Consider the following 144,179-nt stretch of genomic DNA (forward strand, 5'->3'; position numbering starts at 1 on the left):
CCCCAGCTGCTGGAATGGCACCATACCAACCCTTATTTTGGGTCCTTGAGGCCGCTCTAATTTATGGAGGAGGCTGGACAAGCCAGGCCCCTCGATGGTCTGAGAATACGGAGAGCACAAAGCTCCTTGCCCCGTTTCTGCTCAGGAATGGTTCAGTAGAGAAGCAGGGCCAGAGAGTGGCCAGTGGTTCTGTAATTATGCAGATCCACTGGCTAAAAAAATCCTTCTGGAGAGGAAATAGAGGGACCATAGCTATTACATTAGGCCTAAGGTAGCAGTAGCAGCTGCAAAGCAACTCCACTATTGCTTCGAAACCAGGGGAAAGATCCTGTCCCACCAGATTTCAGAGTAGCAGCCGCATTAGTCTATATCTGCAAAAAGAAAAGAAGTACATGCGGCACCTAAATTTGTTAGTCTCCAAGGTGCCAAAAGTATTCCTTTTCTTTGTCCCACCAGAGAGACCCTTGCATGAAGCTTGTTTATTCAGGCTATGTGCATGTGTTAAGGATTTGGGCCCCAGGTCTTAATCAAGCAAAACACCTACCTACTGAAGTCAATGAGAATTTTGGCTGAGCAAGCGCTGCAGGATTTGAGCCTTTCATTCTAACTTTTAAACAGCTCCAACCCTTAGTCTTCGGAAAGGCTGAACAGGTCTGTGCAGATGGAAGCCAGCTCTCTCTTTCTTACGGTAAAATTTAAAAAAGAAAAAGAACCTCATACATCATAAAATGTGACAATTCCCATAGTAGTTATTTTGGGCCTCCTTCTACCCAAAAGCTGTAGCATTGCCAGGCGAAAGGAGAAGTAGCCTTAATCACCCAAACCATAGGCAAACACTGTATCTTTTTGTGAATCGAGTTTAAATAGGAGTTATGCAGGAAGGACCAAGTCAGAAACTACGTTTTTCCAGATGTCAGAAAGATTGAAACACACATGAGGAAAAAGCAGCATTACAAACTTTTAGTTTGATATATCTGGTAGGTGAAAGAACTAATGGTGTAAAGAAAATGTTTGCTTAGTGATGCTGAGTCTGCTATGGGATATAATACTAATCAAACAGCACTTTCACCAAAGAGTTCTCAAACATGCTGCTGTTTGGAAAGCAAAAACTGTACAGGGAAGGGGGAGAAAATATCAGAATTTGAACACAGGGTTTTATTTACCCAGATAGAGATTGGAGAAATAGATAGGGATATAGAAAATGGTCCTGAAATATGTTCCTTGTTATGAATAACCATGTTGCCAGCACTTAAATAAAAAAAACCTAAAATCCCTGTTCTGAGTCACAGGGGAGCAATACCATCTCAGGAATATCTGCTGATGCAGCTGAAATGCGCTTAAGACATCTGCTGAGATGAAACTACTTTGTGGCTGGAGGTATTAAAAGAAAAGTTACTTCAACCAAAAAAAAAGAAAAGTTGCAACACGTGAAAACAAAACCACACAAAATTTAAAGAACTTGCACTTCAACAACCAGACTCTGATGCTGCAGTTATTCTTTAATCTGGCTACTTTAAAAGGGAAGCAAAATGTTAAAAGATATATTTATAAATTAATAAATACCAAAATAACAAGACCTGAGTGCAATCCCAAATCATGAAGGGAATGTGGGAATCACAAATATATACATTTAAAATCATTAATCCTTCACTTATCTGTCAAGTCTTGAGTTCTTACACTCCCAGTTTTGCCTTTCTCTCCCTGCTGCAGTCATTATCACTTTAATGAACCTGAGGAATAGTGCTCCTTGCAGTGCTTAAGGTTTTTGCTATGTCATCAGCTGTAATCAGGGAAACAAAACACAGGCTGCCTGGACTCAAATATTGTCTACACGCTAACTTACACTGATTTAACTACAGGAGTGTTTTAAAACTGATTTAGTTAATTAATGGCAAGCATTTGTACAGAAACTGTTATTTTGGTTTATTAGTGGCTTATGTTGATTTAGCTTAAACTGATTCCTTATGTAAGCAGGGGGAATAGTCCCGCTCTTATGGGGAACTTTCCTGGCTTCTGCACTACCCCGGTGAAGTGGGCTAGCGAAAGGAGCTGAGGCCTTGCTCCCACTTCCTTTACCCAGTGGCCTCCCTGCCCTTGAGGACTCCCCTTCCACTCTCCTGTCTGGCAGAGTCCTCGTAACCCCAACAAGACTGGGCCCAGGATTCCGGGGGGGCTCGACCCCCAACCCTGCTGTGGTCACCTAGGACAGGGGCTAGGGTGTCCCCATTCCGGGGTACTCTCTCTGCACTGGGCACTTCTCTGACCCACTGACCATTACGTACAAGTTAAAGCAAATGCAAGTTATTTAATCAACAATTACTCTAAAAAGAATAAGGAAAAATGGGAAAGGTTAAAGGAAACACATCAACCCGCTCTGTGGTAGGGAACATCACAAACAGTGTCTCTGGAATGTCAGGGCAGTTCACAGGCTGTTCCTTGTAAGTCCCAGGCCTTCTTCTCAGGCCCTGGCTGTGCTGCAGGGATGCTGCGGGTTGGATGCTCGCTCTGGTGGTGGCCACACGCTCTCAGGCTCTAAGTGCTAGGACCCTTCTTCCCAGCATCGCCCCCGCCCTGTCGGGGTTACGATCCAAGCCTGGCCTGCAGAGCCCCTTGGCTGAGGCGTCTCCCTCTGCTGGGCCCGCTGCCCAGGGTCCCCCTCGCTCTCCCCAGCTGCTCACTGCACCCAGCTCTGGACTGCTCCAGCCCCAGCCCCACCGCTCTGTCTCTGCTGCTCTGCCTCCAGCTCCCTGGGCTGCTTCCCTGGCCCCTCTGCCTCTGGTTGCTACAGCTCTGCTCCCAGGACAGGTCTGCTCTGCAGGCTGCTTCTGTGACTCTGCTCCCAGCACTGACCTGCTTCCTGGGCTGCTTTTCTGGCCCCTCTGGCTCTGGTTGCTGCAGCTCTGCTCCCAGGACAGAGTCTGCTCTCTCTGGGCTGTGCCTCTGGCTTTGGGGTTGGAGCTCTGCTCCCAGGACAGGATCTGCTCTCTCTGGGCTGTTTTTCTGGTCCCTCTGGATCTGGCACAGCTCTGGTCCCCAGCTCAGCTTCGGCCCCTGCTTTCTCCTTAGCTTGGCCCCACTCTGCCCGACACAGGCAATTCCAGCTCACACAGAGGACGGGACCTCCCTGGCCTCCTGACTAGCCTGTCATTCAGGTTGACCTGGAGCATTGCCCTCTCCCCATTGTTCCTGGGGGCTGTCAGTCTCAGGGTCCTGACTCCCCATCGATCCTTCCCCTCTGAGTACTGGGAGCTAGCAACCAGAACACCCCCACTGAATGTTAGTAAGGGGCAACAGTCCCCTTACACTTACAGACTTAAGATAAACAGAATTAAGGCACTCAAACTGGGGGAGGGGGGAAGTGTCTACTCAGGGTTTTGCACCAATTTAACAAAACCGGTTTCAAAATCAATGTAAGTGAAACTTGTGCAGTTTCAGTGCCTAGACAATGCCCCAGGTTCTGGCAGCTATAAAACTTTCTGTTTCACTTTTACACTGAATATATTTGGTTACACCTATTCTGTTATTGATTTAGACGCTCAGGCAGCATTTTACTTTAATTTTGATATAAGCTTTAAATTCACCTTTAAAAGAGTGTAGCTTGTCTATTTATCTGAGATCAGAGCCATTGGCAACTTGTAACAGATAGACAGATACCACACATACATTCTTACCTATAAAGATTCACTTGGGAAAACTGGAAAATACTAAAAGAGAATAAATATCTCCCCCTATCCCGCTAACCATGTTCTAGTCTCCCCCACATCTTTACTGACTCCTTTTTTCTCTTCACCTCTAAACTCCTCAAATGTGCCATTTATAACTGGTGCTCCAAGCATCACTCCAACTCTAGCTTGGTTCCTGCCTCTCTCGCTCCACCAAAACCACTCTCACCAATATTTCCGACCTCTTCCTGACCACATGTCAGGGGCTGTCTTCTATGCTCATCCTCCTTGACCAGTGCAGTGACTCTGACAGCCATACTATCCTCCTCGACATCACATTCAGCCTATTGTTTTCTGATACTGTCCTCACTGGTTTTCCTTCTACTTCTCTGGCTGTTTCTTCAGCATCTCTTTTGGCAAGTCCTCCTCCTCTATTCAGGAGTCCCACAGGGCTCTGGTACCTGGCACCCTCCTCTTCTCACTTTACACTCTTTCTTTGGGTGCTCTAACGTGCTTCTAATATGGCTTCTGCTGCCACTTCTGTGCTGACATCTTTCTACTCCTGGCTGGCCTGCCCTTCTCCAATCCCACAACTCCCATTCTCTCTCAGACTTGAAGCACAAAGAGATTCATGCGATTTGCTCAAGGTCACATAGCAAGTCTGTAGCAGAGCTCAGCTCTGCGCTCTGAAAAGTGGCCCACGCTGCGTCCCTATTTAAGAAAAAGCTTTCTGTAAACATACTTTAGCAGAAAACTACACTATCGTTAGAACATTTATTTGGACAAGGAAGAATAAATGACAGCAGCACCTGCCCAATGGGTGAAAGCTCCAAATTGGTGCATCCTCAAATTAATGTGAGGCAAAGAAAGGAAGACAAAAGGCTTTAATACAAATGACTGATAGTGGTTGTCATCTGAGCATCTTAAAGCATTTTACAAACATTAACTATGGTTATGCCCTTGGGAGGGAGGGAAAGAATATCTAGAAATCACTTGACACACCAGGGAAAGGGGGCAGAACTCAACAGCTGTGTAACAGTGAACAACCAAACGCTTTAGGAAGGGAAGTGACAAGTGAAGAATTCCACCATCACAAAGTGAAACCGCAGGGGACATTTAAGTAGGCAGAGTGTAATTACCTAAGCTGGGGTCAGACTGCTCCCTCCTGAGGAAAAATCCAGTATAGAGGGCCAGAGGAAGAGACGGATCGACATAGACAAAAAGCTGTCTTCTATTCCAGCTCCTTTACACCCTGCCAAACACATAAAGGGGACATAAAAGAAAAGAGGGGAAATGGTCTCCAAGGAATACCCCCAGCCTAAGGCCTTCTCTAGCCAGAGTAGAGCCTTGCAGCAGGGAGTATGCCAGAGGCAGGAGGGGACATACAGAAGGCTAGAGGGGGATTGCCTGAGGGCCCTGCAATCTGGCTACTCTGAGCTGCTGGATAGTCTGTCAGGGGCTCATAGTACCAAACTGTAAGGAAATTAGCCTGTATGGAAAGAGACCCATGTTCAATTCCCTACTTTGCTACGGGCTTCCTGCATGACCTTGGGCAAATCACTTAGCTCTTTGTGCCTCACTTCCCCATACAGAAAATGTGATAATAGTACTTACCTACCTCACAGGGGTAGTGTGAGGACAAATGTCATTGTGAGGTGCTCAGTTGCTACGGTAACAGGGGCCTATGACTGAATGCACCCTTATTGTACTCACTATACACTCTTGTAATAATCTTTCTACAAATTATTCCTTGTGAGGCATCATTTGAAAACTAATAACTCAGTGGTCAATAATATCATGGTGAAATGTATGTAGCCACACACACTGTGTGTAAAGGTATGAAATCCCCCCTGTATGAGGTTAAAAGCACATGTTCAAACTCACATAGCCCCAGTTAGGTAAATGGTCAAACAGGTCTTTAGCAAAGGGATTTGTGTTTTCCTCAATTCGCATATAAGCTGCAAACAGAGTCCTCAGACAGGGAGAGGAAGAAGACAAAGAAAATCTGCATCTCAGCAAACAGAGGGGAGAGAAGGAAAGCATGAAACTTCTTCCCCCCTCCGAACTCAATGTATCTTTGCTCTCTGCTGAAAAGAACTTCATGAGGGTGACGGGACTATAAAAGTGAGGGCCAAACACCCCAAGTTCTCTCTCCCTACTCATCTCTCTTGAACCTAAGAAGACAAAAGAATCGAGCTCTATGACTTCGGGAAGGATCCTGACCTGAAGATTAGTCAGTAATGCTGTTGGGAGCATGTGGTAAGAATTTTACCTTGAACTAAGCCTAGTTTGTAAAGTTTCAGTATCAGGAAATGTTTTATCTTTATTTCTCTTGTAACCATTTCTGACTTTAATGCCTATACTTATACTCACTTAAAATCTTTCTCTTTGTAGTTAAATAAACTTTTTTTGTTCTTTTAATCAAAATTCATCTGTGTGAACTGTGTGGATAACCCCATTTAAGGTAGCACCAAATTAACTTTTCAATCATTAATGAAGGGGTCGTTAGTCTCTTGTTTTCATCTCTTTTGTTCTTCAGGAAAGCAGTTGGTCTAATGATTCTCAACAGTGAAATCATAATTAGAGTGCTGATAACCCCTGCCCCCCATGCTAATTTAAGCATATCATGGGGATGTGCAACCAGCTTCTGGCAAACAAGAAGTTAAGACTTTGTTTCTCTGCCACAGAGGACAACCAGCACCAGAGCAAACTGGAACTCAGAAAAAAATGAAAGATCAACACCTTTGCTCATGTGTGTTTCACAACTGTCAGCATCAGCCCTCAGGACACTAGCCACTGAGGAACCCTAATGCTAATGGACTGCCTCTCACAAGGTCCCAAATAGGAACTGTTACAGTTATCTTAAATCCCAACTATTTAAGCTACTAAAGTAAGTGTATTTGTCACCTTCCCTTTCTGCCAATCCTAGTAAAACACCCTTTCCATTAGCCATTTGTGCAACTCCTTATTCAGACCCACAGGGCTAGTGTCTGTAGAGCCTAGAATCTGAAGCGCCTTCAGTGCTTGCCTCCAAGTACGCGGTACGCCGGGTGTGCTAATAATACCCTAGAGCTTTGGTGTATCATGGCATTAGCAGATGTCATCATTAAAACTGGAAGCTCTTTAGGACAAGAGTTCTGTTCATTGTTTGGCACAGTTTATTTTAAAGTGCTGTGTATCCTTCTGGCTCTATAGAAATGCTAATAATTAGTACTAATTAATTAGTTAATTAATATGTGCCTTCTTGTGACTCTCATAAATGTGGTGTATCTCTCACCTATGAAAGGGTTAATCAGTTCCCAGAAGTTGCTAGGTTACAGCGTCAAAGCTTCAGGGTGATTGATTAGCTAGTTACAGTTTTTTCTAATGTGATGATTGTTTTACTCCTTGCTAGAGAGTTTTAGTAAATGAAGTGGTCTGAGTTGTCTTTGCAGTTCAAAAAACACCGAGCTTCACTATTTGTATAGAGGATAGTAGTAATTTTTCTAATTTATTTCTGGACTCTTTAATAACAATACCCCCAACTTAACAACAGAAATGCCATGCAGGCATCCATATTCAGAGAAGATGGAAAAATATAATTAACCACAGACCTGCCAAGACCATTGCTGCTCCTCACTGCTATGGCTTTTTGCCTCTGTCTACAGGGCAACCTGACACATCTGCTGCTTTTAATCGTGGGGGCTAAAATGTAGGGTTAGGGGATTTGTGTAGGTTAACAAATAGGCTTGGCACCAAAATATTTGGAAATAATCTTGTATTTTCCTATTTCTCTTGATCATGTAGATTATGGAAACCATTATTCTGTATGCTCTCTTCTAAGTCACAATTCTAAGAAGATATGTGTTTGGTTACATTTTCACACAGACACAAAGCCATCAAAACATGTCCTTAAATACTTGTACTTTTAGACTAAGAAAAATAACAAGAAAGGACAAAAAGAGAGAGCATAGTATATGCGCTAGAAACAACTCTGCAAATGAAGTGACCACGGAGCTCAGCATGGAAGGGAAGTGCTACCTTTTTCACTCTTTGATTAATGTGAACCCCAGATATAAATGCACAGGTAGAACATATACAGGAGATAGCCAACAGGAGCCATGTAAAATGTATAGTCTATAACATTTTCATTTGTAATCTTATCCCTCCAAAAATGCTTTAAAAACCTTGGCATTAGGTGTACTGAATAATCACAAATGGTGAATAGGCGGCAGATGGTCTGGATCATGCTGTGACAAGCACTTAAGGTCTTTCAAGCTATCTCATTGTCTAATATGGATAATAAGCAGTATGGTAGTGATCTTGGCTTAATGGCCATTGCAGGAGTAAGTTCAGTTAAGTGCATCTACTTATTTCGTAAGCTGTTAATAAAGAGTCCAATTCAACTTTCAGACGTGATGATGGGCACAGCAACTGGGCCAGCTGCCTCCCCCGTGCCACCTCAGGGCCTACAATCACGCTACAGGCAGCCTGCCTCAGTTTGCCCTCTTGGACTGTTCAAATAAACTTTGCTTCAGGCTTTTTCTTGGTCAAAAATACCCCTTCTTGGGGACTGGGTTTATTAATATAACAAACTGTAAGTAATATAACTAATATAAAATACATGTCAACACAGAATCCCCAAACAAAGTCCATTCATAAATCCACATAACCTAAGGTTTCTCTTCCTTCTCCCAGACCCTCCTGGCTGGGACCTTTGCAATATATCTGTCATAAATATAAAGGGAAGGGTAACCGCCTTTCTGTATACAGAACTATAAAATCCCTCCTGGGCAGAGGCAAAACCCGTTCACCTGTAAAGGGTTAAGAAGCTAAGATAACCTCGCTGGCACCTAACCAAAATGACCAATGAGGAGACAAGATACTTTCTAAGCTTTCTAAGTGGGGGAGGGGGAACAAAGGGTCTGTCTGTCTGTGTGATGCTTTTGCCAGGAACAGATCAGGAATGCTCTTCAGAACCCCTGTAAAAAGTTAGTAAGCAATCTAGCTAGAAATGCATTAGATTTCCTTTTGTTTAAATGGCTGGTAAATAAGCTGTGCTGAATGGAATGTATATTCCTGTTGTTGTGTCTTTTTGTAACTTAAGGTTTTGCCTAGAGGGATTCTCTATGTTTTGAATCTGATTACCCTGTAAGGTATTTACCATCCTGATTTTACAGAAGTGATTCTTTTTCTTTAATTAAAATTCTTCTTTTAAGAACCTGATTGGTTTTTCATTGTTCTTAAGATCCAAGGGCTTGGGTCTTGTTCACCTATGCAAATTGGTGAGGATTTTTATCAAGCCTTTCCTAGGAAAGGGGGTATAGGGCTTTGGGGGATATTTTGGGGGGAAGACGTCTCCAAGTGGGCTCTTTCCCTGTTCTTTGTTTAACATGCTTGGTGGTGGCAGCATAGGGTCCAAAGACAAGGCAAAGTTTGTACCTTGGGGAATTTTTAACCTAAGCTGGTAAGAAAAAGCTTAGGGGATCTTTCATGCAGGTCCCCACATATGTACCCTAGAGTTCAGAGTGGGGAAGGAACCTTGACAATCTCCCTGGAGAGTTTTCCACCAACTCTATCAGAGCATCTATGCTTTTCCCCCCTTCTCTGCAACATCCTCCTCCGTTTATACTGGACTCACCTGATTCCTCTCGGGTGGGTCTCATCCTGTAATCTTGGCTGGCTTAGGCTATGTCTACACTACGAAGCTTTTAGTGACATGGCTGTGTCGCTACAGCCGTGCCGCTAAAAGTCGCACAGTGTAGCCGCTGTTTCTCGTCTCTCCTGCTGACCAAAAACTTCCAGCCCCAAAGAGCAGGGTTAGCTTTGTTGGCAGGAGAGCACTCCTGCCGACAACACGCTGTTCACACCTGTGCTTGTCGTTGGCAAAACTTTTGTCTTTCAGGGGGTGTTTTTTAACACCTTTGTCTTTCAAAAGTTTTGTTGTTCAATTGCCAGTGTAGATAAAGCCATAGTCTCAGTCTCTCCAGCCCATGGAGCAGGCCACACTATTACAGACAGCTCTTGCAATCTCCCTTCAAGCATGAAACATCCATTAACTTCAGTGGGAGTGTAGCCGGGCAGTCACCCTGCTTTGGCCCTGAAAGGGTTAAAAGCCAGCCCTTGGAGAGGGCTGGGGCTGAGAGCCAATAAGAAAAGGCTGATTGGGAAGGCAGTCACAGCTGGGGCCACACCCAATTAGGAGACAGCTGGCCCTATAAAAGGGCTGTGACCCAGTAGCTGGGTTAGTCTCTCTCTCTAGCTGTAGAGAGAGAAGGACCTGCCTGCATGGGCTTGGCTCTGGCAACTCCCCGGGCTGCAGGTCTTGTGCAAGGTCTATGAGATACTGGGGCTGCAGAGGTGTAGTTTGGGGTTAGGCAAAGGTAGCTGGTCCAAATTCTCCTTGCCAATGATGAGTGGTTTATAGACTACAGTCTGCCCCAGTGAGCAGGGGGCTAGATGATGACTGGCAGTAGCCACTGAGGCAAGGTGGGATAGAGGGTTGGGGGCTCCCCTGGGAGGGGAGACCTAGAGTGTGGGGGCACTGCCAGGGGCAGCACCCCAAGGTAAAGGGGTACTGGGGTCTGGGAGGGACATGGGGGGCCTGTGGCAGGCAGAACACTGGCCTACAGAGGTGCTCTGGGCTGGAAGAGCTAATTCCTGAGACAACCACCAGGAAGTGCTGCAAGAGTGAGTTGTTGCCTTGCTATAGGGAGTCCTGAATAGAGATGGCTTTGCTAGTTCTAATCGTGGAGATAATTCCTGCACTCTTTGAGAGAGTGTAAATGTATTCGTGTTAAGTAACTTTTGCTTAATTTTAACACGCATGCCTGTTCCAAAAGGCATTCACTAGCAGATCAATTCCAACACTTGGAATCTAAACCCCATGGAACAATAGTCTTGCCTTCTTACATTCTTATTTAATAGCTAGTTTTTAAAAAAAGCATCCATACAGGGAATACATACAGCATGCATTGTGTGTAGAGTATGTGCTAATCTCATGTTCTGGAGCATATCCTTTCCCAGTCTCATATTCTTTAGTCACCCAAAACTCCCATTGAAGTCAAAGAGATATGCAAGGAATGCATACTTGTACACTCATGTTTTTAAAGGCCTTTGAAGATTAAAAAACACATAGAACTGCTAAGAACTTATATTAATATATACCACATCCTCCTTTTCCGCCCCGACAAACTTCATGCTACTGTAACTATTAAGCTAATTATAGTTCAGAAGTATATAGGCAACACTGCAAAACATTTTCCCCCTGCATTTTTTGTGGGTTTTGCCCTTTCAATGAATTTTCTGCTACAGAATTAATTTACAAACAATGCATGTTGTCTTCCAAACAACTGCTTTTCAAAGATGCCCCATGTACTGAAGCTCTTCTTGCCGTTAGGGCCACCCACCCTGCCCCTGGAAACATGTTGCTCTAAAGCTGTATTTATGTTTCTATTTGTAGACGTTATTTGAAGCAGCGAGCTTTCTGCTAAGCCCTGGCATAACCTTTTCATTACTCGATGGTCTACTTCTCAGCACAAGTACAAGGGAAAGAAGAAAAAATATATAAGCATGTTCCTTTGTGTTTATATTTGTCATGAAACATCTGGTCTTAGCTTCTTCTGAAACATTCTTCTGAAGTGTTAGAATTTGTGAAAATATTTTGATAGAGAGTACTTGGCATAGACATCTATAGATAGATAGATACTGAATGTATTATACACTAAGATATTCACTAGTACTGTTTTTTCAGTAGAGGAGAAATGTTTCATTTTCTTAGCCTTTTTTTAAATTCAGTTCATTCATATTTTCAACAGTGGTCCTAGGTGTGGTCAAAGGTCTGTGCGTAGGACAGGACCAGGAACTCCTGACTTTGAATTACAGCCATGACAAAATGCCAGTGTTCACCATCATTTTAAACTCACTGACATCTAGATCTGCTCTGAACAGGGTTCGTTGACATGATGGATCGGTGACAAGGAAACCATTCCAAACGTCTTTCGCCGACAAATCATTGTGCCACAGGGTTGCTGGTGACAGATTCCACAATGGATGCCTCGACATAAGTAGTGCTCTGGGGTGACTGAAGATATTCATGTACAGTGGAAGACCTGGACTGGCACGTAGCTTTTCCACCAGTCTGGCTGTAGACTCTCTGCAGTGAATGAGTGGAGGCGCTCTGTGACTCAGAACTGGTAGCAACGGAATAGGAGTGGGGCGCAGTGTGCCTGTGGTGATGCACATTGTTGAGCTCAATTCAACATCGACCAATTTAGTGTGAGGTGAACGCCACCGCACAGGGGCACAGTATTCCTCTGGGAATAGCACACCGCCAGAGCCTCTGAATGAACTGCCTGTATGCCCGCGCCCCATGTTGATTAGATTATTCCTGGTCCTGACTTTGGCAGCAGTCTTTTTAAGAAGGCCGTGGTGAAAATTTTCCATCACAATTGGTTTTTGCAGGGGATTTTGACAAAACACAATTTTTCAAGAAGAGTGACTGCTTTTAGTGGAAAATTTTGATTTTCCATGAAAAACCCAAATGCCTGAAAAACAAAATATTTCAGCCAAAAAATATTTCAATTTTTGCCCAACATTTTTTAGTATTCAAAAGTATGCACAATAAAAACCGCATAATCATCTGGGGGGAGGGGAAGAAGATAATCATTTTTCAACACTCTACTGCCCTGCAGTATACAATGCCTATTGTTGTACTTGTAGTTAAATCTGGTACCCTGGTTCAATAGTGCAGTTGGTTGGCGTGTTTGTAGAATAGAGGGGATTCTGAAAATACACCTCAAATTACTTAATCTCTCTGTGCCTCAACTCCCCATTGTAAAACTGAGAGAATAATCCTTCCTATCTCTCTCCTGTCTTGTCCATTTTTTAGATATAAACTCTTTAGGGCAGAGACTGTCTCTTACTATGTGCAAGTACAATGCCTGGTGCAATGGGGTTCAAAATTTAGTTACAGCTCCAGGCTCTACATACAATACAAAATAATAATTATAATAAACAGCAGCTGTTCAGCACAGGCACATAAAGGCTAGGCTGGTCAGAAAACACATTCTCGGGCTTTTCCACGTAATTTGGCTCCTGAAGCATTTATCCCTGCTTCTTTGACAGTGGCTGATGTGTATAAATCTTTGCATGTCCATGGCATTTGCTGAGCACACAGTGAGGACAGGAGTACTATGTGGGATTATTATTGTGCTAGTGGTAAAAATCACACTGGCATGAAGACAACACTGCACTCTTCCCCTTCCATCCTGCCAAGAGCGCCACAGATTTTTCCACACTTTTACAGTTTTTTATTCCCAGTGGAAAGTTCTACAGGATGGGAGGCCTGAGGGATGTTGTCCCTCCCCCAATGGCATAAGAAGGTGCATGCTCCTCCTCTCTGCACCAGCTGAAGCTGCTGCATCCAAGGTGGAGAGGGATTAACTGTAAGGGGTAGGCAGTATTTGCAGAGCTGCCATCCTGGGGTGTTCTGCCAGAAGTCAGTTTTAATTTGCTGTCAGGAGCACAGCTGGCTGCAGCTGCCTTAGGCGGTTCTGATTACATGTGGGTGTCTTGGCCATGCCCCCTCTTTAGCCAGTGCTACTCACACATGGTGCTGTGTCAAGTGCACCTCAGCACAGATGGGATTAGGGACACCCTACACGATTGCACACACCCCTTTTGGGTGGACTTGCTGTGATTGCGGCCATGTATGACACAGAGTGACCGGTGGAATCAAGCCCTGGGATTTTTTAGGAAATCCTTTTACTTTTCCCTCTCCCATAAATCAGAATCAAATAACACACAATATTCTAATGAGATACTGGCCAAATCATTCGCTCCTAGACAGGGGGAAAGATATTCCGAAAATGGATCAAAAATAGAGGAAAGTAAATTGCCCAATGAAATCCTTCCAAATGTTCAAAGGGCCAGTTGCAGTCTCCAGCTCACAGGCCAAATAGCAGAGATGCACACGGGGGACCTACGCAGGCGTCTGGGGGGGAGGAAACCTCCCTGTCTGTGGAATCAGGGTGCAGCCACTAGTGCAGACTCATGAATGTAGTGGCTTCCAGGCAACAGCAACACCCCAGCCCAGTGTGTGGGAGGGCAGAGTGACCAAACATTCCTTTTAATGGGAAATCCCTAGCCTACTCCATCTTGTTCACCAAAGCACCTTAGGCACTGGGCCCTAGTGGGTAAGTCTACACTACAAATAAAAACTCATGGCTGGCCCGTGACAGCTCACTCGGGCTAAGGGGCTGTTTAACTGTGGTGTGGATGTTTGGGTTCAGGCTGGAGCCCAGGTTCTAGGACCTGGTGAGGTGAGAGGGTCTCAGAGCCCAGGTTCCAGCCCGAGTCCAAATGTCTGCACTGCAATTAAACAGCCCTCTAGCCGCCCAAGGCCTGTGAGCCTGGGTCATCCATGGGTTTTTAACTGCAATGTAGACACATGCAGTGATCCCCATGCAGCTTTGCGCCACAATGCACTGGGACCCCCTCCCCCCATACATAGCTTCCAGAATGCTGCCCCTTCACCATATCCACTACTGTCAAGGCCCTCTGTACCTGCAATGCGGGAACCAACACTTGCCACAATGTGAGCAGCTGTTGCTTCTCCTGGGGGAATTCTGCACCAGATTCTGCCAGAGAGGTGCTGCAATTACACCTTTCACCCATCGGGGCTGCTGTATCACCAGAACAGAAGGCAGCTGGCTCACGGGTCAGAACAGCCAGCTCTGCATAGGGAAGAGGAGAGGCTGCTTTCTTGACAGCGCTCTGCTCTCAAGGCCAGGTGAGGAGGCAGGGGCTATGGGGATACAGGCAGAGCGGGACACACAGGGCTGCTGGAGGGGTCACATAAACTGGGGTTCAGAGGGGCTAGTGAGGGGGTCAGACTGCATTGGGGGCACAGGAGCTAGTGGGGTGACAGCACTGAGTCATGGCTGAATGGGAGGAGGGTGGCTGAGTGGGGGTGCAGGGCACATGGGGAAGAGGGGTGGCTGAGTGGAGGTGCAGAGACACATGAGGACAGGGGCAGATGTGCCTGACTGAATAGGAGAGGCTAGGGGTCAGTCAGGGTCTGCATGGGGGAGACTTCCCAACTCTCTAGCAATCCCCCCCCAAAAAATCCTGTGTTCCATACTTCTCCCACCCACACCCAACAGCCCTCCAGGTTCACTCCCAGGCTCCTTCCCAACAATTTACTTCCCTGTCCCTCAGCTTCTCCATTACCCCTGACTCCCCCAAGCCTTTGCACTGCTTCTGAGGGGTGTGGGAAATATGGTTCTGTATTGTAGCTTACTGAAAGTTCTGTATTAATATGCCTAGTAAGGAGTCTATTTGTCAAAAAACATTTCCTGAATCCTTTTTTGTTGTCTGTATTGTTACAGACACACTTGCTGACAGGTATTTTGAAATAAATTACCAAAATAACTGACACTGGCATGATTATATTGTGTTATTTTGACAAATAAAATATGCTGAATTTTAAAATATTGTGCACAGAATTTTTAATTTTTGGCTCACCATTCACCCAGGAGTAAGCAGCCAGCAAGTGTGGTTTCAGTTGTTCCATATAAGGAAAAGGCACTTTTACCAAATACTGTAATATCACTCCCAGTTACTACTCCCTGGAGATGTAACACCCAGCATATTGCCTGTAACCAAAGTATTCATCTCAGATATGAGTCCCCCCCTTATTATGGAATGCAAAGAGGTAATAAAAGGCAGCAAAACATATCAGCAGAAGCACGCATACAGACAGAATGAGTGTAAATGAGTGGGTGTAAACGAATGAGAATACAGTCCTGAGTCCCAACAGAGACAATAAGAGAGACAGGAAAGCTGTGGGGTACAAAAGCTATAGGATAGGGAACCCAGTTTGGGTATACAGTAAATGTGATCGAACAAAAATCATAGAATTTGGGGGCAGAGACAGTGTTTGTGTTTGTATAGCATCTAGTGATAATAACAATCACGAAAGCTGCTACTGTATTTGATTTTTGACAGTGCTTCACGTCACTTGTGCTTTCCTTGGGCATGTCAGTCAGCTTGGGAATAGTGCCTGTCCTGAAATTAATGCTTTTGGAAATGAAGCATATTGCAACATGAAATCAACAATGTCTGTGAAACAGCAAAGGGAACAGAAAGCAGAGATGAGAACATGAGAACAGTATTCTTGCTTATTTCCTTCTCTGTGATCCCAGATCCAGAAATGGGCCTCCTGCTTTTTTTTATTTTGAATGGAGACTAGGGAGTAACCTAAATTTGGTACTCCCAGTCCAGACTTTGGAGGTGTTCAGAATCAAGGTACTACTGCAGCACAGCTCTATACAATCTGTTCAGGAGTTTAGATCAAATAAGCACCCAAAAGTCTGGGGGCAGACTCTAGCGCCACTGGATATGTAGAACTCCCACCAGCTTCATTGGGTGTTGCATGTATATATGTCTGTAAGATTTGGCCTTGGTTGTATATCTGAACTTTATCCAAAGTATCTGAAACTCTGAATCTTTAAAATTGGACTGGAAATCTCGTGAGAAGAGGCTTCCCCATGAGATTGCCAGTTATTTCCTGCTTCCAGTTGGGCCGGAAATAACATCAAAAACAGCTTCTTATTATTTTTTAATGGTATTTTGGCTCTACATTACTGGCCCCAGCCAAAGGCAGGAAGTTTAGAGGTATGCAAAGATAAAAAAATAAAAATGGGAGATTGGTGGGCAGGGAGCAGAAAGCTAGCTGAGCTGAGCATTTAGGAACCTCAACAAAGATTTGTTTGAGTCAGTTCTTGTTTATGAACCACTAGCAAAGTCCCTCCCTGTCCCGGAGCACAAGTAGCACCTTCTGCCTCAACACACATGGGATTTTAAGGGACTGAACCAGAGCTGTCTAGGGAAGGGGCAAGTAGATCACTGAATGAAATTCTATGCCCCATGTTATGCAGGATATCAGAGTGTGCAGTAATAGTGGTCCATTCTGGACTTAAAATCTGTGGGTAAAACCCTCACCCTATTAGTCAGTGGGCATTGACTACACAGATACATCAGCCGTTCCCTCCTCCTCTCCTGTGGAGGGTGATATTGGAGAGCATCACAGTTCAAATGTCAACTTAAAAAGCAATCCTTTCCCCAGCACTATAGTTTCTTCAAATTCTGTCTGGACTCAACATTTCTTTCTCAAAACCCAGCTTCCACTGCCTGGCATGCCCTCAAGCTGCTTCAGGCTTCTGCCGCTCCCTGAAGGTAGCTTCAGCCAGGTCCCTTCCTCTGACCCAGGGTCACTTGCAGACGTCTTTCCTAACTGAGCTGCTTGTTGGCCTTTTGTTCAATGACCAGGTGACCAGGCCATCACCTGATCCCTGGGGTATTATTTGACTTACAAGAGTCTGGGTATAGTTTCCGAGAACCCCAACAAGGGGGATCTGAAGCAGCAGAGGGTCAGATGCGAGATCGAGTACAGCCCTGTTACTCTCTTGTGTGGTATCCTCAACTCTAGTATCTTCCCTGTTCAAACTATTCGACAGCTAAAGTAATCATCTACTTCCCTCGCTCTCACCATGTCACCACTCCCCTTTCCCTGAAGAGTCATAAGAACGCTCTTATTGGGTCATTCCAATGTCCATCTAGCCCAGCATCCTGTCTTTTAACAGTGGCCAATGCCAGATGCTTCAGAGGCAATGAACAGAACAGAACAATTTTGATCCATTCCCTGTTGTCCAGTCCCTGTTTCTAGCATTTGGTGTTCTAGTGACACCCAGAGCAAGGGGTTGTGTCCCTGACCATTCTGGCTAATAGCTATGGATGGACCTATCCTCCATGAACTTGTCTAATTCTTTTTTTAACCCAGTTATGCAATTGGCCTTCACAACATCCCCTGGCAACAAGTCCCATAGGTTGACTATGCATTTTGTGAAGAAATACTTCCTTTTGTTTGTTTTAAACCTGCTGCCTATAAATTGCATCGGGTGATCTCTAGTTCTTGTGCTATGTGAAGGGGTAAATAACACTTCCCCATTTACTTTCTCCATACCATTCATGATTTTCTAGACCTCTATCATATCCTCCCTTAGTCATCTCTTTTCTTAGCTGAACAGTCCCAGTGTTTTCCATCTCTCCTCATATGGAAGCTCCATTCTCTGTACCTTTTCCAATTCTTATACATCTTTTTTTAAATGGGGTGACCCGAATTGCACACAGTATTCAAGGTATAGGCATACCATGGATTTATATAGTGGCATTATGATATTTTCTGTTTTATTATCTATAATATTTCTTAATGGTTCCTAACATTCTGATAGCTTTTTTTGACTGCCATTGCACATTGAGCAGATGTTTTCAGGGTACTATCCATGATGACTCCAAGATCTTTCTTGAGTGGTAATAGTTAACTTAGACCCCATCATTTTCTCTGTATAGTTGGACATTATTTTTTCCAATATACATTACTTTGCACTAATCGACATTGAATTTCATCTGCCATTTTGTTACCCAGTTTTGTGAGATCCCTTTGTAACTCTTCGCAATCAGCTTTGCACTTATCTTGAATAATTTTGTATCGTCTGTAAATTTTGCCACCTCACTGCTTACCCATTTTTTCCAGATCATTTATGAATATGGTGAACAACAAAAGGTCCCAGTGCCGTCCCTTCGTTGCTCCCCATTTCTTTTCATTTAAAGTTCAGACTCCTCATTCTCATTTTTAAGGCTCTTCACACAGCCCTGCTCTCAACTTCACCTTGTTTCTAATCTCCTGTGGGCCTGCATTTTACCCCTCATGCTTTTCCCACTCTTCTCACTTTACTACTCCCTTTATATCTGCCTCCTACTCTCACTTTAGGGCCATGTTTCACATTGCACTCTACGCCTGAAACAACATCATCTCCCCCTTCATGCATTTCCTTCAAATCTCTCTTCAAAATCCACTTCCTTTATCTTGGTCTCCATCACTGATATTTGTTCCAGTGCTGTCTACTCCTCCTTTCCTTGTGTTAGCTCAGTCTCCACTTAAAATATTGGAATAAATCTGATTTGCTCACAATGTCATATGGCTCACTTTTTAGAAAATCAGTTTTAAAGCTCATCCCTGCTTTCCCTACCTCCATCCTTTCATGGTCTGATTTAGCGCTTGATTCTGCCACCTTGACTATGTTAGGTAGAACTTTACCATGCCAGAAGTCCTGCTGAAATCAAGGAGCCTTCTCTTATAGGAAGGTACCAGCCAATATGCGCAAGGATGTCAAAATGGAGCTCTTAGATTGGAAATTGTCCAGAGTGAGGTCCATGTCTATTTTGTTAATCTCTATAAAGTGCCATGCAAGGTTAAGGCACTTTATAAATACTTTATTTATTAATAATAATGGTTAAGGGTTTAAGAGCCTAAATTCAAATACACATTTCTGAAAAACATGCCCAATAACCACTCCCATACTTAGTCACACTGTCACGGGCCATGTTCTTTTAACACTCTTTGGTATACAGGTTTCCATTTCTTTGCTTTAAGCCGTGTGTGTTGTTTTCATTTTCATTCAGAGGAAGGCCTGTTTTCACTTGTTCTGCTCTTTTCTTTTTCCCTTTAAAGGCCAAAGATCTAGTCCTCTTAATAGTCAGCCATGGAGTTTGTCATCCGTCAAGCTGCACAAAATCACAAGACCTGGCCTTCATTTTTAAAACATTCACATACTGATCTATTGTTTCTGCAGCAGCCTCATTTCTGGTAATAAATGAAAAGAGACATCCAAATATCACATTTTTCTTCAGGCTGAAATAGTTCTGGAACTGATCCATTGGTAGAGTTAACTTCATGTTATCCTTTTACATTACAAAGCCAAATGTACTTTCAATGCATCATACCCAATCACATGAAGGAAAGCAGATGCTTGTCATCTTTTCCTCACCATGTTGCTTGCGCACAAATACATTTGTCTCTACTTCCTCCTGTTCTACGATAAGTTCTCTCCAAAAGTCAGGGCTTGTCACAATTTCAGAATGCCGTTTCTCATATTTATACCATCAGCACAATACAATGATTGCCCAACCATATCAGAGGCTGCAAATGTAAGATCAGATTCTGACACCTGGCTGAGCCACACTCAGTGCAGGACTAAGGGGAGAAAGGTAGCTTTTAGCCACCTTTTGTGGTCATTATATGCTGGAGCTGGTTAATTCCTTGGTGTAAATTAAAGCAGCCTTAATTAGCCAGCTGTCCTTGGTACCTTGCTACAATTATCCATGTCTTTGTCACAATGAGGTTAGACTAGCATAATGCACTCTACAAGGGCTTGTCTATGCTAGAAAATTAGATGATATTAGAACATGACTCTGAAGAATTATGGCCACTAAAATCCTGTAAACACTCAACATAAAGAGGGACTATCATAAAATCACAAATCATAGAAATGTAGGGCTGGAAGGAAACTCAAGAAGTCATCTAGTTCAGCCTCCTGCACTGAGGCAGGACCAAGTAAACCTAGACCACCCCTTGTCAAACCTGTTCTTAAAAATCTCCAATGATAGAGATTCCACAACCTCCCATCGGAAGCCTCTTCCAGAACTTAACTACTCTTATAGTTAGAAAGTTTCCCCTAATATCTAACCTAAATCTCCCTTGCTGCATATTAAGCCTACTACCCCTTCTCCTACTTTCAATGGGCAAGGAGAACAATCGATCACCATCCTCTTTATAACAGCCCTTACAATATTTGAAGATTGAGGTGGGAACTGAGGATAGTCTTCTTTTCTAAATACTAAACAAGCTCAGGTTTTTTAACCTGTCTTCGTAAGTCTTCCTAAACCTTTTATCATTTTTGTTGTTCTCCTCTGGAGTCTCTCCAGTTCATTCACGTCTTTTTTAAAGACCCAGAGTTGGACACAGTACTCCAGCTGAGGCCTTACCAGTGCCAAGTCAAGAAGGACAATTAGTTCTCATGTCTTATGTACAACACTCCTATTAATACACCCCAGAACGATATTAGCTTTTTTTGAAACTGCATCATAATGTTGACTCATATTCAATTAGTGATCCATGATACCCCCAGATCGTCTTCAGCAGTACTACTGCCTAGCAGTTATTTCCCATTTTGTAGCTGTGCATTTGATTTTTCCATCCTAAAACATATACTTTGTACCAGTCTTTTTTAAATTTCATCTTGTGGATTTCAGACAATTCTCCAATTTGTCAAGGTTGTTTTGAATTCTAATCCTGTCCTCCAAAGTGCCTGCAACTCCTCCCAGCTTTCGTCCACAAATTTTAAAGAGCATACTCTCCACTCTGTTATCCAAATCATTACTGAAAATATTGAAAAGAACTGGACCCAGGACAGATCCTGTCATAAATATAAAGGGAAGGGTAAACCCCTTTGAAATCCTTCCTGGCCAGGGGAAAGCTCCTCTCACCTGTAAAGGATTAAGAAGCTAAAGGTAACCTCGCTGGCACCTGACCAAAATGATCAATGAGGAGACAAGATACTTTCAAAAGCTGGGAGGAGGGAGAGAAACAAAGGGTCTGTGTGTCTGTCTATATGCTGGTCTTTGTCGGGGATAGACCAGGAATGGAGTCTTAGAACTTTTAGTAAGTAATCTAGCTAGGTATGTGTTAGATTATGATTTCTTTAAATGGCTGAGAAAAGAATTGTGCTGAATAGAATAACTATTTCTGTCTGTGTATCTTTTTTGTAACTTAAGGTTTTGCCTAGAGGGGTTCTCTATGTTTTTGAATCTAATTACCCTGTAAGATATCTACCATCCTGATTTTACAGGGGGGATTTCTTTATTTCTATTTACTTCTATTTTTATTAAAAGTCTTCTTGTAAGAAACTGAATGCTTTTTCATTGTTCTCAGATCCAAGGGTTTGGGTCTGTGGTCACCTATGCAAATTGGTGAGGCTTTTTATCCAACATTTCCCAGGAAAGGGGGGGTGCAAGTGTTGGGAGGATTGTTCATTGTTCTTAAGATCCAAGGGTCTGGGTCTGTAGTCACCTAGGCAAATTGGTGAGGCTTTTTACCAAACCTTGTCCAGGAAGTGGGGTGCAAGGTTTTGGGAAGTATTTTGGGGGGAAGGACGCGTCCAAACAGCTCTTCCCCAGTAACCAGTATTAGTTTGGTGGTGGTAGCGGCCAGTTCAAGGACGACGGGTGGAATATTTTGTACCTTGGGGAAGTTTTGACCTAAGCTGGTAAAGATAAGCTTAGGAGGTTTTTCATGCAGGTCCCCACATCTGTACCCTAGAGTTCAGAGTGGGGGAGGAACCTTGACATGGTGGCATAGTGGTGGGATTAACCTGAAATCATTTTGAGATCCAGTTGAGATTTTTTGAACTAGAAATACAGATTTTAAAAAGGAAATTTTTTTTTCCTTTGGAAAGGAAGTCCAGAAAGCAGCTGAAACTGAAAGCAGCTTGTTTTTTCTCTGCTTTGTGGCCAAGCAGAGACAAAAGGGGATTATCTTTGTGAATTGCAGGTTTTCTTTGCCTGGAGGCAGGATACTTAACTCCTGCAGGGAAATTCACAGTCTTCCAACCCAGAGGTTTTTTTTTCTTTTCTTCCTAAAAGTAAATAGGGGGGTGTGTTCTACCCATTTGCTTTTTCTTTGGGCTGGGTAAGCAGGTTTCCAAGTAGTTGGAGGTTTTTTGCTTTAATTTGGACCCAGCGCAGAGACAAGGGAATTGTCTTTTTCTGTAGGCTGACAATCACTATCAGAGAATAGGTATTCTATTCCAGCACAGCAAAATTTTACAGCCAAGTTTTGTTTGTTTATTTCTAAACCTCGGGTGTAAAGTTAGTTAAAAACAGAGAGGTTAGAATGACAAAATCCGCGGCTCGACTACAGCTCGAATTAGCCAAATTTCAGGCTGAGGAAAGACAAAGGGAACATGAAGGACAGATAGAACTCATGCGGCTGAAGAAGGAACAAGAAAGGGAGGCAGCGAGAGAAGCAGAACAACACCAAGCGGCTGCTCACAGGAGAGCTATGGAAGCAAGGGACAAAGAACTGGAGGAGAAGGAAAAAGAGAGGAAGTATGTGGAGGAGATGGAGAAGATAAAGGCTCAGCAGAATATCCCAACAAACCCTAGTAATCCTTCTCCAAGTACCACTTCCCATCCCAGAAAGTTCCCCACCTACAAGGCAGGCGATGATACTGAGGCCTTCCTAGAAAACTTCGAAAGGGCCTGCCTTGGGTACAACATCTCTACTGACCAATACATGGTAGAGCTGAGGCCGCAGCTCAGTGGACCCTTAGCTGAGGTGGCAGCTGAAATGCCTAAAGAACACATGAACAAGTATGAACTGTTTAAATCCAAGGCGAGAGTCAGAATGGGGATAACACCCGAGCAGTCTCGTCGGAGGTTCAGAGCCCTAAGGTGGAAACCAGACATGTCATTTACCCGACATGCCTACCACATTGTGAAACATTGGGATGCCTGGATATCAGGAGCAAGTGTTGAATCTCCAGTAAATTTGCCCTTCCTAATGCAAATGGAACAATTCTTAGAGGGTGTTCCTGAGGAAATAGAAAGATACATCCTAGATGGGAAACCCAAAACTGTAATCGAGGCAGGAGAGATTGGAGCCAGATGGGTGGAGGTGGCAGAGAAGAAGAAAACTGGTCGCAGTTGGAGCAGAGACCAGAAGGGACCACCCCAGACCACACCCTATTACCGGGGGCCGCCCAAAGCCCCACCTACCTCCCAAAGAACCCTCCAGACCCCTTATCGTCCCACCACCCCGTTCTCCAGCAACCCTCCTCGCCCCAGTGACCCGTCAGCTGGACGATGTTTTAAATGTAACGAGCTGGGGCATGTAAAGGCCAACTGCCCCAAGAACCCCAACAGATTACAGTTCATTGCACCGGAATCACACCAGAGGTCCACAGGCCCAGATACCTCCCAGATACCCTTGAAGCGGAGGGAAACTGTGAGTGTGGGCGGGAAGAAGGTCACCGCATGGGGGGACACCGGAGCACAAGTGTCAGCTATCCATGCTTCCTTAGTGGACCCCAATTTAATCAACCCAGAGATCCAAGTGACGATTCAACCCTTCAAGTCCAACTCTTTCAATTTGACTACAGCCAAGTTGCCTGTCCAGTACAAGGGCTGGTCAGGAATGTGGACTTTTGCAGTCTATGATGATTATCCCATCCCCATGCTGTTGGGGGAAGACTTGGCCAATCATGTGAAGCGGGCCAAGTGGGTGGGAACTGTCACCCGCAGCCAGGCTAAACAAGCCGTGAGGCCTAGCTCTGTTCCAGAAACTTCTATCAGGACCCGGTCAGAGGTGATGGACCCGGACCCCAGGCCAATGTCTGCAACAGCAGTAGTGGATCCAGTCCCAGAGACCCAGACGGAACCAGTCCCAGAACCGGAACCAGCCGAACAACCAACACCAGACCCCGTGTCAGCACTGAATCCAGTACTTGCAACCTCAATACCAGAGGGTCCCACCGAACCTGAACTGGCAGCAGCCGATAACCCGACCCAAGAGGCTCAGCCGGAGCCTGAATCCCAACATAGTGCACCAGCGGAGAGCGGTTCACAGTCAACAGAAACAGCTCCATCCCCTATATCGCTTCCAGAGGGACCAAGCCTAGGTCCCCAATCCAATGAGGAACTGATGTCTCCAGCATCAAGGGAACAGTTCCAGACCGAACAGGAAGCAGATGAAAGCCTCCAGAGAGCTTGGACAGCGGCACGGAGCAACCCACCGCCTCTCAGCTCTTCTAATCGATCCAGGTTTGTTGTAGAAAGAGGACTTTTATACAAGGAAACTCTTTCTGGTGGACACCAGGAAGACTGGCATCCTCAGAGACAGTTGGTAGTTCCAACTAAATACCGGGCCAAGCTCTTGAGCTTAGCCCACGATCACCCTAGTGGCCATGCTGGGGTGAACAGGACCAAAGACCGTTTGGGGGGGTCATTCCACTGGGAGGGAATGGGCAAGGATGTTTCTACCTATGTCCAGTCTTGTGAGGTGTGCCAAAGAGTGGGAAAACCCCAAGACCAGGTCAAAGCCCCTCTCCAGCCACTCCCCATCATTGAAGTTCCATTTCAGCGAGTAGCTGTGGATATTCTGGGTCCTTTTCCGAAAAAGACAGCCAGAGGAAAGCAGTACATACTGACTTTCATGGATTTTGCCACCCGATGGCCGGAAGCAGTAGCTCTAAGCAACACCAGGGCTAAAAGTGTATGCCAGGTACTAGCAGACATTTTTGCCAGGGTAGGTTGGCCCTCCGACATCCTCACAGATGCAGGGACTAATTTCCTGGCAGGAACTATGAAAAACCTTTGGGAAGCTCATGGGGTAAATCACTTGGTTGCCACTCCTTGCCACCATCAAACAAATGGCATGGTGGAGAAGTTTAATGGAACTTTGGGGGCCATGATACGTAAATTCGTAAATGAGCACTCCAATGATTGGGACCTAGTATTGCAGCAGTTGCTCTTTGCCTACAGAGCTGTACCACATCCCAGTTTAGGGTTTTCCCCATTTGAACTTGTATATGGCCGTGAGGTTAAGGGGCCATTGCAGTTGGTAAAGCAGCAATGGGAGGGATTTACACCGTCTCCAGGAACTAACATTCTGGACTTCGTAACCAACCTACAAAACACCCTCCAAACCTCTTTAGCCCTTGCTAGAGAAAACTTACAGGATGCTCAAAAAGAGCAAAAAGCCTGGTATGATAAACATGCCAGAGAGCATTCCTTCAAAGTAGGAGACCAGGTCATGGTCTTAAAGGCGCTCCAGGCCCATAAAATGGAAGCATCGTGGGAAGGGCCATTCACGGTCCAGGAGCGCCTGGGAGCTGTTAATTATCTCATAGCATTCCCCACCTCCAACCGAAAGCCTAAGGTGTACCATATTAATTCTCTAAAGCCCTTTTATTCCAGAGAATTAAAGGTTTGTCAGTTTACAGCCCACGGAGGAGACGACGCTGAGTGGCCCGAAGGTGTCTACTACGAAGGGAAATGTGGTGGTGGTGTGGAAGAGGTGAACCTCTCCATGACCCTTGGGCATATGCAGCGACAGCAGATCCAGGAGCTGTGCACTAGCTACGCGCCAACGTTCTCAGCCACGCCAGGACTGACTGAACGGGCATACCACTCCATTGACACAGGTAATGCTCACCCAATTAGGGTCCAACCTTACCGGGTGTCTCCTCAAGCTAAAACTGCTATAGAACAGGAGATCCAAGATATGTTACAGATGGGTGTAATCCGCCCCTCTGAAAGTGCATGGGCATCTCCAGTGGTTCTAGTTCCCAAACCCGATGGGGAAATACGTTTTTGTGTGGACTACCGTAAGCTAAATGCTGTAACTCGCCCAGACAACTATCCAATGCCACGCACAGATGAACTATTAGAGAAACAACGTGTTTAACATTGTGTTAGTTACCATGACCCTTCAAGGCTTTTTGTATCATGATGTAATTTTCTAGTGTGGCCAAGCCTTAAAAGGATACCATTTAAGACCACTGGGAACTTAAGTTAGTGCATAATGTGGCTGCTTATTTATTAATTGATGCTTCGCAAAGAGAATATTTTACGATGGTTCTCTGTAGTCTATACTGGCTTCCATTTAGTGTCAAAGTGGAGTTTAAGGTATTGATTGATAAGGCCCTAAAGGATTTGGGAAACGACTACTTGAGAGATTCCTTCTCTCTTTGCGTGAACGATACTACCACAGGAGTGATCAGCGGAGGAACTAGAACTAACAAATCTTTTTTTTAATAGGGAGTGGATCGGTAGCAGGTCTTTTCCATTTGGGGTCCTCCATTCTGAAACTTCCTTTCTCTTCCTGATCTTAGAAAGTCCAGTTTTACTGAGCTTCAGAGCATGCTGGCAAGACACATTTATTTTCTGAGGTTTTTCTTGAGATGAAGGGTTGACCGAATCAGGATGGCTGGTTGAGGGAGGCTATCACTTTTTGTTGGTCGGTTGGCATTGGGTCTGTTAAATCATTTTGGATTTTTATCCATAGGTTTGTATACAATAATTGTACAAGTTATTAGAACCATTGTGATTATTTAAAAAGCATCAGTTATGAAGAAATAAGTAGGTTATATCATCAGGTTTTAAGCTGTGCAAACAAAACAGGCCTAGATGTTTCCTTTCCCCCTTGTTTTGCTCAATAAACTATGCATGTTAATTAAAAAATAAACTACATTAGTGAAATGTTAAGGCTATAGACTTAGACTCACAAAATCAGGAAATGTCAAAAGACTAACTATATAACCATAACTCTGCCTGCTAGTGCATGTGTATTATGATAGAGGTTTTAATATACATCAAAACAGGTCACCCTACATACACAAATTATTTTAAGATCACAGAAAAAATTGATTGGTGGAGAAGTAGTTTCTAATCATATGTGGTTATCATAATGCATATGCAAAAGAGGGCAGAGTTAGGGTTGTACATGCAAGCTTAACTGTGACATCTCCTAGCTTTTCTATAAAACTGTCCAAATGATAATCTGGAGCCTGATCCAAAGTCCATGGAAGTCAGTGGAAAGTCTCCCTTTGACTCCAGTGGGATTTTGGATCAGGACTTCAATAATTTTTCAATGCACTTCACAATAATTTGTCATTAAATTATCAGTCAGTAAATTTGTATTCATTATTTGACCAGTTTACAACGCTGGGCAAACAATTTGTGGCTATTCACAAATATATGCACATTTAAAATGTTTTTGAATATTCACGAATAAATTATTATTGCTCACCTCTCCCAGCTCTATTTTTGAGGGCTTAATTGGACTTCAACGGAAGCTGCTGGCTGCTCAGCACTGTTGAAAATCAGGCCACTTATTTAGGTATCTAAATATGTACTGAAAACCTTTTTGTGCATCTATTTTTGAAAATCTTGGCCATAAAATGCTCATACGTTGTACATACAGTACACTGCCTCCTCCATGCTAGCCCCTTGTGGCCATGACAGCAACGTAAACCCCTCACTGCCAGCTCACATTTCCTACACTACTGTTGTCTCTTATAGACCAGCATCCATGTGACTGACACTGCTAATGCTCCTGAAACCAAATCCATAATTAAGAACTGACCATGTCCCATGTCTGTCACTGGGAGACTAGTACAGTGGCTGGGCAAGGCATTCAGTCCATGGCATTGACAAGGGCGGGGTAGGGGAGTGGAAGATTTGGTTTTTTTTAATTGATATTCTTAATGTAGCAAAAGAGAATATCTGATTTATTGAGCAGGTAGGTTTCCATCAAAGATCCTGCTCCCAGGAGGTATAACAAGGCAGCTGTCTAGGGGTTGTTTTCAGTAAACAAGAGGATTGGAAGCCATGTAATGTAAACCGTTCCCCCCCACACCCCGCATACCAGCATTCATAGCTGCCAAAAAGCAGGCAAACTCTTGCCTCCAAAAATAAAAAGTGATTATACTCTGTCTAACCAAGCCTACCCTTAGCTGAACCACTGCCTATCACAAAGAGAAGGGAAGAGATATATTTTGTGGTATTGTTTTTGGGAAGTTTCCATTTGAGAGTTTGCATGAATTACGTGGGTGTATTGTTGGTGATAAGTTGAGTGTCTTTGTGGATGCAACAAAATCTCTGCTTAACAGAGCACACCAGAGTTATCCTTAAGGCTTTCTGAGTGCATCAGGCACACATTTTATTTAATTAAAATATCACTGAATGCAGTGAGAAAGTCACAATTCTTATCCTGCGCTCAAGGAGAGTGTGTCTCTCCAAACCTCCTAGCTTCTTCTGCCACTAAGAAGCCTATCTGGACAATCTTCCTAAAATCATTTGACACCATCCCCTGCATCTTACAGTCTCCGATTCAATTTCTCTGGGCTGTGCAAAAATCCCTTCTGTTCATTCTGGTTCTCCAGCCTTCCCTGGCTCTCCATATACCAACCCACACTCCATTTCAAGTTTCTCCACCCTTTCTCACTCCTATAATATCTTCTACAAACTGCTCCTCCCTAAAGGTCTGATCCGACTTCCACTGAAATCAACAGGAGCTTTTCCATTGTTTTCAGTGAGAGTTAGGTCAAGCTCCATGCATAATGGAGATTCTCCCCAACAGACCCAGTGAAAGTGAGAAACTCTTGATTATTACCACAGCTAAGGAGCGTGTGTGTGAGCGTGTGCACCTGCCTCCATGCTTACCAGCAATAACAGTTTTCTCCAACTGCTCCACAGAGCTTGCCTTTTAATCCTCTTCATTTCACAGGTTTTAGTTCTTGTCCTTTACACTGTATGAGTTGCTTGTATACAGTCTTTAGTCCAACTTCCAGTCATTTTGGGGGCTTGGGGCTCATTCTGAATACCAATAATGTTGGAAAGACTGTGACAGGTTGGTCAAGTGCCTGATTCTGGGTATTTCAGTGTGAATGTTTAAATTCCAGCCCATCTCCTGCTCGTATACAAACTTGACTGACCTAAGTTCCAGCAAGATGCTTGCTTGTTTGTTTGTTTGTTTGTACCATCCCCTTTTTTTGGGAGGGGGGTCTCTTTAGATTACATAAAATAAAGATATCACATTGCACACACCAAACATTGACTTGAGTCCATTTGTTTTCTTTTGACTAGGCAAAATCCTAGGCCCATTCAAGTCAATGGAAGTTTTGCCATTGACTTCACTAGGGCCAGGGTATCATCCATATTTTAGAGAACTGTGTTTTGAAAATTAAAAGAAATATTGGCCATGATATTCAAAAGTGACTAGTTATTTTTTGTGGGGTGCCAAATATCACAGTTAGTGTTTGAAATCTTAGTCAAGGATTGCAGTTATATGGCTGTCATTAATAAACACTGTCCAAGTACTTGTTACAATAATGGAGCAATGGAACAAGTTATTTCACATGGATCACACAACTGGCAAAACACAACAAACAGTAACATAAAAAACGAGTCAAAAAGGAACAAGGAATAATCAACAGGGTGGTTGGGCTGCTGTAGGCATGTGACCCTGCATGGCTGAGAAAACATTGTCAAGCTCCAAAATATTGCAATTTTAATATCATTTCAGGGAGGTTACGCTGTTGGGCATTACTTATGTGACATATTTAAATTAACTGCACTGTAGTTCAATGAAAATTCTCACTAAGCAATACAACAGAGCCAAATTCTGCCCTTAGATACGTGCATGCAGCCATCAATGACTCCAAGAACACTGGGCGGAAGTTTCAATTGCCCAGCATTGGCCTAACTCTGCTCCTACTGAAGTCAGTTTTACGATAGGCTTCAGTGGAAACAACATGGAAGTTATTTACATATACCCAAGGGAAGGATTTTGCCCCAACAATATAAACAGACCATTCTTTCTTAATTCCTGTTCATCCCAATACCAGCTTGAAGGTACCATATCATAAAATTATAGGAATGCAACATGGTCCACAGCAGTTGGTCCAATAAAAAATATTACCTCAACCACCTTTTCTCTCTAAAAGAATGGGAACAGTCTAGATGTGGGAAGATTTCTATGGGCCTATCACAAGCCAGTTAACATATCTGCTAGAAAGATATCTGTTAGTTATGAAAACAAAAAACCATCAATGAGTAACCAGTGCTGCAGTTAGGAAAACCATTTGTACTTCCTGTAGAAAAGGAAAAATTGTTGTTTTTAGTTTGGTTCAAATTTTTTGGCTGTTTCACAAAAACTGAAACTCTTTTCTGTTTTACCTAAGATTTCTTGCTTTTTTTTTTTTAGAAATATATAAGAGAAAATGTTTGCGGGGGGTGAAGGGGGTGTAAAAATGACTATTTCTCTGCAAATAGGGATAATCTCTCTTCTTGAAAATGGTATAATTTTACTAAAAGCAAATGGATGAAACCTGCAGTTTATTTCAGAGGTGGAATTGGGCCTATTTTTTTCCTGAGGAAAACAAACAAACAAACAAAACAAAAACCAAACCCCTTTTTGCTGACAGAAATTCTGACCTTGACCAAATTCGGAAATTTTCACAAAAAACAAAGTTAGCAGTAGATAGTTCCTGGCCCAAAAAGTTAGCAATCTAAATAGACAGGACAGACAATTACCCGAATTTTACAGATGGGGAATTGAGGTGCAGAGCAAGTAAGTGAATTGCCTCAGCATCACACTGGAAGTTTATGGACGGGCTGAGAATTTAACTCACATCTGCTGTAAACCAGTGCCTTAACCACAAACCCAGCCTTCCTCTGTGAAAGAACAAGAAAAGAAACAAAATTTTAATCTCTTCATAAGAAAATTTGCAAAACAGAAATGGACGGATTTGAATTATTCCATTTGCAAATTCCTTTTACTATAGAAATTGAATTAAGAAGTGTCTTAACCATAACATTCATATGGAAAAAAAATTATTTCAGGGTTGGTGAAATGTGGTTTGCTGCTGGGAGGGCAAATGGGACTCATCGAGTTCTACAATGCAGTCTGCAGTAGTTTTCATTTTTTAATTAGTACAGAGATGAACTTGTGGAGACTCAAAATCCCATCATGCACCATTATTATTACTAACAGTTGTCTTCTCTCATCAAAAGAAAACATAACAGACTGGACTCTATAGCTTGCAGACCTAGTGGATTAAAGGTATGAGGTGCTGCAGCCTATTCTGTTTAATTAATACACGTTTGGTATGGCCTTGTCATGTTGCCAGTGTGTCTCAGTGGGCAAAGTTTGGGTACCTCCTTACTTTGAGTACTTTCCTATGGTATACAAGAATTTAAGCTAATTTTAACTATATGACTAGACATATTTTGTTGGCTTTTGTTTCTTCCTATAATTTCTGTTTTTAAAACTTAGAATGAGTCGGTATACACACACACTGGATGTACAAACCCTAGTGCAAAGAAGACACATACCCACCCTCCATTTCTTTGTTTCTGGCACTATACAAACATATAGTGAGTGACCGTCCCTGCCCTGAAGAGCTTAGAAGTTAAATAGATAAGACAGACAAAGGGCAGGAAGGGAAACAGAGGCACAGAAAGGTGAAGTGACTTGCCCAAGGTCACACAGGACATGTGTGGTAGAGCTAGGATTAGAACCGCAAACTCTCGAAGTATTTGAACCTGGTTTATAGTGATTTAGTTTAATTTGTAAGGAATTGACTTAATCTAAATATGCAGATTTAAATCAAGTTAAGTGCCCACACTGGAGTTTTGCACCAGTTTAACTAAGTTGTTTTAAAGCTAGTTTTAGTTAAACAAGTGCAGTGTTTCAGAGTAACAGCCATGTTAGTCTGTATTTGCAAAAAGAAAAGGAGTACTTGTGGCACCTTAGAGACTAACCAATTTATTTGAGCATGAGCTTTCGTGAGCTACAGCTCACTTCATCGGATGCATGCCGTGGAAATTGCAGCAGACTTTATTTATACACAGAGAATATGAAAAAATACCTCCTCCCACCCCACTGTCCTGCTGGTAATAGCTTATCTAAAGTGATCATCAGGTGGGCCATTTCCAGCACAAATCCAGGTTTTCTCACCCTCCACCCCCCCACACAAATTCACTCTCCTGCTGGTGATAGCCCATCCAAAGTGACAACTCTTTACACAATGTGCATGATAATAAAGTTGGGCCATTTCCTGCACAAATCCAGGTTCTCTCACCCCCTCACCCCCCTCCCAAAAACCACACACACAAACTCACTATCCTGCTGGTAATAGCTCATCCAAAGTGACCATTCTCCCTACAATGTGCATAATTAAGGTGGGCCATTTCCAGCACAAATCCAGGTTTTCTCACATCCCCCCCACCCCCATACACACACAAACTCACTCTCCTGCTGGTAATAGCTCATCCAAACTGACCACTCTCCAAGTTTAAATCCAAGTTAAACCAGAACATCTGGGGTGGGGGTAGGAAAAAACAAGAGGAAATAGGCTACCTTGCATAATGACTTAGCCACTCCCAGTCTCTATTTAAGCCTAAATTAATAGTATCTAATTTGCAAATGAATTCCAATTCAGCAGTTTCTCGCTGGAGTCTGGATTTGAAGTTTTTTTGTTTTAAGATAGCGACCTTCATGTCTGTGATTGCGTGACCAGAGAGATTGAAGTGTTCTCCGACTGGTTTATGAATGTTATAATTCTTGACATCTGATTTGTGTCCATTTATTCTTTTGTGCTGAAGAATATGTAGACAAGCTGAATAGGATAAACGAAACGCCCAGATAAAGCAAGGGCCTGCTTCACCCCTGCAATACTCTGGAGTATTGTCACACTGGAGTCACACCCATTGTTTGTAGTGTAAAAGCAGTAGAAAGACCCAAAAAGAAGTATGCTTTGATTGCATTGCCCTCTCAAGGCTTTTAGCAAGATTTCAGATTCTAATAATACTTTGGATTTCTTTTTTAAATCAACCATGGCTGTAGCTTTCAGATCCACTGCATATTCACTTTTGCCTTTTTGCTTAAAAGTCTTGAAAATATCTATCACTTCAGGCCCAGGAAAGATCATATTACACCTTACTCGTTCCTTTTAAGAATTATTACTTTCCAATCAAGGTTGACAGTCTTTCCTTTTTTACACAAATGATGTAAGCCCTTTTTATAAAGAGTGCAGTTCCATCCAAGTTCTGTTGATTAATTTCTCATAGAAAAGGGGGGGGGAGGAAAAGAAAAAGGATATTGCATTTTAAATAAAATTCCTCCAAATAAAATCTTACCGAAGCTTAAAGTCTGAGAGAGAGCTGCTTGTGGTATCTTTATTTTGCAAATGCTGAGGTATAGATTACTTATATAAACTTTAGTCACTGATAAAGCTGGCTTAAAACCTGAAGAACGCTGAAACAGCTGTAGCACTATATATGAGTCATTTGGACCATGACAGAGATGTGGACACTGAGGTAGGAGCTTGGTTTACTGAAGTTCTTTGCTGTTAGGTTCAGCTGCCAGACAAAGAACTAATAATGTCTTCTAATCTCATAATAGATTTCATGCTATGGAAAACCCAGTGAAGCACATAAGGTTATTGTTAAGACAGGTGTTTATCAGTATAACCTTGGTTTAATAGTCCTGACAGAACTGCCATCAGACTGAGCACAGCTGGGTGGACACAAGTGGTTTTGACATGGGGTTTTTAGAAGCAGATCTGAATGCTGATTTGGTTACCTTAATTAGGAGGTAGAATCAGGAGAATCATTGAAAAGATTTTGTATATTGGGAATGGGAAATGCACAACCACACTCACCTTTCTATACTGAAATCTTCGGGAGTATGTTTCCCAGAAGAAAGACGATAGCAATGTTAAGCTAAAAGTTAAGCTGGCTTTTAAAAGCCTTTGCTGCAGATTGGCACATATGGCTCTCTCGCATTTTTCCTAGCAGTAGTTGTGGTGGAAAATGAACATTTGCAATTTGCAGGCTGTGAACACATTGCAATGAATTATGTTAGTTTAAGAAGCTCACATTTGTACTTGGGAGCCGGTAGTTATTTACCATGGAATGTGATCGCTACTGTCAGGTGATGATGACATTCACCCGCTTTATGCATTCGCTAACGTCTTAAAGACTCGGTATGAATTTCTTTGTAAGGGGCTCAAGGAGGAGCTTTGGCTTAACTCCATCTCTGCTACCAAAATGGGTATGAGTTTTGGCAGCAGTTTGCTTGGAACATTTAATTCAAATTAATGGAATTTGAAGATTTACCATCCCAGGCATGTGTCAGTGCCCCGAAACACACACAGTTGCTGGATATAACATACCAGACATGTCATTTGTGAAGCCTCATTCTTATGTCACTAGCACCAGTGTACATCAGGATTGGTTCAGAGATTCATAGACTTTAAGCCCAGAAGGGACCATCATTAGAGTGACCAGATGTTCCATTTTTAAAGGGACAGTCCTGCACTTAAGCCCTCCTGCAGGTGTCCGGACTTTTTCTTTAAAATGTGCAAATTGTCCCATTATTTTCTGTCTTCCTCCCCCAACCCCCTCAGTACTGATGGGTCCTGCTGCTGGCTGGATCCCTGCTCACCAGTCGTCCACCCACCAGCGGTGAGTGGGTGGGTCCACTGGCCAACAATGTGGGTGGGTGTGCAAAGCTGGTAGGGGGGCGAAGATGCAGCATGCAGGGCCAGCTGCTCCCCCTGCTGGTCCATCAGCACAGCCCCTGCTGCATGCTGGCTCTCAGCCAGCAGGACTCTGCCCCACATCCCATTTCCGGCCGGCACTGGCTGCTAGCTGCGGTGGTTGGTGAGTGCGCCCAGGCGCCAGGTGGCGGCCAATTTCATGTCACCTCTGCTCCACAGCCATCGGCACTTTTCGTGCTCCCCCTCTCGTTGTCCTCTCCCTGCTTTGCCCCTTTGCTGCCCACCCTCCAGCCCCACTGCTCCTCCATATTCCCTCCAGCGGGGCGCGTCCCGCTCCCAGCACTGTGTGGGGAACCAGCCCCTGGTCGGAGCACTCAGCTCACCGACAGCCTGGCTGACAGGCTCCTTCCTTCCCCCACTGCCTGTGGCTGGGGCAGCACCCCAGGAAAGCCCAAGACCCTGCAGCTTGGGGTGCTGGCCAGGAGAAGCCGAACCCTGCATGTGCCAAAGTCCCACACTGCACTGGCACGGGGAAGCCTCTCCGCCCCTCAACTAAGCTCTGGAGTGGTGGGACAGGGGGAGCTATTTCCAGCCTGTTCCCGCCCTGACCCTTCAGCTCCACAGCAGTCCCCAGGGCAGGGGCTTAGCACCCTCTTCACCCACATTCCTGTCCTCCCTGCCTTGGACCCTGCCCCCAGGGAGCGTGGAGCTGATCCATCCCCTATGCACCCTCATCTGTCCTGATTTGCTGAAGCCCCTGCAGTAAGGTTCCCTGGGCCCTTGTGCACAATACAACCTTGGGGCTTAACCCCTTCCTGCCCGTGCTGTAGCCATGGGACAGGAAGCGGCTGGGTTATGGCGGTAGCCAGCAGCAGCTTGGAGGTGTTAGCTGCCTTTCTACACTGGGCGGACAGGAAGGGACAAGCTGCTTCCAGCCACTGCGGAGGGGATGGGGGGAAGAGATGAGCTCTGCAAAGACATGGACCAGATCATCCCCACCACCCCCCTGCAGCTGGAAGCAGCTCCTATCCCTTCCCTCCTGCACAGTGCCGAAAGGCTGCTGATGGTCACATTCTGGTGTGAACCCTGGCAGAAATCTGAGGGGGGGGGGAACATGTGACCCTGTGTGGCCGCTTCCCCCAATTTGTTGCCTCGGGAAGACGCAGTGCCAGGTACCAGGAGAAGTGGGTCCATCCCAGGGGCCCCGCCAGGCATGGATGACAGAGAGAGCCAGACAGGGAAGGTCAGGTCAGTTGGTTACTCCTCCCGTCTGAGAGAGGTGTACAGGACTGTGTGCGTGTCAGCTCTCCCTGGGTGAACCCTAAAGCGTTAAAGATAAGAAGGTAAATAAAAAGAATCCAAATATGCAGTATCTCTTTTTAACAGGGGCTCAGTCAACTTGATGTTAATTTGAACGTTTGTATGACTGATTGCCGTTGTACTTGCTTGAATATGAGTAATTTTACCAGGTGTCCCATATTCAGCATAGGGAATATGATCACCCTAACCATCACGATCATCTAATCTGACCTCCTGCACATTGCTGGCCACAGAACCTCACCCACCCACTCCTGTAATAGACCCCTAACCTCTGGCTGAGTTACTGTAGTCTTCAAATCATGGTTTAAAGTCTTAAAGTTACAGAGAATGCATCATTTACATTAGTTTAAACCTGCAAGTGACTCATGCCTCATGCTGCTGAGGAAAGTGAAAACCCCCAGGGTCCCTGCCAATCTGGGGGAAAATTCCTTCCCGACCCCAAATATGGTGATCAGTTAGACCCTGAGCATGTGCGTAAGACCCATCAGCCAGATACCTGGGAAAGAATTCTCTGTAGTAACTTAGACCCCTCCCCATCTAGTGTCCCATCCACTGAGATGAATGGAGTTGTGCTGATATAAATCAATGTAACTTAGAAGAGAATCGGGTCCAACATTATCAGATGGCTTGGGCTATTAGCTCTGACCCTTTGGCTCAATAGCCAAATATTCGTCTAAAAAAGATGGGGATTCCCATTCTAATCCAAACTACTTCCAGGGCCTGGATATGGTGGTTTCAGTAGTTACATTTGTATGCTAGCGGTGGGATGTTGCCTAAAGGAAATGGTGTGTAAAACTGAGCAATGTGCCCTTCTCTCCACATCCATTCCTGCGTGTGGGTCTCTTACTCAAGGGACAAATTTGGTCCACAGATGCACACACCAACAAGCACATCTTTACAGTATCCAAGGAGGAGAATCCTCTTCAGACTGGTTTCAGAGTAACAGCTGTGTTAGTTTGTATTCGCAAAAAGAAAAGGAGTACTTGTGGCACCTTAGAGACTAACCAATTTATTTGAGCATAAGCTTTCGTGAGCTACAGTGAGCTGTAGCTCATGAAAGCTTATGCTCAAATAAATCGGTTAGCCTCTAAGGTGCCACAAGTACTCCTTCTCTTCAGACTATGTTCCATCCCTACATCTTCCCTCCCCTATATTATTATCCTCTAAATATGTTACCACATGCCTTCTTAAAAATTGTCTCCGTTGACTACTCCATATAAATGCCTTTCCCATAACCTTTTGCGGGCAGGCCCTGGACTGCAGTCCCTCAGCTTCTCCCCACCAGCACCAGTGTCTCTCAAGGAATGTCCATTTTGGCCTCCTCTTTCTTCTGTCAGCCCCTCTTACTGACATTTGAAAAGGTAACTCAGCGTCAGAGAGCCTCCCATCACTGCTCCTGCTAGGCTACCCATTCCACCACTGTTTCTCCCGGGGTTGACTGTTCCTGAGGCAGCACTTCTCATTGGTTGGCAGGAGGCACTGCATAGAGCTGTACCTACTCAGCAGGATGCAAGTGGGATGGGGCACTAGAGTAGCTGCGCTGGCAGAAGTGGAGGCTATAGAAACCTTTAAAAATCAGGTGTATTCTGAGCCTGATTGTTTCCAGTAAACATTAAGTATTGTAGAATGGGGTGTGGGCACAACACCCACCTCTGCCCACTAAGCCGGGCTGGTACATGAATATGAGCAACAGACCAATTGCAAAGAGCAGCGGTTCTCAAACTGTGGGTCGGGATCCCAAAGTGGGTCATGACCCCATTTTAATGGGGTCACCAGGGCTGGCGTTAGACTTGCTGGAGCTCGGGGCTGAAGTCCGAGCCCCACCACCTGAGGCTGAAGCTGAAGCCTAAGCACCATCACCTGGGGCCGAAGCCCTGGGCAGCAGGGCTCAGGTTACAGGTCCCTCTGCCCCAGGGTTGAATCCCTTGGGCTTTGGCCCTGGCCCCCACCGAGGGGGGCAGGGCTTGGGTGGGTTCAGGCTTCAGTCCCCCGTCCTGGAGTCATGTAGTAATTTTTGTTGTCAGAAGTGCGATGCAGTGAAGTTTGAGAACCCCTGACAAAGAGACAAATTTGGCCAAGATTTTCCAAAGTGACTAGTTTTGAGGGCCTCAGTGTTTGGGTGCCCAATTTGACGTACCTGAAAGGGCCCTGTTTTTAGAAGGAAAATATTGGAGTATTCTTAGCTCCATTTTACAGATGGGAAACTGAGGCACAGAGGGACTGATCCTCAGCAGTTGTAAGTCAGGATATTTCCATTGACTTTGATAATGATTAACTATTTTATTATTAATTATTAACTATATTATTAACTATTTATTTGTGGCAGTGAAAATATCTTAGTTGGTGATGCATATTTTCTTCACTATCTGGATGTCAGTCAAATGTCAGAGGTTTTGCAGTGCTTTCACGAGACCCAAGATGGATTGGCTGGATTTCATCACATAGCTGAATTCACATGGTATTTCTGCAGATGCCCCACTAGTCTGAATCTCCATTTGCTTGGGAGGTTTCAGCAGAAGCTTTTTTTAAATTAATTTTCACAGCCTTTTGTGTGGAGAGAGCAATGAAATAGGCTCCTAAAAGATGTCAAAGGGAGGAAGCAAGCCAGCTATCTACCAAAGAAACCCAATGTGGGGGAAAGGACCTCCCTGCATGAACATAACAGCAAGCAGAGGGACAGGGAGGTTAGCTGGGGGAGGGTTATTTCTGGGCCTTTTAGGAAGGTGGCATGTTTTGGTTTGGGAGCATAATGGGAAGTTCCATCAGACATCTGGATTCTTATTCAAATCAACCTCTGAACCAATGAGGGATTTCTCCATCACTTCTTTTATGCGTGTTGTTCAGCATTAAGACTGGTTTACTGAATGTTTTTGTAGTTTTACAGTGACAAGGCTACTTTAATGCCTGCTTTTTAAATGTAATTTTGCAGTGTGGAGACTAGTTTACAGCATGTGTCTGTGTGCGGTTTTGCTATGGGAGGCTGGTTTCCTGCATGCTCATTTACCCTACTATCTGCAATTCTGTTGAATTAATGCTGAGATTTGCATTATTTTGGTTTGGTTGAATTTATTTTCTTGTCCCTGTAGTGCTTGAAGCAGGGCAAGAATTATTGAAAGGGGAATAATATTTCAGTGTGTGAGATACAACTGAGCGGCGGGGGAAGCGGGGGCTTGGAAAGTATAGAGTATTCTATATTCCTGTCGGCCATCAGTACAAAACCAATTTGCCTCATCTCTGTTGTCTGTTTGTTGCCCCTATAACATCTGATCCAAAGCCCTCTGAAGTTAATGGACACCTTTCTATTGACGTGAACAGGGTTTGGATTAGGGCCTAGTCATTAAAATCCCCTACTGTGCTACACACATAGCAGATGAGTGGATGTGGTTCCATTTTTCCTTTTGGTTCCCATTACTTTAATTTTATAGATTTTTACATTTAGTCTGTGAGTGAAACTCAGTTCATTCCCTAAGACATCCAGGACACGCTGCTGGGGAGACAGCCATCTTATCGTTGTCTACTACCAGATGTATTTATTTATTTATTTTGATTTATGACACTGCAAGGCTCATTTATTACAGTCCTGATGCTGCAAGAAATCCCACACGGGCAGACCCTTTCACCTCCACAAAGCTCCAATTAAGTCAATAGGGCTAGGCCTGGAGCTGCTTGCAGGATCAGCTTCTTAAGTGCTGCATGATTATACAACATCTAGATCCCTAGACAGTTTCTTTTTTATATGTCAATACATTAACTTTTGATTAACTTAATTATTGAACTTCTGTATCTATAAAATGTTGCAAACACAAAATTTCTCACAAAGATGTTTTTCATACTTTCCTGTTTCAACTTTTAAATATTTCATTGCCTTAAAATTTTTAATATAAAAGTAAAATGGGAGAGCGGGGAGAAGCTAAATATTCAGGCTAAATTTCATGAAGACATCTTTTTGTTTTTGCACATCTCTACTTTGGAGCTAGTGGTAGACAAATGAAAAAACAACAGGTATAAAGAACAGATCCAAAAGCTCAGAAAGGAAGAAATTAAAGAAAAGATAACATGAACTTCTCAGTTTTTTTTTTTTTCATTTACAGTACGTAATGCTGGAGAATTCTGGCTTTTTTGCAAAAAAAAAAAAAAAAAAAAAATTTAAAGCACCAAACATTCTCCATATCGTCAGTCAATTTTTCTATTTTTGCAATAAAGTGAAATGCTCGATTAAAAAATGGGGTGGGGGCAAATCATAAAGGTGTCTGCACATTTCCCTAATAATTACTGCAAAATGTGCAAGTTAATAGGTAGTTTGTAAAAATCTGACCAAAGTGGGCAAAGCTCTGTATTATTACCAATTGCTTTGTCAAATTCACAAACCTCTGCCACATTTTTCATTCTCGCCCTCAAAATCCTCCCTAACTCTTAAGACAAACCCATCTCTTTCATACAAAAGGCCTGATCACGCAATACATGAGTAACTGAGTTCACATATGTAAACTTACTCATGCATTTCTGTTTGTAGGACTGAGCCCAAACTCTGTGTCACCTTTAATTTGGCCTCAGAAACAAAGGAGATAATGAATAATTCTTACTATTTATGCTTTTCTAAATCCTGAAAGGTTTACACCAGAAAGTACTAAGTTATCTTTTGGGAGAAAAGCTCTTTGCTACCGTTCCCACTGTGCCCCATCAGAAGGTGGGGACATGATTCTGTATATGCAGTAATTGCTAAATCTAATGGTGTGTTACTGTGCAGACTTTCTTACCAGCTGTAACTGCTATTTGTAAGACCCTGTTATTACTGGCTCATACTTTGTTTTAGGGACATTAACCTGCCTGTATGCTGCTGCTGGTGCCTTACTGGTAACCTTCTGTGCTATGCCAAGCTCCTCAGTAAAAGACTCTTTGTGAGTCTTCATTTTTAGCTTTTTTTAAATCTCTCTCTCTTTCCTACTCTCTCCCAGATTCTCTCTCTCTCTCTCTTTCTCCCTTGGCTTTAGCTTCTCTGTCAGAGGAGGAACTCTCATGGGGAGCGGGGTAAGGTCAACCCCTTTAAAAGGCTCTGCTGTAAGAGACCCTCCTGCAACAAAGTGCAACAAAGTCAATCGATTCAAATCTGTGGAAACAGCATAGGCAGCAGGCTCTTCTTCTTAAATGGTGAATTAGGGCTCCAGCACCAGCCTCAAATTTAACTAGGTCCCTGTGGGTTGGATGGAGAACTAGTAGCAAGGCAAACCAGCTCATCCTACCATCACCAACAGTGACAACATACAGGATGTAGTGCTCAAACTGAAAAATAGAAAGAGGTGGTGAATGCAAATCTTTGTACCTGGCAGGATCACCGTTGGCTCAAAGATGTTCCATTCCTTTCCCTATCGGAAGTCCATCCCATCAACCCCTCTAACTTCCTTACATTCCTTCTATGCAACAGTACCACTTAATTCCAAAGTAGAGCTTAAAGTGGGTTTACAGACAGTGTAAACCTTAAGACGGCCCTCTGCATTGAGATGAATTTCACAAAGAAGGCAAATTTTAAGCTTGTACTCTTGATCTATTTGAGTATTGACACCAAAAACCTAACAAGAGCTGCCATCGTCCAATGAGGAAACAGAAACAATATCATGTGGCTTAAATTTAATGGAATTATTTCAAATACATTTGAGAAAAATCATGATCTGCTTGCAGACGTTCCAGAGGTGAAGTTTTGTTGAATAAATTATTTATGATGAAGTATTTTGTCAGCACTATTTACTGCCATGCATCAGTATCAAGAAGTATAAAAAGACAGAGAGAAAGAAACAACAAAAGGAAATTCTCCTCCCACACACTTAGAAGATGTATCATTTCTGGATCGCTTCAAACGGAAAGAAACCCAATAATTATGATTTTGCATTTCCAAGGGAAATAAGACCAGTCCCACACAAATAGCCTCACTGTAGTAATATGCTGCTAGCCGCTCATACTAATCCTGAACATGCTGTAAAGAACTGACCCAGCAGGCTCGCACTGCTAATTCGGGTTGTGGCTAACCCTTGTGTGTTTATTTTTCCTTAACCCTGTACTGGATGGTGTGCAGAATGTTAGGTGCCCAGTACTCTTCACTTCATCCATTATTTTTTAACTGTTGGCATTTTCTCATTCTTCACGTGACTTGAACGGTTAAAACTCTGTGTGTGTGTGTGTGTGTGTGTATATAATTCAAACGATGTGAGAAAATTCAGGGATGGTAACAGAAGAATGTCAAATATGGGTATTTTATAATATGATGCCTTTGTCTATATTTTATTTAATGACATTTCTTACCAGTTACAACCCTGATCTTGCTACTATTTAAGTCAACAGCAAAACTCCAGTTGACTTCAATTTGGGCAAGACTGTTCCCTCAAAGGGAAAGGGTGGTCTTGTGGCTAAAGCACAACTGGATGATCTAGGTTCTATTCCCAGCTCAGGGGTGTTATGAGGTTTAACAAACTAATGTTGTACAGTGTTTTGAGATCCCCTGCTAAAAGGCGCTATAACAGTCAACAACGCTATTAATAACTAAAGTAGCATAGATTAATCAAACATCTAGTTTTGGTTGAACTCCTGCTGTGAAGAACATTAGCAATAAGCAAAGTGAAAGCTGTGAAGTGCTCTTATGTTATAAGGGGGAGAGCTTTTTTCCTATTTGCTCAGTAAGGCCCCGGTCCTGCCCACACTCAGACCAGGTCTACATGCAAAAGTTTGCCTCTTCAAATATACTGGTATAGTTAAAGAACTACAATTCCTCTTGTCTGGATAAAGTTATATTGGTATAAACGGGCTTATACCAGTAAAAAGGTGCTTTATATTGATATACCGTATTCCCCTTCCCATAAGAGAATAAGGTATACTAGTGTCAGATACCTTCACACTGGCATAACTATACCACATCAGGGCTTGTGCTGGTATAACTATTCTGGTAAGAAATCACACCCCGAATAAATACAATTATATGTGTGTGTAGATCAGGCCTTAAGCATATGCATAACTCTACACATGCAAGTAATTGTATTTAAGTCAAAGGGAAATTTACCACCAGCAAATTTACACATGAACTTAACTGTTTGCAGGATCACTAGATATTAGAAGTCAAAATATTCTGCCAAAGTATAAAGGCCCACAAGTTGTGACACAACACTCTTTTCCATTATTGTTGCATTAATATAACAGCCCATTCAGTATCTCTGTGCAAAGGTTCCTACCTGATGGTACATCGGAACTAAAGGAAATGCAAAGATTTTAATGATTTTTGCCATCTTTTAATATTGTTTTATTAACTGCGGTTATAGAAGTTTTGAGTTGTAGCCATTGCTTGCTGCTTTGTTTTCACTTACTATACTCTAAGGCTTGCCAAAACTAAAAGTAAAGCTAGCATGTTTGTCATATTTCATCCTGTGCAAGAGAAAACCTATAACTAACAGGGAAGAGAAGGTTTAATTTTTTAAGATACTGCTTTTACATAACTATCACTGAAAAGCAGCGGTGCACATCTCTGAAGCTGATGGTGTAGCTTTACATTGCACAGAGTAGAGCAGGGGTCGGCAACCTTTCAGAAGTGGTGTGCCGAGTCTTCATTTATTCACTCTAATTTAAGGTTTGGCGTGCCAGTAATACATGTTAACGTTTTTAGAGGGTCTCTTTCTATAAGTCTATAATATATAACTAAGCTATTGTTGTATGTAAAGTAAATAAGGTTTTTAAAATGTTTAAGAAGCTTTATTTAAAATTAAATTAAAATGCAGAGCCCCCCCAGACCGGTGGCCAGGACCCGGGCAGTGTGAGTTCCACTGAAAATCAGCTTGCCTGACGCCTTTGGCACACGTGCCATAGGTTGCCTACCCCTGGCCTAGAGTATGTCTCTGATGTGCTAAACTCCTATATCACCTTATAATGATGTGTCAATGTAACGGGAGTCATTCTGTAAAATGTAATGACTTATTAAGGAAATGATTCAAGCCCAGGAAATGTGTGGGTTAAGTACTTGCTTTCATAAACATGGGTTACCGTGGAACAAGATTTTAGATATTATGTGGAAAAATGCAGTAAAAAGCGCTGAATTAGCCCATTCCATTACATTGAATTGTTCAGCAATTATGGTCATCCCTGGGCCTAGAAAATTAAAGTATATGATGAAAACCCAATCTAAAGATATCCACTGCTGTGCTACTGAAGACACAGGAGATACTGTGTGTCTAAAAGGCATTTAGAACTTCAGTGACCAGGAAAGAGTTACCTGAAGAGTGAGTGAGTGTAACTTAGAGATCATTCAGCAAACTGACAATCCAGATCCAGCCCTGCACTTCTTTCTGTGCTCTTTACAGCGCCTGCTCCTAAGCCATTAAAGCAAATGGGAACCTTGCCCAACTAAGAAGTGCAAGATTGGTCCCCTATATTTAGGCTCTTACATAAAACTAATTATTGCAAAGTGAGGGCATTAGCTTGCAGTCTTTATTCTGAAATGGCTTCCTTTGAAGTTGGTGGGTGCTTTCTCCCACAGTAAGGAATGCAGAATTGGGACCATCAAACTGCTCTACAGGAACTACCCAGCTTATTTGGAAACAAAAATGTGTCATGATTTCAGCTGGATGGAGAATACAACATGCAAATATGCGTTTGAATTTGAAAGCAAATCTGGATTTCACTCCGTTCACAACCCCATCGTTTTCATTTATCACAAATATTTTATTGCTGGGCTTTACATGCACAAATATTCATGAAAAGCAAATTTCTCAGTCAAAAGCTTGAATATTCACTGAAAGTCAATTTTGAATTGAATAGTTGTCGGTTATTTATCTAAGTCTCCCAATCTGAGATCAGAAGCAATATCGTGTGATCTATGTAACAGTGTGAATTTTGAAGTTTTATAGTTTGCAGACAATCTGCAGACTAAGAATTGTTTTCTGAACTAATTCATGAATAAATGTTAACATTCTGCAATCTGTTCATGTACATTTCATGAAGAGAAAGAGATGTGACATTTCTCAAATATATTATTGTCTATACATTATTCTCCTAGCTCTAGTTTTGCTCTAGAATTTACTGGAGCTATTCACCCCTACCAAATACAAGCATAACAGATCCGTCTCTCAATTTTAAAAACCACTGTCCTTTCTCTCTCTTGCAGTTCCCTCTCCCCAAAGTTTTGAAGTAGAAACGTTAGCCAGATTTTTTTTTCTAAATTTAAAAATAATCATGTGGCTCCTCACTATAAAATGTCTGTCTCCTCCACTCCCAGCCTCCTGGGGGCTGCCGTAGGCATGGTCTGTAAATTAAGTGGAAGCACTCAGCCCTCAGTTCAGCTCTAGTCAAACATTAGCAGCAGTGTTTACCCTTGTGTAATCTTCAGTTTTGCATTAATTTAATACTGCTCAGCACTTTTTTAACATATTCAGCAAATCCGCGGCACACAGTGCTTTGTGTCTGTATCTCCCCAATCAAACCAAGTTTTGATTCTTAACCAAACTCATCAAAGCAAACTCCTTGTGATACTTTTCTCCCCCTACTTTGATCTCTACTTAAGAAAAAAATTTGCTTTATGTGGTAATTCAGATATATGCTGAGGGTTTTTCCCCCTTAACTTCAAAGAGAGAGGACTGAATATTGTTTTCATTTCATATTGCTGTTCTAGTTGTTTGTGAGGGATGCAAGAGAGTAAAGAATCTTCTAATTAATAATTCCCAGATAATGGTGTACCCTCCTGAAGCGCAAATCTGAAGAAAACTGGTCAAAACCTAACTTTGAAGCTCTGGCCAAATGTCAGTTAAAAGTTGAGTGAACTCACATCGTAATTCATAACCAACCTTTGGTCTTTGAACCTTCACTTGTGCCCCCTAACAAATTAAACTAACAGAAATCTCTGGCCCTTTAGTTGGAAAGATGTTCATCCTGTCTTTTTAATAATGCTAAATCCTATTATACTGGGAAGAATAGGGAGAGGTTATAATACTATCACAGAACCTCAGTATTTGGCCTGATCTCAATTTTCCCTCAGCCCACACTCAAAAAACCTCATTAGCTATGAAATTTTTGCCTGAGTATAAGGACTAAGAAGAACCTAAGAAAGGTATTCAGGATTTAGGCCTATTGGATTCAAGGAGAGTTTTGCTCTTGTACAGATGGCACATTGTATATCCACTGTGCGCAGGTGTAAAGCAATGACACCTGGTGCAAGGCAGTATAAAGAATAGAATTGCTAGATTATAACTTGAATTGTAAAATCTTTAGGGCAGAGAATCCATCTTTATCTATATTGTAAAGTGCCATAGCAGATGGCTGGTTCTGCATAAATAAATATTAAAATAAAATAATACTAATAATTAATAATGATTAATAATAAATAATGGAGCAGACTAGGGCATATGTTCCAGGTGTGGGAGGTTATAAGAAAAAAGGAGCTAAGGCTCTGATACTCTGAACATTTGTGCACATGCCTAACTTTAAGCATGTGTGTATGTGTTTTGAAGATCAAGACCTAAGACAAGAGGGAGGAGGACACAAAGGAAATGATTAGTTGTGCTCCTTGTGGTGATGGGGAATGAAAAGAGATGACAGCATTAAGGCCAGTTAGTTAGTAATTAGGTTGTGTAGGAGTCCAAAAGCCAGGAGAAGTTGCTTCTTACACTACTTTACCACTTGCACCAACTTACAGCTGTTTTCTGACCAAACTACTCCTAATGTGTAAATGGAAACCTGATTTACCCCATCACCAAATTTGGTCCTCAGATGCCAGTGGGAATTGCACCCAAATTTCTATAGGGCAGAATTTGGCCCAGAAAACTAGCCTTTATGACAAAATCAAGAGGGACACGGAAATGAAAACATATACATAGCTGCAGCTTTTACATTAGATAATTCCTTGTGGCTAATTCACATACATTTCTTTTGCATGCATTTTTCCTCCCTGTTTAGGAAAGTGTATAACTATGTGCGTGGCTGGAATTCGGAAATGAAAGAATTGTGCTCCTGGACAGTACCCTACTTGCTGAGCTCTCCCAAGAGAATCCCTTGAACTGCTTATGCTTGTCTGAGACCCTGCACAAGTCAAAAAGATTAGGGGAAAGTCGGTGAGAATTGAGACACGCCTGGCTCCAGCAAACTATTTACACCCATGCACAAAGGAAAAACCTTGGAAGTGTTTCCAAAAATACAGTCCAGGCGTGTGAGTTAATGCTGGTAGGGATCCTAATGCACAGACTTTCCCCATAATCAGGGTTTACCTCAAGTCTGTTTATTCTGTAAACGCTCGTTTCTCAACAGAAACAGCTCATCACACTACACCCATGTTGTACAGACATGCCGAACGTCTTTGCAAAGAACTTGATATAGAACAACCCAGCTGTTTCTTTTACTAAATCTCTGTGTTAGCAAACTCTCTCATCATTTTCCAGTGTTTGGGGGTGGGGGGGGAGTGAAAATACTATTGGAAGCCGCCAGATTGACGGCACTGAAAAGCAAAGTAGTTTCTTTACCCATAGAACAATCACAGCATATGGATGTTAGCAGCGTATCTGTCCCCAGAATGCCCAGTGAGGGAGAACAGTCAAGCTGCATAACTTACTGCAAATGATTTAACAGGCAGTCTTTTTTTTTCTGCTAATGAATTGTCTGCAAAGACTTTGTGATTTTCTCAAATTTATTTAAACTGTTCAATGAATATTTTCTATGAATAATTCTTGGCGGGCAGCTCATTCATTAGCTGTTAATGGTGAGAATTCACAGGCTGAGCTGCATTAGGTAGTTTCACTATAGGCCCAGACTCACCAGTATGCTCCAGCTGCTTTGAGGGTTTGAGCTGGGTTTATGGCTGCTTTGCATTGCCAGAGCATGGCAAAGCAGCTGGAACATACCAGCGAATCTAACCCATAAATCCCATGGTGGTCCTGATTCTCCACTCAGTTACATCAGTTTTACAGCACTGCCACATCTCTGAAGTCAACCAAGTTACATCTATGTAACTGAATGAAAAATCATTATGGCCAATTATGTTTCTGTCCCCTAGAGGAAGGAGGATAATTCTCATTAACAGATTACTAATTGCATACTTGCATTCATTAATTCAAAATCCACTTCCCATGAATATCCTCTCCAATATTCCCTACAAAATGTGCTGTTTCAGGAAACATTACTTCCAGTATAATCATTTGCTGGAAGATTTGCAGAAAGTGAATGCAGAAGGTGCATGAATGTGATCAATATGAATTCACTTTTTAAAAATTCAGCTAAGTATTTGTGGGAAATGTTTTTTTACTTTGCCTGGCTCTACTGATCCCTATGCAATCTCTCTGATGATAGACCTGACAAACAGGAGTCCAACAGGTCTTAGTGTGACAGCTTTTGGCAATATAGACCCATGCACAAAGAACTGCAAACTTCCCTAACTGAACAGCTAACAACAAATTGAGAGCAATGCAACCTGCATCAAATTCGAACCATTGTAGGTTCTTGACTGTACTAATGCCAAATCCTGAGCTCCCCAGCCCCCCTGAAAAATATGTTTCAAATACAAAGCCTATTTGTTTATTAAGGAAGTGTTTGATTGGAAAATAATGTTGCTGTAGGTGAAAGGGCAAGAGGTTTTACAGTAAAGTGGGATTTATTGCCTCCTCCAGATCAGATCCCTCACACTTTTGGTCTTCATTTTGCTTTGCTTTAGGATCACTGCTAAAATAGAAATGGCTTATCTGGCCCTGGACAGAATGGTATGCAAAACCCACACAGGAATGAGTGCACTGTCCAGATACACTGAAAAAAAATTGACTGTCTTTTTGTTCATACCCCTGTAAGATCTTTCAGTTAAAATGTGGCCTGATTCAATCCTTACTTTTGTTTCAATACACAGCAGTCTGGCATAACTGCAAACCAAATTTATTTCACATTTTGCTGTTGTTCGTCAAGATATCTCTGATTAAAAAGAATCATCCCCCTCTTGTGTGTTGAAGCTATCTTTACTTTCTGAGGTGATTGATTATGAAGTGTCCCCCACGCTAAGTACTTCCATTCAAGGTTTCTCATTAAAACATCACTAGAATTCAAAACCACAATAATGTATTCTGGCTGTTGAGTTAAAAGGTGGCATATTGTATACAGTGATAGCTCATATGGCATACCGTACCCAGCCTTATTGGCATAGTGACTGGACCAAATTCATCCCTCGTTTGCTACAGTGGAGTTACACCAGGAACAAACTTGGCCCAATGAGTCAATAAGTCTATGTCAGAGAATTCTAAATAGTAATAATGGAACAAAGCACTACGTACGCCTTCTCCTTCCTAAATGCATGGAGTTCAAATCATTTATATCATTGCAGATTAAGAGGATGTAAGATGACTCACAAAAACGTCAGCTCAAGATATATTTTAAGCTCATGAACTAGCACTATCCAGAGAGGTGAGTTTTAATTTTAGAGGCTGTGACCATATTTTTAAAAGCAGATTATAAACCGCACTGCACATCCATTTGTTTTTTTGCACAGACAGGTTGGAGCGTCAAAAATTTTTCACTACCCATGGCATGGAGCTGCTCACACAAACAGCCTTTTCATGCACACCCAAAACTTCACGCACAAAACCTTATGCACGTGTAATCTACGCTGAGGGTACATCTTCACTGCGGCTGGGACAATGCTTCCCAGCTTAGGTAGCCATACATGTGCTCGCTGCGCTCAAGCTAGCATGCTAAAAAGAGCAGTGTAGCCAGGGGTAGCACTGGCAGCGGTTCAGACTAGCTGCCCAAACACGGACCCAAGGAGTGAGGCAGGTTTCTACTCAGGTCCTAACTAGCCTAAGCTAACACCTGTGCTACCCTGGCTTTGCACCTATCTTTAGTATGCTAGCTTGAGCAGAGCTGGCACGTCTGCCTACCTGAGCTGGGAAGCATGCTCCCCACTGCAGTGTAGACACAGCAGGGTTCTTTGTTCCTTCCAATGGCTGTAGTCTGCCACTGCATTTGAGATAATAGCCCTGAGTCTTTTAACTCCAGCAATAGAGGCTCACGGTTTTAGATCCAAAGGTCACAGATTCAAGCCCTGCTGCTGCTGACTCATCCAGGGGCAAGGTGTCTCACATGGCAATTTCAAGCAGTCAAATGTAGAGGCTGCGTTGAGATCACTTTGAATGTTTAGACTGTATGTCACAAATGAAATGAATTTAGAGGTATGGCTTTTCAGAAGGGTACCATAGAACTCACCCCAAGTCAGGGTAGGTTGGGTCAATATTATGTTAAATAGCAAACGTCATCCCCAGCCTTTCCCCTTACACTCAGTTGCTGGGGCCTCTATTTAGCTTTTGATGTCTTTGGTATGTGTGTGAGGGGGAGGGAGAATCCAATGGCCTTGCTTTACCTTGCTCTTCCTAGGAACCGATGCCCTCTTCATTAGGTCTTTTGGAGGCAATGGATGGATGTAGTCTCTCAGCTGGATCCTCAGAGGGGATGGCTGATATACAGAGCAGGTCAGGAAATGATTGATTTTTGTTCCCTCAAAAAATTACAATACCCCAAACAAGCTTTTGTTTTCATCACAATTTTTCTTCAGAATTTTTTGTTTTCATCCAAAAACAAATCTGAAAAATGTTGTAAAAATGGACATTTTCTGTGGAAATTTCTGTTTTTGATGAAAAAGCCATTTTGGGGAAAAACCAAACAAAACATTGAAAACAATACAATTCAACCAGCTCTGCCAATATGATTTATCATCCCCAATCCATAAGTACCTCAGAAAGTACCTCCCAACTCATAGCAAGGCAGAGGGCACCAAGAATCATAGAATCATAGAATATCAGGGTTGGAAGGGACCTCAGGAGGTCATCTAGTCCAACCCCTGCTCAAAGCAGGACCAATCCCCAACTAAATCATCCCAGCCAGGGCTTTGTCAAGCCTGACCTTCTAAGGAAGGAGATTCCACCACCTCCCTAGGTAACGCATTCCAGTGTTTCACCACCCTCCTAGTGAAAAAGTTTTTCCTAATATCCAACCTAAACCTCCCCCACTGCAACTTGAGACCATTACTCCTCGTTCTGTCATCTGAAATACTTCTTCTTCCATTCAGCCATCTCACTCCTAAAAGCCAGCTCAGAGATCATAGCATTAAGTTAGATAAGGAAGTGCTAGGCCATGTAGTCCATCTCCCTCCCAGTGAAAGGTGTTTCTTTCTGGACATTCACCACCATTTTGTCCTGCCTACTTTTAAATTTTCAAAAAGAGGGGGCTTCCACCAGTTCCCCCACAGAAATCATTTCACAGGCAGGATAATAAATTTAAGTATTTTATTAGTCAGGGCCTCCACCCTTCTGGGGCCAATGAAGCCAAATGTCCAAAACAAGCTCACAAGGGCTGGTTCAATGACAAGCCCAGGCACAGAGAAACTAGACACTGAAGAGTCCACATTGATGTATTTATTGATCCCAGTCCTGAGGGACATCAACTGCATTGCAAAACCACCATGAAACCTGGCAGTCTGCTCAGAAGAGACCCAGGATTAAGAAACAGGCACACTTTAGGTTCACGATAGAGGTAGTTTGATAGGGTTCAAACATGGATTATTTCATAGCTACCATGTGCTCTTTCTCTATTATTGCAGGCACTAAAATATTCCCCCACTCCCAAACAAATTTTACCAGAAAAAAACACTTGCATAGGCCTAGATTGTGCCATGTCAGCACATAAGCCCTGCACTGTGGGCATTGCAGAGCCACACCACTAAGTGGGGTACTCAGGCCTGCTCTCTGGTGCGTAGGGAAGTTGTGAGTCGGTGTATCAGTTAAACCGTGCCCCCTCTGGCCAGGCAGGGCGTGGCACCTGAGCTCACTGAGCTCGGCAGGGCTGTTAGTCTATCCCTGGTGCCCAGGAATCTGAAAACCATCTCTGCTCTAAAGTCCATCAGGGGGCTGGTAGGGAAACCCAGGCCCACGCACACCACTGTGGTTTCCAGCTCATGGAGCTAGATAAGCTGGATCAGGGTTCATTGACTCCGGCTGTGCCCTGAGCTCCTTCCTACCACCCCCTGATTTCTGCAGGCTCTTCAGACTGTTTGTCTGGTTATCTCTGGGCATTGTCCTAGAAGTTCTCATCTCTAGCCTTCTCACTTGTCTGATAGCTACCTCACCTCTCTGCTTCCCAGCCCTTTTATTCTCCCAGCTACTGTGAGGCTACCAGTCAGCAGTGGCAGGCAGTGCCTATTTAAATCCTTTGGTTGCTGGGCCGGCATGGGGTACACACCCCATGACGAAGTACTCAAACCACTCCTCCCGTGTAAGAGGTTTCCCCAAGCTACCACACACATACACCCAGTGCCTCCTGCTCCCCACCCCTTCTGAGGCACCATGTACCCAGAGGCAATAATTAGGGAGCAGTCCCCATGCTCCCCAGAGCATAGACACTGCAGTTCTGTCTGGTCCTTATGCAACCTGTGCAAGGGTTGGGGGAGGGGAGGCACTGGTTATTATTATTCTTATTCTTATTGTTCTTCTTATTATTATTATTATGCCATTCTCCGCACCCATGTAAAGACTAGCTAGCATCCAGCCCATAAACCACATGGGCTTCATCTTTGATCTTGCCCTACAGTGTATGTCAATTCCTTGTCAGATGTCTTGGAAAATCAACTACTGCTGCATGGTAACTGATTTTCCAAGGTGCCACAAGTGCCGGATCAAGCTGTTTATTGATGTTGGGAAGGATTTCAAAAACTTTCAGCACTGGCCTAACTTTGCTCCCACTGAAGTCAAGGAGCGTTTTAGGGTTCATCATCCTTTTCTAGCATGTATGATAACTGAGACATAGTTGTGCTCAAACAATACGTGATAGTTAGCGTCTCCTATGAGAACCTTTGCACGTATGCAGACCATTTTTATTTCTCCATAAACCTGATTAATCTACACAATCCTACATGTGTACCTCTCCTTTCTTTTTTCCTATGCCTGGACCAATAGAAACTCTCCCTTATTTTATGATGGATATTAGATGATGTCATTGAATGCTGATTAAAATGAAACATTCAGCCCAATAGCATTTTAAAACTAGGATCCTTTTATACTCAGTGAAAAAAATTGCCCTTTTTGTTTGGATACTCTCCTCTTGTACATCGCATTACATGCCAAGTAAGGTACCTCATGCGGAGAGACTTTGAGTCGCTTACTATTTAGTCTTTGCTGTTGTTTTTAGAACTACAGAAAAAAGAGAGAGAGAGAGAGAGAGAAAATATTCATCATTTTTCAAAGGAGCTTAACTATTTCACAGGCTGAATTTTTATTGCCCTGTTGAATCCACACAATATTATGTCACATGCACAAGAACTGAACTGTGGCTTTGTAGGAATAGGGGGGACAAATTCATCTGTGATGTTACTCCAGTGAAGTCATGTGGCCTGATTCTGATTTCATGCACATTAGTTGTCACCTGTGCAATTCCATTAATCTCAGTGGAGTTACTCCTGTTTTACACCCATTTAAGTGAGAAGTAAAGCAGGCCCTAAGAACCCAATCCTGCTCCTGCTAAAATCAGTGAGATTTTTGCCACCAAGTTCAGTTGGAACCGGATTGGGCCCCAATTCAGTGTTCATCACTGAGCATTGTTCCGTCAGATAGTCAAATTTACTATTTAAATTTCTTTTGAGGTCAAAGAAAACTATCTTCTGTATGCATTGGTCTGAGACATATTTTGTTTAGCAAAATTTATAAGAAGGCTTGTTTTAACAGTTATTTCAGTAGATTGATTAATATTTTCTTATGCTATAATTATCTTATTTCATATTAGGGAACATAAGGGGGCAGCTATGCTTACTGAAACCAGAATAACAGAAACAAGGAGATTCCCAGCAGGAGGCAAGGTGTTGTACTGTACTGCATACTGTTGTGTCTTGTTATTTATATCAAGTTAAACCTGTTTTTCCAGCTATTTGTGCAATTGACCAGCAACCCAACAAATGATATCATTTCCAGTCCTGAAGGGCTCCATGACATGTTAACTAGGAATTTAAGCACCAGAAAAAGCTTTTGACTGACTTAAAAGTGGTGGTATAAATACCCAGCTGGCAAGCTAATTTTGGGAGGGGATGAGATGAGGACAGAGAAAAGCAAAGAGACACAGAGAAAGATAGGAACACACACACACACAGAGAAAAGTTCTCAAGTGTCCCAGTCTAAAAAAATATATACCTTGCAAAAATATACTTGTGGCAAGACTGCTCTTGCCTGCCTTTGTTGTACTAACTCACAGCGCCTCATAAATTTTCAGGAGCAAATAGTTTTCTGCTTAAAGGGTACCAGCAAGGAGCTCACCTAAATTAAGTAAATGTGGTTTTTTGTGCTGAATGTTCCAAATAGTGTGAGCAAAAGACACATCCCCCACACTGATTTGAAACTATCTTTGCCAATGAGGATGGAGACAAGAATTATCTTTTGGCCATGTTACCAAAAGCTTGTCAAGTTTTTGACCTAGAATCATAGAAGATTAGGGTTGAAAGAGACAGCAGGAGGTCATCTAGTCCAAACCCCTGCTCAAAGCAGGACTAACCCCAACTAAATCATCCCAGCCAGGGCTTTATCAAGCCTGGCCTTAGAAACCTCTAAGGATGGAAATTCCACCACCTCCCTAGAAAACCCATTCTAGTACTTCACCACCCTCCTAGTGAAATAGTTTTTCCTAATATCCAACCTAGACCTCCCCCACTGCAACTTGAGACCGTTGTTCCTTATTCTGTCATCTGCCACCACTGAGAACAGCCTAGCTCCATCCTCTTTGGAAACCACTTCAGGTAGTTGAAGGCTGCTATCAAATCCCCCCTCACTCTTCTCTTCTGCAGACTAAATAAGCCCAGTTCCCTCAGCCTCTCCTCATAAGTCATGTGCTCCAGACCCCTAATCATTTTCGTTGCCCTCTGCTGGACTCTCTCCAATTTGTCTACATCCTTTCTGTAGTGGGGGGGACCCAAAACTGGACGCAATACTCCAGATGTGGCCTCCCCAGTGTTGAATAGAGGGGAATAATCACTTCCCTCCATCTGCTGGCAATGCTCCTACTAATGCAGCCCAATATGCCGTTAGCCTTCTTGGCAACAAGGGCACACTGCTGACTCATATCCAGCTTCTCATCCACTGTAATCCCCAGGTCCTTTTCTGCAGAACTGCCGCATAGCCAGTCAGTCCCCAGCCTGTAGCAATGTATGGAATTCTTCCGTCCTAAGTGCAGGACTCTGCACTTGTCCTTGTTGAACCTCATCATATTTCTTTTGGCCCAATCCTCCAATTTGTCTAGGTCACTCTGGACCTTATCCCTACCCTCCAGCATATCTACCTCTTCCCCCAGCTTCGTGTCATCCACGAACTTGCTGAGGGTGCAATCCATCCCATCATCAAGATGATTAATGAAGATGTTGAACAAAACCAGCCCCAGGACTGACCCCTGGGGCACTCCACTTGATACCGGCTGCCAACTAGACATCGAGCTGTTGATCACTACCCATTGAGCTTGATGATCTAGCCAGCTTTCTATCCACCTTGTAGTCAATTCATCCAATCCATACTTTAACTTGCTGGCAAGAATACTGTGGGAGACTGTATCAAAAGCTTTGCTAAAGTCAAGATATATCACATCCACCACTTTCCCCTCATCCACAGAGCCAGTTATCTCATCATAGAAGGCAATCAGGTTGGTCAGGCATGACTTGCCCTTTGTGAATCCATGTTGACTGTTCCTGATCACCTTCCTCTCCTCCAAGTGCTTTAAAATGGATTGCTTGAGGACCTGCTTCATGATTTTTCCAGGGACTGAGGTGAAGCTGACCGGTCTGTAGTTCCCCGGATTCTCCTTCTTCCCTTTTTTTAAAGATGGGCACTATATTTATCTTTTTCCAATCATCTGGGACCTCCCCTGATCATCAAGAGTTTTCAGAAATAATGGCCAATGGCTCTGCAATCACATCAGCCAACTCTCTCAGCACCCTTGGATGCATTAGATCTGGCCCCATGGACTTGTGCATGTCCAGCTTTTCTAAATAGTCCTTAACCTTTTCTTTCACCCCTGAGGGCTGCTCACCTCCTCCCCATACTGTGCTGCCCAGTGCAGCAATCTGGGAGCTGCCCTTGTCTGTGAAGACCAAGGCAAAAAAAGCACTGAGTACTTCAGCTTTTTCCACATCAGCTGTCACTAGGTTGCCTCCCCCATTCAGTAAGGGGCCCACACTTTCCCAGACCTTCTTCTTGTTGCTAACATACCTGTAGAAACCCTTCTTGTTACCCTTCACATCTCTTGTGTTAGGAAAAAATGTTGTGTTGGTATTGTTTAAATGTGTTTAGGTAGTTGTTTTAACAGAGCTAGCAAGAAGAACATCGTCTATCCCGAAGTGAGACAGAGGAAGGAGGGGCCTGTCGTCATCATCATTCCCGCCACAGTGAAACCATCTTACCTGTGAGGGAATCCTGCAGCTTTCCTGGTGTCCATCATCCCAGCGCGTCTCCCCGCCTGCGACAAAGTCCACCAGTTGTCAGGACTTCCCAGTGGTCCTCCTCGAAGGCTCCCAATCAGCCAGAGAGTTGAAGGTCCTGGGCGTTGCATCTGTGAATAGCATCCACTGCGCCTAAATATAGTAGGAGAGGTTTCTGTATTGGGGTTTCATTTATTATTTTTCTGAACATCAAGGGCGGTTTTGTGGGTCTGATCTTCAAGCTCCCAAAGCCAGTCACTGTTTCTATGTATTGGTTAGGTTTGTGTTTCTTCTTCCCCGCCCCCCATTTCTCCCAATTTTCTGTACTTTTACCCTGAATACACTTACCTTTGTTTGCACCATATCACCTTGTCTTCTCTTTATTTTATTTACGTTACACGAGGAAGGAGGGACACCCTTATTGTAAGCTAAATCGACTGGTGACAGATACAGGAGGGAGTCGAGTCTGCACCTTCTGAGAAAAGGGGCTTTCCTTTTATCTCTCCCTTTACCATTTCTAAAGTTTTCCTTTCTGAAGCATTGCCTTATTCCCCTTGCTAGCTGCAACTGCAATTGTGCTTACATAAACAAGAACTCTCCTAGAGGCAACCTGTCCTGGGATTAGTGAAAAGGGGAAAGGCCACAGTGACCAGCCAGAAGGTATATCGAAAAAAGGCCCTCTTCAAGCTATCACTGCCCCTTTTGTGGCCCTTTGTCAGCCAACCAATCCCAGAACTTGATACAAGCGATGTAGTGCCAATCTTGATACAGGCTAATGTAGTGCCAATCTTTAAAAAAGGGAAGAAAGAGGATCCTGGGAACTACAGGCCAGTCAGCCTCACCTCAGTCCCTGGAAAAATCATGGAGCAGGTCCTCAAAGAATCAATCCTGAAGCACTTACATGAGAGGAAAGTGATCAGGAACAGTCAGCATGGATTCACCAAGGGAAGGTCATGCCTGACTAATCTAATCGCCTTCTATGATGAGATTACTGGTTCTGTGGATGAAGGGAAAGCAGTGGATGTATTGTTTCTTGACTTTAGCAAAGCTTTTGACACAGTCTCCCACAGTATACTTGTCAGCAAGTTAAAGAAGTATGGGCTGGATGAATGCACTATAGGGTGGGTAGAAAGTTGGCTAGATTGTCGGACTCAACGGGTAGTGATCAATGTCTCCATGTCTAGTTGGCAGCCGGTGTCAAGTGGAGTGCCCCAGGGGTCGGTCCTGGGGCCGGTTTTGTTCAATATCTTCATAAATGATCTAGAGGATAGCGTGGATTGCACTCTCAGCAAATTTGCGGATGATACTAAACTGGGAGGAGTGGTAGATACGCTGGAGGGCAGGGATAGGATACAGAGGGACCTAGACAAATTGGAGGATTGGGCCAAAAGAAATCTGATGAGGTTCAATAAGGATAAGTGCAGGGTCCTGCACTTAGGATGGAAGAACCCTATGCACAACTACAGACTAGGGACCGAATGGCTAGGCAGCAGTTCTGCGGAAAAGGACCTAGGGGTGACAGTGGACGAGAAGCTGGATATGAGTCAGCAGTGTGCCCTTGTTGCCAAGAAGGCCAATGGCATTTGGGGATGTATAAGTAGGGGCATAGCGAGCAGATCGAGGGACGTGATCGTCCCCCTCTATTCGACATTGGTGAGGCCTCATCTGGAGTACTGTGTCCAGTTTTGGGCCCCACACTACAAGAAGGATGTGGATAAATTGGAAAGAGTCCAGCGAAGGGCAACTGTCATAAATATAAAGGGAAGGGTAAACCCCTTTGAAATCCCTCCTGGCCAGGGGAAAGCTCCTCTCACCTGTAAAGGGTTAAGAAGCTAAAGGTAACCTCGCTGGCACCTGACCAAAATGACCAATGAGGAGACAAGATACTTTCAAAAGCTGGGAGGAGGGAGAGAAACAAAGGGTCTGTGTGTCTGTCTATATGCTGGTTTCTGCCGGGGATAGACCAGGAATGGAGTCTTAGAACTTTTAGTAAGTAATCTAGCTAGGTATGTGTTAGATTATGATTTCTTTAAATGGCTGAGAAAAGAATTGTGCTGAATAGAATAACTATTTCTGTCTGTGTATCTTTTTTGTAACTTAAGGTTTTGCCTAGAGGGGTTCTCTATGTTTTTGAATCTAATTACCCTGTAAGATATCTACCATCCTGATTTTACAGGGGGGATTTCTTTATTTCTATTTACTTCTATTTTTATTAAAAGTCTTCTTGTAAAAAACTGAATGCTTTTTCATTGTTCTCAGATCCAAGGGTTTGGGTCTGTGGTCACCTATGCAAATTGGTGAGGTTTTTTATCCAACATTTCCCAGGAAAGGGGGGGTGCAAGTGTTGGGAGGATTGTTCATTGTTCTTAAGATCCAAGGGTCTGGGTCTGTAGTCACCTAGGCAAATTGGTGAGGCTTTTTACCAAACCTTATCCAGGAAGTGGGGTGCAAGGTTTTGGGAAGTATTTTGGGGGGAAAGATGCGTCCAAACAGCTCTTCCCCAGTAACCAGTATTAGTTTGGTGGTGGTAGCAGCCAATCCAAGGATGACGGGTGGAATATTTTGTACCTTGGGGAAGTTTTGACTTAAGCTGGTAAAGATAAGCTTAGGAGGTTTTTCATGCAGGTCCCCACATCTGTACCCTAGAGTTCAGAGTGGGGGAGGAACCTTGACAGCAACAAAAATGATTAGGGGTCTGGAACACATGACTTATGAGGAGAGGCTGAGGGAACTGGGATTGTTTAGTCTGCAGAAGAGAAGAATGAGGGGGGATTTGATAGCTGCTTTCAACTACCTGAGAGGTGATTCCAGAGAGGATGGTTCTAGACTATTCTCAGTGGTAGAAGAGGACAGGACAAGGAGTAATGGTCTCAAGTTGCAGTGGGGGAGGTTTAGGTTGGATATTAGGAAAAACTTTTTCACTAGGAGGGTGGTGAAACACTGGAATGCGTTACCTAGGGAGGTGGTGGAATCTCCTTCCTTAGAGGTTTTTAAGGTCAGGCTTGAGAAAGCCCTGGCTGGGATGATTTAATTGGGGATGGGTCCTGCTTTTGAGCAGGGGGTTGGACTAGATGACCTCCTGAGGGCCCTTCCAACCCTGATATTCTATGGTTCTATGGTTCTATGATGAGATAAACCAATGGCATCCCCCCTACAAAGGCAGGCTGCCCTCAACCAGTTGCAGTGGCTCTGCACTGGCATATGGTTCCAGCACTGGCTCCCACTGCACCTTTTGGGATGGTCACAAACCCCTATGTTAAAAGTGAGGACTTCCACATGCAAACCTAGTCACCTTGTGACTGTTGTAATGTCCCCACAATGCATCTATATGGCTGTCTGCTCTCTGAACGAATGCAGCTGGTCCACTGGGACTCAGGTCAGCGGTGGGGTTTTGACAGCTGGGGTTTTGGTGTGAGTTTTGTATAGTTACATAGCTTTGACACGTTATCATTAGTGTATCTAATATCCCAAGGAGCATAACATATCACTGAAAAAACTTTTCAGAATAGCACAATACACTTTTTTCAAAACACCCCACCATCCGAAGCTCCGTTGCTTCAGTGAACAAGACACAGTGGAATGGCAGCCATCACATCATGTAAGAATGTTGCAGGATGGTTTTTAAGTTACCCTTGGAGAGGTTTTGAATCCCCGTCTTTGCTGTGAACACTCCCAGTGCCTCTTGTTTGGAGGGCTTGTTAGAACCCTGAAGCTGACTTTCTGTGACTGTCGCTGCTTCTTGTCTGGGTGGCCAAGTAACAGGCAGTCACTGCCTGGGAGCTTGCAGAGAGCAGGAGAAGCAGCACGGTTTTCAAGGCTCACAGAACCAAAGCTCTGGGTAGGCAGTTTCTCAGAAATTACCATAGCTCAGTAGCAGTAATTTGCTATCCACAGAAATCTGCACCTTGATGTGATATAATGGTTTCAGTAAATTTATAAAACTACAGGGACTATCTGTAACTCAGACTGCAAGGGGTTCAAAGAAGCATTTATGTCCGCCCTGATCACATACGGTAAATATTGCCATCCATGCGGATGTTACGTAGGGAACACACCTTTTCCCCAAGGAAATACTCTAAGCCAAAATCTGTTCTCAATACCATCTCTCTGAAGTCAATAGATTTGCACCAGTGTAAAACTGAGGGCGCTGCGTGGATTTTAGTTCTCTTTAATGGGATTATCTGGCCACACCCAGTGCAGGACACTACAAAAGGCTTTTACTCCTGACCGGATGGCATGTTACATATTAACTTGTTTGGCCATAACTATCGTAGATTTCTGCCGCTTTTGTTCTTTGCACACATTTGTACTACAAGGAGGAGCACATAGCCCTAAACCAGCAAGCCAATTATAGGTAGTTTACTGAACTGTTTACATGGTTACTGCACTACAGCCAAAATACGAATCCCCCAAATCATTTAATTGAAGGTAAAATGATATTGAAAAACTGGAACTGCTTTTGGTTGACATCACTGTTCCTAAGAAATGCAACACAGTTAACAATACATAGTACATATAATAAAGAATGGCACCAGGAGCTAGACAGGACTGGGAAGCAAAATCAGACCACTAAACTCATTTCATATCAGCCAATAAACGCCCATTGGATGGTGTGAATATTTGGTCACTGATGACCTGGGCTGTGTTTGGACTGGCAACTTAGAAGTGAGAGACTCCATAACCCATTACTAATCCCCTTAAATATGCAGTTGCAGCATGCGTCTCAACAGTGCTGCTTTTCACACCACACATATCCTTAAGAAGAAGCATTTCTCCTGAGACCATGCAGAAGCAATCTGAACACAATTATTCTTCACTTTATGAAATCTTAAATCAGTCTCCCAAACCCTCATGTATGATGTGATTTCAGTCCTAGTGACTTTTTTAAAAAATCATTCTCACTTATGAGAAGTAGGCAACAATCAAATTTTGATTGGGACTGCCAAATTTTGCTGAGATACACATATCTCAGAACAGAAAAAACAGAGTTTCGAGCATTTAGAAGAAGTCACCACTAGAATTGACTGAAAATTTTCTCATAGAAAAATGTGGTTCCTTCAAAACTGAAACTTTCTGCACGAAAAAGTGTTGATTTCAACAACAAAAAAATGATTTTATGATTGGAATTTCAAAACAAAAATTTCTTTTCAAACGGTCATTCTGCAATGAATCAATTTTTGTCATTTCATGTTGATTTATACTGATGTTTCTTTTTGCTTTTTGGAAACTGAAAAAAATCAGTTTTCCATTGTCAGGTTTTGAATTTGGAGTCTCACTTTTAAAAAACCTTTTCCCTCATTTTTTCCAGTGGAAAAATTTGGAAAATAGTAAAAAAGTGTTTTCTTCACACAGTTCACATACTTTCTAATGTATCCCCTCCTTTTTCCATCAGAAGAAGAGAGGCCAAAGTAGATAAGGTAGGCAGGGACCGAAAATCCAAAAACTAAAAATAGAAAAGCAAATTATTTTGGTTTTCAAAAACCAAAATGAAATGACACTGTAAATCTAAATTAGATGAAAAATGTAATTTCAAAATGAAAATTCCTGCAGATATCCCAACATTTTTCATTATGAAATTTTCAAAAGATTTTTCCTATCGTAAAAAAGTGGGTTTTCTGATAGGCTCTGGTAAAGGCAAAAGCTTAAACATAGTCATGTACTGCTAATTTCTTATTAACCATGCTCTATGGAGCTCTAGAGCGCAAACCCTAATAGTATAATTCTGGGGTACATGCATAAACGTCCAGATCAGGAGCCCTTGTTGACTGCTCTGGGCCAGATTTTCAGCTGATTTAAGCTGTCACAGCTCCACACTGACTTCAACAGAACTCTGACAATTTACACCAGTTAAGCATCTGCCCCACTGCCTTTTGCATTCAGTCTCGGAAACATGTTGGCTGCTCTGAAAATGGAGCCCTGGAGCAAAGGACGAGGCCCACAGACACTGTCAGTTTTTTGCCTATTGCGTGCAACAACTCCTGCTGTTCCTGGAGCCTCAGTTGACTGGCATTTCCATTTGTTTTCTCTCCTTTACAAGAGAAGTCACTCCAGAAATCATCCCAAAAATGCACAGGTTCAGATGTAATAATCAAATCCAAAACTTCCTGGCATTGCTTCCCCGCGCACTAAATCCTCGATAAAAGATTAGCACGCCAGAGTCTGTGACCAACGTAACAACTCTTTTTTCCTTCAGCAAACCTATGGCTGGAAAATCTATAAATGTGCTATTTCAGCTGTTTTAAGCAGCTTATCATGATTTTCTGAAAGTCTGGCCTCAAGACTTTGTATCCCCTTCTTAATAACATTTAATGCTACCATTATGTAATTGAATCCATTTTGTCCGTGTGGTGGGAATATTATTAAACTGTAATTCATTTCACTGTCTTCTTGCATACAGACTCTCAAGTCCAAGTCTGGAATGTCATAAGCCTTAAGCAAAAAAAGTGATCCTTAATCCTTCCAACACCTTCCACTGCCAATCGGAGTTTTTCCACAGGGTAGAATGATCAGTTCCTTTATCACTCCTGTTCTTACATTACTTATTTTTTACCATATGTGCACAAAATCCATAGGGCTTCTACTCATTTGTCAGAGCTTCATCTCTGCCTGATACTGGGATATTCTTCATTATCCCAATTTGCTGAGTCTTAACTTTTTTGCCAGAGCAGTTTTTGAAATGCAGTCATGTCAGGGGATGGTACTTTTTACATCTGTTGCCCCCTCAACATTAAGTACCTGGCATGTTGCCATCTATCTTACAAGTAGCCATATTATTATTGAAACCACATGCTCATTAGTGAGGCTGGCACCAGCTCAACAACCACTGTCCGAGGCTAACATTATATTCCATTATATTCCAGACAACGGGACAGTGTAGGATACAGTTTGGGCAGAAGAACAAACAGTCTCGTTTGATGAAATCTGAATCTGAAACTGTTAGAAACGTGATCCATTTTCTATCTCTGCATATGCATGCATTAGTGGTTCACAGAAAGACATGTTTTGAAAGAAAATATCATAGCATTAGCTTATCTTTTTTATTTTTTTATTTTATTTTAAGCTTTTTAGGGACAACAAGAGTCCCTGGGCCCCTCTCTAGCTGGTCTAATCACTTTATCCCTTGGGAGGCATGCAAGAGTATTTCACTTAATATAAAGGAGTGACTCATAATCATTGCTTTCAATTATGAATGTCCTGTGAGATTTCTGGCAATGGTGTTCTCTTCCTTTGGAGAGGAAAGAGAAGGAGAGAGAGAGAGAGAGAGAGAGAGAGAGAGAGAGAATCAGACAAAAGACACAGACACACAAAATACTATTAATTTTTCCAAGAAGCACATTTCAGGCCGAGTAACCTCATGATTTCTCTAACATGTCCTACTCATTTGCCTTGCTAAAGACAATAACAGGCACCTCTCCATACACATTAGTTTCAAGGGCTTATTTGCACTTGAGTGTGCATTGAAGTTCTTGCTTTTTTATACTTGATAACCATATAACAACACTTTCAAAGGTCAGAACCCTCACAAACAGAAAAATGGACTCATAAATGGTCAGTGTTTCTTTTCCTGCTGGAAATAGCTACATTTGAAGGTCAGTTCCTGTTTTTCGTGTTATAACAGGTATTACAACAATGCCTGTGTACATAAAGTCTCAGGTGTACTATATTTCTCAAAGACTTTTAGATTGGGTTTAGTTCAGTGATTTCTCACAGCAGCAATCTTATTCCATTAAACTACTTTCATGCGGGTGACCAGGACATACACAATTACATTGAGGCTGATTTCACAAGTTATTATAATTCATACAAAGGCAAACCAGAACTCTGCCACCCATATCTCACCTAATCGATCCCCCAACACTGCAAGAGCCTCGGGCCCTGGTGGCATCTCAATCTCTCCTGTTCTCTGCTTTTGACACACAACAGTTTAATTTCCTCAGACTGAAAAACTTTAATCTAACTAATGTCTTTGGGCTCAATACAGGGCAATCTGGGTGAAATGTAATGGCCTGGTTATACAAAGGAGGTCAGACTGAATGATCTAATGGTCCCTTCTGGCCTCAAACTCTGAAATCTATGAAATCAGAGAATAAAACATTTGCCCTGTTTTCAAAGCACACCCAGCTTCACTGTATAAAAAATACTGTCTCCATAACTGATCTATGTAACCTGTACTGTAGCCGGGGTAAGCATGCATTTCCCATATCATTTTAAAAAGATATAGATATTTAGATATTTAGATAAGATAAAGGTATTTAGACCAGAGAGGTGTGTTTTTTAAATTATTGTATTCCATCGTTTTAGAGAAGCAAAACTCATTTAAAAATACAACCTGCAAGAAGATAGCAAACAAGCTTTTTTTTCTCTGAGCAGAGAAAGGGTTAACTCTGACAAATGATGTGCTAAATTTAGAGTCATTTTTTGCATGTGGTTGCATGTCTACTTGGAACTTGTCTGCCAAAACTCATTTTACTTATGACCCTTTACAGCTAGCAGAGAAAGAGGGCCATTGTTTTCTTTGTATTAGTGAAATTAAAAACACAGTCCCACCGACTGAAAAGGCAAGCAGTAGAAGTACTGTCTGAGGCAGAAAAGAAGCATTTTTAATTCTTATTAAAATACACACAGACACATATATATCTGTGTGTGCACACAGCACCCACAAACATATGCATGTACTAGAGGGCAGGATCTAGTTCTGTATGTGCCATGTATATTACACCGTATGTGTGGAAGGAGGAAAAGAAGGCAATGGCATGCCTCTCTTACCGTCCACCGCCATTTCAAACAGCATGGCAGAATCTTTTCCTAGTACTAGGCACTCTCAAAAAACCCTATGCATGGTCTTTTACTGGGCCAGGCTGCATATTGCAGCCCTAATAGCTGACCAGATAGTTACATGGATGTGCCCAGACAGCAAGGAAGTTGCAGCCAGCACACATGAATGAGTTGAGGTAAATGCTGTCCTTTTTTAGAGCAGCGGCAAATTATGATCCAGAACACATCCCCCACAAGCTATCCCGTGCAGAGCAAGCTCTAAGAGTTCGGCTGGCCTAAGAAAACAGGCAAATGTCCAACCATGCAAGCTTGCAATCACTCCAGCAAACAGAAACTGGGCATTTTACTGCTCTTAGTATATTGCTGCAATAGGTAGTCAGCCTGTTCTGCATCTAGTGAGAAACTAACGTTGGCCCTGCATGGCAGGACTCCTGGAAAGGAGAAAGCACTGCTCCCCCTCCATAGTGCCAGCCAGGGTAGGATTTAGCCTATTATTCAGGCTAAATTTAACAACTGTACAACTTTCTGCTGGGACTATAGTGGCTGAGCAGTAGATTTTATTAACTGCAGTCTAGTGTCCAAATGGTTCTTAAATCCTTCACTGATGCTAGCAAGTGTGTTTCCCATTCATTTTCAAATTAAAGATAGATCATTCTGGCTGCAATAGGGACTCAACCCTGCAAGGTGCTGAGCCTTGCTGTGAGGTGCTGAAATGCCCTCGCCTCCCACTGAGCCTTGCAGGATCAAGCTCTAGATAAGTCTCTGTCTCAGGTATATTTGGTACATTGTTCAGCACTGAAGGACTTGTAGTAATGATTCTTCTGTGTACACACCAGCTGTACAGCAGAGGTATGTGTCAGAGAGAGTTACATTTTGCACATTTTACAGGTAAAACAATGTTGAGCTCATTTTAAAATTTGCATTTTATTAAACTCCTTTTCCCATATGCAGGAATAACTCCTCTCTGCTGTGGCTCTGATTATGAATCATTCATTATCGCAGCCATGTATGAGTCATCATAATGAATTTCATCCCCCTCTTCATTTATTAATCTATTTATGAGTATTTCACCATGATATCTAAGTGCCTTAATATACTTCTTTCTCTCTTGTTTTTCTCCAGATCTATTTGCAAACTCCCTTCTTATTTCCTTTAATTCCTTGACTATTCTTAACTTTGCACAACTCATTCGGGGAGTGGGAGGGTTGCTCTCCCTACAAGCTTTAACTGACGTTGCGTTCCTGTTTGTTTGCCTCTCTCTTTTTCATTTCCAAACCAGGTTTGGGGTGGTTTTTTTTTTTACCTCAGTTCTTTGAATAGCCTCTCCTGAAGATACACTGGCCATATTTTGTTCCTCGCACTCTTATTTTTCAGCGGAACCATAGCCTGTTTTATTATAATGACAGTGTATTTTAGGAGTTCCCCATTGTGTCCCACGCTTTCCCAAAGCAATCAGTAATTTGAGTGCTTTAAGTGAATAAAACAGGTGCACATGCACAAAATGTCCAAATCTTACATTTTTATGAAGTTTCAAAATAACGCATACACACACACACTACAGACAGGGGGTCTAATGTGAGGACATAAACACAAAGGGCCATACTTTAAGTGGCAACCAAAGAACTCCCCAAGCAGGATGTCCCTACGTTTACTAAGCTCCCCACTGCAACACATCCTTGTCCTCTCTAGCAACTGTGGAGACCAGGAACTCTGTAACCACTCCACAGCTCCCTTTCTTTATAATAAAAGATTAAACCTTAAACTATAAGCCAATGTATATACACACACAACAATTCAAAATAAACGTCAAATTCCTTAAAACTGTTCCCACTGCCACTGTACTTAATAGTTCCAAGCAGTGTTTTAAAGATCAAGCCTTGGAAGGGGGAGTGCATGGAGTTCCCTGTGGAGGGGGCTTATTTCCTGACAGAGAACCTGCAAGTCCAGAACCTCTCTTCATTGTGCTGGGAAATATTGACAATGAATTTGATTCCTCCGGAGAAGCCCTTTTGGAGTCTCCGCTAGGTAGGAGCTGGGAGCTTCTGCCAAGTTCCGAACAGTTCCAAATGCTTGGGAGCTTTTGAGCCAAACTTTGCTCTCGGGTCTCAGGTCAGGTAGGGCTTTTGTTCTGTGCCAAACATTGAAGTTTTGTTGCAGCTGAATTTTTATTTCAGCAGCCTATTTTCAAAATTCCTTCAGGTCGGGTCACTTAGGTTTAAGTTATGTTTGGTGCCACATCCTTAAGTTCTCTTCTCTTCAGTAGTTTGCTGGAGATAGTCCAGATGTCAGCAATGTTGACTGATACGCCAAGAGTGCTTTATATGGGCCCGACGATTTTACCAGAAGTCTCTTTAAAATTTGCACTGCTCTTTCTGCCTCCCTGTTGTACTGTGGGTAATTGGACTACTAATGCAATGTTCAAAATCAAAATCCTGCGCAAATGCTAGGAATGGTTCAGAAGTAAATTAAGGCTCATTATCAGATATTAGGATTTCAGGAGCTCCATGTCTTACAGATATTGATTTTAGTTTCTGGACAACATGTGCCATGAAATCTGTGTAAGTATTGCCAAGTCAATATATCTGGAGAAGTAATTAACTTCAATAACATATGGGTGTCCTTTCCAGAAAAACAAATCTGTGGCTAACCGTTGCCAAGGTCAGTCCTGTAGCTTTGTAGAGAGAATGGTTCTAGCAACTGTTTTTTTTCCTTGTTATGTACCTCACAGCCCTATAGGGTCTGAATTTGCCTACTCATACAAGGCCACCATACAGACTGTTGGGGGCAAGTCCTGCACTTATTTATGCCTTGGTGTCCCTCATGGATTTTTGGAGACTCTCTCTTTCTGAAGTACAGCAGGGACAAAAATGCACCATCCTTTCAGAAGCAGGCCATTGGCCATTTGAAGGTCATTGCAGTCCTGCCAATATGTTTACTTCTGGGGGAATTCAGCACCACTGCACAATGCAGAATTTGTACAGAATTAATGTTCTGTGCAGAATTTCCTTTTTCCCTCAAAGAAATGGGCTGCAGAGCCTGTTGGCCACCACTAGGGGCCGCCGGACCCAGCAGATCTGGATGGTTCCTGGCAGCTGCAGTTCCCAGCATGCCCTGAGGGAAGGAGAGGGCGGGGCTCAGGAAACTCTGTACAAGCCCAGGACCCAGCATCAGGCTGTTTCTCCCTACAGAGCCATGGGCTTTGTGGGGTAAAGGGTGTAGGTGTCTGGGCTGGGAGGTCGGGGCTGCAAGTGTCTGTCTGGGCTGGGGAAGGCCCTACAGCTAGGCTCTGGGTGTGGGTGTCTGGGCTGGGGGGCCCATGGCTGGGCTCTGGGGGGCTGGGGGTGTGGGTGTCTGGCCCAGGAGGGCACCCCATGCTGGGGTTCTGGGGGGTGCCCCACGGCTGGGCTCTGGGGGACAGGGGGTGTGGGTGACTTGGTCAGGGGGTACCCCACAGCTGGGCTCTGGGAGGGAGGGGGTGTGGGTGTCTAGGCCAGCAGAAGGCCCTGCAACTGGGCTCTGGGGGGGGGAGAGGGTGTGGGTTTCTTGGCCAGGGGGCATGACCCTGCCACTCGTGCTCTGGGGGTGGGGAGGGGCTCTGGCTGTCTGGCTTCCCAGCTAGGCTCTGAGGAGGAGGGTGCAGAGAAACAGGAACTGCGTTGTCATAGGGGTTTCTTTAACTCTCTACTCCTAGGGGAATTTTGTTGTTGTTGTCTGTATTGTTACAGATATAGTTGCTGATAAGTATTTTGAAATAAATTACCAAAATAATTGAAACTAGCATGATTATATAGTGTTATTTAGACAAGAAAAATATACAGAATTTTAAAATATTGTGCACAGAACTTTTAATTTTTTGGTGCACATTTTTTTTTTTTGGTGCATAATTCCCCCAGAGTATGTTGTATTAGGTTTATTGGAAGTTGACCCCTCCTTAGCACAGATGAGTACATTTGTGGCAAGTCTCATCCTAGAGTTGTTCATCTCTAATTTGCTGAAGTCAGCTGACAGGTGCTGGCATTGCTGCCGGAACACAGCCAACAAAGACTTTGACATCTATTTCTAACATCTTTTCTTCTGCCATTGGTGGCTGTTTAATTGAGACTCTTAATAACGTGTCATCTGCTGCAAGGAGTGCGTTCCCTGGTTTGTGTTCAGCATTGAAAAAATATTGCATCAGCCATAGGCAAAATCTTTGAATCCTAGATAGAAGGTCATCCAGTGGTTTTGAACCCAATAATGCAACTAAGGGCTTTTGGTCTGTTTCTATGTCAAAATCCAAGCCCAGCATATATGTACTGAGCCATTCACAGGCCCAAGTGACTGCCAGAGCTTCTTCCACTTGAGCACACTGTTGCTTGGTTTCTGGATATGAATGCAACAGGTCTCTGGTCTCCTTCTGGCTGCTTTTGTGTGAGCACTGCTCCTAAACCAGATGAAGATGTGTCCACTGCTACAGGTGTTGGATAGTTTATTGGATATTGTATCAAAACAGATGAAGCTGTCTGTAGTTTTTATTGTATTAAATGCATTTTGTATTGGTCATCAGATCCACATAGTGACCATTAAGGAGTTTTCTTACAAGTTTTGCTAGATGAGCTAAATTTGGTAAGAATTTCCCAAAATGATTCGTCATGCCCAGGAATCTTCCCACAGCACAAACCTCTTGGGATTCAGCTAAGGTGAGTAATGCCTTCATTTTGTCTGAATCCAGCTGAAGTCCCTGTTTGCTAATTGTGTGGTTTTGGAACAAATTGATAAATTAAAGAGTAATAAGTCACTAGAACCAGATGATATTCACCCAAGAGTTCTGAAGGAACTCAAATATGAAATTACAGAACTCTGATACATAGCCTTAACTGAAATCAGTCTCTGTACCAGCTGACTCTTGAGTACCTAATTTAAAGCCTATTTTTAAAAAAGCTCCAGAGGCACTCCTGGCAACACAGGCCAGTAAGTCATTCAGTACTAGGCAAACTGGTTGAAACTATAGTAAAGAATAAAATTAGGACTGTTGATTAATCGCCGTTAACTCACACAATTAACTCAAAAAAAATCAATCACAATTAATCACACTGCTAAACAATAGAATGCCAATTGAAATTTATTAAATGTTTTTGGATGTTTTTCTACATTTTCAAATATATCAATTTCAATTACAACACAGAATACAAAGTCTACAATGCTCACTTTGTATTTATTACAAATATTTGCACTGAAAAAACAACAAAAGAAACAGTATTTTTCAAAGTACTGTAGTGCAATCTCTTTATCATGAAAGTGCAACTTACAAATCTAAGGGTTTTTTGTTACATAACTGCACTCAAAAACAAAACAATGTAAAACTTGAGACCCTACAAGTCCACTCAGTCCTATTTCTTGTTCATCCAATTGTTAAGACAAGCTTGTTTACATTTAGGGGAGATAATGCCACCCACTTCTTAATTACAATGTAACCTGAAAGTGAGAATAGATGTTCGCATGGCACTGTTGCAGCTGGCGTTGCAAGATATTTACATGCCAGATGTGCTAAAGATTCATATGCCTCTTCATGCTTTGGCCATGGTTCCAGAGGACATGCTTCCATGCTGATGATGCTCATTAAAAAAAAAAAAAAATAATGCATTCATTAAATTTGTGACTAAACTTCTTGGGGGAGAATTGTAGGTCTCCTACTCTGTTTTACCCTCATTCTGCCATATATTTCATGTTATAACAGTCTCGAATGATGACCATGTTGTTCGTTTTAAGAACACTTTCACTGCAAATTTGACAAAATACAAAGACCAATGTGAAATTTCTAAAGATAGCTACAGCACTTGACCCAAGATTTAAGAATCTGTAGTGCCTTCCAAAATCTGTGGAGCATACTTTCAGAAGTCTTAAAAGAGCAACGCTCAGATGCAGAAACTACAGAACCTGAACTACCAAAAAAGAAAATCAACCTTCTACTGGTGGCATCTGACTCAGATGATGAAAAGAACATGCATCGGTCTGCACTGCTTTGGATCATTATCAAGCAGAACCCATCATCAGCATGGACGCATGTCCTCTGGAATGGTGATTGAAACATCAAGGGACATATGAATCATTAGTGCATCTGGTATGTAAATATCTTGCAACACTGGCTACAATGTGCCATGCAAACACCAGTTCTCACTTTCAGGTAATGCTGTAAACAAAAAGCAGGCAGCATTATCTTCTACAAATGTAAGCAAACTTGTTTGTCTGAGCGATTGGCTGAACAACAGATAGACTGATTGGACTTGTAGGCTCTAAAGTTTTACATTATTTTATTTTTGAATGCAGGGGTTTTTTGGTTCATAATTCTACATTTGTAAGTTCAACTTTCATAATAAAGAGATTGCACCTCAGTACTTGTATTAGGTGAATTGAAAAATATTTCTTTTGTTTTCTACAGTGCAAATATTTGTAATAAAAAATATAAAGTAAGGACTGTACACTTTGTATTCTGTGTTGTAATTGAAATAAATATATTTGAAAATGTAGAAAACATCCAAAAATATTTAAATACATAGTATTCCATTATTGTTTAAAAGCATGATTAATCTTTTGACAGCCCCAAGTAAAATTATTAGCTACATAGCTAAATATGATATGTGGGGGAAGAATCAACATGGATAAGAGAAAAGGTCCTCTTATTTATCAGTAAATGATTAAAAGATAGGAGCAAAGTTGAGGAATAAATGTTTTCACAGTGGAGAGAGGTAAATAGCAGTTTCCCCCAGGGATCTGTACTGTGTTCAACATACTCATAAATTATCTGGAAAAGGGGTAAACAGTCAGGTGTCAAAATTTGGAGACAATACAAAGTTACTTAAGATAGTTAAGTCCAAAGCTGACTGAGAAGAGTCACAAAGCTAGCGAACAGGGGAATTTGAGAGGGGGAGAAGGAAATCCCCCTGCTGAACAAACAAGATGTGAGTTCTAATATTGGGGTGAGTGAGTTTGGCTGTTTGTGATTTCTCTCTTTCATGTTATTTCAGTTACAGAGTCAGTTGGGATTGTGTGTCTGGGGACTGTTTGAGCCTTTGTCCCTGCATCATACCTGATCATCTTGGATCCATCTCAATCAGCTGTGTGATCACCCTCCCTGTGTGATTAATGTGAGGGTAGGGCTGACCTAGGAGACAAGGCCTTAAAAGCCAGAGGCAGTGACCAAGGGGGCTGCAAACAGGAGAATTTGAGAGGGAGGTGGTGGGAGGGAGTCGTAATAAAATCACTATGGTTAGGAAGGGACGCACAGCCAGTGCCAACGCTGCTCCCGTCTCCTCCACCGGTGCCTGTATCCAGACAGACAGTCTAACCATGGATGCCTCTACCCAGATCCTGGTGTGGATTTGCAGAGACTGTGACCTGCATTTCCCACTCACAGAAAGCCAGGCTGGGGGGACCATCCAGTGTGAAAGGTGCCTGCTGGTGGAATCTCTCAGGAAGCAGATGGGAGAACTACAGGAGGAGGTAGCTAGGCTGAGGAGCATCCATGCCCATAAGGAATTCCTTGAGTGTATTCATATGGAGACATCCAAGATGGAGGAAGCTATCCAACTACAGAGGACTGCTGTCACACCACCGGGGAGGAGGATATGGCTCTGTCAAAGGGAGGACACTTATTTCTGGCAGCAGGCAGAGCTCCACCCCTACTCCCAAACCATCCACTATGGTGATGGAAAACTGATGTACTGCCCTGGCAACAAGTGATGCGGAATCAACCTTAAAGGTTGAGGAGGAGAAGCCACGTGCCCCAAGGCTGCAAGGATCACAGCCACCACTCCCAGGAGGAAATGTAGGGTAGTGATGGTTGGTGACACTTTTCTGAGGGGGATGGAGGCACCCATCTGTTGCCCTGACATGGCATCCCGGGAGGTATGCTGCCTGCCAGAAGCCCATATCTGAGACAGTTATGGAAGGATTGTTGAGGATCATCCAGCCCTCTGAGTACTGCACCATGCTACTCATCCGTGTGGACACTAGTGATACTGAGAGGTATGAGCCTCAGCAGATCAGAAGTGACTACAGGGCTCTGGGAATAAGGGTGAAGGAGTTGGAGTACAGGTGGTGTTCTCTTCGATCCTTCCAGTCAAGGGTAGGGACCCAGGCAGAGGTAGATGCATCATGCAGGTGAATGCCTGGCTGGTGTCACTAGGGAGGGCTTCGGCTTCCTTAACACGGGATGCAGTTCCAGGAAGGACTGCTAAGCAGAGATGGGGTCCACCTATCGAGGAAGGGGAAGAGCATATTTGGATACAGACTGGCTAACATAGCTAGGAAGGCTTTAATATAGGTTTGAAGGGGGCAGGTGACGAAAGCCCACAGGTAAGTCAAAAACATGCAGATCTGGGAGAAGGGTTGGAATTTGGGATGAGTATGGACTGTTATAGCAAGAATAAGGGAGAGACAACAGAACTTGGGGGGGGGGTAGGGGAGGAATCAAATCCATGTTTTACATGTCTGTATACCAATACGAAAAGTATAGGGAATAAGCAGGAAGAACTCAAAATGCTAACAAACACAATTATGACATAGCTGGCATCACAGAACTTGGTGGGATAATATGCATGACTGGAATATTGGTATAGAAGGGTACAGCTTTTCTCAGGAAGGATAGGTAAGGAAAAAAGGGAGGAGGTGTTGCCTTATATATTAAAAATGTATACACTTGGACTGAGGTTGAGATAGAAATAGGAGACAGACTTATTGAAAGTCTCTGGGTAAGGATAAAAAGGGTAAAAAACAAGGGTGATATGTTAGGGGTCTACTACAGACCACCTAACCAGGAAGAAGAGGTGGATGAGACTTTTAAAAGTAACAAAATCATCCAAAACACAGAACTTGGTGGTGATGGGGGACTTCAACTAATCAGAAGTCTGTTGGGAAAACACAGCAGGGCATGGATTATCCAGCAAGTTCTTGGAATGTATTGGAGACAATTTTTTATTTTAGAAGGTGGAGAAAGCTACAAGGGGAGAAGTTGTTCTAGATTTGATTTTGACAAATAGGGAGGAACAGGTTGAGAATTTGAAAGTGGAAGGCAGCTTGGGCAAAAGTGATCACGAAATGGTAGGGTTCATGATTCTAAGGAATGGTGGGAGGAAGAACAGCACAATAAAGACAATGGATTTCAAGAAGGCAGACTTTAGCAAACTCAGGGGAGTTGGTAGGTAAGATCCCATGGGAAAAATAATTGAAGGCAGTTTTTCAGAGACATTATTAAGGGCGTAAGAGCAAATGATCCCACTGCATAGGAAAGATACGAAGTATGGCAAGAGACCACCCTGGCTTAACCAGGATAACTTCAAAAATCTAAAAATAATAATTAATGATAATAAAAAGAGTCCTACAAAAAGTGAAAACTTTGTTTATATTCATCCTTCATAATTTGACCAACACCACAAGTATGTAGGGACAAAATTAGAAAGGCCAAAGCACAAAACGAGATTGAACTATCTAGAGGCATAAAGGGTAACAAGAAAACATTCTACAAATACATTAGAAGCAAGAGGAAGGACAAGGACAGCCAGGCATGGCCCAGACCCTGCCTCCTATCTGACCCCACCGCTTCTCGCCCCCTGACGGCTCCCCTGGGACTCCTGCCCCATCCACCACCCCCTGCTCCCCATCCCCTGACTGCTCCCCAGTGCCCCATCCAACCCCTCCTCTAATTCCTGACTGCCCCCCTGGGACCCCTGCCCCATCCAACCCCACTCTTCCCCAACCTCTGAGCCCTATCCATACCCAGGCCCCCTGACCAGCCTTCCCCCTGCCCCAAACTCCCCTGCCCCCCACTCCCTGCCCCCTTACCATGCTGCCTGGCAGCACTGCAGCTGTGCCACCCAGAGCACCAGGTCAGGCTGTGGCTCTGCCACCCAGAGCATTGCACCGGCAGCGCAATGCTGAGGCTGCGGGGGAGCGGGAACAGGGGAGGGGCCAGGGACTAGCCTCCTGGGTCAGGAGCTAAGGGGCCGGGCAGGAGGGTCCCATGGGCCATAGTTTGTCCACCTCTGGCTTAACATCTGTACCTGGAAAGATAATGGAGCAAATAATTAAACAATCATTTGCAAACATCTAGATGATAATAAGGTGATAAGTAACAGTCAGCATGGATTTGTCAAGAACAAATTGTGTTAAAACAACCTGATAGCTTTCTTTGACAGGGTAATGGGCCTTGGGGGATAGAGGGGGAAGCAGTAGATGTGGTATCTCTCTACTTTAGTAAAAAGAGTTTGATACTATGTCGCATGACCCTCTCATAAACAAACTAGGGAAATGCAACCTAGATGGAGCTGCTATAAGGTGGGTCATAACTGGTTGAAAAATGGTTCCCAGGGAGTAGTTATCAATGGTTCACAGTCATACTGGAAGGACATAACGAGTGGGGTCCAGCAGGGATCAGTTCTGGGTCTGGTTCTGTTCAATATCTTCAGGAATTATTTAGATAATGGTATAAAAAGTACACTTATAAAGTTTGGAGGATACCAAGCTGGGAGGGGTTGCAAGTGCTTTGGAGGATAGGATTAAAATTCAAAATGATCTGGATGAAATGGTCTGATGCACAGGATGAAATTCAATAAGGACAAAAGGAGGAACAATCAGTTGCACACATACAAAATGGGAAATGACTGCCTAAGGAGAACTGTGGAAAGGGATCTGGGGGGTCATAGTGGACCACAAGCTAAATATGAGTCAGTGTTAACACTGTTGCAAAAAAACAAAAACCCCATCATTCTGGGATGTATTAGCAGGAATGTTGTAAGCAAGACACAAGAAGTCATTCCTCCACTCTATTCTGCACCGATTAGGCCTCAACTGGAGTACTGTGTCCATTTCTGGGTGCTACATTTCAGGAAAGATGTGAACAAATTGGAGAAAGTCCAGAGCAGAGGAACAAAGATGATTAATTTCAGAGTAACAGCCGTGTTAGTCTGTATTCGCAAAAAGAAAAGGAGTACCTGTGGCACCTTAGAGACTAACCAATTTATTAGAGCATAAGCTTTCGTGAGCTACAGCTCAAGTGAGCTGTAGCTCACGAAAGCTTATGCTCTAATAAATTGGTTAGTCTCTAAGGTGCCACAGGTACTCCTTTTCTTTTTAAAGATGATTAAAGGTCTAGAAAATGACCTATGAGATACTAGTCACCCCCATGCCAGCTATAAATCAATTGTCAAGAAATAAGGTATCTGCATCTGTCCCAGCCTTTGTCAGCTCTGTGGGGTTTTTTTGGTAAATAAAGGTAAAGTATTTTTTTTTCTTTTGAACCTCATGCAAGATGCTCAGGAGCCTGAACCTCTCTATTTATTCATTCACATAACAGGTGCAGCAGGAACTTCGCTATGTCAATTGACCAATAAGCTGCAGCTCTGGAGGGCTGTAAGTTAGAGCACATCTTGTTACCTCATTCTACAGAGCTTTGTTTTGTTCCCATTTGTCATCCCATCCACGTCAGAACCCTATTGGCTCCTAGGGAGTATAAACCATTTTTGTACTGTTTTTTAAAGCTGGTTTGACAGCCAGTAAAGACAGGGCCTAAGAGGAGGTTAATTCTGTCTCCAGGAGAATTCATTCCTCAGCCTCCTTACTGAGTTTGCCAGCAAGGATGCCAGTTAAGTCTAACCACAGTGGTGGGAAGCCACTTACCCAGTAGTAGGTACTTGGACAGAGTCTGGGATCATCAATGCATTTTATGGGTTAACCATCCAATGGTGATGGCTTTTGTTCACCACTCATGTGTGTGGGCTGAATTTGAACAGGAATCTAAAGTTCATATGACCGATTCCCATTTACGCTAAGGGCATATCTACATTGCCCTGCTGCTCTGACTACGGGGATGTGAATAACAGTGCGCACCAGAGTGTTGTGCTGTAACTCCTCTTCAGATAGGACTACATTAATGTGAAGTAGGAACCTTTTAGGTCATACCCGTGGGATCCATATGGAGGAGTTAGAGCACTGCACTTTGGTGTGCACAGCTGTTCACACCCCGTAGTCTGAACTGTGGGGCAATGTAGACATAGCCTTAGGACACTTTAAACTCTCTGGCAGTCTAAAGGGAGTATAAATGTACTTTGTGCCCATTTAAAGCCCCCTGGACACTGCCAGAGTGGTGTAAATGTAAATCAGGCCCAATAGGGTCCGTAGCCCTTTGCCATACCGCATAAGCAAATACACACACTTGATTTTAACAAGAAAGAGTTATTAGCCAAGAGATCATGAGCAATAATTTTCCTTTACCCATCCTCATCAGATCAGACAATCCTTATTAGGTGGGAAAAGAGAGAGTAGTAAAGATTTCTAACTTCTGCATTTTGTCAGTTGTTAGTGAGAACCCATTCAGAGTTGCCAGATATTCATTAGCACATACAATGTGAAGAGAAGAATTCCATTGAGGAAAAATTCTTGGACCATGTTTTTGTATTTGGTCTGATGAGGAGGAGTGGGGTATCTGTCTTTCCTGGTTCCTCAGCTACATCTGCCCTAATGCTAGGGCATTATTTGCTTCAAACAGTACCTGAAAAAGAAAATAGCAAACACAATAAAAACTTAAGGACTAAAAATATATTTTTCCAGATTTCAGAAAAAAATATGCTATTGTGTATTTTAAAAATTAAGTAACCCAGCCCTGCCCTAGATGGAGCAAACCAGAACTTGGCTACATTTGTGATCACTGAACAGCAGCACCCTCCTTCTGGCAGTCTGACTCAAAATTGCAAGAAACACCTATCCTTCTTAGCTGAGAACCCATTCCCCAGAAAGGTATTTTAGTGTGAGGGACAAAAGTCTTTCCAAGTCTCTCTCCATTGTAGATCCTTAGAGTGTGCCAACATTGTTCTTTCACCTATCCACCTGAAGGGATAAAGAGCAAAGCAGTCTATAAGCAAAGCAGTCTGCAAACCTATGCATTGGTTTTGGGGCAGTCTAATGTGTTTTGGATGTTTTAATTTAACACATTTTTTTACTTTAAAAAATAGTTCTACTTGCAATTGTGTTTTGGTAGCTCCAATACATGTATTTTGGATTGAATTGTGTTGTTAAGTATGGGTCTAACCCCAGCTCACATGCACTAGTGCGTCCATAATGTATTTAACACAAACAAAAGTGATATAACATACGATTTGGAGGGGGGGTACTTACCTTCAGTTTTACAACTCTGTGCTCAGATGATGATTAATCTTACTCCCCTTTAAATCAATGGCAAAAATACAATAGAGTTCCTTGGTAGCAGAATCATGCCTCAGTAACATCTGATAACTATTTTTCCAGTATCAGACTACCTCTACTCTGTGAAACCCTCTACAGCAGTGTTTCTCAAACTGGTGTCCGTGGACCCCTAGGGGTCCCTGAGGATACTCCAGGGGGTCCACGGGCCCCACCGCAGGGTGTTCCCTAGTGTGAAGGAGGTGCTGGGAGCGAGGGAGAAGGAGTGAGGTCCCTGGGTCCATGCCACTCATGGAAGCGGCCAGCACCTCCCTGTGGCCTGGGGGGGGGGGCAGGAGGGTCTCCGCCCGCTGCCCTGAGTGCCAACTCTGCACCTCCCATTGGCTGGGAACTGCGGCCAGTGGGAGCTGTGGGGGTGGTACCTGTAGGCAGGGGCAGCGGCACGTGAAGACCCCCTCCCTCCCCGCCTAAGAGCCGCTGCCAGAGGGATGTGCCGGTCGCTTTTGGGAGCTGCCCAAGGTAAGTGCTGCCTCCCTCCCCCAACCCAGAGCCTGCACCCCAAACTCCCTCCCAGAATCTGCACCCAAACTCACTGCCCCAGCCTGGTGAAAGTGAGTGAGGGTGGAGGAGAGTGAGCGATGGAGGGATGGGGGAAATGGAGTGAGTGGCCTGGGGCCTCAGAAAAGGGGCAGGCAGAGGCGTGGCCTCGGGGAAGGGGTGGGACAAGGGCTGAGCAGGGAGGCTTAGGGGTCCCCAAAAATTTTTAAATCAAAATGGGGGTCCTCCAGTTGCTAAAGTTTGAGAACTGCGGCTCTACAGTATTGAACTTCATTGGAATCAGAGAAGTCTAGAGACCCTAATAACCTGTTAGTACACAATGGTCAGATTATTTTTATTTGTAATCAAGGAGCATTCAAAAGCCCAGTCAGGCCCATTGTACCAGGTGCTGTACAAACGTGTGGACATGGTCCCTGCCCTGAACCGCCTGAAGTTCAGCAGTGAAAAATAGCTTGCTACTAGATCGGGATGAATATTGGAAAAGTTGCTTGAAATATTCAGATTGGTACATGTATGTGTCTGACTGTTTGCAACCTCTGTGTTCAGTTTCCAATGAGTACTCTAGCACTCAAGCTTGCAGGCAAGAATGTTCTCCAAAATCATTTACAAGTGAATACTGCAGAATATTTCTGCCAAATAAATTTCAAATGTGTAATTATGAGTAATCTCATTGGAAAACAGATTCCAGGAGTTAAACACACCTTCAGGAAACATTCCTTGTGACCCATGTATCCAGCCAAAACAGCTTGAATTTCACATAGCAAATGATCGTAATAAATTGAGTGCAAACAAGCTGCAGATCAAGAATTATTCATAGAAATTTGGTGAATGATGCTGAATAAGAAAATTGTGATCTGCCCATGGAAAATTTGTAAATAGAAAAAGGAGTAAAAATTAAGCTACTGCTTAAGAATGGTCTACCTCTGCCTGCTACCCACATTTGGAAAAGGAAGAGTAGCAGAAACAAACAGTCTACAGACCAGATTCACAGGTACACACCAGTCTTTGTGCTGGTCCAGTGATGCAAAGCAGCCATAAGCCTGTTGTAACAGGTCAGCTAAGAGCTGTATAGTGGTCAGTGGCCGATTAATGATTTTGCCACCCTCAGCCCCATATGAACTTGTTTTAGTTTTTTTACAGATTTGTTTGAACTAAAATGAATCTAAATATTAAAATTGAACATTTACAAGTTATTATAAAATTACAAGTACAGTGGACCCTCGCTTGAATGTGCGTCTGTATAGCATGATTTTGCTTATAGCGTGGGACTGTGCATGGACCCAAAACGCCATGTTCAAGCGAAGGTCTGGTGTATATCAAATATTTATTGGATGTAGATACAATAAAAGAAATAAAAGTATGTGAGTAGTAAGGAGTTACATTTGTTTATGCCTACACCTTTGAGCAGCAAAAAACTTCATTAATTCTGTATAATCCAGAGAAGTTATTAGATCCTTTTCAATTGTCAGGAGAGAAAGGGAGTTTAATTTCTCTTCACTGAGATTAGCTCGCAAGTAGTTTTTCCACCCTTTAAGGCCAAAAATTATTGTTCTGCTGAACAGTTTGTAGCGGGTGTGCAAATGAACATTTGGAAGGCAATATCAATATTTGGATATACTGAATGTTTTGATTTCAAAGAACACTCCAGTTTCTTAAAAGTGACTTCTTTTCATTTTCAGGAATTTTGACACCTTCCAAATACAATCGAAAATGTAGACACTCATTCACGAATGATTCTGCTAAATCTCTTTTGTAGCATAGCTGTAATTTTTTAGCGTGAACTGTTATATCTGTTGAAGTATTGGTAATGTTAGAGAGAAGCTGAAGTCTGCCATAAATTTCTTGATGCACATTACTTCTGCATTTTAATTCAGAGCATACCTTTTTTTAAATACTCGACCTTGTATCTCTACCACACATTTCCACTTCAGCTTCGCGTGTCTCAGATCGAAAAAGAAAGCAAACTTCACCTTGTGTCAAATTTGTAGTCTTGAATTTCAGATTTTGTGTTGACTCTCTTCGTACATATCAAACAAGTCCCGTATAGAGTTAATGTATCCGATTAGTGAGTTGTAGAACTCTACAACTGTCTGTATATCAATATTAACATTTTGCAGTCTTTGGCTAATTATATGAAACTGATCCAAGAGTGAGCTCCAAAATACAGCCATAAAAGCTGCCTCAAGTTGATAGAGTTTTTGCTGCAGGCCTGCAGCTTCATTACGTGTAACAGGTTTCTCAGTAGCATCTTCCTTTATTGTATTTAAGGCTTTAATTACAGCATTCCAGTTTTCACTCAAATTATGACAAGCTTCCACTTGAGATGACCATCGAGTCTCAAAAAGTTTGTTACTTTACTGCCTGGCTTCAAATTAGACAGTAGACGCAGGAAAAAATGTTGGACAATTGCAAAAAAAAAAAAAAAAACGAACATGCTTCTTGACAACTTTCTGCTGCACATACTCCAACCAGATTTAAAGAATGCACAGAGCAAGGCCCATACACAGCATAAGGATTTATATTCTTTATTCTTGCTTGCAACCCGCTATATACACCAGACATGTTAGTGGCACTGTCGTATGACTGGCCACGGCAGTTTGCAATATTTAATCCATAACAATTCAAAGTTGAAAGTAAAGCATGAGCTAACTGTTCTGATATTTGTGGCCAGTATTTGGTAAAAAAAACCACAAAGAAACCTCTCTACTGGTATGCCATCATTGTTTACATATCTCAGTATAAAAGCCAATTGATCAACATGAGATGTCGGGAGTTGAGTCAACACTTAGAGAAATATTTGGCTTCTTTTACTTCTTTAATAATATTTGAGATCACATTGAAGCCATGGTAAAGAAACTTTCAAGCAGAGGACTTGCATTTAGAGGTAAGGTGGAAAAATTTGGATCACCTCTAAATGCAAGTCCTCTGCTTGAAAGTTTCTCTACCACTGCTACAATCCTCTTCAACACATTTCTCCAATAAATAATTTCTTCTTCCATTTGAAATTTGTATCAATTCTTCTGGATATCTCACCTCTCTTCACCATTTTCAGTACACACATTTTATGTTCAGTCGAATTTTCATGTTCACGTAGTCGAGCTGATATGTTTTTCCAGTCATGGTATCCACTCGTCGCCAGACTAGAGATCCCTCTGAATAATCAACATGGGGCACAAAACACGGCTCCTTTGCTCTCCAAATATACAAGATATTGCCATGGCTTCACTTCACCGTTTAAAAGATGTCATTCAAAAACATTTTATTAGAACACACATTTTATCAGTATATGGTCTTTTGAGTTAGTAAAATCACTATCGATATTTTGTTTAATACCGTACATTGATAAATACTCAATTGTAGCATCATTCAATATCCATTGGGCCGGGTCATCACTTATGATAGATATTTCAATGTCAGATTGAATTTCTTATTGACTTGATTCTCAAATCTGTCGTATTGTCAAAGATATCCAGATCAACATGATTCCCAGTAGTCTCTGATATGCTAGTATTTGAAGCATTTTCTTCAATACTAACTGCAGTCGGAATTCATTAGTTTCAATATGTACTTTAATCAGATCAATATCAACACCAATATTTTCACTTTTTACTTCACTACTACTTTCAACTATTTTTTCTGTCTCACTGTCAGCACTAACTGATACAACAAAGGAATCTATTTTGCGCATTTTTGCTATCATTCCATTTTCCCTTTCTTTCGGATAGCTTTTTTTTTTTAACTGAGAATTGCTTAATTTCTTCCTTCCGGTCATATCATCAACGTTTATGATTCTCACAATACGTTTACTAAATGGCATCATGCCGTCATTGGTGTTTCAATAAGCGCTATGATTGGTAGAATCGCGGCGTCACTGATGCCGCAGTTACAAAAATGCTGCTATTATAAATTTGCCACCCCTGCAAATTTGCCGGCCTAGGCCTTGTCAGCCTAGGCGAGAATATGCTGCTGATAACAGTGCTTTGCATCACCAGACCACTGCAAGGCAGCCACAGTGAACCAGGGAATCCTGCCCTAAGTTTTTAGCTTAAGATAAACATTTTCAAATTTTTATACATGAAACCAGTCAAGCCCATTTTAAGAAATACAAACCTCTCAGAGAACCAAATTTTGATCTCACTTATGAGTAATTCCAGAGTGACTCCACTGAAGTCACGTTGCTTTTATACTGGTAAAAGCAACATCAGAGTGTGTTGTTTTCAGTGGTTTTCACCCTTAGTGGCTTTCAGTATTTGCTAACAAGAGGAGATTTGGTGCCTGTTTTTATCAGCCTGTAGCGGGGTGGTTACCTGCTCCTGCCCCGTGGGGTTCAAAAGCCAGCCCTGGGAGAGAGCCAGGGCTGAGGGCAAGAAAAGCTAGGCTGATTGGGGAAATGGCTGCAGCTGGACCATGCCCCAATCAGGCCACAGCTGGACCTAAAAAGGGGCTGCTAGGCTGAAGTTTAGCCAGAGTCTCTCTGTGTTCAGAGAGCAAAGGGCCTGGCTGCAGGGACCTGAGGGAATACCTAGATTGGGGCAGGGCTGAGGGGGAAAGGCCAGGGGAGCTCCAGCCTGGAAACCCCTGGGCTGCGAGGCCTAGATTAGGGCCTATTAGGTACTGGGGTTGCAAGGGGGCAGCCCACGGGTAGACAGAGGCAGCAGGTCCAAATCCCCTCACCTGTGAGGGGTGACTGATACACTGCAGTCTGTCCCGGGGAGCGGGGCTAAGTGATGACTGGCAGTAGCCAAGACTGAGGTGAGGTGGGGGTTCCCTGGGGAGGGGAGACCCTCAGGGACTGTTGAGGTTTACTGCCAGGGGGCAGCACCCAAGTGGGAGGAGGCACTGGGAGGGAATGGGCCGGTGGATCACCAGATGGCACTCCAGAGGCTGGTGAGCTAATTCCCAAGGATAACCAGCAGGCAGCACCACTGGGTGAGTCCAGCTCTATTACACAACCCAAAACTTTGTTATTTTGGGCTGGATGACTGTGAGGAAAGATACAAATTCCCTCTGAGAAGTATTACATACCCCTCAGCCTGACAGGTACCTGTAAGAGGGCCAGCACCCACCTCTCATGAGCACCCCCTCTGGTTGGGTGTGTCCACAGTCTTTAAACCAGTCCAGCACTAGTATGGGGCTGTATCCCCAGGGCTTCCTCCCTGGAAACACTACTTTCCTGTGGCCCTCCACAGGCTCAGTCCATACTCAGTCCCCACAGCCAGCCAGGAGCTTCTTCATTGCTCCCCCAGTCCCTGCTAGAAAACTATCTTTGGCTCAGTCCTAGCAGCAAGCCAGGAGCCTATCACTCCCCCAGGTCCCTGCCCTCACTTAACTGTCCATTGTGCTGTAGTTCCCTCAGCCAGGCATGCAGTCATTTCTTCTCCAACTTCCAGCAGCAACTAACTTCTGCTTTGTTCTGCAGCTCCTTTTATATGGCCCTCTTAGGCCCTGATTGGCTGCTTCCCCTGCAGCCACTCCAGCCTCCTCTGGTTGGAGGACCTCTCCACTGCTCCCTTCCTGGAATGGGTGTGGCAGAACCCTAAGGCCTCCAGCAGGGGGACTTTGGGCCTAGTCCACCACAGCTGCCAACTTTCACGTGGTAAATAAGCACCCAGACTTTCACAATAAGCCAAAAATAAAGCTAATCCCATAGGCCAAAACAAGCCAATCTCTAAGAACCCCAACACTCTATGTAACTAGATCCCCCCCAATGTGCAGTCTGAGACTGTGGTAGGCCCGCTGTGCACCCCTGACTCTCTCCCACCCTTGCTCCTGCTTGCCCCTCCTTGCCAGGAGCCAATCAAAAAAAAAAAAAAAAGAAGCAACAAGCTAGAAGACAAACAAGCTAGAAGACAAAAACTAGCCAACACGCAACTCACACGCCAGTTAAGCCAAAAACAAGCCCAATTTCTGTGGTTTTTTTCATGGGTTTGGCATATCTGTAGTCCACCCCATCACAGTACCCCAGTCTTCAATTCGAATCTTGGTGAGGGACCTTTCTTAAAATCATTTTTTGTTATAAAACACCTCAGTAATGCATCGCAAATCCTTGGCTTTGAAAGAAGGGGGTCTGTAAAATGAAGGTGGACTGTATCACGGTTGACTATAAAACTGTAATGTAAAATTACAACAAGCACGAGTACAAATGAAGCATCTTGCTTCAACACACTATGGACAGTTTTATTTTCACTTGCACCTTTATGAAATGGCTGCCTATACAGCCACATACATTTTCTCCAGTAAGCAGACAGATCAGAAAAGGAATCTCCTTGGTTTCTCTGTTGTCCCTGGAACTGCCAAAGGGTTAACAGATGATCTAAAAAGATTTTTCAAATGGGATTTTAACCTTTTTTGTTTCTTCTAACAGATTCACGAGCTCAATCCCACTTCCATTGAAGTCAATGACAAAACTGCTGTTGATTTCAACAGAGGAAAGGATTGGATCCCTTATTTGCCATTTTGGCACTTTTCAGAATCCTGTATTTTTTTATTAAAAACAAATCAATCCCTATCTGCATTTAATCAAACAACTAGCATGAAAATGAACTCAATGAATAAAAATGTCAGGAGTGGGAAATGATAGGGTTCTCTCTTAGCCAAGATGTCTGTCTAAAATTAGCTTGCCTTTCTGGATTTATTGCTGTTATTAAGTGAATGTCCTTCTGACAATAAAGCAGTGCTTCTTGGATTTAGGCAGTGTTGTGAAGAATATGATAAAGTGCTCTGTGATGTATGACTTTGATTGACTCAAGGGACCTTACTGTTTCGATGCTGTGGTCTGTTCTTTGTTCACTAGACGAAGACTTTGTGTTCATTTAATATGCAGTTCAGGACCAAAACTTGGAGAAGGATGTGTGTAAAGATATAGAGTACCTTGTTTCTGCCATGCTAACATGATGAATTACAGTGTATTACGAAAGTGTTGACACATGTGGGAATAGGCTCTTGACATGCTTGCCAGTAATTAAGGCACATTGTATGTAAAGTCACTAAAAAAAAGTTGGAGGGTTGTTTTTTTGTTATAGGATAGTTTGCCAAGTAGTGTTATTCATAATCTTGATGGAAAATACTTGTATCTTCAAAATCTTCGTGGTTCACACAGGCAACAGGGAGAGAGATTCATTAGTATGAAAACTTTAAACGTTTCCTGTGGCCACATAGGTAATGGTTTCCTGCTGGAGAGGAAATACTGTATTGAGTCCAAAACTTAACTGATAAATCACCTGAACACAACCACTATGATCACAAAGCCTGATGAACTGTTACTTAAATGTAAGGGAATCTGCATTAACTTCTGACTGCCCTAAGAGTACACCTGAGATTTGTTTTCCACCTGTGCCACCCTAAGTCCTCACTACCATCACCACTGGAAAGAAAAGCCATGTATATAAGTTCCCTATGCCAAGAGTCTCGAGTCTACCACACACAGCAAATGCTCCAAGGCCTGGCTTCTTTGCCTGGAACACTGAGATCTAGAAACTTGCTGCCAAAGAGCTGTGGTTCCCAGTCCTGATCACAGCTGGGAGAACCTGGAATCAACTGCATTTACATTGTGTAGCCCAGACTTCAGATGTGCACCACCCTTAATGTTAGTCCAGGCAGGTTGCCTTTGCTTCCAAGCAATCTTCACAGTACTGTACACCCAGCATCATGCAGATTTCAGAAACCAGCTAGAGTCAGGTAGGAGCAACACAGCACATATTTTGGTTACCTTCCCAGGTGTCCATAAAGAGTTTGTGATCTTGTTGCAATTCAGAAGGGGTATTTCTTCTGTGTTCTTGCTTTATGAATTGTCATATCCTCTTCTTTTATGAGATCCTTTTAAAAGCAAACAAAAAATTTAACAGATCATAAGACATCTGAACCAGTTCCACACCAACCAAAGTTCTAGACGTGATCATTTTCTGGACAGTTTTTATGTAGCGGCATATTTCCAGGCTTAGTGCTGGTGATTACTGTTTCAATATGTGAACTGTTTCAATCGGAACTAGATAGCCATTATCCAAATGGCAAATAGAGGATTTAGTATTTGTCTCGAATTTACAATGCACCATAGATTCATAGCCACTAGCAATGGAAAATAGCTCATAGGTCACCAACTTATTGAGGTATGTTGTATGAATCCATGAGTGTCCCTCAACATAAAAGGACCAAATGGGATTGTGCACGGTATAAATGCTTAATATAGTTCACCATGTTGATCAAGTCATATGGCGTATCAATTAAAAAAGCACTATGGAAAAGAGGTAATAAAGTACGGTGTGTTGTCTTGCATCACAGAAGGCTATGAGTCTATACTAACTGTACAGGATTGCCAAGGAGATGTGATGTTCCATGACTGGAAATAACCCCCTCATTTTAATTGGGTATCCACCATCCATTTGCACAATGACTCCCTTGTTCATAAGCAACACAACATAAGCAACAAACCACCCACAATGTTAATAATCTGCAAAGTATTTGTGAGTAGTTTAGTAGCTTCTACTTCTTCCTTTCTTGAGGTGTATGTAGGTACTTCTGTACTAGAACCATTTCCAAAGGAATAACCTAACACACTGTGCTTTGGACAGGAATACTGCTGCCTATTGAAATAGTTTAAACATTTTGTTCGATGCAGTGTACTGTTTACAAGCCACAATTCATGTAAATTGTTCCTTGGGCCAGCATAGCCTATATTCAACACAGAATACACCATCCAAACACAAATTCTACTCATGTTTCTACTATAAACAACTGGCCTTGCAATTAGGTCCAATTACTTTTCACTTCCAAGAATTTAATCATCTCTGTTGTAATACATTCAGTACATTTGAGTATTTGTTTTCTAGTTGAGGATGTACAGTACTTCACACTTTCGGCTCCTGAGACTAAGTGAATGCCTTCCAGGCTTGTTAAAAGATCTAGGTGTCAGAGTGGACCGCTCAATGAAAATGTCTGCTCTAGCTGCAAAGGTGGGCAAACAAGTAAATTAGATGCTAAACTGCTTTAAGAAGAGAATGAAGAATAATATGGAAAATATTATTTTGTGGCTGTGTGAACTGACGGTATATTCGGTGATGCTGTTTGGTTGAAACATGACCATTTATATAATTAATATTGCCACTGTTAAACAGTTACAACAAATCTTGTACAAAATATATCATGTAAACTGTCAATGGAAAAGTTATGATTTGCAGAGTATGATTATTCTGTTTATATGCATGTATCATTTTTTATATCTGAAGTTATAAAGTTATGAATATTAGCTATATAGATCTATATTTCAAATATGTTTGTTCCTGGGATAACACCCACAAGGTAATTTACATCCAGTCTGGCCAGCACATTGTGAATGAATTATTAAAGTTGATGGCCCATTAAAGAACACTTAGAACACCATAGGAGAAGCTTGTCCCCACCTGGTGAGCCTTCCTATGGACACTTTAGCCAGAATATGGGTAGTAGCTGCTACTATGAGTCATCAAAGCATGCAAGGGCATGTGACTAGCTCACGTGACCCTGGGCTCCATCTTGTGCCTGTAATTTCCCACAAACTAAGACTGAGAGCAGTCCCTCCACATGGGAGAAGGTACAAAGGACTTTGGAAGCATCTCCATTTTGCCTCTTTCCCGCTCTGATCTCTGGACTATGGACTTACACTAAAAGGAGCATTCTCATCAATGGGCTGAGGACCTTCCAATCTTTTGGAAGTTACCAGAGACGTTACAAGCCAGCAGTCTGTAACATGACTGTTACAAACCTGATCCAAGAACTCTGCAATGATTATATATATATGACTTCCTGAACCATAACTGAACTTTAACTCTCTCCTCTTTCTTTTCTCTTATAAATAAACCTTTAGATATTAGATACTAAAGGACTGGCAACAGCACGATTACTGGGTAAGATCTGAGTTATATATTGACCTGGCTATGTGGCTTGGGATTAGAAGGACCCTTTGTTTGATTAAATTGGTTTTAAATAACCACTCATCATAAAATCTAGTGTCTGGGTGGTGAAATGAGTGCTTGAATGCCTAAGCAGACTGCATTTTTTACTTCTTGTTAACCCATGTGGTGAGACAGAAGTTTACTTTTGTCACTGGCTTGGTATATCTGATGGTAGAATAACCAGTAGTCCGGGATGTGTCTGCCCTATTTCTCAGCATTTCATCCTGAATTTGGCATCCTCCGCTCTGACCCACGGAGGCACGGTAACACATCCTCATCTTGAATTCTATTCCTTTTGGACACTTCATATTTAACAATGCATAGGAGACATTAAAAAATTCCAGAAGGATGCAAAGAAAATGATTAGAGGAATGGTTAGGGTGAAAAGAAATTTTTATGTGAGGTATAATTAAAAGGAAAATAGTCAAGGCTCAATTATTTTGCAAAGGAACAAAGAGGAGATAAGCTAGAGGTATATAAAATAGATGGTATGTAGAATGCCAATTGGATGCTCCTAGTCACACTTTCCTAGAATATATACACAGGTAGGCAGTCAAATAAAATTAAAAAGCAACATACTTAAAGGGGTAAAAAGAAATGTTTGTATGGAATGCAGAATTGACCTTTGGAACTCAAAGTCATTGTTATTTGCTTAAGGCAACTACCTTAATAGTAGAGCAGGTTGAATATTTTTTCAAAGGAAAAACTTTTCTGTCAAAAAATGAGGTTTCATTTTTCACTGAAAAAATTCAGTGTCATCAAAATGTTTCAGTTTTTAATGATATTTTGAATGAAATTTTTTCAAACACTGTTAAAATTTTCAAAATTTTTCATTTGACCGGGTGGGGGGAAAAATCCCATTCCCTCCCATTTTTGTTCTCCTCTCTCCCATCTTCCCTCAGGAAAAATAGTTTGTTTTTTAAAGGAAGAAAAAAGCCAGACCTTTCTAATGCTTTTTTCATTTAATTTCTTTAAAAAACTTTAGAATTTTTTTGTCCCTTGAAAAAACTGTTTATTTTTTAAAAATTCTTCATGGGGATTTTTTTATCAGCTCTGCTTAATAAGTTTCTAAATTGGATTAGACATTCATATGAATAATAAGAACAACTACAATTACACTAGTTGAAATAAAAAATATGAAGGCTATAAACCCACATGAATCAGGTTACAAGCCAACCATTATCTGCCTGGGTTGGAAAGAAACTTAGATGATGGGCAGTTTGTTCAATAATTGCCCACTGTTGGGTTTTTTGTGCATACCTCTGAAACAGGGCTGTTGCATTACCAGACACTAGGATGCTGGTATAAATGAACTATTGGTCTGATCCACTATAATAATTCCTATATTCCTGTTAGATGCTTAAGAAGTTGTGAGCTTGATCTTGTAACCCTTACTCCTGTGAGTAATCACCATTCAAACAAGTAGTCTGATTGCATCAGCTCCTGAAACCCTCACTCTGTTTGTATTCAGTCAAAACTCATGCTGAAGTTAGAGGGAGTTTTGCCTGAGTAAAATCTAAGCAAGGACTTCAGGATTTGGCCCATTGACTTCAATGGGTCTACTTACATGAGTAGGGGCTTGTCTACACAACAAGCTACTGTGTGGCAAGCCAGGGTGTGAAGCTACAGCGCACCACCTTGTCCTGCAGTAAAGTTCCCCATGGCTATTGCTACAGCGAGCTGCACTCTGAAATTTTTCCTGCGCTGTAGCGAGGTGCACCTGGGCAGTTACGACATGGCAATGTGGTGCGCCGTAGATTAACACCTTGGTTTTCTGTTCAGTAACTTGCTTGATAGACAAGTCCTGAGGGTTGCATTATAGTAGCCAAAAATTCCAACTGCACTTACATTAACTAGCCTAAAATGTCAAGGGGTATCAATTCTCCTCCATGAATCTGTGACTACTTCAGTGTAGAAGCTATAATACTGCACAATTATATGCATTACAAGGGTTTAAAGCCTGGCACTGGATGTGCTATTGTTGGAGACAGAATAACAGTCTAGATGGGCCATTTGTGTATTCCAACTTGTAGGGTAAGCAAGATTTTAAAATATGGGGCTTCTCCTGTGAAAAATGGGACAATGTAAGAATCCCCACAGACTCACAGACAGTCACCTTATGCAACAGCTAGTCCCATAGGATGAACTTCACCCCCAAATAGATGGACAGGACAAGGCCAGGACAAGGCCCACACCCAATTTGGTTTTCACTGAAATCTTCAAAATGGTGTTGAAATAAGACTGAAATGGTACATAAGTCTTGAGCTTGTCATCTACGTTGGATGAGTGTCACTCATACTTTATAACCAGCATCTAGAATACAACTTTCAACCTTCTGTTCCAATTACACAGAATGCAGGCTCAAAATGAGCAAACTATTCCCAGAAAATAACATGTAAGACGAATGTTGCCCCCTTTTTCTGCTCACATTTTATCTACACAAAAATTTGTCTGACGTATTCAACACACCCTTCATATGAATATATTTCAGCCTATGGGTTTTTCACATACTTGTGCTTTCATTGTATCTTTGCTCAGGGCACCAGAACAGTGGTGGGGAGAAGGCAGGGGGCCATGCCCCCCCCACTTTTAAAAGTGGGAGGGCTATGCCTTCCTTCTTTTTACCAGCCGTAAGAGTGAGCGATGGTGGGAGGGGGCAGAGAGGGGTGAGTGGGGCGTGGGGTCTTGGGGTTAAGAGACGGCGTGGGGGCTCGGGGAGAAGGGGTGGGGCAGGAGTTTGGGGAGAAGGGGAGGGGCTTCAGGGAAGAGGTGTGGCGTGGGGAGGTGGGTCACAGTTTGGGTGCCTGTCCCCCCCCCCACACTTTTAGGGCGTGTTCGCTGCTCCTGTCTATGATTCATCACTATTCATTGTTTTGTTGCATGTGATTGGACACCTGTGTCACAGAGTATTCTACTTCCCAATTCAATGTCCAAAACTTGTATAAACAGGAGGAGGAGAATCAAATAAACCTCTAGATGGCTGCATGAATGTTCTGGCATGAACCTTCATGCTAGCACATCACAAGACTGGCTTTCTGTCAATGATCGTACAAGCAGAATCACTGAATGGTATGTTCATGGAGAACAAAACAGAAAGAGTTGTTAATGTCATTCAAGTAAATTCTGAAACATTACGTTGTTAAATTAATATTTTACTCTTATCAAACCATGATCCCCTAAGCTCCTGAAACATTCCCTCAGCACATACAAGAACACAAGAGATTTACTTGTAGCTATGAAGTTATCGTGTCTACTTGGTATCTACTCTGAATACATTCTTAGAGTATTCATCCAGCTCTACTAAGGAACATTCTTTCAGTGTTGGCAGGTGCTATCCTCAGCTTCCAGTAATTTCAGTAGAGTTGTATTTAGCACCTCATGGGAGGATCAGGCCCTCAGTTTTGCGTGAATGAGAATTGAATAAAAACAGAGTCAGAATTTCCGTATTTGTACCACTGTAATAGGGCTCTAACTTGGTAAGCCAAAGATGCCCTTGGCTCACTTAGAGCAGGGACAGAACCCTTAAAACTCCTAACCCATTCTCGGTACATCAGTGATCCCTTCACATCCACTTCCTCAAAAAAGGCCAGTTAACTGAATTATCTCATAGTTTTTTGACTACTTCTATTCTGTCCCATTGATCCCCTTCATTACAAACCAGCTTTTAAAATGCATTTACAATCCCTGGCATGATAAATGTATCTCTTCTTATCAGCGACCAGACTCTTGCTTACATATGTTGTATTTAGAGTTCTAACAGATGAGATCTTCTAACACTTATCTACCATGTGGAACTTATCATACATACTCCCCTACTGCTGAGTGAGACTGGAAGAATGCAGAAACTGCAGAATCACATTGTTTGCAGGAATGTGTAGCATCATGGCGGTTGTTAATTTGGTAATCTTCAATAACGATGTCCAGATCCAGCTTGTTTGTTGTAGTAGAGAAGGGAAACCTCAGCCTCATATCATCTTAACTTTAATAATTAATATAGACTTTATTCATGAAGTTGAAAATAGTCAACAACCCTTTTAAAGTAACCCTTTAGTGGGAAAATCAGCTATTTTATGAGTTGAGATTTAGGAGAACTGTGTCAAGGGTTCCTTGAAAAGGGAGGCTGTTAAAGTAGACGTGCTATAGACAGAAACTTTAACATTCACTGCAGTAGAAGTGGTTTGTAGCAGAGGGTGTTCTGCTTTGCCATAGAGACAGAGCTCTTATTATACTCCCAAACCCAACTATCTCTACACTGAGATTTTGAATACTCTTTCTATCTTGGTATTCTTCCACCTATTCAAGTAAAGCATGCTGCCTTTTGAACATTTAAGCTTTAGAAAAAAATAACTTGATCAGTGTCAAGAACAAGAAGATTTTCTAATTAAATCAAGGTTGCATCCAAAGTATCCAAGCACCTAACATATATTCCCTGCTTATAACACTGAGGTTATACATAAGATAAAATATTATAGGATTGATTCAGATCTTGCTAACAGCCAATTTTACTCTGGTGTAATTCCACTGACTTCAATTTAATTACTCCTGGTTTACATTAGTGTAAGTGAGACCATAATCAGGATAAATAGGGATGGTAAAATATTCAATGATACAAACAAAGAAGAACTTTCCTGCTCTTTATTTGGAAAGAAGCTGGGTGACATATTCACAACTTACAGAGATAATGAAATACTTTCTATTCCAAAAATAACTAGGGAGGATTTTAAACAGCAACTGCTAAAGTTAAACATTTTAAAATCTGTAACCATGTTGAAGTTAAAGCATTTGACTTTACACTGCACAAAATTCTGATTACAAATGCAGTGTAGCATGTATTGAATACTAACTGGTAAGGTTCCAAAAGTAATTGTGAATGATGAATCACCACCCTGTGGGGGCATTTTCAGTGGGGTCTCCATAAGGATTTGTCTTGACCAAAGTCTATTCCATATTTTTATCAATGATCTGACAGAAAAATGTAAAATCATTGCTAGTAAAGTTTGCGGATGACACAAAAATGATGGAGTGGTACATAATGAGAAAGACACGTCAGTTCTACAGAGCAATCTGGGCTCACTTGAACAATATGCATTTTTACATAGCTAAATGTAAGGTCATGCATCTAGGAACCAAGAATGTAGCTCACATTTATAGGATGGGGGACTGTATTTTGGAAAGCAGTGACTCAGAAAAGGATTTAGGCATCATCTATGATAACCAGCTAAACTGAATATGAGCTCCCAGCATGACATGGTAGCTGAGAGAGCAAATGCAACCCTTGGATTTATAAGCAGGGGACTATCAAGTAGAAGTAAGGTGTGGTTACCACAAAATATGGCATTATTAAGACCATTAGTGAAATAGTGTCCAGTTCTGGTGTCCACATTTAAACAGGATGTTGACGAAAGGGTTCAGAAAATTGGTACAAGAAACATCCTAGGTCAGGAAAACCTGCCTTATAGTGAAGGCTAAAAAGCTCAATCTGTTTAGTTTATCCAAGAAAAGGTGAAGTGTAATGGCTTGGAGTGGTTCCTCCGTCTGCCTCAGAGGGAGGACGCTGTGCCTTGCTACACCACCTAATGGCTGAGAGCTGATCACCCGGGGATTAGCACCAGTAACAGTCTGTAGCCAGCCCTCTGGCGGGGGCAGGCAACAACACAGTCAGGCTCAGACCTCTGGGCGGGACCAAACAATATCAAGCAGAGCAAAACCAGTCTGTGGCCCAGCTCCCTGGCTAGGGCAGACAGCAAACAAATGCAGATCATGCAGGCTAAGGTGTGTAGGCTGCCACCCCAGGAGTGGGATTGGCAGCAGGGAGTAGGGAGACCCAGGCCCACCCTGCTCCACCAGGTCCCAGCCCAGGGCCCTAACAGTGGCTTCAGCAAACACAACTGAACGAATGTCTGGTTTCCCTGGGCAACTTCCTATCCCTACCTGTTTGTAAGGCTTCGTCGCTCACAGTCCCCTCAGGGTACTCGGCAGCTGATCGTTCCAGCACCTACTCGGGGTATTCGCCTGGCAGCAGCTCCTCCAAATACACCTCCAAAGGCAGGGGTTGATACAGCTCAGTCCTTGGCTCAGGAGCCAGCAGCAAGGCAACAGCATCCTATTACTTCCCGGGCTCTCCCTCAACTCAGCTGGGAACCCACCTCTTATACCTCCTGCTCCGTCCCTCCAAAGCGGGGTGGGCACAAGGGGTGGGCCCGGCCTGACTCCACCCACCACAGGGCGGGGAGTGATTCCTCCCCTGTCTGCATCAGAGGGAGGCCACTCCACCTTGCTACATGAAGGTACTTGTTCATGAGCTTCTGAGGAATAGTCTGTCAGAATGACTGAAGAAAAATGCAGTTTCTGCAAAATTGAAATCATAGCAGGATTTTGCCAAAAATGTTAATTTTTTTCTTCATGAAAATCTAAAAGAAATATTTTAAGTTGCTTTGAAATATTTCATTTTGTTGAACTGACCCAAAAAAAACCCCTGGTTTGAATCGGTTCAACAAAATATTTGTCAGTGACCAGGGTGTGAGTGGTCATGTCTAGTGGTTGGAGCAGGAGCCAGGCCTTGTGGTCAGTGCAGGCATCCGTAGCCAGGAATTGGAGCCCAAGGTCAAAACCAGAGTCAGAGGCAAGAGTCAGGAGCCAGGTCAGAACCGAGTTACCTGGAGTGAAGCAAGGTAGTGGCAGGGCTCTGTTCAAGGCAGGTGCAGGGCTGGGAACAAGCAGGCATAGGAATGACCACAGCCATGGGTGAATGCTTTGAGCAACCACTGCACTGCTTTTGCTGCCAGGATTAAGAGCTGGTCTACTGACTCTTCCAACGAATCAGTCAGTATAGCCAGTCAGGTAGCCTACTAATGGTCCGCTACACTTGATATGTTGCCCGAGGATGGGTCTGCTGAAGGCCCTGATTCCTGACAACATTAAACCGCATTACTGGAGAGGTCTTCTAGTCCAGTTCCTGGTACTCATGGCAGGACTAACTATTATCTAAACCAGTGCTACTCAAAGTGGTGGTCCGCGGACCGGTACCGGTCCACGAGCCATCGGCTGCCGGTCTGCAAGCACATTGGAAAAAAAAATTGCCGGTCCCCCACATCAGCTCGCTTGAGAAGCACTGCTCTAAACCATTCCTGACAGGTGTTTGTCTAACCTGCTCTTAAAAATCTCCCATGATGGAGATTCCACAACTTCCCTAGACAATTTATTCCAGTGTTTAACCACCCTGACAGCTAGGAAGTTTTTCCTGATGTCCAACCTAAACCACCCTTGCTGCAGTTTAAGCCCATCGCTTCTTGTCCTATCCTCAGAGGTTAAGAAGAACAATTTTTCTCCCTCCTCCTTGTAATAATCTTTCATGTACTTGAAAACTCTTATCACGTCCCCCCTCAGTCTTCTCTTCTCCAGACTAAACAAACCCAGTTTTTTCAATCTTCTCTCATAGGTCATGTTTTCTAGACCTTTAATCATTTTTGTTCCTCTGCTCTGGACTTTCTCCAATTTGTCCACATCTTTCCTGAAATATGACACCCAGGACTGGACACAATACTCCAGTTGAGGCCTTATCAGCGCGCAGTAGAGCAGAAGAATCACTTCTCGTGTCTTGCTTACAGCACTCCTGCTAATACATCTTAGAATTATGTTTGCTTTTTTTGCAACACTGTTACACTTTTGACTCACATTTAGCTTGTGATCCACTATGACGCCCAGATCCCTTTCTGCAGTACTCCTTCCTAGGCAGTCATTTCCCAATTTGCATGCGTGTAACTGATTGTTCCTTCCTAAGTGGAAGGAACTTTGCATTTATCCTTATTGAATTTCATCCTATTTACTTCAGACCATTTCTCCAGTTTGTCCAGATCATTTTGAATTTTAATCCTATCCTCCAAAGCACTTGCAACCCCTTGCTTGGGATTCTCAACAAACTTTATAAGTGTTCTCTCTATGGCATTATCTAAATCATTAATGAAGATATAGTCATATAGATATGAAGATGTAGTTAGGCCAGGGAGCTTGGCCCATAGGGGTGAATGGAGGCACCAGGCTCCTGAATTACAGCTCCCATGAGGCAATGTGTCACTATGGGAAAATGCAGTTTAATATTCAACTGACTTGTAAGAAAACATTTTGGGTCAGTTCAAGAAATCAAAACAAAACACTTCTATTTCTGGAATGTCAAAATGTCTTGTTTCAATAGAAAATGTCAAATATTTTATTTTGACATTCCTGAATTGAAATGTTGATGAGTTTCTGTTCTGTGCAAATTTTTGAAATTTCAACTTTTCATCATGATTGGGGACAAAAACAAATGCTGAAGTGTCTGAACTTCCTGCGGGGCAAGAAATTCTGAATTTTGCTCAGATCTAATTGATAAGTACCTAGAGGAGTAGAAAATTTCTGAAAATAAAGGGCTCTTTGATTTAGCAGACATAACATACAATTGCTGAAAGCTGAAACTAGACAAATTCAGACTAGTGAGAGTAATTAATCATGCAACAAATTAGGGACATGGTGGATATTCCTTCATTTGAAGCCTTTAAATCAAAACTGGATGTCTTCCTAAAAGATATGTTCTACTCAATCAGAAATTGTGGACCTGATGCAGGAATCACTTGGTATAATTCTATGCCCTGTGTTATGGAAGAGGTCAGTGTAGATCAGTGGTGGGCAACCTGCGGCCCACAGGCCACACGCGGCCCATCAGGGTAATCTACTGGCGGACCACGAGACAGTTTGTTTACATTGACCATCCGCAGGCACGGCTGCCTGCAGCTCCCAGTGGCTGCGGTTCACCGTTCCCGGCCAATGGCAGCTGCGGGAAGCGGCGGCCAGCACGTCTCTGTGACCCATGCCGCTTCCCACAGCTCCCATTGGCCAGGAACGGCAAACCACAGCCAATGTAAACAAACTGTCCTGTGGCTCACCAGCGGATTACCCTGACGGGCCGCAGGTTGCCCACCACTGGTCTTAATAAAGTTAATGGTCCCTTCAGATTGTTAAATCTATAAACCCACGACTAAGTGTAGCAGGGATAGAAACTATGAAGTTCAACTATCTTTATGGTGAGGGAGAGGGAGCTTTATCTTCCATCATTAATATATTGCATTGTCCAGTGCTAGACACCTAGAATGCAGCTTCCCGGTAATAAAAAGCTTCATGGATGCAGCCTATAATTGCTCTGTGGTTTGAGGCCAGAATTATTGGACACAGTCCCATTGAAAGTAGTCATCTTAACCAATGCTTGCTTTTCATTCCAGTGATATGACCAAGCACACTCCATTACACCATTATTTTTCCTTTTATTTCTCCACTACTTGACTCTGGAATAAATCAAAGAAAAATACATCACCCATCCTCGTTTCTGGTTCCACAACATAATAGTAAGGTGAAGTATTCTACACAACTGCTTGGTAAAGTTAAAATAAAATTGTTGCTGGCACAATAATTCTCCTCGAACAATATCATTGTAACCATAGCACTTGCATAGCTGTGACTCTTTTTCTTAATGATGGCAGAAAAGAGTACCCTGACACAACATGCTGAGTCAAGAGCATCTAATACAACAAGCTGGATATGACGACAGCTGCACATTAGTCTGGCCATGGAACAGGAAAACTTGGACCTTCTTGAGGTCAACGATACTGGACTTTATGGACAAAAAGAAGTGGTTGTCTGCCAAGTTGAAGAATTCACCCTCTGAACAAAAAGGAAATGAATAACTGTACATTTTCACTGCACAAGTTGTGATTTTCCTTTTATTCTGCTAAACTTAAATACTTCTCTTTTTTTTTTTGGTACCAAGAGCACATAGTTCTTCATGCTACATGCTTGGGCATATCCCATTATGCTAACTGAAATGACTCCACATTCAGACAGCTACTCTATAACATTTCACATGACAAAGTATTCAAGATGAGAAATATACTTTCAGCAGTACAGTAGGGGCTAATTAAGGTTTCACAATATATATAATTCCAGCAGTGGCCAAACTCACTATAGGTTTTTCCTTGCCTCTTGCCAGCCAACAAAACATTAAAAGAACAGCAGCATGCTGCCCCATTAAACTGAATGATGGCAAAGAGATGTCAGAAAACACTGTTCTGTAAATCTGTCTTTCCACATATATATGCACACAGAACAGGACTCAAATGTCTCTCCCTCTCTCTCACACACATAAGACATTTGAAGTGTATTATTTCCTGGATTTTGGAGAGCTGCTGAAAAAGTCAGCACCACAATTGCCTTTCTCTGAATGTGAAAGCACAGCTAAGAAACTAGAGGAAAGGTAAAAGTCTGAGCACACAAACAAGAGAAATACAAAATGTCTGGGTTTAACTAAAAAAAAAATCATAAAACTAAACTATTTTTTCCAGAAAATGCAATTTTTTACTATTCAAAGCAATTCAGTAATATTGAATAATGAATTCTCACAACTAATTAATCTCTCCTTGTGAACTATGCTAGGTACATAGCACTGTCCCCATTTTAAAGAGGAGGAAACTGAAGCAGAGAGGTTGATGCATCCAGGGTTTCACAGAAAGACAAAAAGTATTTTTACACTGCAGTGCAAACCGAGATTTAGTGGGACTCAAGTCCATGGACTAGTGACGAGGTAAGGGAACTGTTTATGTCCTTGTTTCATTTAAATTAAGATGGTTAAAAGCAGCATTTTTCTTCTGCATAGTAAAGTTTCAAAGATGTATTAAGTCAATGTTCCGGTGTAAACTTTTGAAAGAACAACCATAGCGTTTTGTTTAGAGTTATGAACATTTCAGAGTTATGAACAACCTCCATTCCCTAGGTGTTCGTAACTCTGAGGTTCTACTGTACATTATGGATTGATATGTGCAGAAATTGTGTTTCAGAGCATCTTCCCACTTGAGCCTTAGCATTTGTTTACTTTTATTATTCAGTATTCACATAATAAGATGTGATGGCTGTGACCCAGTGTGTCTCTGGCAGCCCACACTGAAAATGCCAAGGTCAGGGCAGATACTCCCAAGGCTGGTGGGTAACACTGAAGTTAAACTCCCCAACCAGTCACATACTGTGCTTCTGATCCTCCACACTAGTTATCAAGAAGCTGAAAAAGAAATCACACAGCTTCCTTTATTGCATTCCAGTTCTCTGGCTCCCAATCAGCACCTAGGTGCAGTAAGGTGAGGAGTTATTTAAAAACTCTTATCACTATACAAAATGTTCTGCTGAACCCCAAAGTACCAGCCACATTGCCAGGTCAATATTAGGTTGGATCTTACCCAAAATACCACACTGCCAGCCAATCCTTTAGTGTCTAAAACTAAAGGTTTATTATAAAGAAATAAGAAAGAACAAGAAGAGAGTCGTTAAATGGTAAAGCAGTCACATACAAAGACTTCAGAGTCCATATATCAGGTTCTTAGTAGTATTGGCAAGTTTGCTGGCTTGAAAGTCCCTCTGGAACACATCCAAAGCTTAGATGGGTCAATCAGCCCTTTGTTCAGAGCTTCAGTTTGTAGAAAAGTTGCTTCTGAGGCAAGAAACAGGAATGAAGACAAAATAGAGATGATGCAGCTGCCCTGTATACTCCTTTTGCCATGTATCTGGTACTTCCTTTGTTCCAAACACAAATTCATAGCACATGGCATGGAAAAACCTTGTAGTCCCTTGCCCATAGGCATGCCCCTACAAGTCTTGCTGACTCATAAGGTCTATCCTTAGCTTTTCAAAGGGTTCATTGTACAGCTGATGACCCTTGATGGGCCATCGAACAGGCTAGGCACTGCTGATGCCAATCTGACTGGGGGTGTCACCCAGAAATACAGCACAAGTTTGGAAATACAGATATACCATACAATACAAAGGTGATACAAACATATAAACAAGATTATCATACTTGGCAAATCATAACATTTTTGCAGATACCTCACACAGCATATCTGATCAGATTCCTTGCAATTTTACATTGGTATCAATAATATCATAAAATGCCTCACAATTCCATACAGCGTCACAATGGCAATAAATTTTCTTACTAAAATAAAAGCCTTTATCTGAATTTAAAAATAACAATAAGAGCACTGTCATGCAGATCAGCTACCATTTGAACACTGAAAGAACAATCATAAATCAACATCACAATCAGTAATAAAACAAAGCACAGAAACCAAATGTTGAACAGTGCAAACAAGAGCCTTAATTTTGCGTGTCCCCTGGCATGCTCTCTTTTCCCTTTCTTGTGTGTTTAGCATGCACTGGATCATCCTTGTCCACATGCTTGTTGGCACCCTCAAAAAATTCTAATATATTGGTTAGGCTTGATTTTCCTTTACAAAAAACATGTTGACTCTTTCCCAACATATCATGTTCATCTATGTGTCTGATAATTCTGTTCTTTACTACAGTTTCAACCAGTTTTCCCAGTACTGAAGTTAGGCTTACCAGCCTGTAATTGCCGGGGTCGCCTCTGGAGCCTTTTTTTAAAAAATGGCATGACATTAGCTATCCTCCACTCATCTGGTACAGAAGCTGATTTAAATGGTAAGTTACATACCACAGTTAGTAGTTTTGCAAGTTCACATTTGAGTTCCTTCAGAACTGAACACCATCTGGTCCTGGTGACTTATTACTGTTTAATGTATCAATTTCTTCCAAAACCTCCTCTAATGACACCTCAATCTGGGGCAGTTCCTCAGATTTGTCAACTAAAAAGAATGGTTCAGATCTGGGAATCTCACTCCCATCGTCAGCCACAAAGACTAATTAAAAGAATTCATTTAGTTTCTCCGCAATGGCTTTAGCGTCCTTGAGTGCTCCTTTAGCATCTCGATCGTCCAGTGGCCCAACTGGTTGTTTATCAGATTTCCTGCTTCTGATGTACTTAAAAAGAATGTCGCTGTTATTTTTTGAGTCTTTGGGTGGCTGTTCTTCTAATTCTTTTTTGGCCTTCCTTGCTATATTTTTACACGTCACTTGCCAGAGTTTATGCTCCTTTCTATTTTCCTCAATAGGATTTCACTTCCACTTTTTAAAGTCCCAGCAGGATGTGGACGCAAACCCACCAGTCCTGCAGGGCCTCGGGGCCTGAATCAGACAGCATTGTGGGTAGACAAAAAGGGGGGTTGGGCTCAAGCCTGAATCTGAACCCCTGCTTACATTGCAGTGTAGATATACCCAGAATCTAAAATGGGATCAGAACTCAGGCAGATATGTATGTGCAAATCTCCCATTGAAGTCAATGGGAGCCACATGCACATACTCAGGGGATGACAGTCCCAGGTGTACCTGGTTCTGTTTTCAGACTGCATAGCTCTCCAATATTAGAACTATTGTATAAAAACGTCAGCTGTGTCAGAAAGACACCATAGGTACAATTATGGCAACATTATTATTATTGATATGTATGATAATAGAAGCGCCAACCAAGACCAGTGTCCTGTTGAAGTACGCTTTGCAGAAAAACACTTTGGCAGACAGTCTCTGCACTGAACTGAAGAGTTTACCATCTAAAAAACAAGGCAGGCAAAGGGTCAGATAAAGGAAGTGTTATCATCTCCATTTTACAGATGGGAAACAGGCACAGAAAGATTAAGCGCTCAAGTGTCCAAGCACACACAGGGAGCCTGAGGTAGAGCTGGTACAGTAGAACCTCAGAGTTACAAACCCCTTGGGAATGGAGGTTGTTCGTAACTCTGAAATGTTCATAACTCTGAACAAAATGTTTTGGTTGCTCTTTCAAGAGTTTATGTTGACTTTAAACAGCTTTGAAACTTTCCTATGCAAAAGAAAAATGCTGCTTTTAAACATCTTAATTTAAACGAAACAAGCACAGAAACAGTTTCCCTACTGGTCAAATCTTTTTTTCAAACTTTCCCTTTATTACACAGTACTGTACAGTATTTACTTTTCTTTTCTTTTTGTCTTTGCTGCCTGATTGTGTACTTCCGGTTCCAATGGGGTGTGTGGTTGGCCGGTCAGTTTGTAACTCTAGTATTCGTAACTCTGAGGTTCTACTGTAATTGAAGCCGGAGCTCCTGAGATCCAATCCCGAGGCTTCACCACATAGCCACCTTTCCTCTAAAAAGCCATACTCCTCTGTATTTCACCATTTGTACTGCATTCCACACATCATATTACAAGAAATCAGTACAGAGATGTTGACAAATTCTTATCAACAGGTATAGTTAATTATTTTCTTTACCACATTAAAGCTAGCCAGCCTGTATTGATCTCTTGGGAGACCTGATTTCAGAAGTGTACTTCAGCTACTAGAATCAGAGCTAGGTGCAGCTGGAATATTTAGGGTCCATCAGACATCTATGAAAAGTAGAGGGCAGCTTTTTTGAGATCATCATACTAAGCCTAATAGCTAGAGCTGCTCAGAAAAAAAAATCCTCTCACAGAAAATTTCAACTTTTTGGCAAAAAAAATGAAACATAAAATTTTCATCTGAAAACTGAAAAAGAGTTCTTTAGGAACGTTGCCATGCTATCTCATGAGAGTGTGTTTTACTTTGGGTACCTCCTGCCCATTCGCCTTCTGGGCTGCACTCCCTTCCTGGACTACATCTCCTAGGGTGCGCCACAGGTTTCCCCCTCTTGCTGAGCCACACAGAGCATCATTGGCTGTGAAGTATCATGGGAAATGTAGTCTGTCTGCTGAACCTGACCCATAGAGGAGAATAGGGACATGCGGCACCACAGTGGCGGATACTTTTCATGAATTTTGTTTAGTCAAAACCCCAATTTTCATTTTAAAAACAGCTCTGATGGAAAATTTTGACCAGACCTACTAATAACATTTATCCATCGTCTTTTTGACTATGCACTGCCTTGGTGTCTTTCACCCAAGCATTTCAGAGCACTTTAAAAATATTAAGAGCCTGAGTTAGACTGTGACTGGCTCACATGCAGGCGTGAAAGGAGACGTTCAGCCTTTGCATCCCTCATGCAGCAGCCATGTCTGCTCCTAAGCACAGGGCGTGTTCCATGTTGGTGACCCTGGTGTGCAAGGCACACTGAATGGGAAAGGCACGGTGGGAAGGAGGTAGGGCGATGACCCCACATCCCTGCCTCAGCACTGATTAGAAGAGCATTGACTCAGCATTAGCTTGCCGCATGCTCCATCGTACATGGGAGCTCCAGGAAGCAGAATACCTCCTGGTGCTGTCTCCCTAGGGCAGTGCACCTCCACGTTGCCCCCAGCGCAAGGCTGTGTTAAAAAAACAGAAACAAATACACTATGCAGCCCTGATGACATAAGCCTCAGCATATCTTTTCCAGAACTGTGATGTACAGTATTGATTACCCTTATTAACTGAGGCATGGTAAAGTTAAGTGTTATGTCCACGGTCATATAGTTAGTCTGTGGCAGATCCAGGAATAGAATCCAAATCACCTGATTCCCAGTGTCTTGCTCTAAATGCATTGACCTACCCACTACATAAATCCGGGCATAGAACACCAAACCAATTTCTCCAAAGACTTCAATTAGCTACAAATAATGACAATCCCCAAAAGACCTCTAGTTTTATTACATTTTCATGCACTGACTAGTGTGACTTGTACGCATTGTATCATTTCTCACATAAGAATTTTCCCCTAGCTTCATTGCTGCAGCTTCTGCAGCATGAGGAATGAAGTGCTGGACTCTTACACTCCGTTTGCTCATTTTATTTGATGGAGAAAACATATGTCATTAAAGGCATACCGTCTGATAACCATTGGTTTACATGACAATGATGCTATACACTCCGTCCAAAGCCAGTTCATTCTGGTTCTGTAACACCATCAAAAGTTTGGGGGGGTCGTTTTTTTAAAGGAAGTCTTGCAAGAAATACTACAGCCTCGACCCAGGCTAGTCAAAGCTTTTGCAAAACAGGTTTAGAGCAATTCAGTTTAGCTGTGCATGACTTGCCTAGCGTAGCCCCACTGTCCAACAAACTCACGCATAGCCATTTCACAGACCCATACATCAGGGTCACTTTCAGAGCAACATGCTGCCAGGTGGCCCAAACTTGCAAAAGTGACTAAGGATCCTGGGTGCCCAACCTGAGGCACCATCTAGGGCTCAAAGGAACCGGATTTTCAACAGATAAGTGTACCTCATCTCAGTATCTCAAGTTGGACACCCAAAAATTGAAGCACCCTCCTGATCCTATGTCAAAGTTGCCCTTGCTTGTTTGCTGTAGGAATTGCAAGGGAGGGCTTCTGGTTTCATGCCACGGGAAAAGGGGGGATCATGCATGTAGAACCACCTAAGTATCCCTTTGCTGTGGCACAGCTTCTGTATCATACGTGTCAGTAATGCCCTTTCATTTCCATTCTAGTTCTTTAATACTTTTGTCACCCTCTGGGACAGAATTAGAACAACACACTGGAGGGCAGATTCTACGTGGTCCCAGAGTGCACAGGTCACAAGGAACCTGTGCCCCTGTACAATGGGAGTTCTTGTGCTCAGATAGTTACTGTTTTCATCAGCATTAGCCTGTGCAAAGGGGACAGAGAGAGCAGGCACAGTGCAGGCAAATAAATAGCCAGGTAAACCTGGAGGGAGAAGAAATAGAGAAAAGGAGGGAGGGACTGAGAGAGGATATGTGGAAAGGAGGTTAAGCACAAGGAAAGAAAGGGGAACGAGGAAGATGAGGACAGAGGGTGTGAGAGGAAAATTCTGTGGCCAGTGTTAGGCAGGCGGTCAGACTAGATTATAATAATGTTCCCTTCTGTCCTCAAAACCCATGAATCTGTTAAACACAGGGGAAGGAAGGAAGAACAGGAGAAAGGGAGAGATGGCAAAAGCGTCTGACTAAGGGAAGAGAAAATAAAATGATAGTGTAAGGAAATTCCAGAGGAGGGAGAAAGTAGGAACTGGGCACATCAAGTAGAGGAACAGGGAAATGAGCTGGAAAGGGAGGAAATGAGTGTCTTACAGAGAAAGTACACATAAAAGCCAAAGGGTGTCAGCAGAAATGAACTATACATCCTAAGAAAGCATAAAATATAGAAAAGGCAGACTAGGGACATTTAGGCACTGGAAGGAAAAATACAGCATGATATTCAATAGCAGGAAAGAAAAGTGGAGTGATAGCAGGGAAAGAGAAGGAACACCAAGAGCAATAGAAATATAGTGAGCCAGATTTTTCCAACCAGCTTATACAGTAGACATATGTATGTACATTTTGAGGTGCACACACTAATGGGCAATCAGGTAAGCAAAAATCTACACATCATTTGTGTGTGCAAATGAGGATCGGGCATGTGTAAATACATATGCACACAATACTTGGGTGTGAAAGTTTGGAGACTGATATTTATGCTAGTAAATCTCAATACTTTTAATATATTAAAGAATTTGATATGAAAACATTAAATGCATAAATATAAGTTTTTTATGCTTAGAAGGCATCAGGAAACCTCACTGGGTAAAATAAAGGGGGTTGTACAGCTTAAGTCTGGATTGCAGAGTGCACCAGGAGTCCACTGTTCCCATCCGTGGTGGGGACAGTATTCACTAGAGCTGGTCGGGAATTATACATGGGAATGATCTTCTGACAGACATGTAGTTGCTCCAAAATTGAACTTTTCCATGGAAAAGTTTTGATTTTGCCAAAACATTTCAATTTTTTGTCAGGAAAACCTAAGTGAAATATTTCATTTTGAGTCATTTTGACCTGATTCAGAATATTTGATTTTCCAAATGGGCCTAAAACATTTACTTTCAAATCAGTTCAACAAAACATTAAACTGCATTTCCCTCTCAGTGCATTGCCTTACAGGAGTTGTAGTTTGGGTCCCCATTCCCTCCTGTGGGCTGGGCTCCCTGGAAGCTATATATCCCATGATGCAATGCAGATTTTCCTCTGAGTTGTGTGGTGCATTGTGGAAATCACATGACTCTGGGTGCATTATCTGAGATGCAGTCTGGCCAGGGAGCCTGGGCCATGGGGATGAATGAAGGAAATCAGGCTCCCAAACTATAGCTCCCTTTAGGCAATATACCACTATGAAAAAATGCAGTTAATACCGAACTGACTCAAAATAAAGAATGTTGGGTCAGTACAATAGACCAAAACAACTATTTTGATTAGAAATGGAAAAACAAAACATTCTGATATTTCCCAATCAAAATTTTTCAGAATTTCCATTCTGCAAAAATTTAAATTTTCAACTTTTTGTCCCAATTCTGGATGAAAACAAATGTTGAAATGTCAGAATTCCCACGGGATGGCAATTCCAAATTTCAGTCTGCTATATGATTACCTAGGTAGCAGAAAATTGATAAATGAAAATATAACTTACCTAACCTGTCATTAAAGCCAAGCACTTAAGAACATGGAAAGTTAAGGATGTTGTAAATCTTATATTGCCTAAATAATTTTATTGATTCTAAATATATTTTTTTTCAATTTAGAATAAAGAAAATTTATCCATACACAGGCTCTGAGCCCACTGTCAATTATTTAAAATGACAAAACCAAGGTGCATTACAATCAGCTCATCCCTTCATCTAAGCAGGAGCACCTAACTACTAACACCCTAGCACCTCTCCTTAAAGAAAGGTGAAACAAATGGGCCTGAAAGTTGACAAATCCAGACTATTTCAGATGGAAAGAGGGTATTTCTGGAGCAAAGATTTACAACATCCTTAACTTTCCACACTCTTAAGTGCTTGGTTTTGTACATGACAGGGTAGGCAAGTTATACTGTCACTTGCCAATCTTGTCTGGTTTCTGAAACCGTATTTTTTGTTTTGGGAATCATAAGGAAAATTTCTTAGGCCCTGATCCAGCAATGAGATCCATAGGTGTGGACCCCTGCACACTCTCACTGACTCCAGCTAATGCATTCTAATGCAGGAATGAGGCTTTAGTTCCTGTTAGCCGTGGCAAGTTCTTAATTAATGTTACAATGGACAGGACAATACCAGTTAGCAGTGGCTGAACATTGAGGAAAAATGAATTGAATACTTTCACAAGTTTTGCTATCATTCTCTGACTAAATTATCCAATGCATTTATGACATTCATCCAGCTACAGAGTGGGTCTAGTACTTCAAAAACATGTTTGTTAAATGTCTTGAACAAAATTCACTGACTAATTAATAGACTTGACTGATAAATTTACTGCTATTAGTTGACTATCTCTAAGCATAGTTGACAGAAATCCTACTGACATAGGTAATTTTGTCAATGGATTTACTGAACAAGCCTTCTTTTATTTAATAAACCAAAACCAATGGATATTAGAGCAATGCATTTATGTGCACAGTATCGCCTGATAAACGTTAATGTCTTCAAAGTGAGCCAGCACCGGTCTTTGCTCTAGGGACCCAATCAAATGCCCAAAGAAATCAAATGTCTTCTCAATAATTTCAGTGGGCATTGGATCAGGCCCTAAAAACTCTCAGGGCTCAATAGATGAGTGTCTAGAGGCTTTTCCAATTATTATGGCAAAGCTTTCTTTTAAATAAATTTTACTTTCAGAAAAGCTCCGTAGCATGTTACCATCAGACGATGAAATATTTGGCTGCATACAAATCCTTCCACACCAAAGAGAAACCTTCTTATACACTGGAAAGCCACAACTGAGTTTGGGAAATTCTCATGTAAAGCATTGTAAAAGTACATATGGAAATTAATAGCTTAGAATAGAAATGTGTTGGGTGAGTTATTGAACAAGGTAATCCCGTCCTCCTGACCCATGAGCCACCACATGCTGTAGGTTCTTCCTTAACCTTATTCTAATGTGTTTTCCTTAAGGCTCTTTTTCACTTCCTTGTTTTATGAAAATAAAGTGACATTAGTTTGTTTTAGCGTTAACAGATGTCGCTAAGATTTTTTGTATTTTCTCCCCCCCCCCCCCCCAAGTATCCTATATCTCTCCATAGCTTTTGCTCTTTCACGGAAGAATTTAGGAGCCTTTTCCAGCAAAGGAACAGATAGGATTATTTAATGATCATGAAGGTGTGTAGTAAAGCTAACAACCGTTAAATTATTGCAGCCACTATATGTTTATATATTTAAGAGAAAGTTGTTCTGCATGTCACTGATCCACCTAGCTGGCAGAGATCCTATTGTGGGACACAGGAGTAGGACAGCAGGTCTTTGAAGAATAAAAGGATAGAGAAACCAAGACAATCACTAGTTTATCCCTAACTGATGAAACTGGAGATTCAGGAGCAGAGTGATAAGCAACAGCAGATGATTATTAACTATTGCTATTTGGTATTTGTTTCCACTAGTGACCACACTGAGGTAGGGTGCTTTCCCAGCAAAAGAGGTGTGATTGCTCTCCCAGGAAGCAGCCAGGTGAAAGACAGTGGATCTCTATCACATGTTTCAATCTGAATCTCTATTAGTGATGGACAAGTTTCAAATGCTTGACAGGTTGAATTAAATTCCAATAAGCATTTGGAATGTTTGGCTGTTTTTCTGAAGGCATGATGAGTGCAACATCAAAGAACTTCCCAAGTAGGACCTGATCCACAGCCTAGTCAGGTCACTGAAAAACCTCATATTAACTTCAATGGGTTTGGTTCGGGACCCTAGACACAGGGGAATATTACAAAGTATAGTCAGTGAATATTGCTCAAGATTTTTAAGTAGATTCTCCTTGAACTCCCTAGTCCCTCAGAGCTTCTTTCTCAAAGCAGCCATCACCAGCTGCTGCCCAGGGCACAGGAGGTAAGTCAGGATCTTTACCACTCAGTATCTCCTGGCCCGTGAAGAGACTTGCCAGGAACACCCAGTAATACAAATACATATGTAACCCACATTTAGGCAGTATGCCTTTCTGTCCCTCCTACAGAGGCTAACTCACATAGACATTTTTGAGTCTGCTAGTGGCTTTGGGATAATAAACCTGAGTAGTCTAGCTCAGGGGCTTGTTATTTTAGATCCAGAGGTCCCAAGTTCAATCCCCGTGGCCCAATGCACCTGTGTGTCCACTCTGGAGTGTCAGGTCATCAGGGAGGGGATTTATGGGAACAGCAGTTTCCTGTTTATCAGATTCAACATACTGTGTTAAATTTACAAAGGCTATATGAGCTTGTGGTTATGGAAATGCATTTAATAGGAAAATTGGTTTACCTATCTTTAACGTATGTCCCTGACTTGGGCCTTATTCTGTAAGGTGCACTGCACCCTCAACTCTCATTAACTTCCAAGAGAGCAGTAAGGAGGAGTTGGGATAGAAGTTTAGGAAATCTATAGCAACTTAATTAACCATCTAGTGGGTACGGTGTTTTCAACATATAAAGCATGACAAAAAATGCCAAATATTATTAATTACAAAAGAGATGCAAAATATGCACTGACAATTATCCCTTGCCATGGGATAATGCAAATTTATGACAAAAATCATGACAAATTTAGCAGCAACTGGGCCATATTTTCTCTGGCGTTACACCCCATTCAATTCCACTGAATTCAATGGGACTGACAGATTTACGGCAGGGCAGAATTTGGCCCATTGACTGCAGCAGTCTGAACACAGTTACGATATGCTGTAAAATAGAGTATTTGTGAAGAGCAGAACACGAATGTGAAAGGACCGAGCTGAAGCATATTTTCATTAGTGAACGAGTGCTGACATTCTTTTATCCTAACAAAGAACTAGTGTCTACTGGAGGGATGGCCTCAGGCAGTATTCCTTTAGAACAGAGGCACTTGGTTTGTTCTAACATACGTTGTAAGAGCACAGACAGACCAAGCAAAAAAGATAGTCTATCTGAAAAAGACTATTTAGGCCTGTCTTGTGGATAGGACCAGAGGGCCAGAACATATAGATTACACTTTGGTTACTGAAATAGAAACCAATTGCAAACTTTTAACAGTAGCAAAAAAGAACCTGAAAGACATGTTTCCTATGAGTTTTCTCATGTGACCTCTCTCAAAAAAAATGATTCACATCTGACCTTAAGGCTCAAAAAGTGGATGGAAATGCATTCTCTCATTTAATCCTAAATGGGGGGAAACTTTAACGCTATAGCAGTTTCATATGGCAGCTACCAACACTTTCAGTAGAAACGCAGCTGAAGAGAGCCATGGAAGAAACAAGAAACCTTAAGGGTAGTTCTCAGCGTGTTTCTTGTTAAGAATAAAATTATTCAAAAATAAATGTGGCTACTTACATGTCTGTAAGCACTAAACAGCAAGAATTTTCTCTGAGAAACTTTATTCCTCATAGGAAACACACTGAGGCGTCAGGCATGCCCTTAAGGCTACGTTTCCCCCCTTTTACTCTTGCTCCAACTCTGGCAGGAAGGAACATTGCCATCAACCAAGGAGCACCCATGTTTCCTATATTTATCTTGAACTCCCAACTTAACAGCATTTGACTATAAGCAATTAACTGTTTGACTGAATTCTAAGCAGAGCACTACAATATGACATCACTTTTGGAATACCCTGTTCTGTTCGATTGTTAGTCTTTGCATCCAAATGGAATTACTGGGTACACTGTTCATCCATCATTTCCAGGTTATGACCTATTTTCTCTTGCTTTCTAATCTTCCTCGGGCTGATCACAGAATGTAAGGTGGGTGTGCAAAGATGCAGGTGAGAACTGGTCAAATTATTCACTCTGAACCACAACTTGTTAAGAATGTAGCCACTTGTTTAATTACAAATCATTTGTGAACCGATCGTAGGGCCTGATCCTACAAACAGGTGGGCACACAAGTAGTTTTCCACAGAAGTAGTTCCACTGTAGTCAACACAACTACTCACGTGTTTAAAGTTACGCCTGAGTGTTTGCAAGATAAATATTTTTGCGAATACCCAGCAATTGTCCAGCTACTCTTGAACAACAATCAGTGACCCCCACAAATCAGGGAAACCATATTCAGTGCTTTTATTTGGAAAAATATAAATCAAGGCTATTGGGTTTTTTTAACAGTATCCAGTCAGTTCTAATACAGACACAAAAATCGTCTCCTCTAATCCTTAATTAAGACAGCTATTAAGATACATTCTACTTTGTCTGTTATACTGGGATCCCACCAAGAGACTGTTTAACCATATGCATAAGAGTCTGAGTGTATCTTTTTTATCTATTCTTAACTAGACAATTCTACATCCCATTTTAATATACTGTCACTTAAGACTTGAAATTAGAGTGATTGCAAAGTGTTCTACTGAGTGCATTACAAATTTGTAATTGTTAGATTTGTAATTGTTAGATAAAAGAATAAATGGACACAAATCAGATGTCAAGAATTATAACATTCATAAACCAGTCGGAGAACACTTCAATCTCTCTGGTCACGCAATCACAGACATGAAAGTCGCTATCTTAAAACAAAAAAACTTCAAATCCAGACTCCAGCGAGAAACTGCTGAATTGGAATTCATTTGCAAATTAGATACTATTAATTTAGGCTTAAATAGAAACTGGGAGTGGCTAAGTCATTATGCAAGGTAGCCTGTTTCCTCTTGTTTTTTCCTACCCCCCCCCCCCAGATGTTCTGGTTTAACTTGGATTTAAACTTGAAGAGTGGTCAGTTTGGATGAGCTATTACCAGCAGGAGAGTGAGTTTGTGTGTGTATGGGGGTGGGGGGGATGTGAGAAAACCTGGATTTGTGCAGGAAATAGCCCAACTTGATTGTCATGCACATTGTGTAAAGAGTTGTCACTTTGGATGGGCTATCACCAGCAGGAGAGTGAATTTGTGTGGGGGGGGTGGAGGGTGAGAAAACCTGGATTTGTGCTGGAAATGGCCCACCTGATGATCATTTTAGATAAGCTATTACCAGCAGGACAGTGGGGTGGGAGGAGGTATTGTTTCATATTCTCTGTGTATATATAAAGTCTGCTGCAGTTTCCACGATATGCATCTGATGAAGTGAGCTGTAGCTCACGAAAGCTTATGCTCAAATAAATTGGTTAGTCTCTAAGGTGCCACAAGTACTCCTTTTCTTTTTGCGAATACAGACTAACACGGCTGTTACTCTGAAACCTATAATTAATACAGTAACTCTGTTCTTCTTTTATTATACATCTAGTAAAACTGAAATGATATGGAGGAAATTAGCATAGCTTTAGTGAAAGACTATAATCCTCATGTTCATGAAGCATTCCATGTCTTTTGATCATGACTTGAAACTTCTGCAAGCTAAGACCTGTTATATATATTACTGTTAGTTTTCTACAGATTATAGTGTTATCTGAAAAACTGAACAAGGATAAACACACCTTTCATAAGCCAATGGCATTTTTAGCCTGTACAACCTTAACTCTGCTCATTTGTGTGTATGCATTACAACTCAGTCTTTAACGACATGATCATGTGTTGTTTTCCATTGTACACCTGCCTATTTCATGGCACATGCTGGACAGAGAATGAGACAGTTCTTTAATGAATTTAAAGAACATCCTTCCTGATTCACTATAGAAATTGTATGGTTTGCAATGAATGAGTCAGGGGTCTGCTGTAGGAGGAAGAATGATTTTGTGGTTAAGGCACTGGGCCAGGTCCCAAGAGATCTGTGGCAGCAGCAGGAAAAAAATCCATACTTCCTATGTGACCTGGGGCAAGTCATTGACTCACTCTGCCTCAGTTTCCCTATTTGTAAAATGAGGACAATACTTTCTGACATCACTGGGAGGTTATAAAGTGCTCAGAGTCTATAGAAATGAGTTTCATTAAAAATATCCTTATTCAGTGTATGGGTTAGATGGTATATAGTCAGTCAGAACTGGAGCCACACACTGAATGATGAGAATGAAAAGAAATATTGATCAGCTGTCTTGTTCACTGAGCACTGTTCATCCCATTTACTGCATGAGGCCAGGGTCTTGTGAAAAAAAATAGGATGTGATCATGTATTAAAGACTGTAATTTAATGCAAACACCCCTGGGATGGGGGAATGTGGAAGCTCACTGTGAAAGGGGGTTGGGGGCAGAGGAACAGGAAGGGGAGCTACTGAGACTGGGGGTGGTTCCTACTGCCACTCCTACAGTAGTTGCTTGCTGGCTGATGCCTGGTGCATGTGCTCCCCAAAGCAGCCTCAGCAGCTTGCACACTATGCACCACATCCCCGGTGCCCTGTCCTGTTCCACCACTCTAACCCAATTCACCTGGGCCAGGTGTCTCTGCGGGGAGCCTGCCCTGGTGGTTGGAAGACGGCAGCAGGCTGGGCAAAGGAGCCTGCTTGCTCCCTGGCAGTCTGCCTGATCTCGTGTGCCACAACAGTACCCACTCCAGCTCCTCCCCTGGGTCCCGCTCTCATCTCCACTCCCCCAGCGCATGCGTGTGGGGCAGAACATAGCCCAATCCTGCTCTTACCACTGCAAGATACTGCGGGGCGGGGGGAGAAGATACACAGATCTGCCCCCGAAATATTTCCATTGCAGGGTGGCACAAGCTGGAGGGTAGCATGGGTACCCAAATAGCCACTCTTTGCTTGGGGCCTTGGGAGTTGTCTGTAGTATACTAAAACTATCTCAGATACATACACCTCAAATCAGGATAGGCTCCTGTAGCCACGCTAGTCAATCCAGACAGCTTAATCCATTACTTAATGCATTACTCAGTTTTCAGGAACAGGAGGTATGTGATCGAGAGTCAAGTTTTGTTATGCTTGGATGAAAATAATAATACTAATAAAAGCACTTGGGAACTGCACCTGTGAGACAAGAGTCACTATTTTGAACATGATGAATGTCTAAATGTTTTCTAACAAGTAATTTAAAAAATATGTTGCTCCATTTCGTTAACATCCTTGGCCTGACAATCATACTGAAGTACTGATTGACTAACAGTCCTAAGGGAGCCAGGAGCCTTCTCCTCCCTTCTATTTCAGAAACCAAGAATGGTGACGTGAAATTGCTACGGTCACATAAAAGCATAAAGAACCCAAGGCAACCCATTAGAAAATTGACACAGTCAGACAAAACCAAAATATAGCTGCTCAGTTGAGGCAAGGAAAATCATTGTGCTTATGCTCAAATAAATTTGTTAGTCTCTAAGGTGCCACAAGTACTCCTGTTCTTTTTGCGGATACAGACCAACACGGCTGCTACTCTGAAACCTCCCAATATGTTGTGGTTATATTGGCCTGCCCTTCTAGAAAAAAAAAAATCTGTGTTTGGATCTTTTGGAGTTAATTCCAAGATTATTTACCAGTTTGCTGGGCTGCAAGTTTTATTGGTTATTCACCAAGAAAAGTTTCCCAAGGGATGGACGTGCCTTGGAGCTAAAGAAAACACATTTTAAAATAATAAAATACTTCTCTAGTGTGAGCAGGAGCATTTGTCCCTCCTTAGCCCCTCCCTGTTTGTAACTGGAGTCCCTGCTCTTGTGGCAGGGATATCTGGTCTTTTCTGAGACCAGGGTAAATGTTTCACAGCAAAGGTCTGCGCTCTGCTGCCTTCACCCTGTTGAGGTCTGTCTTCATGAGAACATTGAACTGTCATAAGCAGGGCCGGTGCAAGGATGTTTTGCGCCCTAGGCGAAACTTCCACCTTGCGCCGCTCCCCTCAGTCCTGCGGCAGCTCCCCGCCCGCCCCCGGCCTTAAGCACCCCCCCGTGGCAGCTGCACACCCCCCGTCCACCCTGAGGCGCCCCCCTGCGGCAACTCCCTGCTGCCCCCTCTCTCTCTCCCTCCCTCCCCTCGGCCTGGGGAGCCCCCCATGCGGCAGCTCCCTGCTGCCCCCTCCCTCCCCTCAGCCCAGGGAGCCCCCTCTGCAGCAACTCCCCACCACCCCCTCCCTCCCTCCCCTCGGCCTGGGGAGCCCCCCATGCGGCAGCTCCCTGCTGCCCCCTCCCTCCCCTCAGCCCAGGGAGCCCCTTCTGCAGCAGCTCCCCACCACCCCCTCCCTCCCTCCCTCCCTCCCTCCCTTCGGCCCGGGGTGCCCCTCCTGCGGCAGCTCCCCGCTGCTCCCTCCCTCAGCCTGGGGAGCTGTGTGTGGCAGCTCCCCACCCCAGCTCACCTGTGCTCCGCCTCCTCCGCCTCTCCCGCCTCCCAGGCTTGTGGCACCAATCAGCTGTTTGGCGCGCAAGCCTGGAAGGGAGAGAAGCAGAGTGAGGCGGTGCTCAGGGGAGGAGGCGGAGCAGAGGTGAGCTGGGGCGGGGAGCGGTTCCCCTGTGCGCCGCCCCCCCCCCCCATTACGTGCTGCAGGCGGCCCTCCTCGCGCTCCCCGCCCCAGCTCACCTTCGCTCCACCGCCGCCCCCAACCACGTGGTGCCCTAGGCGACCGCATAGTTCGCCTAGTGGTTGCACCAGCCCTGGTCATAAGTAAAGATTGTATGCTGTGTTGTAGCCCTGTCAGTCCCAGAATATTAGCAAGACAAGGTGGGTGAGGTAATATCAAGGTGAAGTGGCCCATTAACACCCCTGCAGTCAAGGGGAGGAAAGAAAGGGAGTGTGTGGGGGGTTGTTAGTGGGTTATATATTGTTGTAATAAGCCATAAATCCAGTGTCTCTATTCAGTCCATGATTTTTAGTGTCTAGCAAAGTTATGAATTTAAAAGCTTAATTTAAGCATAACTTTGCTAGACACTAAAAATCATGAGCTGCATAGAGATACTGAATTTATGGCTTATTACAACAATCTATAACCCTCTACCAACCCACTCCCAGCTGCTTCCCGCACCACCCGTTTCTTTCCTCCCTATGACTGGAGGGAAGGGTGTTAATGAGCCATTTCACCTTGACTGGTCCCTTGGAATACACACGTTAACTATTTATGCTAAAGAATCTGTTCCATCTTGTATTTAGCTGTGACACTCTGAGTAAGTTTCCCAGACCTGAAGGAGAGCTCTGTGTAAGCTTCAAAACTTGTCTCTCTCACCAACAGAAGTTGGTCCAATGAAAGACATTACCTCACCTATCTCGTATCTCTAATAAGTAAAGACTGTCAGGAATTTTTTGCCAAAACCATTTGTCAGAAAATGCCAAGTCATCTAAACAAAAACTGTTCACCGTAATATTCTAGGTTCAGTGAAAGTTTCTTCAAGTCCAGGACGGAATTTCAGGTCAAACCCGAGACACTCAAACTCCAGACTACCAATTGTCTGATGTTCCTGGCACTCATGTGAGAAAGTTGGGTTCAAGTCCCTGCTTCAACTCAGCAAGGCTACTGGCTAGTCTGGCATCTCGCGCTCATTTTTTGTCAAAAAACTTAGAATTATCTTGGTTTCATCCTGATGAGGAATAGGAAAAACTTTGGAACCCTTCAAAATATTTGCAAGATCATAAAACCATTTCCCACTCAGTTCCAGTCATAAGTTTAAATGTTCCAGCCAGGGACGTTCTCTTGGCCTGAAATACAGACTCAGCATGGGCTTGTCGGATTTTTTTTGTTTGTTTCATGTTATCTGTATGACTTTCATTTTCTACCATCAGCACTGAAGACTGCATCTCTCTCTCTTCGTATAGTGCAGGGTGTCAGAAAACCAGGAAGAGCTGTGAGGGGCTTTTGGGGTCAGTGCATCAATGGTCAAGGCTAGTATACAAAGATTATTCTTCATTAGATCCTTGACTCCTTGTCCTTGGGATGGGACACTGCTGTCCTTTTTGGAGGCTTGGGAATTTGATAACACCCATGATCTTCATGGTTGAAGCAGGATTATGGGTCTTTCTTGTTACCTGGAAGTGCTATACCCACTGTCTCTTTTAGACAGGTTTATTGTCCCAAACTAAAGCCTGCTGCTTGTTCTTCCTGCTTCTGTGTCTTGTTCCCTGAGCTCTGCCACACAGAGCTTTTCTCCCTGGAGGCCCTTTTTCAGAACAATTCCTCTCAGGTTCTCACTGCCTCCCCTCCCAGAGACTCTGGCAGTCCTGCTGCTCCTGCTTCTGCAGCTTCCTAGTTCTGACTGACCAGGCCTCCCTTTCTTCCCAGGCCCAGATGCCCTCTTTAAAAGCCCAGTCTGGGTCAGTTGATGCAGCACAGGTGCACTGGCCCTGCTCCATCTTAAAGGGCCAGTGTCACACTGTGACAAACACCTTCTGTGATGAACTACCTGCACTCCCTTTTCTTCTACAGTGGGACCAGAAAGTCCCCGGTGGCCCCAATATTTACCCAACACACTGACCCTTTAACTGATAGTGGGTGTAGAGGGACAATCTCAAATCCCCATCCTATGACCTGATTCTCCTCTCACTTACATCCATGTAGGTCAGTAGTAACTCTATCGTACCATTCCTTTGGTGTAAAACTGCATATATGAGAGTTAAATCTGGGCTCCTGGTGAATTTAAGCCTGGCCCATTGTATACTAGGATGCCTAAGTTCCACATAGTGCTGAAAAGCCAGAGTGCAATGGCACAGTGAGATGGGAGCAGCATTTCTGCTATAGAATCGAGGAGGTGGGGAAGTCACTTGCCTCCCTCTCCAGTGGATAGAGAGAAGCAGATTTAGAGAGATGGGCCTGCTAATCAGTCTTCCAAAAAGTAGAAGAGTAAGGCAGCCGGTTGCTTTGCCGAAGACACCGGTATCGTTAAGGATAGAAGGCCACTTGCTCTCTTCTCCTGTCCAGAGAAGAAAACTAAATTTAAAAGGGGGACCCGTAGCCAGTTTTGGGGGAATCACCTGTGTGGGAGCAGAGAAGTGGTTGGACTTTCCTATCCCCTTTCTGAAAGAGATTGGCAAGAGAGGCTCAATACAGAATTTCAGCACTTCCCAGCCAGAAACCAAAACCTTTATCTTCAGAGAAGCTCAAAAATGGCTGCTTGAGTTATAAAAATGGACCAAGATCAGAAGGATTTCCTATTTCAGATGAGCTGTTTTGCTCATCAGTATTATATATTACACAGTAAAATTATCTCTTACAGGAGAAAATGAGCAATATTGAAAAGCAAGGCAGCGGAATGGCAGCCCTGGAACAGACTACTAGAAGCCTAACAACAAGTTGAACTGTTTTACAGTAAGTGCCTATTTACAGCCATATGCGATAAAATGGATGTGCTTGTGAAATCCTGCATACATATGTTACTTATGAGAAAGACAGCATTTTCTTAAAGGAACATACACATCAGTGTGTCATATGACCTTCGTTCATGTTGCAGTTTTGTTAAAGAGACAAATATGTATCACTCACCTGATATGTTTTCCCAGGTTGTAATGCTAATATTATTATAAGAGTGTCTTACAGCATCAGTATGGCTAAGCTTGTGTCAGCATTTCCATTACAACCATCCCTTCTCAGGAGTTTTTGGATGAAGCAGGATGTGCAAGAGGCTGTTTAGGGATAGAGTTTCAGCCTTAACTTTGAATTTATTTACTTCCGTTAAATCAAAGGAACGTTGCCAGGCATTTAGGACCCAAATCTGACTCTGCCATCACTTAAGTCCTTCTTGGTAAGTTTTTTGTCTTTGGGCAGTGGAGGTGTTGGTGGTGGGATTTCAGCTACCTTTTGCTAAATAGAAAAAAATCATTGTAGTCAAATGTCATGTTTTTATCCTGAGTCTTACAATATGTAAGGAGTTTCTTAAGGCTCCTGCTTCTGGATTAATGTGATGATGGGAGAATCTCAGCTCTCATTTTAAAAAAAATTATAACTGGGTCTCCCTGCTTCAGTTATAACTGTACTGTAGACAGAGACTTCTATTCCCACTCACTCTAAACATGTCACATATGAGCCTTGAAAGGAGGTAACCTGGATGAACTGGACTGAGTTCTACTGAAACCAGTGTCAGGCACATTTAGTTAAAGGCAACTATTTACCAAGGATCTACTGCAAATAAATCTCTTAGTTTTCCAAAAAATAAGAATTTCTAAATAGTTCAGCTGTCAAACAATATCCAATCTGTGTCCCTTTAACCAACGAAAGTATATTGACAGTATCCTTTCAAATGGATTTAAACAAGGAAATTCAAACATAAGAATGAAATTCTGCCCTGAACTCCACCATTATACATCCTGCCTAGGTATTATTTACAGGAAATATGTTATGTAAAGCTGCGTGTTGAGAACAGCCCTACCAAAACACAAAAGGACAGTTTCGTGCTTAAAGTAACATTGTCAAGTTTGGTAAGGTCCAAAATTTGAACTACCTGTCTCTCTTGCAAAGTGCATGCAATTCTGTACATATTGTTTTTTTCCACTCAAAACAAATGCTTCAAAACTATTTTCTATAAAATGCAGTGCCAGCTCACTAACACTCACAAGAAATCCTACTATAACAAATTAGGATAAACATGCAGCGGGGAAGCATACTTTCTGATGTGGCAATACATTTCAGTTTCAAATGTCCAGAGTTTTAGTATAAACCAGTGGTTCTCAAACTGTGGGTTGGGACCCCAAAGTGGGTCACAACCCTGTTTTAATGGGGTCACCAGGGCTGGCTTAGACTTGCTGGGGCCCTGGGCCAAAGCCACAGCCCAAGCCCGAGGGCTTCAGCCGTGGGCAGCAGGGCTCTGGTTACAGGCCCCCTGCCTTCGGCTGAAGCCTTTGGGCTTCGGCTTTGGCCCCCCAGCCTGAGGCGGTGGGACTTTGGCTTCACCCCCCCTGCACCTGAGGTGGCAGGGCTCGAGCAGGATCAGGCTTCAGTCCCCCCTCCTGAGGTCCTGTCAGGACCGTCCTTAGCATTTATGGGGCCATATGCAGTATTATTAAACTGGTGCCTCTATGCCCAATGGCAGCCCGGGCTTGCATGTATATTTTAGATAAGGGTGGTCTTTTGAAGGATTTATTTAAAAAACTATATGTCCGAAGATCCAAGCATTAAAGGCTAAAGATGAATACTGAGATTGTGCATCTAAAAATCTATGCAAGGATTTTTTAGAGATGTGATTTTATAATCTTCACCAAAACACTAATGAAATATTTTTAAAGCAAATTTTAAACTAAGGTCCTGTAGACTAACATGTTCTGAGTAAATATTACAGTAATGCACAACTGTTTTTGTCAGGTTTCAGAGTAGCAGCCGTGTTAGTCTGTATCCGCAAAAAGAAAAGGAGGACTTGTGGCACCTTAGAGACTAACAAATTTATTTGAGCATAAGCTTTCGTGAGCTACAGCTCACTTCATCAGATGCATGCAGTGGAAAATACAGTGGGGAGATTTATATACACAGAGAACATGAAACAATGGGTGTTACCATACACATTGTAACAAGAGTGATCAGGTAAGGTGAGCTATTACCAGCAGGAGAGCGGGTGTGGGGGGCGAAGGGGGCGGGGGGGGGAGTGGGCGGGGGGGAGAAACCTTTTGTAGTGATAATCAAGATGGGCCATTTACAGCAGTTGACTAGAACGTGTGAGGAACAGTAGGGAGGGAAATAAACAAGGGGAAATAGTTTTACTTTGTGTAATGACCCATCCACTCCCAGTGTTTATTCAAGCCTAAGTTAATTGTATCCAGTTTGCAAATTAATTCCAATTCAGCAGTCTCTCGCTGGAGTCTGTTTTTGAAGTTCTTTTGGTTGAAGAATTGCCACTTTTAGGTCTGTAATCGAGTGACCAAAGAGATTGAAGTGTTCTCTGATATGATTAGACCCTATGATGGAGTCTCCAACTAAAACCTCTCCAACGCATCATCAAGAATCCACAAGCTATCCTGAAGGATGATCCATCACTCTCACAGATCTTGGGAGACAGGCCAGTCCCTGCCTACAGACAGCCCCCCAACCTGAAGCAAATACTCACCAGCAACCACACACCACACACCACACAACAAAATCACTAACCCAGGAACCTACCCTTACAACAAAGCCCGTTGCCAACTGTGTCCATGTATCTATTCAGGGGGCACCATCATAGGGCCTAATCACATCAGCCACACTATCAGAGGCTCGTTCACTTGCACATCTACCAATGTGTTATATGCCATCATGTGCCAGCAATGCCCCTCTGCCATGTACACTAGCCAAACTGGACAGTCTCTACGTAAAAGAATAAATGGACACAAATCAGACGTCAAGTATTATAACATTCAAAAACCAGTAGGAGAACACTTCAATCTCTTTGGTAACTCGATTACAGACCTAAAAGTGGCAATTCTTCAACCAAAAAAAATTCAAAAACAGACTCCAACGAGAGACTGCTGAATGGGAATTAATTTGCAAACTGGATACAATTAACTTAGGCTTGAATAAAGATTGGGAGTGGATGGGTCATTACACAAAGTAAAACTATTTCCCCTTGTTTATTCCCCCCCCCCACTGTTCCTCACACGTTCTTGTCAACTGCTGGAAATGGCCCACTTTGATTATCACTACAAAACGTTTCCCCCCTCCCCCCCCGCCACTCTCCTGCAGATAATAGCTCACCTTACCTGATCACTCTTGTTACAGTGTGTATGGTAACACCCATTGTTTCATGTTCTCTGTGTATATAAAATCTCCCCACTTTATTTTCCACTGCATGCATCCGATGAAGTGGGCTGTAGCTCACGAAAGCTTATGCTCAAATAAATTTGTTAGTCTCTAAGGTGCCACAAGTACTCCTTTTCTTTTTGTTTTTGTCAGTAAATTCAGAAACTGAAAGTATATACCTAGGGGTTGGCAAATGCCTGCTAAATGGCTTCATTACCACTTGAATGGCTCTGTAACAGTTTCAGTGTTGTGCTAATAGGTCTGAGCAGGCTTTTTCACTTTTAAGTACTAGATCCACTCCAGAGGAAGACTCATCAGGCTGCAGCAGCCAGTTGTGGAGGGAGCCTGCAGGAAGGGTCAGAACAGGGATAGGAAGAGGCAGGAAGGTGAACACGAAGACCCAGGGGTGCCCCAAATTTTCGGGTGCCCTACACAGCCGTGTATGCTGCATATGCCTAAGGATGGCCCTGGGGCCTGTAGTAATTTTTGTGGTCAGAAGGGGGTCGCAATGAAGTTTGAGAACCCCTGGTCTAAACAGTTCAAACAATTTCAAATGGGATGGAAAAGTTGAACCACACCCTCATAGTAGAATGTCATGGTGGTTGTAAGTATAAGGCAGACACATTATTTTTAACAAGCTTTTTCACCCTTGCATGAACAAGTCTTTTTCTTAGTGCTATGCCATTTTTTTTTTTGTTCTTGTTTAAAAGTGACCAGAATTTATTAGATGGAAAATTTCACTTGAAGAGAATCAGTAAAGTGATTCCATTAACACTAACAACTAAAATGCAGGAGGGGTGGAGAATTTAGATACTATTTCATAAAGAATTCTGTTTGAATCCCATTTATGTATATGACACACATGTTGATGACTATGTTAGATTAGATAGAGGCATTGCAGGAAAAGAGGGTTGCTACTATTTTTATGTACAAGAAGCAAGTAGAAGAAGAAAATAAAAACATAAGATATTCGCAAAAGTTACTCAAAAAAGGGTTTCCACAGATCTGTATAATCTATACACTTTTGGTCCAACCTGTCACATCCTGGAAAGCATATAGGTTTTCAGATGTGCAACACAACCAGTTCCCCGAGTTTCATGTACAGAGCTGGAGGAAAAAGAATGCATACAGTTACTGTACCCTCATGTAATTCTTATTTATCACATCTGACATAAGAACATAAGCCTAAACATAAGCCTAAATGTTTCTTTAATGCCAGTTCTAACGAGGATACTGGGCCATATCATATATAGGAGTCTCTTTGGTCAGAGAAAGCCTTTCTTTTACTTCAGAAAAGAGTTCCTGCATTTTCATCATAGAGCTAGTTCCAGGGTTCTGTGATGCAACCATATGTAAAATGGCACCATAAAAATAATCTACAAAGCACTGGGGGCTGTTAATATTTATGTATGTATCTAAGGGGAAATAAAAACAGATGCCTTTTTCAGTGCACACATTGTGTTGGACCAATTTTATGTCATAACATAAATTGTTTCCCCTATAGATGAAAAAGAAAAAAGGAGCAATGGTTATATTAGTGAGCTACAGCAAAAGACAACCATAATTAGCAGCTCTAGAAGAGCCAGGCAGACATACATTATGTTGATAATACTTGTCTCAATGGAAAAACTGGATCTTCCTGATATGTCACAACAAGATCACTGGGCTGCTAAGAAAAGGAACTTAACAGACTGATGTTCATCTTCATGGTTAGTAATAATAATGATATTCAACCAGGAAGATATTTCAAGGCACCATTCAAGGTGAAGTGGCCCATTATTTCTGAATTTCTGAAGCAGCTCACCTTAAATTTGTAAGAAGCCCTGACTCAAACATCTGTCCAGTTCTGAAAGGCTACCAAGAGGGAAACCTACATTTTTGGCATTAAAACTGTAATATTACTAACTATCCCCTACTCATCTGGTGAATTCCTTACAAAGATGTGTAAGTAGTATTGTTCCTATTTTAGAGATGATGAACTGAGGTACAGAGAAGTTAAGAGATTATGGCCAGACCAGGAATAGAACAAACCAGGAATTGAACCTATGACACATATTCTCCCCTGCAAGATCATAGAATCATAGAATATCAGGGTTGGAAGGGACCCCAGGAGGTCATCTAGTCCAACCCCCTGCTCAAAGAAGGACCAATCCCCAAATAAGATATGAGTAATGCCCATTGACGACAGTCCTCTGGTGGGAGGGGAGAGCCATTAATCTTCCTACTGCTGGTCCTATGTCCTATCCACTGGACCACACTGCTTTCTTGTCCTGTTTCTGTTCTGTTGTGTGAAAATATTACTTCTGGGGGAATTCTGCACCACTGTGCATGTGCAGAATTTATGTCCCCTGCAGATTTCTTTGCTTCCCCACTGAAAAATGACATTCTAATGGGGAAGCCAGGGGAAGCCACAAGAGTGGTCATGTGACCCTCCCCAGCAGTATGTTTCTGGTGGCCAAGGCAGCCAGCAGAGAGGTAAATCACTGTGGGGCAGGAGGCGGGACTCGGGAAGACTCAGGTAGTGGCTCCTACCCTGTGCTGGGCTCAGTTGCTAGTCCCAGCTGGGCTGGAGAGGAGAGGACTTCCTCTTCCCCTGCACGGCATCCAGGACTGAGTCAGACCCATCCCCAGATTTCTCCCGCAGCTGCAGAAAGCTCTGCAAACTGCCCCCCCCCGCCACCTCCCTCCCCCGGCTTCCTGCACTCATTGCTCCTCAGCTGCAGGAGGAGGGATCCCTGTACAGGGAGCTGCTCCCCCATCTGCCCAACCCCCGTGCATCAAGATCCACTCTCATTCCCAGACCCTCCGGCCGAGCTTCACCTCCCCTTGCACTCAGGACCCCGCCGACGAACCCCACTCCCCATGCACCTGGACCACCCCAACAAGCCACCCACACCCAGATCCACACCCCACTGAGCCCCAACCAGCTACATCTGGATCCCCACCCCACTGAGTCCCACTCCTCCAGCATCTGGACCCCCCACTGAACTCCCCACACCCAGAGCCCCCTGTTGAACTCTATCATCCCCACACCCAGACCTCCCCCACAGAGTCCCAACCACCTTAATCTGGACACCCCTGCAGAGTCCCATTACGGTTGCACCCAGAACCCTCCAACAAGCCTTTTTGCATTTAGATCCCCCCCACACCTGGATCCCCCAATGAGCTGCCCTCACCCAGATTGTCCCACACACAACCCTCTCAACCCACACTTGGATCCCCCCACACTAAGCCCCTCGACACTTGGATCCTGCCTTGCTGCGCCTGCCTGCCCACACCTGGTGCACCTATCATGGAGGGGCAGGGCCCTGAGGTGTTTCTGGGTCAGACCCAGTCCTTGCACTGTGTCAGGGTTGGGTGCAGCCTCACTGCAGAGTCTGTGTCCTGGGGGGGAGCTGCACAGTGATTTCCCACCTCTATGCAGCCAGTGGTCTGTTCTCCCCAGTGCCATGCTGGAGCCTCCATGTTTATTTAACAAATCAAATTTGCAGAATTTTAAAATATTGTGTGTAGAATTTTTATTTTTTTGGCACAGAATTTTTAATTTTTTGGCACACAATGTCCTCAGGAGTAGAATATATTGGAATTATTGAGCTCAGACTTGAGTCTTGAGTAAGCCTGTAATTTAGAGTAGAATGTGGCAAAACATGGATGCCCTGTTTCACTTATGAGCAATTGGTATCCAGACTCCTGGATTTCTAGTTGACATGGGGATACACATCTAGTCTGCACTTCTACAATGAAGCAAACTATGACCTCCATCCTACAAGCTGGTCCACGCAGGCTGACTCCCGCATCCACACTGAGCCCCACTGCTCTCAGTGGGCTTCACAAAAGTACAGGGATTTTGCCTGTGGAGAGCAGCTTGCAAAATTGGCCATACAAGAACTCTAATAGGACAAGGGGAAATGGTGGGATTTCAGTCCAAAGCTCTGCTCCTGCAAACGCTTATATCTGGGCTTAACTACATGTGCTGCACGTAGTCCCAATTACTTCAGCGGGATTACTCTCAGCATGCAAAATTCAGCACCTTGTGGTTTTTTCAGGGAAAGGGAGCACACAGTTACAAAAGTAAGGCTTAAAACATTTGGGAAATATGGGTGCATCAGTGAATCTCAGCTCTGAAAATAAATGATATTGCAACCTTTCAGCTGAGTCTGCTTTTGACTCTAAACATTCCAAGTGCTTTCATGCACATTAATAAAGTGAAAACCAACAACTGCCATGGCTCTATCTTAGTTCAGTTTGTGGTTTTAGTACTTGCACAATGGGTGTGAGTCGCAGTGTCTATAATTCCATATTAGATGGAAAGTAGCTCTTCTGTACTCATAAGGAGCTTCATTGACACACAAAGCCACTTCTCTGCATTTATTTAAGCACAGAGCTAGAATACAGACCTGCACAAAGAATGCTAAACATAGTTCACATCTGGTCCAAACCCCACAATCAATTTATTGCTATATCTGAAACATTATCAGTGTCTGTCATATAATATATTTTCACACGTTTCTAACAAGACATTTTCTTGGATGTAAAATAGACAGGTATATCTGTCAGTTCAATTTCATGCAAACGAAACAGAAGAATTTTTGGCATGGATTACTGTACTGTCTTTGGAGCAGTGTAACTATCATGTGAAGAGGGTATTGTTTAAGGATGCCAAAAGTTCAATCATTTCTTCCAAAATTACTGACTACACAGCAGATTTTTTTTTAATCTTTACCTTCCTTTTTTCCATTTTGATAGAATTCATTATTAAATGTATTTGAAAAGGGTGCACTCAACATTGTTACAGAGCCCATCCTTCTCCCATTACTGGGATTTTTGTGTGCTCTATGTTAAAATGGAATCTTTCAGTCACCATGGTCTTTTAACCAGAACTTTATTCAAACTTTTATTAAAAATTAAAATGCAATAGAAATCCCATTAAAATTCTTAAAAGTTCCACATTTGCACCCAAACCTCTTCTGGGCATTCCCACAGAGAACCACAGCTGTATCAAATAGCTTAAAAGCGCTGCAACCCAATAAATAGACATGCCAACTTGCCCCTATATTGGCCCCAGTACAATCATTTACCACCTCATTTTTGGCTACATAAACTGCCTCGAAGCACTTTCTCTTTTGAAAACCCCGGGGCTGCTGTAAGAGTGCTGCATCAACACGCAAAATTTGGAGTGCTTCCCCATCCCACCTGTGCTCGTATATGATCATACAGGCTGTTACCTTTCTGAAGGGATAAATGAAAGGCAATCAGATGGATTGGGTGAGCATCCTATTTAGGTAACATTCTGTATCTTGACTCATCTCTCCATTTTAAGGAGAAAATTAAGATGAGGTATTGCACAGGCATAATGGAGATTATGCTTGGGAATCATCCCGCGCTCTATCTGCAGAAGGCTTTTGAGAAACATGAAGAGTTAGCTGGTACTAATTAACAATGACCCACCATGGAAGGAAGAGCTTTAAATGGTTAAACACCTGTTCTTATCAAATTAATATGCACAGGAATTGATTAAGGACTAAAGTTAAGCCCTTTCACAGACAAAGGGCCAAACACTACTGTCCTGAATTAGGTAAAACTCACTGGACTCCAGCAGGATTTTTGCCTGAGTAATAACTTCAGGATTTGGCCTTTCAAGCTATCCTAGATGCTGGCCGTGAGACAAATCAAACTATCATATGATTATATCATGCTACAGAGTAAACTCCCATTGCCCAGAATGGATTTTTAATAATTCAGCCTACGATGTGGTTTCACATCCTCTCAATATCTTTGGTTAACAGGATTATACTGTTATTATTTGTATACTGCCAACAGCATGCTGGTACTGTACAGGAAGGTATGAAGACAAGGTCCTTGCCCCATAGAGCTTATACAATTTAAACAGAAATAAACAAATGGAGCATCCTGGATTGGGAAGTGAAAAAACAAACCAATGAGTCTGGGTGATGAAGTAGAGCACATGGCTCGTTAATTCCATGATATTTGTTTGTTTTATTTGTTAGGTACCATCTTTTATCAGTCATCTGTTAAAGTAACAATTCTCTGAGAGGGGAATTGGGTTTTAGTAGGTCTCTTAAAAGAGGTGCATTTCAAGCAGGGGACTTTGAGCAGGGGGTTGAACTAGATGACCTCCTGAAGTCCCTTCCAACCCTGATATTCTATGATTCTATGACTTGGAGGAGGAATAGGGAAGGCACAACAGTCTGGGTCAGCGAGAGGCATACGTGGAAGGAAGCAAAGAGATGAGAGAGGTAGGAGGACAAAATGAATGCAGTTAAGCTGAGCTGCTTGGGCAAGGATTAAAATGGGAAAAAGGCCAAGGTTGAAGGCATGTCTCTGAACTCATACTGCTTTCACTTGATTGACTTTAATATAATTATTCTTGATTTACACCAAAACGTGTGATGTCAGAATCAGGCCATTGTTCTGTGTAAAGGGAGATTATTGCAGTTTCTTGTAAAATTGTTTCTGTGCAGGGGAGACAGTAGAGTACAGGTGTGACATTAAAGGAGGGTAAATAACCAAATTAGGGCCTGATCCTCCTCACACTTACTCTGTTGTTACACAGATATAAGTCCAGTGACAGCGACTTCAGTGGAACTGCGCCTGATTTACACTGAAGCAAGTGAGAGGAGAATTATGGTCAAAGCCTTGAATGCACATATATGTGTGCACAGGAGGGCGAGTGAGACTCCCAAGATTTGGTGTGCTGATGCAGTGTTCTTAAAGGAGCCCTAGGGTTTTCGAATGAGAAAGTGCTTAGAAGCAGTTTATGTAGCCAAAAACAAGGTGGTAAATGATTGTACTGGGGCCAATATAGGGGCATGTTGGCGTGCATATTTATTGGGTTATAGCACTCGCAAGCTATTTGATACAGCTGTGGTTCTCCCTGAGGATGCCCAGGAGAGGTATGAATGAAAAAACATCAAGCTTTAAAGAAATGCTAATGTGATTTCTAGTGCATTTTAATTTTCAATAAAACTTTTAATAAAGTTCTGGATAAAAGACTGTGATGCTTTAATTTTTCCTTGTATTAGCTGAGGTATTTAAGTAATGTAAACACAGTGTGTTCTAACAAAACATGGGATAACTTTGGCACATACTGTTCGTCTCAGTTTGTTTTTCCTCCAGTATTAATGAACGCCTTCACAAGCAAATCCTCAACATATTTTACACCAGCTTTCTCTCCTGGTGAAAACAAATAAATGTATTTCTAGTCAATTAACTATGTGAAGTTTGCTAGCATCTTTGAATAAGTTTAACTATTTGACTGCTGAACAATGTACCAGGTACATGGAGCAAAACAAAATGAATGGCACTGCCCCATGTATTAAGTTAGAATCATAGGACTGGAAGGGATCTCAAGAGGTCATCTAGTCCAGTCCCCTGCACTCATGGCAGGACTAAGTATTATCTAAGGTTATCTATCTATCTAAAGTTCTTTACCATAAAATGTTGATATCCTGAGGGAACACTTTTGCCTCCAAAGAACAAGCCACATGCCACACAGAACCTACAGTAGAACATGGCTGTAAAGGGGTTATGGAAGCATACTCTGCATGACTGATATGCACTGATAAAAAAAGAAGAATTCCTTCATGGTAGAAATTAGGTCAACTATGGAATTTACTTAGAAATAAAGCTTTTGTAGGGTAGCAATGTACCTTATTTTCACCCATAAGAAAGGGCGTGCTCAGCTTTGCTTGTGATTTTGAAGGACTTTAAGGTTCCCATTCACTAGTGATCATTTAAAAGAAGGGCATAGGGGCTTCCAGGTCCACCTTATTCAACAAAGTGCAGAATGATGGGTTACCAAAAGTCACCTGTGGAATGAACAGATTTTTATCTTTCTGAAAACCCTGCGATAAGTGTTACAGAGATTTACAACTTCCCTAAAAGTTAGAAACGTCGCTTTCTCCAAAGGTGAAGAAAGCCAAACCTGCAGGAGAAAGCAAAACCATGAGGAAATGGGAACACTCACATCTATTTACACATCTGCAGCCATTTGGGACATTTGACATTCAATAAGAAAATTCTCACGTTTTTCTCCCACTTAAGCCATAAATAGTTAAGACAAGGTCCTCACCTGTCTTAAATTTTGTCAGTGCACTATAAATAGGTCACAAACCATCAGGAACTGACTTCAAAGACTGTCAGTGGCGTGGGCCGCAGCTGTATTAAACAGGATGGCGGAGGAGCAGGTGAAGAGGTCAGTACATTGTCCACAGGTATCCCTTGAGTCTGTAGATTCGGATGGCACGGTGCATAAAATGTTGACACACTAAAAGCAAGTGTTTTAATGACCTGTCATGATTTAAAGGACAAGTTTGAGCCTTTCACATGAAGCAGACGTGCTTTGCCAGTCCATATCGGATTAGAAGCTGTATAATATTTTTATGCCACAAGCATAAACCAAACACCTACAGGCAGCAAGAATCTAGTAGACTTTGGTTTACCCTGTTCATTACCCACAAACCTGCAGCAACAGCAAATCAAAGCAGGAAGATTTCAGGCTATTAAGTATTCCAAATAAACCGGGATGATCTGTTTTCCCTTATTCTCCACATGTGCACTTTGTAAAATGCTGCTATTTTACAAATTGTAAACATTGTTGTTCAGCATGGGTACATCTGATGTGCAGCCTTCAATATCTGTTGTGGGTACAGTTGTCAGCTGTGAGAAGTCAGTGTTTACCAATCATTTATATATTGTGTTGTACAAAGTACCATGGTTAATACCTGCTTTAAGTTTGAGGAAATAACAATGTCTTTGATACCATAGTGTGGTAACTGCTCCTAAACATTGATTTGTTTAATGGTGAACACTCAGAGTATGTCTACACTTGTCAGGGCCCATAACAGGGTGGTCTGACCTAGTGATCACAGCCAGGGGCAGAGTCAGGGTCACAGTGAGAAGCCACACCAAAGGTCAAAGCCCAAGTCAGAGTCTGAAGCCACACTAAGGGTCAATCTAGAGTCAGCAGCCACGCCAAGGATCAGTGTCAGGGTCGGACACCAGGATTAAGCCAGAATCGGAGTCAGAAGCCATGTCAAGGGTCAAGCCAGAGTCAGTCACTGGAATTAGGGCAAGGATGCAGGAACCAGGAGCAAAGAGCAGAAACCAGGTGAGGAGGCAAGAACTAGGAACAAGGTACGGTAACAGGAGCAGGAACCAGGAAAGGAGGCAGGAACTTGGTCTCACAGGATCTGGTCAGCAGCAATCCTAGCAACTAGTTGCTCAAACAAGGGGTGGGACAAGCACAGGAAGCTTTATGCCCGGCGGTGTCCAATCAGTGGTCTGCTGCTAGTCACCTCACCCAGCTGAGTCAGCGGGTGTAGCCTCTGGTAGCTGGGTGTTAGCTGCAGTTTGCTAATCTGACCTTGGCACCGAGGGTAAGGCTCTGACTTGGCAGTCTCATGGGTGCAGGTTCAAGCTCCATAGCACCTCACAACACTGCAATCAGAGGTGTGACTGCAAAACTGGTAGACATACCCAAGCTAGCTTTGATCTAACTAGCTCAAATGACAATAGCAGTGAAGCTACAGAAACACAGGATCTACAAGCCCACCCCAGAGCCTAAGATGTGTCCTTGAGCAGTTAGCCTGTGCAGCTACAGCTTCATGGTATTTGTGCTAGCTAGAATGAAGCGACCTTGGGTATATCTAAGGGTATGTCTACACTATGGAATAAGGTCGAATTTATAGAAGTCGGTTTTTTAGAAATCGGTTTTATATATTCGAGTGTGTGTGTCCCCACAGAAAATGCTCTAAGTGCATTAAGTGCATTAACTCAGCGGAGTGCTTCCACAGTACCGAGGCTAGAGTCGACTTCTGGAGCATTGCACTGTGGGTAGCTATCCCACAGTTCCCGCAGTCTCCGCTGCCCATTGGAATTCTGGGTTGAGATCCCAATGCCTGATGGGGCTAAAACATTGTCGCGGGTGGTTCTGGGTACATATCGTCAGGCCCCCGTTCCCTCCCTCCCTCCGTGAAAGCAAGGGCAGACAATCGTTTTGCGCCTTTTTTCCTGAGTTACCTGTGCAGATGCCATACCACGGCAAGCATGGAGCCCGCTCAGGTAACCGTCACCCTATGTCTCCTGGGTGCTGGCAGACGCGGTACGGCTTTGCTGCACAGTAGCAGCAACCCATTGCCTTCTGGCAGCAGACGGTGCAATACGATTGGTAGCCGTCATCGTCGTGTCCGAGGTGCTCCTGGCCACGTCGGCTGGGAGCGCCTGGGCAGACATGGGCGCAGGGACTAAATTTGGAGTGACTTGACCAGGTCATTCTCTTTAGTCCTGCAGTCAGTCCTATTGAACCGTCTTATGGTGAGCAGGCAGGCGAGACGATTGCTAGCAGTCGTACTGTACCATCTTCTGCCGAGCAGCCATGAGATGTGGATGGCATGCAGTCCTTCTGCACCGTCTGCTGCCAGCCAAAGATGTAAAAGATAGATGGAGTGGATCAAAACAAGAAATAGACCAGATTTGTTTTGTACTCATTTGCCTCCTCCCCCGTCTAGGGGACTCATTCCTCTAGATCACACTGCAGTCACTTACAGAGAAGGTGCAGCGAGGTAAATCTAGCCATGTATCAATCAGAGGCCAGGCTAACCTCCTTGTTCCAATAAGAACAATAACTTAGGTGCACCATTTCTTATTGGAACCCTCCGTGAAGTCCTGCCTGAAATACTCCTTGATGTACAGCCACCCTCTTTGTTGATTTTAGCTCCCTGAAGCCAACCCTGTAAGCCGTGTCATCAGTCGCCCCTCCCTCCGTCAGAGCAATGGCAGACAGTCGTTCCGCACCTTTTTTCTGTGTGGACGGCAGACCAAGGCAAGCATGGAGGCCGCTCAGCTCACTTTGGCAATTAGGAGCACATTAACCACCACACGCATTATCCAGCAGTATATGCAGCACCAGAACCTGGCAAAGCGATACCGGGCGAGGAGGCGACGTCAGCGCAGTCACGTGAGTGATCAGGAGATGGACACAGATTTCTCTGAAAGCATGGGCCCTGCCAATGCATGCATCATGGTGCTAATGGGGCAGGTTCATGCTGTGGAACGCCGATTCTGGGCTCGGGAAACAAGCACAGACTGGTGGGACCGCACAGTGTTGCAGGTCTGGGATGATTCCCAGTGGCTGTGAAACTTTCGCATGCATAAGGGCACTTTCATGGAACTTTGTAACTTGCTTTCCCCTGCCCTGAAGCGCATGAATACCAAGATGAGAGCAGCCCTCACAGTTGAGAAGCGAGTGGCGATAGCCCTGTGGAAGATTGCAACGCCACACAGCTACCAGTCAGCTGGGAATCAATTTGGAGTGGGCAAATCTACTGTGGGGGCTGCTGTGATGCAAGTAGCCCACGCAATCAAAGATCTGCTGATATCAAGGGTAGTGACCCTGGGAAATGTGCAGGTCATAGTGGATGGCTTTGCTGCAATGGGATTCCCTAACTGTGGTGGGGCCATAGACGGAACCCATATCCCTATCTTGGCACCGGAGCACCAAGCCGGCGAGTACATAAACCGCAAGAGGTACTTTTCAATAGTGCTGCAAGCTCTGGTGGATCACAAGGGATGTTTCACCAACATCAACGTGGGATGGCCGGGAAAGGTACATGACGCTCGCACCTTCAGGAACTCTGGTCTGTTTCAAAAACTGCAGGAAGGGACTTTATTCCCAGACCAGAAAATAACTGTTGGGGATGTTGAAATGCCTATATGTATCCTTGGGGACCCAGCCTACCCCTTAATGCCATGGCTCATGAAGCCGTACACAGGCAGCCTGGACAGTAGTCAGGAGCTGTTCAACTACAGGCTAAGCAAGTGCAGAATGGTGGTAGAATGTGCATTTGGACGTTTAAAGGCGCGCTGGCGCAGTTTACTGACTCGCTTAGACCTCAGCGAAACCAATATTCCCACTGTTATTACTGCTTGCTGTGTGCTCCACAATATCTGTGAGAGTAAGGGGGAGATGTTTATGGCGGGGTGGGAGGTTAAGGCAAATCGCCTGGCTGCTGGTTACGCGCAGCCAGACACCAGGGCGGTTAGAAGAGCACAGGAGGGCGCGGTACGCATCAGAGTAGCTTTGAAAACCAGTTTCATGACTGGCCAGGCTACGGTGTGAAAGTTCTGTTTGTTTCTCCTTGATGAAACCCCCCGCCCCTTGGTTCACTCTACTTCCCTGCAAGCTAACCACCCTCCCCTCCTCCCTTCGATCACCGCTTGCAGAGGCAATAAAGTCATTGTTGCTTCACATTCATGCATTCTTTATTCATTCATCACACAAATAGGGGGATGACTACCAAGGTAGCCCAGAAGGGGTGGTGGAGGAAGGAAGGAAAATGCCACACAGCACTTTAAAAGTTTACAACTTTAAAATTTATTGAATGCCAGCCTTCTTTTTTTTGGGCAATCCTCTGTGGCGGAGTGGCTGGTTGGCTGGTGGCCCCCCCACCGCGTTCTTGGGCGTCTGGGTGTGGAGGCTATGGAACTTGGGGAGGAGGGCGGTTGGTTACACAGGGGCTGTAGTGGCAGTCTGTGCTCCAGCTGCCTTTGCTGCAGCTCAACCATACACTGGAGCATACTGGTTTGGTCCTCCAGCAGCCTCAGCATTGAATCCTGCCTCCTCTCATCACGCTGCCGCCACATTTGAGCTTCAGCCCTGTCTTCAGCCCGCCACTTACTCTCTTCAGCCCGCCACTTACTCTCTTCAGCCCGCCACCTCTCCTCCCGGTCATTTTGTGCTTTCCTGCACTCTGACATTATTTGCCTCCACGCATTCGTCTGTGCTCTGTCAGTGTGGGAGGACAGCATGAGCTCGGAGAACATTTCATCTCGAGTGCGTTTTTTTTTTCTTTCTAATCTTCACTAGCCTCTGGGAAGGAGAAGATCCTGTGATCATTGAAACACATGCAGCTGGTGGAGAAAAAAAAAGGGACAGCGGTATTTAAAAAGACACATTTTATAAAACAGTGGCTACACTCTTTCAGGGTAAACCTTGCTGTTAACATTACATACATAGCACATGTGCTTTCGTTACAAGGTCGCATTTTGCCTCCCCCCACCGCGTGGCTACCCCCTCAACCCTCCCCCCTCCCCGTGGCTAACAGCAGGGAACATTTCTGTTTAGCCACAGGCAAACAGCCCAGCAGGAACGGGCTCCTCTGAGTGTCCCCTGAAGAAAAGCACTCTATTTCAACTAGGTGACCATGAATTATATCTCACTCTCCTGAGGATAACACAGAGAGATAAAGAACGGATGTTGTTTGAACGCCAGCAAACATACACTGCAATGCTTTGTTCTACAATGATTCCCGAGTACGTGTTACTGGCCTGGAGTGGTAAAGTGTCCTACCATGAAGGATGCAATAAGGCTGCCCTTCCCAGAAACCTTTTGCAAAGGCTTTGGGAGTACATCCAGGAGAGCCGTGAATGCCAGGGCAAAGTAATCCTTTCACATGCTTGCTTTTAAACCATGTATAGTATTTTAAAAGGTACACTCACCAGAGGTCCCTTCTCCGCCTGCCGGGTCCAGGAAGCAGCCTTGGGTGGGTTCAGGGGGTATTGGCTCCAGGTCCACGGTGAGAAACAGTTCCTGGCTGTCGGGAAAACTGGTTTCTCCACTTGCTTGCTGTGAGCTATCTACAACCTCCTCCTCATCATCATCTTCTTCGTCCCCAAAACCTGCTTTCGTGTTGCCTCCATCTCCATTGAAGGAGTCAAACAACACGGCTGGGGTAGTGGTGGCTGAACCCCCTAAAATGGCATGCAGCTCATCATAGAAGCGGTGTGTTTGGGGCTCTGACCCGGAGCAGCCGTTCGCCTCTCTGGTTTTCTGGTAGGCTTGCCTCAGCTCCTTAAGTTTCACGCGGCACTGCTTCGGGTCCCTGTTATGGCCTCTGTCCTTCATGACCTGGGAGATTTTGACAAAGGTTTTGGCATTTCGAAAACTGGAACGGAGTTCTGATAGCACAGATTTCTCTCCCCATACAGTGATCAGATCCCGTACCTCCCGTCTGGTCCATGCTGGAGCTCTTTTGCGATTCTGGGACTCCATCAGGGTCACCTCTGCTGGTGAGCTCTGCATGGTCACCTGCAGCTTGCCACGCTGGCCAAACAGGAAATGAGATTAAAAAGTTCGTGGTTCTTTTCCTGTCTACCTGGCCAGTGCATCTGAGTTGAGAGTGCTGTCCAGAGTGGTCACAATGGAGCACTCTGGGATAGCTCCCGGAGGCCAATACCGTCCAATTGTGTCCACAGTACCCCAAATTCAACCCGGCAAGGCCAATTTAAGCACTAATCCACTTGTCAGGGGTGGAGTAAGGAAATCGATTTTAAGAGCCCTTTAAGTTGAAATAAAGGGCTTCATCGTGTGGACGGGTGCAGGTTTACATCGATTTAACGCTGCTAAATTCGACCTAAAGTCCTAGTGTAGACCAGGGCTAAGTGTGCGGCAGTCACACCTCTGACTGCCGTGTAAACACACCCAGTTTGTTCAGGGTATGGTTCTGTTCTCCATTCATCTAATGGATCGGAACTGTCAGTTATACTGGAGTCACAGGAACTGCATGGGTGTATTGCACTGGTCTACGACCATTTGTGTGTGTGACAAGGCAAGAGTAAGCCTATTCAGAAAATGTCTGGAACAGGAATACAGCACATGTATATCAGCACCCAAGCTGTTATACAGTCTATCATAGACAGAATGACAAATGAATGTGGCTCAAAATACCCATTTTCCATCTACCAGTTACAGGGTTGTCACTGTGTCATTCTGAACCTAGAAGGTTTATTTGAGTCTGTGTGAATCAATAAAAATAGCTATAAGCATGGCTCAGAGTTCCTTTGGTTTAGACTATCCCCAGGTTGAATCAGCACTGGGATTCACTGTCTGTTACCATCCACTTTTTAAGCCCTCAGCCATTGTCACAGATGACTTTATGAATAACACCCATGTGACAGCATGGGATTTCAGCTAGTCTATCCATATCTGACAAGCACCAAAAAGTTATCACCGTTTTTCCTGCTATTTCAGCTGCAAATTAACTCCAGTGTTTGAACTGTCCTCTCCGCAAGCTTTCAGTTATTGTCATATTCTCTAGCCTTCTCTGCCACTGCTTGAGATTTTGTTTTGACTGGAGTTAGATTGAAATAGGTATCATAGTGCTCATGTTTGGTATGTATAACAGCTGGTCTAAGTTCTTATCATCTCTACAATTTGGGTTCTAGAATGCTTAGTGGAAAGGGAAAGAAAAAGGGACTTTTTGTGGTGTTCAGTAGTACCAATAATCTTCCCAGGGTGGCAGTTAGTACTTATTTAATGCTGTTCTTCGTTTCATGTTTTTCTCAACAGTATCCCAGAGATAGTCATGTAACAATTAAATTCATGTGCAACATGTAGCGGAGGTGATGGAGGCCTAGCTGCATATCTGAAACCTCAGAAATAGAACTCATGACCTTCAATTTTAAAGATAAAGCCCTCTAGTGCTTTGGCCAAAATTAATTGCTTGAATACACCTGGCAATCTATCCTGTAAAGAACAGAGGTACCTAGTGGCCCTGCATCTCCTCTTGCTTTCACTGGTCCTATGTGGGCATAGCAGAGTATCTAGCCCAATGAGCCTGGTGAATTTCATCACCATGTCAGTGAGCATCTATATTACATCTGCTCCACTGGGAACCCTTTAGTGTCTGGGAGTTTACAGATGATCAGGATGTCCAGGGTAGGTTTGCCCTCATGCTCACAGATTAAGTAGAGCCATTTGAGTGGACTCTTGCTGCATTTGAGCTAGAACAGAGTTCAGATTTGTTCTCCCTGGTCTGAGTAACCTGGGTGGCCAAGGTGAGATATGCAAGGCCAAATGTTAAAAACAAATAAAGGAGCCCTCAACATATACTTCTGCTGGCAGCTGCCCTAGAAAAAGTGAATACCTTTCTGCACTGGAGAACAAGCTTGCTTTGCCCTTGTAACTCTAGTTGTTTATGGGGTCCTTCTTTACTTCCTCTTCTAAGTGTTCTGTGGTGCTGCTGTGTAAATTTGTTAAACAGAAGATGTTTTACACCATACATGGCTGTATTTCAGTAGTGGGTTAAATAGTTCTTCTATAGAAAGCACATACTGCGGTCCACTTAGAGGTGGGTTACCTGCTCATGCAGTGCCAGTGTTCCTTGGGGTAGAAGGAGCTCCACTGGGTCCATACCTGCCTGAGCCCACTCAGAGGGGTTAGTGGTTCAAGCAAGCTGTCGACCAAGACATAGGCGGTCAGACCTAGTGGTCAGAGCAGTGGTGCTTAGCCCTAGTGATCAGAGCAGGAGTTGGGAACCAGGAACTGGAGTTGGGTCAGAGACAGAATCAGGAGTCAAGCCAAAGGTCAGAACTGGAATCAGTAGCCAGGGGTGGGGCATAGAAACAGGGAACTGCAACATGGCAGGAAGGCAGGAAAAAGGAAAAAGGCAGGGATCTGGAATAAGAAGGGAAGCCAGGGCTCAGGAGTCAGGCAAGAAGACAGGGGCCAATGCAGCAACCAGCGAAGGATTCACCTAATTGCTCGGACAACTTCCTGTGCTTCCTTCTGGCTCAAAAAATGAATCAAGCCAATCAGAAAGGCCAGACATAGTCCAATCAGAAGCTTCATAGGTGGGGGTCTCTGGTGAGAGAGGGTCCACCAACCAATGCTCCCTCCTGGTACCAGCGAGCTTCCGGGTGGTGTCTGCAATCTGACGACTGTCAGTGGACCTGGGGTTCGAGCCCATGATCACTCACATCATGAAGGTAAATACATTAAAGATTGTGAGATGCTCAGATACGATGATGATGGTGGAGGACTATAAAAGTATCTAAGATAGGTTGAAAGTCAGAGGATCTTTGTGATTACATCATCAGAAGGGTTTCTGAAAGAATGGGATTCCTGGAGCCAGATTCTGCAAGTTGCATAATCCATGGATTGGTCTGGAGAAGAAATCTTTGTCAGTGTATCACAAAGTTCCTCTAGCTACCCTCTACCAGCCTTCTCTCTGACATTCAGAGGTTGATTCTTTTACATTTACTTTACTATTACATTCTAACAGTACTGAAGTTCCCATGTCATGCTACATGAAGTGTAAGAAGAACAAGTAGCAGCACTACATAGACATGTAAATGCAATCAAGCAAGCTCTGGAAAGTCTCCCATGAAAGCCCCGGGAAACCTACAAGACCTGTATAGTGTGGCTGGCTAAGCTGTGTAAATAACATGCAGATCATATAGGCACAAGGATGATTCTGCCTACTGGAAAAGTAATCACATGTCAGGAGCTACCATCCCAATGAGAACTAATTAACACCCTTGTCTCAGTTGAGACACCCAGTCTCAGTTGAGAACTTGAAGATTGTTCATAGTGGCTGAAGTCTCCTCGTGCCCCTCTTGTCCTTTCCATGTAACACTTGTGGTCCAGTGGCCATGTAAGGAAGGCTGTACTGCAGCTTCCAGATCTATAAGTGTTATTTGACTAAACAGAGAACCTTGGGGTCCTTGGGGCTGGAAATCTGGCACTATTCACAAGCCCTAACTTCACTACAAATCTTTTAAGAGTCCACAGCAAACCGCACTGTAGCCAAGCTCCCCAAACCATTAATGTGGAAGCTGAACAGACTGTATGACTTCAGTATCACTGTGGCTGGTGAACAATCAATTAAATTAAAATCTCTGCCCAGAAAAATACCAAGTGTGTGGATTAATACTACAGATACACAAGCTGAGCTCATGAAGAGATGGAGCCAAAAGGCCTCAAGACACCCAGAAATGAAATATCTTTTTTTAAAAAAGACTTCAGACCTGTTTCTGATCTCACCCTGCTGTAACTCAGGAGTCAATCTGCTCACTCCAATGGAGTTAGAGTGGTACAAGTGAAATCAGTGTCCGACCCTTCATTTTCAGGGAAGGAGAATTATTTTTCTCCCTCCTTTCCAATTCGAAGCAGCCCATCAGACATCCAGCTGGCTGCAGTCTATAAAAGAGTATTTCTTTACACAAAACCAACCCTTCTCTCTCCTGGAAATCCCCTGCCCGGCAGTAAAACACTTTTTAAAAGTGTAAAAGATGTTTTTATTGGGGTTTGCCCAGTTGTCCCAGACATAATATAGACTGTCTCCTAGTCCAAGAGCAACTCAAATGGCCACTGCAAAGTCAGTAAAGGCAGACACTTTTGAAACAAGAGAGAAGTCTTTCACCTTCTCACATTCAAATCACCTGCTGTGAGTAAAGAATTAGTGAGTAAATAACCACCTGTCCTCCCTTTGGAATCTGAAGATTCCCCTGTCTCAAGGTTACTATATTTAGGCTACCTACATTCTTCAAATCAGTCCACGCCTTTTCAGAGAACTGAACAACTTCCAAAAGTTTTATAAATCTGTCAGGTTCATTATATGTGCCACTCCTGGAATTGTTCTCCATCATCTTGGCTCTGATGTGTGCTAGAGATGGGCTGACCCACCGATTCTTGATCTAAATCCAGAGGCCATCAAAGTTAGAATTTGTGGGCTGGGTTTTTAATCTGGCATCTGAACCAAAAATGGAGAAATCTCCCAAGAAGATCTGTGAGATTTCTACCTTTCTTCTCCTCACACACTTCAATAGTTTTCATAGAGATGAATCCACTTAGACTGGGACTAAATTTGGTCCTTTGTGTTTAAATTGGTTCTTTTCTGATGTGACCCTTCTAAGCCATAGGACCATATCCTGTTGCCCTACATAAATGAGTTGGGGGGCATATTGGTGGGGGTGAGCCAAAAGAGTAGCATAAATCTCTCATCCTTTATGTCCCCTTTATCTGTAGGTTTTCTAATATTTGTCTGTGTGTATGGAGCAGCCAGAATTTGTGACTTCACCTTCATTTCTACAGATACAGATCCTCATGACTAAGACCCTCCTTAGTATTGTAACTGCCATGGGATCTATCAGAAGTAAAGCCCTATTATGAGGGCTAATGCTATTCTTCATACAAAACAAAGTATCTGAAATAATAGCAAAGGGAATGCAGAAAGTGACTGGACAAGTAAACTATCTTTGGAGGGGGTTGTTTGATATATGTTCTCTTTCAAGTTTGTTCCATTGCAAACATATCCCCATTGAACAGATAATTACCATCTTCTTGTTCCCACTCCTGATCAGAATATGCAGTAAACAGTAATCTTGAGTGCTCACAAAAGTCTGGAAGACTTTGCAGAAGCAGATGTTTCTTGATCAATTACAATAATTGTATTATTTAAACAACAAACATGACAAAAATTCATAAGATTTCATTATAAGGTAACTATCCTGATGACTTGTGTTTACTTGCATTGCATCAGTATTTTGTGTATGTATTTATGCTGTTGTGAAATTCTAGTTTAACTTTCCTCTCTAAAACTATCTAACACAGGTATAAACAATATAATAATGTAGATAAAAACAAGCAGAATTTAAATATAAGTAATACAAATGTTTAAAATGTATTTTAATGTATTTGTAAAAGATGTAACCTAGGTTGCAGCAGAGGCCCTTATACATTATCAAAAATCAGACCAGAGGCGGGATTTGGAGAGCAAGCCTGCCCCATCCTCATCCCAGGGAATGGCAGCTCCTGTCCCCCAGGGATTGTAGCACAAACCTGCATCCACTCTGGGCAGCTCCGTTCTGTCCTGGGCAGTTGGTGAACTGGCAGGTAGGTAGATTTTGGTGGGGGAGGCTGAGGGTCCTTGAGCCCTAGCCACCCCCTGCTTGTGACTGTAAGTAATCATATGGCTCACATTATTATAGTATATGACAGCCTCACCATCTTTACTGTATTTGTCCTCACAGCACCCCAGTGAGGTAGGAATGTACCACAAGCCCATTTTACAGGTGGAGAACTGAGCTCCTGAGAGAGTATGTGTCACACAGAAAGGCTTTGGCGGAGCAGGGCATTGAACCTAGGTCTCCTAAGCCCCAGGTTAGCATCCTTACCACCCTGACCTGTGCCAATGAGTAAAGTACTTTTCAGACTGTGACCATCTCCCATCTCGGTTACTACAGCCTCCTCCTTTCTGGCTTCCCTGATAGCCTTCGGCTTTCCCTACAGATTGCCCCAAATCTGGCAGCTATAAGTACTTTGTCAATCTAATCGTGTTGCCCACTCTTTGAATTCTTCCTCTGGCTTCCCATTAAACAACGCATCTTTGGTATCTTTTTTTCCATCTCATCTTTTGTATCCCCTCTGCTCTGCTACTGATACTAACATTAACACCTTATCATTTCCCCCCGCCCCCCGCTTCTGTCTCCATCCGTATCTCATGTTGCTTCCTATGCATAAAATGATCTCCCTATCCATGTTCACCAACCATTGTCCCCTTCACTCAAATCTGTCCTAAAAACTAAATTTTTCCATGATGCCCACAAATGTCCATTTCGTAATGACAATTATTAATTTTTAAACATACCATTATTCCCTCTTTGGGATTTCCTAACGCATCCTGTTTTCTGTGTCTGGCTTTTAGGGCAAGCTCCTGCCAACAATTGCTCCTGGGAGTAGTGTTTGCTACTACGAGTTGTCCCATTATCCCCAGGGGCAAGATAGAAAGAAACCTCTAATTGGGCCTCTTGCTTAGGGCCATCCAGTCATAATCCTTGCAGTCACCTGATCACACGAACTGCATTCTATTCTATGTAGGTTCTTATACCACCGCATCTCTGTAGTATCTGAGCGCCTTCCAGTAGGGTATTAAGCCATGTGACTGCAATCTGTCGTTTATGGTTTGTTGGTTTCTCATCCTCTCACCAGGGGAGAACTGTACGAAGTGGAGTGGCTTTTTGTGCGTGCATGTGTGTGTGTGCCAGTGTTGTGGTTTTAGTACACACATTGCTATTTATTTATGTTAGAAAAGGTGAGGTCAAAGAAGTGTCCCTTGTACTTGGAGGGGAAGGTGGAGCGGTTTGTGATGGTCCTTAGTCCTTGTTCGGGTTCATTCCACACTCTCAGACCTGTCACTGAGAAAGCTCCGCCTCCTAATGAGATTCGCCCTTATTATAGAGTTCCATTGTGCCAGAGGAGCACAATTTACTGCACGCTGTTAGCATTACCAGCAGGGAAAAGGGAAGGTTGTGCTCCCACTCTCCCTTTGTCCCAGCTAGAATCCCAGGTGGGTCACGGTGGGTATGTCTACACTTGGAGCTGGGGGTGTGATTCTCAACTCAGGGAGACAGACTTACAGTAGCTCTCATTGAGCTAGTGCGCTAAAAACACAGCACCACAGGCAGCAAGGCGGGATAGCTGCCATATTTGGGGTGCACAGCCCTTGCCGCTGCCTGCGCCACCGCGGCTCTACTCTATGTTTAACAAGCCAGCTCTATCACCACTAGAGCTCAAGCATCTCTCCTTGAGTCGACAATCACATCCCCAGCTCCAAAAGTAGATACTGTATACCCAGTGTGGAGCACATCTCCTTAAGGACCTCGTACCACCCAAGACTTCCCCAAGCCCTTGGCAGCACGGTGCTTTTCTGCACGGCCCCAACATGGAACAGTGCCTAGAAAAGTCACAATAGAACCCTTAAGCTATTATTTACTGGTTCAATTGCAAAGCATATCATTAGTTTCTCTTAAAATGTTAAAAAAAACCTCTTACATGATAAAGCAATAATGAACACACCAACCTGACAGAATTCAAATCCTACTGCTGTACATTGCCTACGCTCCTTCATCAAACTTCTCCCCCTAAATCAAATAGTAAAACATTTACAATACAGGACTTAACAATTTCAGCAGTTACTATAGATAGCAAAAGCTTTGAATTAATTGAGCAAACCTGATGCAAATTTAAAATGGATGAATCAACAGTTATTTGTATCAAGTATTTCTGTTCTATCTTCCATCCAAGGATCTCAGAGTACTTTATAAATATGAATGAATTAGGTCAAGATCTCCAAAACTGGAGCCCAAAATTAGGTTCCAAAATCCATATTTGGCCAACCAAATCAGTGGCTTTATTTTGCAAAAGCACTGGCCACGCAGCCTTTCCCACTGGACTCAACACAGCCGTGGCGTGTTCTGTACACTTGAAAAATAATGGGTAATGGTCTATTGTGACTAATTGTAGGCTCCTATTCTTTAAAAAATATCTTTGTCTTAACATACACACAGGTTTCAGAATAACAGCCGTG

This window comes from Lepidochelys olivacea, assembly GCF_965140295.1.
Source record: "Lepidochelys olivacea isolate rLepOli2 genome assembly, chromosome: 1".
NCBI lineage: Eukaryota > Metazoa > Chordata > Testudines > Cheloniidae > Lepidochelys > Lepidochelys olivacea.